Source organism: Scyliorhinus canicula, chromosome 20, assembly GCF_902713615.1.
Source record: "Scyliorhinus canicula chromosome 20, sScyCan1.1, whole genome shotgun sequence".
Lineage (NCBI taxonomy): Eukaryota > Metazoa > Chordata > Chondrichthyes > Carcharhiniformes > Scyliorhinidae > Scyliorhinus > Scyliorhinus canicula.
Window position 1 is genome coordinate 35,081,663 of NC_052165.1, and position 134,657 is coordinate 35,216,319.

General features: G+C 48.6%; 1 protein-coding gene across 3 annotated transcripts; it reads right to left on the minus strand.

Annotated features, from left to right (window-relative positions):
• Window positions 1–15,644: 15,644 nt before the first annotated feature.
• LOC119955004 (nuclear transcription factor Y subunit beta-like) lies at window positions 15,645–61,611 on the minus strand. 3 transcript variants are annotated; one of them, XM_038780796.1, is made up of 8 exons: window positions 61,489–61,575; window positions 45,239–45,310; window positions 32,122–32,215; window positions 29,355–29,488; window positions 27,691–27,888; window positions 26,773–26,857; window positions 24,866–24,945; window positions 15,645–16,191 (listed from the first exon to the last, which is right to left on the minus strand). In XM_038780796.1, exons 2-8 carry the CDS (start codon window positions 45,293–45,295, stop codon window positions 16,156–16,158), a joined length of 684 nt encoding a protein of 227 aa, XP_038636724.1. In that variant the 5' UTR covers window positions 45,296–45,310; window positions 61,489–61,575; the 3' UTR covers window positions 15,645–16,155. The 3 variants fall into 3 exon arrangements, with proteins under 3 accessions (XP_038636724.1, XP_038636726.1, XP_038636727.1); XM_038780798.1 differs by having other exon boundaries at window positions 15,645–16,188; window positions 61,489–61,572; XM_038780799.1 differs by lacking the exon at window positions 45,239–45,310 and having other exon boundaries at window positions 61,489–61,611.
• Window positions 61,612–134,657: the final 73,046 nt, after the last annotated feature.

The following is a 134,657-nucleotide window of genomic DNA, read 5'->3' on the forward strand; positions in this document are numbered from 1 at the left end:
CAGAGAACAGCTGCCCCTACGATGGATGTCACGCTTTTGGAAAAGATGATCCTACCACTTGCAGATTCAGAGCCAGAATCTACAGGACGGGGTGGCAGCAACTTTCCAGCACCTGCAGGTATAGCTGGAGGAGTTCACTCACCTTCAGGCGCAGGAGATGGTGGCGATAATGCGTGACACCCAGACCAACACAGAAGGGGTGGCATCCGCTGTGGAAGGCCTAGGGCAAGAGGACAGAGCCATGCGTCAGTATTTCCAAGGCTTGGGTGTGCTGTCCTTGGTTGAAGTGCAGGACAGGAGGGCCCTGCCACAGGTGGACATCTCCCAGGCATAGATGGAAATTGCTATGACATTCCAGAGCTTGGCCCATTCGCAAAGGGTCATGGCTGAGGGATTGAGAAAATTGGCCGGGTGCTGACTGACCGTAGCCAGTCACAGAGGGACATGCCCGAGGCTATGAGGGACATGGCCTACTCACTGACGGACATGTCGCAGCCACAGAGCTTCCTGGCTTAGGACATCGACATCGTGGTCCAAATAGGGATGGGCCTCCAGGACTGGCAGGGTCAGGGGACGGTGAGGACTCCGAAGGTCACCCAGGCTTCCTTTCAGTCCCAAGGAGCATTCTGGGGGCCAGCGAGCACACCAAGGAGGAGAAAGGGATGGGGCCCATGCATATGAGAGCGCTGGAACACTTTACCCCTTCCGAATTGCCCCCATCTATAAGTGGCGCATCTGCAGAGCAGCGGGCAGAACAGGATGGCACATCATCAACTGTGACTCCTGAAAGTTGCTGGGCCCACCCAGACCCTGGCCCTCCCTGGATGGCCACCAAGGGCATCACATGGCAAAGGGCAGGACAAGCTGCCTCCACTCCTGATGTGCTGCTGTCTGAGGCAATACCTAGAAGGAGCGGTAGAGCACAAAAGATAATAAAGACAACGGACACTTAAGTTGGCATGGGTGTAGTAAAGCTTAGATAGTCAGGGGGAAAAGGATACACGCATCATTAAACACTTTTCTCCACCAGTGTGATCAGCCTCTAACCTCTGATCTATGGGTGGGAAGAATGGGCTGGCTGTTGGGCAGTGGCCGGGTGGGGGGAGTGGGGGGGGAGGGGGGGTTTCTCGGGGGGGGGGCTCTCAGGGTGGCTCGGACACATGAACGTCCCACATGCATACACCCTCACTAGAGGGTGGCAGGCTATGGTCCGCTCTGCGAAACTAGCTAGTATGACAGTATCCCCAGTGAATGAGCCTAATCCGTTCACCATCTCCCAACGCTCCCTGCATCCACCCCCCCATCCCACCACCAGTCCCATCACATCACCCAGGCGGAATGTGATTTGTTATCATTATCACGGAGTTAGATATTTGGCAAAATTCTCCGCCGCCCTTAGCCGGTAGCAGGGTTCCCAATGCGATGGAAAAGGTGTCAGGGAAAAATCAGGATCGCCGACCATTTCCAGTGCTCCGGCTCCCACTTAGCGGGCTGGGCACCATATTCTCAGGCAGTGGAAAAAAAATACTGTTGAAACACTGACCTGGGCTTACACCTGCTGGCTCAAACACAGGAAGCACCATGTGGTAATTCCTGGAAAGAGAAAGCAGTGACCTGTGTTTAAACGCCTCAGATCCTTCAGCTACAAGCCATTCATTCATTTCCCTCACTGGGCTGTGATTGACAAGGATCTCTTTTCTTGGGAGGTCTGAGGGGTCCTGATTCTCCCTGTGGGGTCTACTGTGGGTGTCCTCATTGGGTGAGCCTTGTGCATTCCCGCCGGAACGGTGGCAGCAGGTTGTGTGGTGGAGACGCTTATACAGTGATGGCCAGCAGGTGTAAGCTAAGAGACTGGTGTGCAGGCAGGTCCTACAGATGGGGGTAACCGAGGGAAGCGTACGTTCTTTGGGAGCTTACCCTGGCGTGATGTGGAGCCAGGGTTTAATACAGAGGTTGTGATAGGAAGCTGGGCAGGTTTCCTGGCTGGGTCCGGGGTGGATGGGAACAATGGGGCGTGGCAGACCGGCAGGGCCAGGAGACATTGAGTGATCTTAGAGTGGATTCGCTGACAGTCTCACGCATGAGGCAGTGACTCTGAGTGTGGCAATGTGCCAGGGAGGGTTCCAGTGGCACCGGTGCATGGGTCCTTGGTTTGGGATCAGCTTTGCTTCCTCTGATGTGGAGCTGGGCATTTAAGGAGGGCAATGAAGAGTGCCAACGCCTGGTGGCCTGGTGTTTGATCATGGCCACGCCCAGCCCCTTGATTATACTGCTGAGACACAAGGGTGTCCAGATGGGTGGGCTGGACATGACCAGAACATCTCAGAGCTTTTTCAGGATAGTCCCAACAGTCAGGAGCATGTAAATTACTCCACAGTGCGGGTTGAAATGCTTTTCGAGAGCAATGGGAGGTTCAGCCAGGGCACCCCGAACCTGGGGTGGGGGTGGGGGGGAGTTCACACCTTTCACAATGAGTTGCTCCCTGCTACTTGCAGTGCTCCAGGCAAACACCACCCCACAACAAGCCAGAATAAAGAGAAGCGTTTTCTCACTCCCTTGCTCCCCGTCAAATGTCATGGCACCTGGGACCCTTTTGTAATGACTCGCACCAAATGACGCCGGGGTGACTCCCAGTTGTGAGGGGTGGAAAATCGGAATTCCAGCCCATTAATCACAATTATATGTATTTATTTTTTTTTAAAATTCAGAGTTTCCAATTATTTTTTCCAATTAAGGGCGTGGCCAATCCACCTACCCTGCACATCTTTGGGTTGTGGGGGCGAAACCCACGCAAACACGGAGAGAATGTGCAAACTCCACACGGACAGTGACCCAGGGCCGGGATTCGAACCCGGGTCCTCAGCGCCATAGGCAGCAATGATAACCACTGCGCCACCGTGCTGCCCAAATTATATGTATTTAAATCGGCTTTTTGCAGGATCCTGCTGGCACGGTGCGGGTAGCGTGCTGCGGCTGGCATGGGGGCAGCTGATAATGGCAACAGGGCTGGTGTCTAGCCCATTTTTCGGGTGACGCTGCAGTCTCCAACCGATCGGGATTCTGATCCCAGTGACGGGGAACAGAGAATCCCGGCCAGTATCTGTAATAGTGACAATTAAGCTATTGTTGTAAAAAAAACAACTGCCTCACTGATGCTCTATAAGGAAGGAAATCTGCTGTCCTTACCTGGCCTGTCTCCTTTGTTGACTGCTGACCACAGCAATGCGGTTAATTATTAACTGTTCTCTGAAATGGCAGAGCAAACTCCCACACATAATGTCATCACTGCATGGAATGCAACAGTTTGCAAAGCCAGCTCAGCACCAATTCGCGAAGTATGGGCAATAAATGCCTGATTACCAGCAAAGCCCATGTCCCAAGAATGAATCAATAAGAAGGATTACACAGAGCAAAGCTCCCCACAAAGGAGCAAGTGCAGAATGCTATCATTACTCTGAAGAATGATTCAGATCGGCATGTCATGGGGAAGGGCTGAAACTGCGTGTAAGCGACAGCAGAGGGTGCTAAAATGGAACATAAAGAACACCACAGCCAGGAACTCCCTGTTGGCCAAGAGGCTTTTGCTGTTGGCAGTTTGACAAATTCATAATTTCTGTTTATCCTGAATATCTATTGCGTTATTAAGCTTCCTACATGTTATAGCAGCAAGAAGGAAAAATTCAGCAAAATGGGGAAATACGATTACTGATTTTCGTTCTGGGAGGAGGGATATCATCATCCCTGTTCTAGGGGCAACACGGTAGCATGGTGGTTAGCATAAATGCTTCACAGTTCCAGGGTCCCAGGATCGATTCCCGGCTGGGTCACTGTCTGTGCGGAGTCTGCACTTCCTCCCCGTGTGTGCGTGGGTTTCCTCCGGGTGCTCCGGTTTCCTCCCACAGTCCAAAGATGTGTGGGTTAGGTGGATTGGCCATGCTAAATTGCCCGTAGTGTCCTAAAAAAAGTAAAGGTTGGGGGGGGGGGGGGGTGTTGGGTTACGGGTATAGGGTGGATACGTGGGTTTGAGTAGAGTTCGGCACAACATTGAGGGCCGAAGGGCCTGTTCTGTGCTGTACTGTTCTATGTTCTATGTTCTAGGATTATTCCTACCACTGGGGAACATGCAAATTTCCTGAGCCGGTGGTAGAGAGTCACCTTCTTTAACCGCTGCAGTCGCTCCTGTGCAGGGACCCTCAATGCAGTTGCACCTGTGCAGGCAACCTTAATGCAGTCGCTCCTGTGCAGGCACTCACAATGCAGTCGCCCTGTGCAGGCACCCACAATGCAGTCGCTCCTGTGCAGGCACCCACAATACAGTCGCTCCTGTGCAGGCACCCACAATACAGTCGCTCCTGTGCAGGCACCCACAATGCAGTCGCTCCTGTGCAGGCACCCACAATGCAGTCGCCACTGTGCAGGCACCCACAATGCAGTCGCTCCTGTGCAGGCACCCACAATGTAGTCGCTCCTGTGCAGGCACCCACAATGCAGTCGCTCCTGTGCAGCCACCCACAATGCAGTCGCCCCTGTGCAGGCACCCACTATGCAGTCGCTCCTGTGCAGGCACCCACAATGCAGTCGCTCCTGTGCAGGCACCCACAATGCAGTCGCCCCTGTGCAGGCACCCACTATGCAGTCGCTCCTGTGCAGGCACCCACAATGCAGTCGCTCCTGTGCAGACACCCACAATACAGTCGCTCCTGTGCAGACACCCACAATGCAGTCGCTCCTGTGCAGGCACCCACTATGCAGTCGCTCCTGTGCAGACACCCACAATACAGTCGCTCCTGTGCAGACACCCACAATGCAGTCGCTCCTGTGCAGGCACCCACAATACAGTCGCTCCTGTGCAGCCACCCACAATGCAGTCGCTCCTGTGCAGGCACCCACTATGCAGTCGCTCCTGTGCAGACACCCACAATACAATCGCTCCTGTGCAGACACCCACAATGCAGTCGCTCCTGTGCAGACACCCACAATGCAGTCGCTCCTGTGCAGGCACCCGCAATGCAGTCGCTCCTGTGCAGACACCCACAATGCAGTCGCTCCTGTGCAGGCACCCGCAATGCAGTCGCCCCTGTGCAGGCACCCACAATACAGTCGCTCCTGTGCAGGCACCCGCAATGCAGTCGCTCCTGTGCAGGCACCCACTATGCTGTCGCTCCTGTGTAGGGACACAATGCTGTTTGGAGTAAGTTTCGGGATTTTGGCCTGGCGACAGTAAAGGAACCCAAATATATATTCAAGTCAGGATGCTGGGTGACGAGGAGGGGATCTGCAGGTGTTCCCATCCATCTGCTGCCCTTGTCCTTCTATCAAGCATCGACTCAATTGTGCCAATGCAGTCCTCGGGCTCCTGAGGAACAGGGTGATCGCAGACCGAGATCTCAAATCCAGCACTAAAATCATGGTCTACAGAGCAGCTGTGATCCCCGCCCTCCTATACGTATCAGAAACATGGACATGCACACACCTCAAATCCCTGGACAGATATCACCAACGCTGCCTCTGCAAAATCCTGCAAATCCACTGGCAGGACAGGCATACCAACATGACCCTTCTCTCCCAGGCAAATATCCCCAGTATTGAGGCCCTGGTCTACCAGTTGCGATGGGCGGGCCACATTGTCCACATACCCGACACAAGACTCCCGAAACAAGTGCTCTACACCGAGCTCCGCAAAGGCAAATGATCACTGGGCGGACAGAGGAAATGCTACAAGGACACTCTGAAAGCCTCCCTAAATAAATGCAACATCCCCATCGTGGGGAATTGTTTGCCTTAGAATGTAAAAATGCCTCTGACCTGCTCTTTATATGGCTAGTCCAGTTAGGTTTCTGGTAACTCCCAGCATTTTAATGGTGGGGAATCTAACAATTGTAATGCGGTTGAATGTCAAGGGGAGAACATAGAACATAGAACATAGAACATTACAGCGCAGTACAGGCCCTTCGGCCCTCGATGTTGTACCGACCTGTGAAACCCTTCTAAAGTCCCTCTACACTATAGAAGATTCTCTCTTGTTGGAGATCGCCATTACCTGGCACTATGTGGTGTAAATATTTTTGCACTTATTAATCCAAGCCTAAATATTATAATAATTATAATAATCGCTTATTGTCACAAGTAGGCTTCAATTAAGTTACTGTGAAAAGCCCCTAGTCGCCATATTCCAGCGCCTGTTCGGGGAGGCCGGTACAGGAATTGAACCCGCGCTGCTGGCATTGTTCTGCATTACAAGCCAGCTGTTTAGCGCACTGAGCTAAACCAGCCCTAAATGTTGTCCAGTTTTCGCTGCATATGGACACGGATTGCGTCAGGAGTTGCGAATGATACTGAACACTGAAATCATCAACGACCATCCTCACTTCTGAGAGACGATAACTGATGAAGCAGCTGATGGTGACTGGGCCTCGGGTATTTTTCTGGAAAGGCAAATACCCTGCAGTGATGTCCTGGGGCTAAGATGATTGGACTCCAACAACCACAACCATCTTCCTTTGTGCTAAATATGGAAACTGGGAAAGCTTACCCATAACTTCTATTGGCTTCACTTTTGGTAGGGCTCCTTATTGCCACAGTTCCTCAATGCCAAGGAAAGTCACTTCCACCTCACCCCCTGTTGTGTTATGTACTCTGGGATAACCCAGGCTGCAACTGGATGCAGCTTTAACCAAAATATACTCCAGACCTTGAAGTTAGTTCAATCTTATTTATTGAACCGGTAGCACAGTTAGCACAGTTCTCTATGAGTTCGACACTCTGCTAACCTAAATGTGCTTTCTCTGTCTGACTGAACCAGACTAGCTCTTAGCCACGTGCTGGTGGCGTGATACTGTACGTACACCCTGACTCACTCTGTAGATGTTCATCAGTGGAAAGAGGCGGAGTGTGAGTGCCTCGTGCCTTTTATAGTGAGATACCACCCCTGAGTGTCCTGCCTGCTCATTGGTCATGTCCATTTCTCTGTGTTCATGAAAAATGAAAAAATGAAATGAAAATCGCTTATTGTCACGAGTAGACTTCAATGAAGTTACTGTGAAAAGCCCCTAGTCGCCACATTCCGGCGCCTGTCCGGGGAGGCTGGTACGGGAATTATCATTCTCTGCATGTCTGCCAATCATGACATCCCCGAGTTCACCTCTTTTGTCTGTTTGGACCAAGGTTGCAAAGACATTTGGAGCTGTGAATTCCTTGCAGGAACCAGACTGCGCATCAGTGAGCTGGTTGTTGTGGTTTAATTAAGGAGAATGACAAAAAAGAGGAGAAAAGGAGATCTTCCAGGTATTGAATGACATGAAAGGTAAACTGTCAGATTCCCACACAGTTCCATCAGTTACATAGATCCATGGAATGACTATCTAGAAGTAGTTGCTAAACTCCTTCTCCTCAGGCTCTGATAGTAGTTAGAAAGCTGCAACATCCATTTCAGGAATGCCTACAGCCAACATTGAATACAGGGATGGTCTTTAGTATCCTGGCTCTTTCCAGACTAGGACAAGTCATTCACAGTTAAGTCCTTGGGCTGGATTCTCCGTTCCTGCATCTAAGTACTGACAGCAACGGAGGATCCGTGGTCTTTCACGATGGAAAAATCGGTGCCACACCCGTACCGATTCTGCTACCGGTGACAGCCTAGCACCGGCACCACGTGAAGCACTCGTGGAACGCACGGAAAATGGCGGGTGAATTGCTGGGTCCGTGCTGGACATGTGCAGGGCTGACAAGCTGCAGCCGCGCGTACACCTACATCCCACCCACACACGCTCCGATCCCCCCGGAAAAGCCAGTTGTGCTGGATCGCGTATCCGTCCACCCCAACCCTCACCTACTGGCCAGCCCCCACTACCCCCAGCCCTGGCAGAAGCCACCCGGCCAGCGGCACGGCTCTTGGCGGAGTATGGCAATACTGGACACTATCCGCATGCCCTCTCTCTCTCTCTGCAGCCGCCACGCCAGGATCATGACCGCTGAGACCACACGTGGCCCACGCCATCGGGAACTCGGCCCATCGGAGGCGGAGCAATCCCATCGAGTGGACCCAATAATGATATTACTGATACTGTCAAACCGGTACCTGCTGCAATTTCGGCATCGGGAGCCAATCTCCGCCCAATCACTGTTCCCAATTTTGGCGTCGGGCAACAGAGAATCCCGCCCCTTGTTTCTCACAGTAACCCCTGGTCGCCCAATACTACCTATTTTAAACATTCCTTATCTCTGTAAACCTTCCAACCCTACAATCATTCCCACAACGGGATTCTACATTCATCCAACTCTGGCTCCTTGCTTCTCTGCCTCACAGTTGGTGTCTGTGCCATCAGCCATCAAGGCTCCACCCTAATGGAAATCCCTCCCTAACTTCCTGTCCCTCTCCTCAATCGGGGACACACATGAGCTCACGTACGACTAGCTGATAGCAAGGTTAAACTTTGCAGCCGAGTACAGTAGTATTGGGGTTAACTGGTGCAAACTCTCGTCCAGTGCAGACTCGATGGGCTGAATGGCCTCCTTCTGCACCATAATGCATCTGTGATTCTGTGAACTGGCAAATGTGCACTCGTCCCAGACTGTCTACAAATCAATTATTTATTTATTTTTTCCAATTAAGGAGCAATTTAGCGTGGCCAATCCACCTAGTCTGCACATCATTGGGTTGTGGGGGCGAAACACACGCAAGCATGGGGAGAATGTGCAAACTCCACACGGACAGTGACCCAGAGCTGGGATCGAACCTGGGACCTCGGCGCCGTGAGGCAGCTGGGCTAACTCACTGCGCCACAGTGCTGACCCCTAATCAATAATTAAACATTGAAAAACACGCCAAAAATACTGTTTTTAGGTTCTGGAAACACACAAAATCAAATCCATTCTTCCCGTTGACCCTGCTGCTTTCAACTGTAGCTCCCCAGTGTCTTTAATCCCCTGCAAATCTGGTAATCCTACGCAACATTCCGAAGCAAATAAGCCTCTTGTGAAATATCTATCTGATTTCCCAAAGATAATGGATATTAATAATATCCTGAGATTACAATTTATATTGTAAAACTTAAACAATTGCATTTGGCAGATAATATGGTCCCTAGACTATTGAGACAATGATGTTCCTGGAATATTTAATCACCCAGATCTCAACTTCTAGCCTTATCTTAATCAGAAATCCATTAACCCTGCCTTAAAAAAAACAATCAACATAACATTGGCAGCTTTCTTAATATATTTAATACACTAAGTGAGAAAAAAGCTTTCAATCAATAATCTATAATCATCTTGTAAGAGTGTACTTATTGCCATCAGTTCTGTAACCATACATATTAGTTAAGATGAACCATCTTCTGACTGAATATTGTTAAGAGTGATTCAAATATTTGAGTTATAAGCAGAAAAAAATGAAACTGATCACTAAAAGTTATGGTTCTCTGCTATAACCAGAGAAACTACTCTTTCTGGCTATCATTTTGGATGATTAAATAATGAATCAGAATAACTTAAGCTTTAGTTGTCTCTTTTTTATAAAGTTCGCAAGTAATAATATGCAGGTTATATTAAAGCTAACAGGAAAAAAACCTCAAATTATCATTTTGTTTCCTGACACAACTTGGAGATACAGCTTCACATTGAGACCTGGGACAGAGAGGGAGTCTGTCCTGGAGATGCAGCTCCACACTGAGACCTGGGACAGAGAGGGAGTCTGTCCTGGAGATGCAGCTCCACACTGAGACCTGGGACAGAGAGGGAGTCTGTCCTGGAGATACAGCTCCACACTGTGACCTGGGACAGAGAGGGAGTCTGTCCTGGAGATGCAGCTCCACACTCAGACCTGGGACAGAGAGGGAGTCTGTCCTGGAGATGCAGCTCCACACTGAGACCTGGGACAGAGAGGGAGTCTGTCCTGGAGATGCAGCTCCACGCTGAGACCTGGGACAGAGAGGGAGTCTGTCCTGGAGATGCAGCTCCACACTGAGACCTGGGACAGAGAGGGAGTCTGTCCTGGAGATGCAGCTCCACACTGAGACCTGGGACAGAGAGGGTTTCTGCCCGACAGGTGCAGCTCCACACTGAGACCTGGGACAGAGAATATGTCTATTCCAGAGGTGCAGCTCCACACTGAGACCTGGGACAGAGAACGTGTCCATCCCAGAGGTGCAGCTCCACACTGAGACCTGGGACAGAGAGTGTGTCTATCCCAGAGGTGCAGCTCCACACTGAGACCTGGGACAGAGAGTGTGTCTATCCCAGAGGTGCAGCTCCACACTGAGACTTGGGACAGAGAGGGTATCTGTCCTATTGATAAAAGCAAATTACTGCGGATTTGACAAAGAGTCATCGGACTCGAAACGTTAGCTCTTTTCTCTCCCTACAGATGCTGCCAGACTTGCTGAGATTTTCCAGCATTTTCCCCATCTGTCCTATTGACGCAACTCCACATTGAGACCCGACGCCAGAGTGTGTGTGTCTGCCCTCGAGACACAGCTCCATATTGAGTTATGGAAAGGAAAATTATTTTAAAAATTCATTCATGAGATGTGGGCATCGCTGGCATGGTCAGTATTTATTCCACATCCCTAAATGCCCTGAGGAAGGCAATGGTAAACCACTGAGGACATGTGGTGTAGATACACCACCGTTGCTATTAGGTGGGGGGTTTCTGGATTTTGATGAAGGAACAACAATATATTTTCAAGTCAGTGTGTAGCTTGGAGGGGACTTTGGAGGTGGTAGCATTCCCACACTCTTGCTACCTTTTTCTACTAGGGCCAGTGGATGTTGTGGGTTTGAAAGGTGCTATCACAAATGAGGCTTGGCAAGTTGCTGCAGTGCATCTTGTAGATGGTACCTGCAGCAACCATGGTGCATCATGGCGAACAGAATGAATATTTAATCTGGTGGAGGATGGGGTGCCAATCAAGCAAGCGTCTTTGTCCTGGATGGTGTCTGCACATGTATTGGATTTGATTGGTTTATTGTCACGTGTACCAAGGTACAGTGAAAAGTATTTCTGTGAGCAGTTCAAACAGATCATTTAGAACATCGAAGAAAAGAGAACACATAATAGGGAGTACGGTTATAAGAGAGGATCTGTTTTGGAGAGTTCGCAGAGAGTCGCCACACTCCGGCGCCATCTTGGAGGATATTCCTGACTTGTGCCTTTGTGGTGATTGTGCCTTTAAGGGCAACACAACAGCGTTAGGGTCACCTGGTCTGGGTGACTAATCGGGACTCAGAGTGGGGAATCACCCCAGTGGGAGAAGTTTCTCCTACCCAGGGTATTTTAGAATTAGCTTCAAACATGTTGCCATTCTACATGACTTGTTAATAAATCCCTTGCGGTTCACTACTGAAGTATCTGAATGTGCAGCCTTATAGATGACAGTCCCAGCCACTGACCAGTTCTTGTAATCACAGTCATACTCCCATATCTTCCTGTTTGTGAATGGTTGATTCCCTTACTTCCCCTTTCTTTATTTTTTTGCTATTACCATTTTGATCCATGGATGTTTAACGGACATGTGTCTTTAAGCCAAGCCTCAGAGAGAATGAGGAATTCGAAAAGCTGCAACATAGTAGATGGTGCTAGTTTCGAACAGGAGAACTCAGACTTTGTGGCACCCAAGAGATGGGCTGCGACTCAGTTCAATTGGTTGGCTGGTCTTAAATGAATTGGTCAAATGGCCGTATCCTGCCCCATAACAGGTGATTGGGTCCTACCCGAATGGGGTGATTTCCAGCGACCCAAGGAAAGCAGTGTTTGTCCTGGATGCTGAAGGTAGAAGGAGTTGAGTGCCTGCTCTCCTTCTCTTCTTTCTCCAGGTTACGGGGGGCTGAGATTGACCACGTCCTCGCCCAGGATGTCGTAACACCTGGGAGCCAACTGACTTGCCCTTGACGTAACAACCTCTCCCGACCCGAACAGCCTCGCAACCCACCTACTGAGTCACACACCTAACATCCTACCCACCACAACCACCTGTCAACCTACTCACAGAATTCCCTACAATCCCATCATCCTTTCCTGCTTACCCACTTACCACCCTAACCATCTGTCACCTCACTTACCTTCCACCCTACGACCATACTTTTTACCTAAACTACTCTACCCTTCACCCACCATATCCCATATTCCCATCCTATCCTCTTACCAGACCCATTTACCATACCCAACCCGTACACACTTACCTTCTCTCTGTACCTTTTCTAAGAAGTTTTGGAACATGTAAACTCTTTACTTACCAGAATACCACAGCTTGTGCCATAAGAAGGGAGCATGGCTTCTGCGTGCATTCTATCCACTGCTCCCTCGGAGGGTTGCTGCACTGCCCAGTAGAAGGATCCTCCTTTGGAAGATTGCACAGAAAAATTGGAGGAAGGTAATTGGTTATTTTGTCTAATCAGGGTCCGAAATATGGGTTCAGATCTTGATTGGAAGATTTGGACCCGTGTCTCTTATCCAGTTACGTTTCTGGTCAATGGTAACCATCAAGATGTTGACGGTGGAGGATTTAGCAATGGTAGAGCCATTGAACATCAATGTGAGATGGTTAAAAGCTCTTGAGATGGTTATGATCTGGCATTTGGATGACACGAACACTACCTGCCAATTTTCACTGTGCATGTGTCTATATCACCTGGACTGGAGCGGGTCAAGGTGGCAGCTCACCACCACATTCTGAAGGGCAATTAGGGAAGAGATGTTGAGTGGGCAGCACGGTAGCACAGTGGTTAGCACTGTTGCTTCACAGCACCAGGGACCTGGTTTCGATTCCCGGCTGAGAAGCGATGTCGAGTTTAAGAATCCCTTCATGGCTTAGCAGAGCAGAAAAGTAGGAACCCAACCTGGGGCAAATTACTAACACCAGCGAGTGTGGGTCTAGGCAAAGTGCAATTAACTTTCAGAAGGAGCAAACACATTAAGGTTCTTATATGTATCCAGCAATGACTTAATCGCCACACTCCGGCGCCAGTTCAGATACACAGAGAATTCAGAATGCCCAAAATACCTAACAAGCGTGTCTTTTGGGACTTGTGGGAGGAAACTGGAGTATCCGGAAGAAACCCATGCAGACACAGGGAAAACGTGCAGACTCTGCACCGACAGTGACCCAGCCAGGAATCAAACAGAGGACCCCTGGCGCTGTGAAGCCACAATGCTAACCACTGTGCTACCGTGGTAACCAGGGAGGCACAAAATTACGATAATTGGAAAAAGGTAGATGAGAATTTATTTTTTTCTGGAACAAGTAGCTATGATGTGGAATACACTGTCTGGAAGGGTAGTATAACAGATAAATAGTAACTTTCAAGAGAATACTTTAAAATACACAGGGCTATATTTAGAGAGCAGTGTGTGGGACTAATTAGGAATTCTCACAAAACATTGGCACAGGTGTGAAGGGCAGAATGGACTCCTCCAGAGCTTCACAATTTTATGATTCTATTAATTTAGTCTTGCCCTTGTCAAACACTCACATACTTACATTCCAGCAGCAGGGGTCACTGCTGGATACATACAAGAACCTTAATGTGTTTGCTCCTTCTGAAAGTTAATTGCACTTTGCCTATACCCACACTCGCTGAAGTTATTAATTCGCCCCAGGTTGGGTTCCTACTTTTCTGCTCTGCTAAGCCATGAAGGAATTCTTAAACTCGACATCGCTTCTCGGCGTTTTGGCTAAGATCAAGCGTCAGGTCAAGCCCAAGATGAGGTGCAATGCCTTTTCTTGTCAACTTGGATCTTGTATGTCTCTCTTCTGGAGACCATGAATTGGCTTCAATTTGAATTATTTTTTGGGGCAAGATGGATTAAGGTTTTGCCCTATCCACTCTGCGCATTGGCTTTGTAACTTTAAGAATGGAATAAAAAAACATTTAAAAAAAACTCCAAGTTACAAAAGATTGTTATAATTACCTTTGCCATAAAACATGTTATATTTATATTGTGCTCAATAAAACCTTATTTCAAAATTGTGGGTTAATGTTTAATGTGACATTAATTTGGCAAATCAAGTGGAAACAGTTTCTTCATTTGGTGTGGGCTTCTAACCAAAGCACTGCAAATTTATTAATTTAATACATTCAAATACATGTCCTCACACCGCAGCTCCTTGTAGAGAATTCAGCAAGAGGTCAGTAATCTCTTAGAAAGGGGCAGCACTGTGGCGCAGTGGGTTAGCCTTGCTGCCTCACGGCGCTGAGGTCCCAGGTTCAATCCCGGCTCTGGTTTACTGTCCATGTGCAATTTGCACATTCTCCCCGTGTTTGAGTGGGTTTCGCCCCCACAACCCGAAGATGTGCAGGTTAGGTGGATTGGCCATGCTAAATTGGCCCTTAATTGGAAAAGTTGAATTGGATACTCTAAAAAAAAATTTAAGTGTGGGGAGCCTGGAGAGGGAAGGGGTCATGGCTTCTGCACGGATTCTCTCCAAAGCTCCCTCTGAGGGTGAGATCTTGGAGCCTCAGCTCAGAGTTGGGGACAAGGAGAGTGGGGGTCCTGGAGGTGCAGCTCTGAGTTGGGGATGAGAGGGAGGGTAACCAGTGGGGGTCCTGGAGGTGCAGCTCTGAGTTGGGGGACAAGATGAAGGTGACCAGTTTGAGATGTTGGAGGTGCAGCTCCGAACTTAGGTCATAAGGAGTACCAATCTAGTACCTGGCCACGGGATGATTCTTTGTTTCCCAAAAAGTTCAGCAATGGGATAGCTTTTCCCTGCTATGGAAGGAGAGGGGCAGGAGAAAATCATCAATATATTGCTGGATGCCAATGTGATTTTCAGTCAGGCCTTTATGGAAAATAAAATGGGGGAGCTGTAAATCGGGCAGTCGGTCCAATATCTTCAGATTAAGTTTCCTGCCTCACCCTCAAGAGTGCCATACCTCATGTTCTTACCTGAAAGTTCTTGGATTAAGCCCAAATAATGTCTGCACTGGAGCTCATTGTAAGCTTGCATTCGCCACACTGCTCCAATCTAGAATGCCGAGTTCATAGCTTTGCATTGGCTAAATCAACCAAATTGATTCATAGGGACCTGATGAGACTTAGAAAGCAGAACCAGTCCCACCTCGTATAGTGCCAGGTTCCATTAGCTGTTTGACAGGAGCCACAGCACGCCATTGAAACATTAATTGTAGATAACCCGGTTGTGTCAAATTAGAGGAGGAAATTTGAAGACCGCCCACTACTTATTAATAACTGTTAAATCCTGTATGTATGCTGGTTACTCACTCCAATTGATAGTGTTGGGTGACAGGTTCCTGAATGAATCTGTAAATGCAGTACAGTAAATCACCATTTGATAGCCACTTTTATTTCGAGGGGTAAAAATGAGGAATAAGGCATTCTTTCAGTCCCACTTTACCCGGTGCTGAGCAGGGTGGCATAGCGCTTAGCACTGCTGCCTCATGGCACCAAGGACCCGGGTTTGACCCCGGCTCCGGGTCACTGTCTGTGTGGTTTGCACATTCTCCCTGTGTTTGCGTGGGCCTCACTCCCACAACACAGTGATGTGCAAGGTAGGTGGATTGGCCACTCTAAATTGCCCCTTCATTGGAAAAATAGAATTGGGTGCTCTAAAAACTTGTAATGAGCAAAGTAATTACATAGAGTGACGTCCAACTTGAAAATTGTGAACGGGACAGATAAGCGAGCTTTCATACTCTCAAAAAACAATTTATTATACACCTGTTTTATTAAAAGGGTACATCTAGTGAAATTACTTGTTTGAATTACAAAAGGAGCAACATGATTCAATATGAAAATAAGGTACTGCCCAGTAAGTTCTGACAGTAATAAATCAGACACACAGCGGCCAATGACATCAGCTTCCTGCATGTATCCACACAAAACCCAACAACTCTTGTACAAAACAAAAGTACTTTGTAACTGTGATACATTATAAAGGTTCAGTTTTTTAAAACTGGTAAATAAGAAATGATCCTTCAGATGGGGTCAGAAACTGGATTTCTTGGTCGCACCCCAGGAACCTGTCAAAGCATCTACAACTATTCAGAAGAATATAATACAAAAGCAGCTAAAGATCATCCTCTTCCGGTGAGTTGACCATTCAACTGCTCTTATCCTTGCTGATTCTTTTTGCCTTTCTTTCAGCCAGTCATCTTGTTATCACGGGGCTTGATATGTTTCTAAGTCTTCAGTGTTTTCCGTCAGGAGAACTGTATGGGCTGTACACCCGAAATCTGCTAGAACCAAAGAGATGCAGTCAGTTCCTATTGAGGGGCAGACACAGTTTCGAAGTGTGAGCTTATTTCTTTTATTTTTTTTGCAATGCAAACTCTCCAAGATTAATTGTAAATCTGAATTTAAACATCATCAACAAAAAGCAAAGATAGCACTGGAAAACCAAAATCAAAGTAGAAAATGTGGAAATACACAGCGGTTCAGACAACAGAAATGTGTATTTATAGAGCACTTAATGTCCCAAAGTCTGCACAGACACATTACGAACAAAATTTGACATCAAGCCACCTAAGGAGATATTAAGGTAGATGACCAAAAGCCTGGTCAAAGACGTAGGTCTTAAGGAGCATTTTGTACAAATTAGAGAGGCTGAGAGGCTTAGGGAGGGCGCTCTAGAGTTTATGACCAAGCAACTGAACATACAGCCACCAAAAGCAGAGCGAATGTGGATCAAAAAGCACAGGAGTGATGGGCGAGCATGGCGGCTTCTGGGATCCTGGGAAAGACATTTATCTGTCTTTTCTCTTTACAAGTTGATGCATCTGTTCAGTTTTCTCATTTTTAAAAACACTTTGATATTTACAGCACAAGAGAAACTGAAAGTTGTAACAATCATGATAATAAAATCTACATCATGAGAGATACATGTTTTTTCAAAATCCATTTGAATGAGTGTGTTTACATGTTCTAGATTATTTCTAAGTAGTGATCAGGGACAATAGGATACATTTAGTTTAAACTGCTAGAATTTCAAAACATATTTTGAACCACTGGTTAACTTTTCCAAAACTCTCAGTGTTCAAAAGGGGGAGTTATCCAAATGCCAGCCCAGCTTATTGGGAAAGTTTAGATACAGTGGGCATAAGACCATAAGATATAGGAACAGAATTAGGCCATTCAGCCCATCATGTGCTCCATTTGATAATGTTTTCAAAAAACAATTTCCAATTAAGGGGCAATTTAGCATGGCCAATCCACCTACCCTGCACATCTTTGGATTGTGCGGGTGAGACCCATACAGACATGGGGAGAATGTGCAAGCTCCACACGAACAGTGGCCCGGGGTTGCGATCGAACTCGGGTCCTCTGCATCGTCAGGCAGCAGTACGAACCACTATGCCACCATGCTGACCCCCGCCATTCAATCATGACTGAAACGTTCCTCATCCCCATTCTCCTGCCCCATAACCCCTGATCCCCTTATTAATCAAGAAATTCCCTTATTAATCAAGAACACTAGATTTTGTGCTTGAGGTATTGTTACCTACAGGACTACAGGCTAAGAGCTGGAAGGTGGAATTAGACAGAATAGTTATCTCTTAGAATATAAGAACTAAGAGCAGGAGTAGGCAATTTAGCCTCTCGAGCCTGCGTCACCCTTCAATATGATTATGACTAATCTCATCATGGCCTGAACCCTACCATCCTGCCACTTCTCCATAACCCTTCAACCCATTACTAGTTAAAAATTTGTTAAACTCCTCCTTAAATTTACTCATTGTACCAGGAGCCACCGCACTCTGGGGTAGTGAATTCCACAGATTCATGACACTTTGGGAGAAATAGTTTCTATCATCACTGCTTTAAATTTGCTACCCCTAAGGCAGTACAGTAGCGCAGAGGGTTAGCTCTGCTGCCTCACGGCGCCGAGGTCCCAGATTCGATCCCGGCTCTGGGTCACTGTTAGTGTGGAGTTTGCACATTCTCCCTGTGTTTGCGTGGGTGACGCCCCCACAACCCAAAAATGTGCAGGGTAGGTGGATTGCCACGCTAAATTGCCCTTTAATTGGAAAAAAATGAATTGGGTACTCTAAATTTATTTTAAAAAAGAAAAAGAATTGCAACCCCTTATCCTGAGACTATGACCTCTCGTTTTAGAATGCCCCACAAGAGGAAGCATCCGCCATGTCCACTTTATCCATATTTTTTAATCACCGTATATACCTTAATTTGATCTACACTCTCAAGAGTGTAGGCCTGAGCTGCTTAATCTCTCTTCATACGACAAACCTCTTATCTCTGGAATCAATCTAGTGAACGTTCTTGAATTGCCTCCAATGCCACATTTTTTCTCAAATAAGGGGACCAAAACTGTGCACAATACTCCAGCCGTGGTCTCACCAATGCCTTGTATAGTTACAACACTTCCTTATCTTTATACTTTATTCCTTTAGCTATAAATGCCAATGGTGGATTGGCCATGCTAAATTGCCCGTAGTGTCCTAAAAAGTAAGGTTAAGGGGGAGTTGTTGGGTTGCGGGTATAGGGTGGATAGGTGAGTTTGAGTAGGGTGATCATTGCTCGGCACAACATCGAGGGCCGAAGGGCCTGTTCTGTGCTGTACTGTTCTAAATTCCATTCACTTTCTTTATTACCTGCTGCACCTGTTTGCTAGTTCTCTGTGACTCGTGCACAAGGATACCCAGATCCCTCTGCACCGGAGCACCCCGAAGCCTCTCCCCATTTAGATAATACGTTGCCTTTCCATGTTTCTGACCAAAATGGATCACCTCACACTTATCCACGTTAAACTCCAGCGGCCACATTTTGGCCCACTCACCTAACCTATGATTTTCTATACTCTTTCAGTACCTGTATTATATCTTCTCTAGGTTATTCTTCAGTTGATAGGTTTGCATCGTTGGTTTTAGCACGCCCTCCGATATCCTCAAACTTTGCCTAGTGTTCGTCTGCTTCAAAATCAAAGACAACCTGCTTCCCTTTGTCAGGTTCCTGACTGTCCAAATTGGAGATGACCCCCCCTGAATGAGTTTCTTCTGCATTGCTGTCTCTTTCTGATTGTCCAATGAATGTTTATCCAAATGTTGAGGTTCTTCTACAGCCAAACTACAAGCAGCATTGCTGAGGGAAATATTTGGTTCATTTTTAATCAATGAACACTCTCCAACCCTTCCAGCTTTACATTCTCTCTTTTCCTTCACATGGATACTTTCAGCGACAAGTAACGCTGAGGGTTCAATCTTCGCAGAGTTGGTTAGCTATATATGCACCATTCTTTGTTTTATAGCATTTACCCCCAAATCGGAGTCTTCGTACTCACAGCTCTTATCTCCATTTAGTAATACAGACTGAAACAATTTGTGCTTTCCAGATTTCAACTGTTCTTCTTTACTTTCAGAATCAGAGAATGGCACGTTATCAGCTCCACAAACTTTCTGGTTATTGTTGACCAATGCGGTGGCAGAATCACTGCATAGTAGACCCTCCAGCTCTGTCCCCCCCCCCCCCCCCCCCCCCCCCCCCGGTTTGGATTCACCGGGAATACCTCGCTCGTGCCGAGATTGAGTTTGTAGCCTGAGAAGGCCCCAAACTCTTCCTGGAGCTTCATGATAACCTTCAAGTGTCCTGCGGGTCCGAGATGTAGAGGAGCAGGTCATCTGCATAGAGTGAGACTCTGTGCTCTCTGCCTTCTCTTGGATGCCCTTTAAGCCTCTCGCAACTCAGAGTGATCGACAGGGGTTTGATTGCCAGGGCGAACAGGAGCAGGAACAGGGGCCTTGTGCCTCTGTGCAGCTGGAAGCATTCAGACCTGGTGATGTTGGTCCAAAAGCTCACCTTGGGACGCTGTACAGGAGTTTCATCCTGTCCCTACCCCAAACCGCTCAACTACAGAGGTACTTCCATTCGACTCTGTCGAAGGCCTTTTCTGCGTCCAGGGAGACGATCACCTCTGGTGTTCTCTCCCTGAATGGGGTCAGTAACAATTTCAGAAGCCATCTGATGTTCACAGTTAGCTGTCTACCCTTAACAAAGCCCGTCTCGTCCTCTGCGACCACGTCTGGTATGAAGTTCTCCAGTCTCCTGGTCAGGGGTTTTGCGGAGTATTTTCGCATCTACGTTGAACAGCGAAATGGGTCTGTACGATCTGCATTTCATCAGGTCTTTGTCTTTCTTCGGTAGAAGTGATATAGTGGCCTGTGTTAGCATAGGAGGCAGAGTGCCCCTCGCTAGCGAGTCTGCGAACATCTCCTGTAAGTGCACGGCCAGGGTTGGTGCAAATGTTTTATAGACGGTCTGCCTGGAACCCATTGGTTCCTGCCATCTTCCCCATCTGCATGGAGCTGATGCTCTCCGTGAACTCTCCCAGTCCTATTGGTGCTTCCAACTCCATTTGTCTATAGCCCCCACGACTGGCATGTCCAGCCCATCGAGGAACCTTTTCATCCCGGAGTCCCCATCGAGGGGCTCAGAGGTGCACAGTCACCAGTAGAAGGCCTCAAATGCTTGGTTGACCTTTTTTGGTTCAGCTACCAGTCCCCCTCTGCTATCCTTTACCTGGGCTATCGTCCTCATTGCTGTCTGCTCTCTCAGCTGGTGTGCTAACAGGTGGCTAGCCTGTCCTCCGTGCTCATAAACAGTCCCACTTATATGCCGGAGTTGGTGCACTGCCTTCCTGGTTAAAGTCCATTTGTAGCTTTATCCTCTCTGCCAATCTCCATGGTTGGGGCCTCAGAGTATTTTCTATAGACATGATGGAGTCGATCAGTTGCTGCCTGTCTCTACGAACCTTGTAGGCTATATCTTCCCTAATCACCGCCTTCACCGAATGGTGAGACTTCCCCATTCTGGTTGTTAGTACTCCCCTGTGATGTTTTCTGGCAGAAGACCTAGTCGGCCAAGAGGTCCGTGTCGAACCTCCATGTGGGGCGTTGGCATGGCCCATTTCCAACCTCACATCCATGTAATGTGCTGCGTGGTCGGAGATGACTATCGCGGAGTTTTCCGCTCTGATTATTTCTGGAAGCACCAATTTCCCCTCTGTAGAAAAGTTCATATGGGTGTATACTTTGTGTACTGGTGAAAAGAACGAGAATTCTTTTTTATCAGGGTGTAGGAACTGCCATGGGTCCACTGCCCCCATTTTGCTCCATGAATGCTCCCAGTTCCCTAGCCATGCCTGCTTTATTCCCCTTTTTGGGGTTTGATCAGTCTGTCAGTGGGTCCTGGACATAGTTAAAGTTCCCTCTCCATGATCAGTGTGAGTCGACATCGGGGATTTCCGCCATCTTTAGAGAGTCAGTGTCGTCCCAGTTGGCTGCATATACTTAGAAAACCTACCGGTGCCCGGCCAGGTACTGCTGACCATGACATACCCATTCCCTTGGGTCCGTAACCGTCTTTGTCACCGTAAACACCGTCCTCTTGCTAATCAGGATAGCTACCTCCCTGGCCCTCATCCCGTAACATGAATTATACGTCTGTCCCACCCAGCCCTTCCTTACCCGCAGTTGGTCCTTCTCTCTCAGGTATGTCTCATGGAGGAAGACTATGTCAGCATTCAAACTTCTCAAATGTCCTCCCACTTCCTGCGGGATCGACCATACTTAACTGGTGGGCGCACTCCTGCACTCTGGGGTTTCCCTTTGTTAGGCGGCCGACCAAAATGGCCATGGTCACCGTTCTCACCATGAAGTCGGGCCCTGCACTCCTAATTTCCCTTTATCCAGGGAGCACCCAACATGGTCGCCAACTTTGTGTACACCACGTGGGTGCGCCCCTGCACTCCGGGAATTCCCTTTGTCCAGGGACCCTCCAAAGTGGTTGCTTGCTGCGTCATCTTGTTCCCTCAACCTGTACCTAACCAGCTGAAGCCAATCAGAAAACTATCCCTTTCTTATCCTTATATTTCTCTTTGTTCTCCTTCCCCCCTCTGTCCCCACTGCTACCCACCCCCGCCCCCCCCCCCCATGCCCCCTCCCCCCCAAATGTCCCCATCCCTGGCCCTGTGATCACCCTTCCCCGCCAATTGCTCCCTTCCCTGCCGGGAGGTACGCGCGCAACCCCCCCTGTTCTCATACATGCACTAGCTTTCCCTGCTAGTGCGGTGACCTCATCCCGGGGCTGATCTTACCCCTTTCCTGTGCCCACTAGTTGCTGTTTCCTCTGTCTCCTCTTCACCCTTTCCTATGCTCTGCTGCCCTCACCCTTTCCTGTGGTTTAACATTTCTCTTTAGAGCGAGGCAGTACTGTTCCGTGCAAACATGGTATAAGTCCATCAAAATTCTTTTCTTTGGGCAGCACGGTGGCGCAGTGGTTAGCACTGCAGCCTCACGGCACCGAGGTCCTGGGTTCGATCCTGGCTCTGGGTCACTGTCCCTGTGGAGTTTGCACATTCCCCCTGTGTTTACGTGGGCTTTGCCCTCACAACCCAAAAATGTGCAGGCTAGGTGGATTGGCCACGCTAAATTGCCCCTTAATTGGAAAAAATGAATTGGGTATTGTAAAAAAAAAATTTCTTTTCCCCCTTTTTTCCTGTTTCATCCTCAGTGCTGTCTCGCCTGCCCCTTATTTTGGAACATTATTTTGCCTGGTTGAATTCAGCCCTACACTTTGCAAGGTGTGCCCCAATGTCCTGTATACTTGAAATCTATGTACTTCCCAGTTGCTCACTTTTATCTGCCTCAGGATCTTCTCCCGGTCCTGATACCGATGTAATTTGGCAATTATTGCCCTTGGCTATTGCCCCCGCTTTGGGATTCGGTCGGAGCAATGTGTGCCCTATCAATCTCCAGAGGTTTGGGGAAGCTGTCCCTCCTGACGAGGTTGCCCAGCATCTGGGATGCATAGTCCATAGGGTCCCTGCCCTCAATCCCTTTTGGCAGGCCCACGATCCGTATATTTTGGTGCCTGGACTAGTTCTCTTGCTCCTCGACCTTCCCCTTTAGGCTCCCCTGGGTTGCCACCAATCTTTTACTTTTGGCCTCCAGAGCAACAATCCTATCGCTCTGCTCTGTTGATGCCTTTTCAAGATCCTTGACTGTCTTCCCTTGAGCCTCCAGCTTCTTCCCCATTCCGTTGATCACCGTCTGCGGGGGGGAGGGGGGGGGGGGTTGTGCGGGTCATTGGTCTCCCTCTCTCTGGGGTGGCCCGGGACCCCCCCCCCCCCCCACCTCTGGGTTCGCTGACTCATCCACCCGCTGCTCTTGGCCTTTCACTCTGCTCCTGCCATCTCTACGGCCCCTTGAGCTTCCACGTTGTTCCTATTCACGCCCTTTCTTATTCATGGGTGAAATAAGTCCAACTTTTCAGGCTAAATTCGACTAAAAGTGCCTGCTTGGTTGTATTCTCCAGGAGAGCCACCTGATGTGCAACTGCTCGGCACATCACCGCCACCAGAAGTCCTATGCTATCTAATCGATCAACTCCTTCAATCTTTTTAACTATCTCAAGTAGATCATAATTTAGTACACTCGAGGGAGTATGGGTCTGGTCTATGCAGCCTGTTTAACCCAGGAATCATTCTGGTCAATCTGTGCTGCAGCCCCTCCAAGGTCAAGTTATTCTTCCTGAGGTGCGATGTCCAAAAGTGAACACTACTCGGGTTGTCGTCTAATCAGAACTGTACACATTTGTAACATAATTTCCATCCCCTTACAGTCCACTCCTTGAGATAAAGCTAACCTTCCATTAGCTCCTTTAATTATTTGTTGAATCTGTCCACTAGCGTTCAGTCATTTCTGTACATGCACCTGCAAAATTTCTTTGCTCACTCCACAACTCCTCACTTCTCACCTTTTGGAAAAGAATCTGATCTTTCTCGGGTCCACAGGGATGTGACTCCAAAGCCTAAAACACAGAGAATGAATTTCTTTCCTTCTCATTCTTCCTCTCTGGAAATAATGGCTGCTCAAGAACTGACATCTCACCAGCACCTCACCTCACCACAGCGATTATCCTACAGACACAAACCTGGAGAGGAACTCCAGAGTCTGTTGCGAGTGAGATCAAGGATCTTCCCCTTTTTCAATCAGGAACAAGAAATTCTGGTCACTTTTAAAAATATATTTATAAAAATGCTGCTCTCCCCAGTTCAAGAATATTGAAACCAAGCAACTCACCAACACTCTGGGTGCAATGAGTGAATTCAGCACAGACCACAGCCCTGCAACCTTCACAGTTTGTGTAGCTCACTACCAAACCACAAACTACATTACCCTCACCCCATCTGATCAGCCGGAGGGTTTGACTAAATCATTGATAAACTAGTGCTTACTTGCAGCCACACCGAGTTCTCTGGAGATTTACTTTCAACTTTGTTCCTATTTATATTATTTAAATTAAATAAATTGCAGGGTGGTTTAATTGGTAGCTTTCTCACCTCAGTGTCAGAAGGTTGAAGACTCAAGTCCCACTCCAAAGACTTTAGCACATAATCTTGGCTGAAACACCCAGCCCAGAGCAGCATTGCCAGATGTAACTTCTTTCAGAAGAAATGTTGAGGTGTATCAAAGAAGAGCAGGAGATTTATTGCCAATGTCCTGGGGGCATTTTTCTCTCAACTAAGATCACTAAAATTATTGCCTGGTTATTACCACATTACTGTTTGTGGGAGCTTGCACTGCATTAATTGGCTGCTGCGTTTTCTACAACATTGACTACATTGGCTGTAAAGTACTTTGGAATGTCCTGACGGCAGAAGGGTGCTAAAGAAATCCAAGTATTTCATTCTATGGGGAAAGAGGAGTGGGACAAACTGGCAGCTCTTTCAGAGAGCTGACACAGTGATGATGGGCCGAATGGCCTGCGGTTGTAGATTATGATTTCACGCTGTGCGTTAAAGAGAATAAATCCCACCAATAAGAAAATGAGATACAATACTGTAAATTACAAACATTACATAAAAAATGTTTGAACATTGTAAAGATGAGCACTAACCTGTTGATACGATGTGGTATAAACCATGACATTTTGTGGCTGGCCATCTGCAGTGATTAATCCTGTTGTCAATTGATTAGCTGTTGATGATAATAAGAAATGCATTAAGGGTTTGATAAGCGCAGCAGTATATTTTTCATGATTAAACTAAAATTAGCATTGTGCATTAAACCAAAATGATCACTGGGTTGATGCATTCCTCTCACTAAAATTAATATTAGATTAATACAGAAAACCCTTGATTTGGCTACTATATGACAAAACCTAGTAGATATTTTAGGACACAGCATGAAATCATGCTCGGAGACAAAGATTTAATCTACATTTTCTCAGGAATCGTAATGACACAACACAGAACTCTGGATTTATTAAAATATTCAACAGAACATTTTCTTATCGAAAACCTTACATGACCTGGAATTTACAGCACATAGACAGGCCATTTGCCCCAAAATGTCTATGCCGGTTGTGTATGTTCTGCACAAGGCAAACCATCTCCCACCCTACCGCAGGGAACCCCCATTATCACCTCGTGTATGATATCAGGAGTTCCTAAATCGCAAACTATTTTTTCGGCATGGTTCAGTGATACCATTTTGACCGTAGATTTACCAGGAAACTTTAAAAAAACAAAAAAAAAAACAATTTCACTTCCCCTTTCTTTGGGTGCAAAAATTATGCAATGAGGGGCTTCAATTATGAGGATAGACCGGGGCTGTCCTTCTCACCGAAGTTTGAGAGGCGATTTGATAGAGGTGTTCAAAATCACGAGGGGTCTGGACAGAGTACATAGGGAGAAACTGTTCCAATTGATGGGAGGGTTGAGAACCAGACGGCACGGATTTAAGATGACAAAAGGTGTTTTTACATGGGGAGTGGTTTGTATCTGGAATGCATTGTCTGAAGGTATGGTGGAGGTAGAGTCGATCATGGCTTTCTAAAGAATATTGGTTAATCATTGGAAGATAATTGCAGGGCTGCAGTGAAAAGGCAAGAGGCAGGAACTAGCTGAGTTGCTCTTATGGAGAGCTGGCACAGATACAACGGGGTGAATGGCCTCCTTCTGTGCTGTAGTAATTGTATGATTGTTTAAAGCAAGAAGTGGTATAGTAAAAGGGAAAAGTAACTGCCAGATTCAATTTATCTCCCAAAATCCCACCAACTTTAATGTCAGTCACTACTCTCCCAGCAGTGGAAAACATCCCTTCTAATTTCAAAGCATAATTCTTCCAGAGAAGGCGAGGGGAGAACTCTAATTTCAGGCGCCCAGATCATCCAACATTTAGCCATGTCTGCGCGGATTCAGTACGGGGGCCGCCAATTCTAATGAAAAAACCTTCGTCCGAGTCATAGTTTTCTAGGACCATAGCTGCAGAAAATCGCCACTAAAAAGAAAAGAATACAGCTTTCAAATTAAAGTCGGGAAAATAATCTCCCTGCCCGGATGGATGGACTACCTTGTGAATCCTCCCCTTTTGCCTAACCACTGTCAGTTGTGCCTTGATCTGCCTGTGTCCCGCTCTGGGAAAATCCCTCGACCTCTCCAACTCTCTCTGCTCTTCAAAGCCTGTGTCATTTGTAACAAAGCTTGTGCCTCCCGCACCCAAACCTTCTGACTCGGGACGAGCCGTTCATCACACATGTATGAATCACTATTAAAATGTGTTTTCTGTGTTAAAGTTGCTGTATAATGCAAGTTGAATAATAGCAACGCACTGCGAAAGACAGGTTAAGGATGAAGGTCATTCTCATCTGACAGCATTTTGTCATTAAACGGCCTTCCGAAGTGACTGCCTCGCTCTTTAAAAAACAATTTATTCCATTTCCTTCTGGTTCCTTCATTGTCCAGTAGACAGTCTTGAATAAAAGTTCTTTAAAAAAATTCAATGGTCATATACAGCACTTACAGAAAGTTTCTTCTGTGAGTTCCTCGCCAAGGCCATCTGTGCCTCCACCTGTTGATGTGTTTAATCCTTTCTCCCCCTTCATTGCCTGCACAATTCAATTCAGTTTTAATTTTTTTATTTCAAATGAAAAACGTGATTGGAAAAAAAAGAGGATTACTTTTTAAAGATGTGCCAACATGATTTTAGTACTCCCTCCAAAACAACTTGCATTTATATAGCGCCTTTAACATAGTTAAATGTCCCAAGGCGCTTCACGAGTGTTTATCACACAATATTTGACACTGAGCCATGTAAGGAGAGATTAGGCAGGTGAACCTGAAGCTTAGTCTAAGAGATATATTTAAAGGAGTGCCTTAAAGGAGAAGAGGGAGCCAGAGAGGTTTAGAGAAGGAATTCCAGAGCTTAGGGCCCAGGCAACATAAGGAACGGCTGTCAATGGTGGAGCAATGGAACTCTCGGAGACCGGCAATGGATGAGTGCAGAGATCTCGGAGGAGGTTACAAAAACACAGAGGCCGAGGTCACGGGAAACTAAAACAAGGATAGGCAGTTTAAAAGTCACGTTAAATATTCAGATGGTGTAGTGCCGCCATAGAAGGCCCACACAGCTGGCGTCTTCACTTCCACAGACAGCCCCTCATTTCAGGTATGTTGGCCATTACAGTCCTGAGTGGGCACTTCACCGCAGGTGGGCTAAAATCAGAGGAAAAATTCATTTCAAGGAAACATACTTTCTTTTCCGGTGGACTGACAACAAAAATGCCCCAACAAATGTGTGGAAGCCAGCCTTCCCAGAACAACCAGAAATCAAACGCAGAGAAGCTACTTGTTTACCAGCACACCAACATTGGACACCAGCAATTTTCAAAGACCACTAACGTACTAATTTTTTAAAATATAAAAGTGAAAATAGCTTTACCTCTCTGAACTTCTGCAGGTAGAGTTTTAACGGTTCCACGTAACTGTCGAAGCCCAGTGTGGACATGGCAAAAAGGATATCTTCTCCATTGATGGTTTTGCGCTTTTCTTGATGACATCGCTCACTAGCCTCAGACGTTATAAAGCTGATAAACTCACTCACACACTCTTGAACACATTCTTTAGCATCTTTAGCGATCTAATGAGAGACAGTTTTGTTACGTACAGTGAGAGAGGCAGCACCACTACAATGCCACATTATGATTTTCTAAAACTCATCCAACAAAGCCACACCATCTATTTGCCACTCGAGTACAGGAAGGTATTATTTGCACAACAATTTCAGAAGACTTTACTGGCTCTGAAGGGCGTTGAGCTGCACTGGAGGATGTGAAAAGCCAAAATGTATAAGCTCCTTCTGTCCTCTGAATGGCTATGGAGAGTATGATTCACTGAACAGAGGGCAGCACGGTGGCCTAGTGGGTAGCACAACCGCCTCACGGCGCTGAGGTCCCAGGTTCGATCCCGGCTCTGGGTCACTGTCCGTGTGGAGTTTGCACATTCTCCCCGTGTCTGTGTGGGTTTCGCCCCCACAACCCAAAAATGTGCAGAATAGGTGGATTGGCCACGCTAAATTGCCCCTTAATTGGAAAAATAATTGGCTAATCTAAATTTAAAAAAAAAAATGATTCACTGAACAGTGCACTTAAGCCCCAAAGTGTAGTATTTTCTGTTTCAGAGCAAACAACTTTACTTTGTATTCAAATCATGCATGGAGGCATTGTGGGAGGAGATGTCAAATGAAAGGGCCACTCCCTATTCAGGTGAATGTTTATGTTATCTTCAACCCAGTGCCTTGGCCAACGTTAAGCCCTCAACTAACAGGTTCAGAAAGCAATTATCTGCCTACTTACATATTCTTTGTAGGATCTTGTGCGAAATTTGTCTGCCATTGTTTGCCCATATTAACAGTGATTGCATTTCAAAAGTACTTCATTGTATTTGAGTCACTCAGGTGTTTGGAGGATGTAATAAGGCACTGCATAACTGCACAAATGAGTTCCAACCCCAGTCAGGAAAGATGTCCCATGTCAGTATATGGGTCAGCAAGACTCAACTTGCCCTTGCAGCATGCTAACATTTCAACCTGAAGTTGAAATTCACTGGAAATCTATTTTGAATATTTTTTTTCCAATCTGCTTCCTGCCTTGTAGCCCCCAGTAATTTTGCAGACAGGTAATAGGAGATTTGGCATTGACTGACAGAAATAATTCAGTGTAGTTTGTGTTCCTCCAAGAGATTCCCCTGCAAGCTCACTGAGGTGGATATTTTTGTAATGTAAATACTTAACGCATCGCTGGCAGTGAAATCTATTACTATAGGAAACTGACATATTATAGACAGAGTGGCTGGAATTTCCCAATGAAATGCATGGTTCTTAGTTTCATAGCTTTACTGTTGGATTTTGGAAGAATTAGCAGGGCCTTTCCAGCTACTTTCATCACAGTTATTTAATTTGTTTCCTCTCAGTATATTCTGATTTATCAATGTTTTACATTGACCTAAGCAAGTGTAACTTTTGATGTGTGACAGGAAATAAATTGGATGCTTATAGGAAGGGCTTATTATAGAGTGTTAATGTCAAGCAAAAAAGTTGTACTCTACCTTCCCTGTTGCAGGTACAGCTGATTTCATTATCCGGGCGACATTGGCAATCGGAAGATAGATGTCTTGTTCCCTGTAGGACTCTTTGGAACCATTTGTGTCATCATGATCACCAAGTCCCTCATCAGCATCGCCTGCAACAAAACAACTCAGTTATTTTCCCCAAACAAGCAAATCAGGCACTCAAAGTTTCACTGGAAAATTAGAATCACAACCCACCATGCTTTTTATAGAACAATCCAATTAGTCCCACTCCCACGCCCTTTCCCTATTGCCTTGCAATATTTTCCTTTTCAAGTCTATTTCCTAGTCCATTTTTAAAGTTTCTATTGAATCTACTTTCACTACCATTTCAGGCAGTGTAATCCAGGTCAGAGGTTGTTCCATAAAAACTTCTCATCTCCCTCTGGTTTCTCCTCTTTTATCAAAACCCTTCATAATTGTGAACATCCCGATTAAACTCTCCCTGAACCATCTCTGTTTGCAGGAGAAAGATCCTAACTTCTTTAATTGTTCTATGTAACTGAATTCCTCATCCCTACTATCACTCTAGTGAATCTCCTCTGCACTTTCGCTAAGGCCTTGACATCCACCTGCACAATAGATGCATGTACAATGCACTGTTCCTCTCATTGTGTACTAGATAGCTCATCTTTGTGCTCAGACTATTCTGATCCAACCATATCTTTGGAAAAGTACAATGATTTTTCTCCCACATTACCCATCATTACCAGCTTTCTGAATGTTCTGCGAGATTGACTAAGAATATTGTTGAGCTTTGGACTTGCAAGCATTGACCACTGAGCAAAGACTTCCCAAAATAATTTAATGCAGAACCACTCTATCCCATTGTCTATGTTGGGTCAACTACAGGTGGCAAGCGATAAAACAGTGATGCTCCTCAGCCACTTAGTGCCCTTATTTGAACATTTAAACATGACCAATTTTCGGGCAGCATGGTGGCGCAGTGGTCAGCACTGCAGTCTCACGGCCCTGAGGTCCCAGGTTCGATCCCGGCTCTGGGTCACTGTCCGTGTGGAGTTTGCACATTCTCCCCGTGTTTGCGTGGGTTCACCCCCACAACCCAAAGATGTGCAGGTTAGGTGGATTGGCCATGTTAAATTGCCCCTTAATTGGAAAAAATGAATTGGGTATTTTAAATTTCTAAAAAAAAAATGACTAATTTTCTTAAGAGCTCATTTATAATTATTTAAACTAACCACAACAGTTCACATCATCCGCGTAGTCTGTTCAAAAATCAACATAAAACATCAACTTTTTATTAAAATCCTCCTTAACCATCTATGGATAAATTACTGAGGACATGGCTATTTCCTACACAAAAGTTCCAGTTGTTCTGGCACTCAAACCTACAGTTCAGCATAAGAGTTTCCAAATATTTGATGTACAGCACGTTAATTTTTTCACATTAACACAGAATCCATAGAAACCCACAGAAACCCTATTGCGCATAATGAGACCATTCAGTTCAGTGAGTCCACACCGACCCTCTGAAAGAGTACTCTACCTAGGCCCACTACCCCATAAATCCGCACATTGACCATGGTCACCTAACCTACAGATCTTTGGACTGTGAGAGGAAACCACAGCACCAAGAGGAAATCCACGCAGACAATGGAAGAACATGCAAACTCCACAGCTGCCCAAGACCAGAATCGAACCCAGGTCCCTGGCACCGAGACAGCAGTGCCAACATGCCGCATAAGAACACAATATCTCTATGGTAAACATATCTTGACTTTGTACTTCGCAAAATTTTAAAGAGAAACTATTCCCTTTCCATTGGCTGTCAGTGCCATGGACTCGCCCTGCACTGTAAGAAAAGCAACAGTTATAGATGCAGCTCACCAAGCACAGCACCATGCAAATCTGCAACCTCTACCACCTAGAAGGACAAGGGCATCAGATACATGGGAACACCACCACCTGCAAATTCCCCTCCAAGTCACACACCAGCCTAACTTGGAAGTATATCACCATTTTCTCTGTCGCTGGGTCAAACTCTTGAAACCCCCTCACTACCAAAAACGTTCCCCCAACACATGGACAACAGCAGTTCAAGAAGACAGCACACCACCAACCTTCTCAGTTAAAGATAGACAATAAGTGCTGGTCTAGCCAGCGATAACCACATTCCATGAACAAATATATATATATTTTTAAAATCACAGATCATCACCTATTGAGCTGGGGAGTTCTCAATTCTATCCTGGACAATATGTATTCCTCAACCAATATAAAATCAGATTATCTGGTTGTTATTACATTACTATTGGAGCTCGATCTACTCAAACTGGCTTCTGCATTTCCTGCAGTCCAAGTCACTACGTTTCAAAAAAGACTTAATTGGCTGTAAATTGCTTTGACATATCTTGAGGTCATATAAAGAGCTATAGAAACGTGAATTATTTCTTAAACAGCCAGTCTGCCTGAATCTCTAAAACAAAATGTCACGTTGCAGTATGTGTCACCAGCAGCCTTTTCTGTTATGTTCAGACTCTACTGTTGGGTATTTAAGCGGCACAAAAAGGAAAAGACCTCTTGAAGCAGCTCTATGTAATGTGGCACATCCAACTCATCCACGTAGCCCCACCAACACTAGCACACAGTGATGAAAATGCAACAGAGCCCATTTCAAGCAGGGAGCCTTGGCGGGTAATCTGGGCTAGATCAGTTCTGGGGAGAAAAAAAAACCACGACAGTGTTTTAAATATTCCTTTACTCAATGGCAAACATGCAGTCTTACCTTCATGTGACTGTAAAACATAGTGACTTCCACCAATGTAATCACCCGCAATTCCTAACTGGGAAGCATCTGTAGTGGAGCTGTCACCATCCATCTGAAAATGAAAAATGTTGAGTCAGAAATAGTTATATTAAAATGCTTTTTGAGGTGTGTTTAAAAAATAAACTGAGGCATCTACAGGAAACTGTATAGAGTCAGTTTTTCCTGCAAGAGCACTGTATCCACATGCATTTAATTTATACAAATCAACTCACCCTATTAACAATTAGAGTAACATCAAGGATTAGTTAACAGATAGAAAGCAAAGAGTGGGTATAAACAGGGTTTTTTTCAAGTTCGCGTACACTGAATAGTGGAGCGCTCAAGGACCAGTGCTGGGGCCTCAGCTATTCCCAATCTATATTAAGAGACAGAGTAATAGCTTAAAGTTTGGTTGATGACATCAAGCTAGGTGGGAAGATAAGCTGTGGAGAGGACACAGACAGGTTGCAAAGAGATATGGACAGACTAAATGAGTGGGCTACAAAATGGAAGATGGTGTGAAAATGTAGCAAAGTGTGAAGTTGTTCATTTCGGTCATAAGAATAGAAAAGCAGTTGATAGGGCGGCACGGTGGTTAGCACTGCTGCTTCACGGCGCCGAGGATCCAGGTTCCATCGAGGCCCCAGGTCACTGTCCATGTGGAGTTTGCACATTCTCCCCGTGTCTGCGTGGGTCTCATCCCCACAACCCAAAGATGTGCAGGGTAGGTGGTTTGGCCACACTAAATAGAGTAGCCAGCACCCGCACTGGTGGCTGGACGTGGGACTTTTAGCTGATGAGGTGTGTGGGCGGCTGAGGAAATGCATTCAGAACTACCTGGTAGTTAACAACACGGGTGAAGTTTCGGCGGCGGTGGTCTGGGAGGCACTGAAGGCGGTGGTTAGAGGGGAGCTGATCTCGATATGGGCCCACAGGGAGAAGGCAGGCAGAGCAGAGATGACCCGACTGATAAAGGAGATACTGCAGGTCGACAGGAGGTATGCAGAGACCCCAGAGGCAGGGCTTCTAAGGGAACGATGAAGGCTACAGGCGGAGTTTGGCTTGTCATCTACAGGGAAGGCGGTGGAGCAGCTGAGGAAGGCGTGGGGGGGCGATTTATGAATATGGCGGGAAGGCCAGCAGAATGCTCGCGCAGCAGCTTAGAAAGAGGGAGGCAGCCAGGGAGATAGGGAAAGTAAAGGACGGGGACAGGGACCTGATTGAAGATTCAGCAGGGGTTAATAAGGCGTTCAAGGAGTTTTACAGCAGGTTGTGTGAGTCGGAACCCCCAGCTGGGCCTGAGGGGTAAGACACTTTTAGGGGGGCTGAAGTTAAATGTGGGGTTGGTAGAAGGGCTGGGGCCCCGATCGGGTTGAATGAAATAGCAGAGGGGCTGAAGGCCATGCAGTCGGGTAGTGCCCCGGGGCCAGACTGTTACCCAGTGGAGTTTTATAAAATGTTCTCTGGGATATTGGGGTCGCTGTTGATGAGGACATTCAATGAGGCAAGGGAGCGTGGGGTGCTTAACCTGACGATGTCACAGGCCACTATCTAATTGATCCCGAAGCGGGACACGGACCCGTAACTATGCGGGTCCTACAGGCCGATATCCCTACTAAATGTACTGTTGTCCAAAATCTTGTCCTTTAGGATTGAAGACTGTGTTCCGGACGTGATTGGGGAGGACCAGACGGAATTCGTTAAGGGTAGGCAGTTGGCTGCCAAGGTTGCTAAATGTGATCATGATGCCTCCAGAAGGTAGGGACGTGGAGGTAGTGATCGCAATGGACGCAGAGAAGGCATTTGATCGGGTGGAATGGGAATATCTGTGGGAGGTACTGGGGCGGTTTGGATTTGGGCAGAGCTTCATCGACTGGGTCAGACTGCTGTATCAGGCTCCTGTAGCGCACGTATGGACGAGCAGGTCAACATCGGACTATTTCAGGCTGGACCGGGGGATGATGCAGGGATGCCCCCTCTCCCCACTGCTGTTTGCGTTGGCCATAGGGCCGCTGGCAATTGCGCTGAGAGTCTCAAGGGGCTGGTCGGGGAAGGGGGGGGGGGGGGTGGAGAGAACACACAGAGACTTGCTATATGCAGACAATCTGCTCCTATATGTTTTGGACCCTATAGAAGGGATGGAAGAAATTCTGAGGATTCTGGGGGAATTTGGCCAGTTTTCAGATTATAAAATGAAGGACTAGTTGGGAGGGTGCAGAAAGTGAAAATGACGGTCCTCCCGAGATTCCTGTGTGTGTTTCAGTGTCTCCCTATCTTTATTCCTTCTTTAAATGGGTCACTGGCTTGAGAGAAAATGGGTTTAGGTACCTGCAGGCACACGACTTGCTACTCACGCAGGTCTCAACCTTCCCGCTCCTACCGCCAAGGGGGATACAGGACAGGGTCGTTTCCAGAATGTGGGTGGGAGAAGGGAGGGTGTCTGACATTTACAAGGAACTCATGGGGTCAGAGGAGATGCAGACCCCGGAGTTGAAACACAGGTGGGAAGAGGAGTTAGGAGGAGAGATAGAGGATGGTCTCTGGGCAGAAGTGTTGAGCAGAGTCAACACATCCACATCATGTGCCAGGCTCAGTCTGATAGAGTTCATTCACCGGGCTCATATGACAGTGGCTCGGATGAGCAGATTCTTTGGGGTAGAAGGTAGGTGCGCAAGGTGTGCAGGGGGCCAGCGAACCATGTCCATATGTTCTGGGCATACCCGAAGCTTAGAGGATTCTGGCAGGGGTTTGCGGATGTCATGTCCAAGGTGTTGAAAACAAGGGTGGCACCGAGTCCGGAGGTGGCGATTTTCAGAGAGTCAGAAGACGTGAGAATCCAGGAGGAGAAAGAGGCAGACGTTCGAGCCTTTGCTTCCCTGGTAGCCCGGGGCTACTATTAGCTTGGAGGGACTCAAAGCCCCCGAAGTTGGAGACCTGGCTAACTGACATGGCTAGCTTTCTCTGTTTGGAGAAAATCAAGTTCGCCTTGAGAGGGTCAATGTTAGGATTCGTCCAGAGGTGGCAGCTATTCGTCGACTTCTTTGGGAAAAATTAACCGTCAACAGAAGGAGGGGGTTCGGGGTTTAGTTTAGTTTAGAGTTGGGGGTTAGTAAAGGTGGGACCTGTAAGGGAGGAGGATGGCTTTTTATTTTATTTATTTATTTATTTTTTAATAAAAATTTAGATTACCCAATTATTTTTTCCAATTAAGGGGGCAATTTAGTGTGGCCAATCCACCTTCTCTGCACATTTTTGGGTTGTGGGGGCAAAACCCACGCAGACACGGGGAGAATGTGCAAACTCCACACGGACAGTGACCCAGAGCCGGGATCGAACCTGGGACCTCAGCGCCGTGAGGCAGCTGTGCTAACCACTAGGCCACCATGCTGCCCTAGGACGGCTTTTATATGTTTATATTTTCATGTATTTTCATTGTTTATTCTGAAGTTGTTATAAAACCATAAATACCAGCAAACCATACCCATATGTTCTGGGCGTGCCCTGCGCTGGAGGGTTTTCGGAGGGGCGTCGCGGAGACGCTGTCAAGGGTGGTTGGTTCCAGGGTTTAGCCGGTCTGGGGGCTCGCAATATTTGGGGTAGCAGTGGAGCCGGGAGTGCAGGAGGCGAAAGAGGCCAGAACCCACGCAAACACGGGGAGAATGTGCAAACTCCATAAGGACAGCGACCCAGAGCCGGGATCGAACCTGGGACCTTGGTGCCGTGAGGCAGCAGGGCTAACCCACTGAGCCACCGTGCTGCCCTCAATTTTGTACAATTAAATGACCTGGATAAAGGAACCGAAAATATTGATGCTTAATTTGCGAATGGCACAAAGGTAGGTAGGAAAGTCAGTTGTGAAGAGGATGTAAGGAGGCTACAAAGAGACATGAATAGGTCAAGTGAATGGGCAAATATCTGGCAAATGGAGTTTAATGTGGCAAATATGAAATTGCCCATTTTGGCAGGAAGAATAAAAAAGCTTTGTGTTTAAATGGTGAGAGATTGTAGAGTTCTGAGGTGCAGAGAAATCTGGATGTGCCAGTGCATGAATTACAAAAGGCCGGTATGCAGCGACAGCAAGAAATTAGGAATGCTAATGGAATGTTATATTTTATTGTAAGAGGAATTGGACACAGAGGGGAGGTTATGCTTTAGTTATACAGGGCACTGGTGAGACCAAATCTGGAGTACTGTGTACAGTATTGGTCTCTAAACCAGGTTCAATTCCCGGCTTGGTCACTGTCTGTACAGAGTCTGCCCATGTCTGCGTAGGTTTCCTTCGGGTGCTCCGATTTACTCCAACAAGTCCCGAAAGACATGCTTGTTTGGTGAATTGAGAATCTGAATTCTCCCTCAGTGTACCCGAACAGGCGGCGGAGTGTGACGACTAGGGGATTTTCACAGTAACTTCATTGCAGTGTTAATGTAAGCCTACTTGTGACACTAATAAAGATTAAGGATGTAAACGCATTGGAAACACTTCAGAAAACCTGTACTGGGCTAATACCTGGTATGAGCAGCTGTTGATAAGGAAAGGTTAGACAAGGTAGACTTGTATCCACTGCAGCTTAGAAGAGTAAGAGATGACTTGACTGAAACATATAAGATCCTGCAAGGTCTTGACAGGGTGTATGTGGAGAGGATGTTTCCTCTAGTGGGGGATCTCGAACTAAGGGTCACTGTTTCAAAATAAGGGATCGCCCACTTAAGGCAGGTGATTTATTTTCTCTTGCAGAATGTGGTGAGTCTTTGGAACTCCCTTCCTAAAAAGACAGTGGAAACAGAATCTTTGAGGGCGGCACGGTGGCACAGTGGTTAGCATTGCTGCCTACGGCGCTGAGGACCCGGGTTCGAATCCCGGCCCTGGGTCACTGTCTGTGAGGAGTTTGCACATTCTCCCCGTGTCTGCGTGGGTTTCACCCCCACAACCCAAAGATGTGCAGGTTAGGTAGATTGGCCACATTAAATTGCCCCTTAATTGGAAAAAATGAATTGGATATTCTAAATTTATAAAAAAAATAAAAAATAAAAAAAAAGAAACAGAATCTTTGAAAATTTTTAAGGCATAGCTCGATAGATTCTTGATTAACAGGGGGGGTCAAAGGTTATTGAGGGTAGACAGGAATATGAGGTTGAGGTTACAATCAGATCAACCATGATCTTATTGAATGGCGGAGCAGGTTTGAAGGGCCGAATGGCCTACTCCTGCTCCTAATTCATATGTTAACACCTGTTGCAAAGTGAGCCAGAAGTGCAGTAGGTATTTTATAGTTGAGTTTACAATGAAAGCTTACCGAGTGGGGAGTATCAAACTGGTTAAACGAGACTACAAGAACAGTCTAATTAGTCGGGGAATTCTATAGTACATCCACCCGTATTACCTGAAGTCCCTCACTTACACTGACTGCATGCTTTAGATGGGATGAACTGAGGTGCACAGCAATAATGGTGTACATTAATATTTTCTTACCCAAATTTAGAGTACCCAATTAAGGGGCAATTTAGCTTTGCCAATCCACCTACCCTGCACATCTTTTGGGTTGTGGGGGCGAAACCCACGCAAACACGGGGAGAGTGTGCAAACTCCACACGGACTGTGACCCAGAGCTGGGATCGAACCTGGGACCTCGGTGCCGTGAGGCAGCAGTGCTAATCACTGTGCTATCCCTGTGTACATTAATATAGGACAGGACGCAGCAATTCACCTGAGAAAATTATTGAAACCAATACAAACCAAAATAGAAAGGATTGGCAAACAAACTGCTGTTCAAAAGACCCTCAACATGAATGGTTTAAGTACTGGGAGAAATTTATCTGGAATGTACTAGAATTTTTTTAACAGTAACATGTATTTACATAGCTACTTTAATTTTGTAGAATCGCAAAAAACTCTTCAGGGCAACCTCATCGGAAAAAGTCTGACACCAGACCACACAAAGCGATATTGGAAAAGGTAACCAAAAGATCGGCCAAATAAGCCTTTTGGAGACATAGAAAGCTTAAGGGAGTTCCAGATCTTACAGCATAAGCAGCTAATGAATGAAATGAAAATCGCTTATTGTCACGAGTAGGCTTCAATGAAGTTACTGTGAAAAGCCCCTAGTCGCCACATTCCGGCGCCTGTCCGGGGAGGCTGGTACGGGAATCGAACTGTGCTGCTGGCCTGCTTGGTCTGCTTTAAAAGCCAGCGATTTAGCCGAGTGAGCTAAACCAGCCCCTGGTAAATGGCTGGTAAAGGTAGAGTTATTCATAAAGGACCACCTTCTCAACCTTGCCCCATGACTGTGGCGTGGTGCTCCTCAGGTTAAATCAACATCAGTCAGCTCTCCTCCTCGAAGGAGAAAACAGCCTATGGTCATGTGGGACGATGGCGACTATACCTTACCTAAAGGAAAAGGAAATTGGGGTGTGGAACAGGTCGAGGACCGACATCTTGGCGAGTTGTAGGGCTACCGCAGATAACAGCGGTAGGGAAGGGACACGGCCAAGGAGAGATTTGAAAGGAAGGTGGAAATTTTAGTCAGCACAGGTGGTGATGGGTGAACAGGAATTGATGCGAGTTAGGACAGGGCAAAGTTATTGAGGGGGCAGGGTGCAGTGAGGAGAGCATTGAAATTGTCAAATCTAAAAGGTATATGGAATTACAGTTTGAGTAGATGAGCTGAAGCATGAATTGGTGATATTATAGAAGTGAAGGTCTTCGAGATGGAGAATTAGGGGCAGAAATTCAGCATCAATTCAGATGCCAAGATTGCAAATGATTTGGTTTAGCCTGACTTGCCAGTGCAAGAGATAGTGTCAGTGGCTAGCTAAGAGTTTGTGATGGGAACTGAAAATGACAGCTTCAGTTTTCCCAAAACTTAATGTGCAGAATACTCCTGCTCATCCAATACTGTATTTCAGACAAAAAGCTCTACAAATCAGGCTTGAGCGTAATGCATGAGAAAAAGCTGGCCATCATCTGTGTATACACAAAAACTGACCAGTTTTCAGATGATATTGCCATGGCAGCATGCAGATGGGAAATAGCAGATAGGTAAGGACAGACCTCTGAGGGGGACTTCAGAAGCAAAAGTGCAAGAGTGGGGAGAGAGGCTATTGTAGGCAATTCCCTGGCTATGACTGGATAGGTAGGAATAGAACCAGATGGGGACAGTTACAACCAGCCAGACAATGGAGGGGTCGAAAGGGAAAATGCTGGAAATTCTCAGCAAGTCTGGCAGCATCTGTATGGAGAGAAAAGAGCTAACGTTTCGAGTCCGATGACTCTTTGTCAAAGCTAACAGACAGAGAGAGTGGGAAATATTTATACTGTGGAGAGAGAATGAAACATGAGTCATAGCCACAGAAACCCAGGGAAACCGGGTGCTAATGGCCACAGAAACCAAGGGGAAAGAGTGCTAATGGCAGTCCCCAGAGAGGACAAAAGGTGTGAAAGGTCAAACAGCAGGGAAACTAACATCAGAGGGTGAACTGTAGGTGTGGGGGGAGGGGAAGCAAAGAGGAGAAAGGTGCAGGAAAGAAAGAAATGGTAAAGACAGTTAAAATGAAATGAAAACAAATGGGTTGAGGTGGGGCTGATGATCTGAAGTTGTTGAATTCGATGTTCAGGCCGGAAGGCTGTAGCGTGCCTAACCGGAAGATGAGATGTTGTTCCTCCAGTTTGCGTTGCGCTTCACTGGAACATTGCAGCAGGCCAAGAACAGACATGTGGGCATGGGAGCAGGGTCTTTTGTTAAAATGGCAAGCAACAGGAAGGTCAGGATCCTGAATGCGCACAGACCGAAGATGCTCAGCAAAGCGATCACCCAGTCTGCGTTTGGTCAGGGGTCAGCGGAGAATGATGTGTCAAAGCTTGATAACAGGTCAGGAAGAATGATCAGATAGTTTATCATGGTCAGTCATATTGGATGTCAATTGTTTTTTTAAATCAATTTGGAGTACATAAGAACATAAGAACTAGGAGAAGGTGTAGGCCATCTGGCCCCTCTAGCCTGCTCCGCCATTCAATGAGATCATGGCTGATCTTTTGTGGACTCAGCTCCACTTTCCGGCCCGAACACCATAACCCTTAATCCCTTTATTCTTCAAAAAACTATCCATCTTTACCTTAAAAACATGTAATAAAGGAGCCTAAACTGCTTCACTGGGCAAGGAATTCCATAGAATCACAACCCTTTGGGTGAAGAAGTTCCTCCTAAACTCAGTCCTAAATCTACTTCCCCTTATTTTGAGGCTATGTCCCCTAGTTCTGCTGTCACCCGCCAGTGGAAACAACCTGCCCGCATCTATCCTATCTATTCCCTTCATAATTTTTAATGTTTCTATAAGATCCCCCCTCATCCTTCTAAATTCCAACGAGTACAGTCCCAGTCTACTCAACCTCTCCTCATAATCCAACCCCTTCAGCTCTGGGATTAACCTAGTGAATCTCCTCTGCACACCCTCCAGCGCCAGTACGTCCTTTCTCAAGTAAGGAGACCAAAACTGAACACAATACTCCAGGTGCGGCCTCACTAACACCTTATACAATTGCAACATAACCTCCCTAGTCTTAAACTCCATCCCTCTAGCAATTAAGGACAAAATTCCATTTGCCTTCTTAATCACCTGTTGCACCTGTAAACCAACCTTCTGTGACTCATGCACTAGCACATCCAAGTCTCTCTGCACAGCGGCATGCTTTAATATTTTATCGTTTAAATAATAATCCCATTTGCTGTTATTCCTACCAAAATGGATAACCTCACATTTGTCAACATTGTATTCCATCTGCCAGACCCTAGCCCATTCACTTAACCTATCCAAATCCCTCTGCAGACTTCCAGTATCCTCTGCACTTTTCGCTTTACCACTCATCTTAGTGTCATCTGCAAACTTGGACACATTGCCCTTGGTCCCCAACTCCAAATCATCTATGTAAATTGTGAACAATTGTGGGCCCAACACGGATCCCTGAGGGACACCACTAGCTACTGATTGCCAACCAGAGAAACACCCATTAATCCCCACTCTTTGCTTTCTATTAATTAACCAATCCTCTATCCATGCTACTACTTTACCCTTAATGCCATGCATCTTTATCTTATGCAGCAACCTTTTGTGTGGCACCTTGTCAAAGGCTTTCTGGAAATCCAGATATACCACATCCATCGGCTCCCCGTTATCTACTGCACTGGTAATGTCCTCAAAAAATTCCACTAAATTAGTTAGGCATGACCTGCCCTTTATGAACCCATGCTGCGTCTGCCCAATGGGACAATTTCTATCCAGATGCCTCGCTATTTCTTCCTTGATGATAGATTCCAGCATCTTCCCTACTACCGAAGTTAGCTCACTGGCCTATAATTTCCTGCTTTCTGCCTACCTCCTTTTTTAAACAGTGGCGTCACGTTTGCTAATTTCCAATCCACCGGGACCTCCCCAGAGTCTAGTGAATTTCGGTAAATTATCACTAGTGCATCTGCAATTTCCCTAGCCATCTCTTTTAGCACTCTGGGATGAATTCCAGCAGGGCCAGGAGACTTGTCTACTTTTAGCCCCATTAGCTTGCCCATCACTACCTCCTTAGTGATAACAATCCTCTCAAGGTCCTCATCTGTCATAGCCTCATTTCTATCAGTCGCTGGCATGTTATTTTTTCCCCAATCCACCTACCACAGACATCTTTTGGGTTTGTGGGGGAGACTCCGTAGATATGGGGAGAATGTGCAAACTCCACACAGATAGTGACCCGGGGCCGGGATCGAACTCGTGTCCTCGGTGCAGTGAGGCAATAGTGCTAACCACTGCACCACTGTACTGCCCTGGATGTCAATTGTGATTGAGACACACACTGTTTCAGCGTTGTGGCAGGGATGGAGATTGGCGGTGCTACGGAATGCACTGAGGTGCAATAGACCTACAGTAGCAGACAGATGATCTTGTTGATAGGCAGCCAACAAGGTTGCGCATTTAAAAAATAACTTCAGGCAGTCTTTGGAAAAGCTGTGGCAAATTTCTGGGCATTTTCATGCTGATGTGGTATCTGAGGCATTTTATTTCGACACATCGAAAGAAAGCACATTCAGGACAAGGCGGAATTACTTTACAGCCAATGAATGTATTTTAAATTGCAGTCATCGTTACATGGCAGCCACTTGCATACAGCAGGCGCCCAAAACCAGTAAATGAGTTAAACCCACTGACCCATTAATTGCGGTGTTAGTTGAACGGAAAGTTAACCACAACACCCGCTCTTGGGGGCAGCACAGTAGCACAAGTGGCTAACACTATGGCTTCACAGTGCCAGGGTCTCAGGTTCGATTCCCCACTGGGTCACTGTCTGTGCGGAGTCTGCACATTCTCCCCGTGCCTGCGTGGGTTTCCTCGGGGTGCTCCGGTTTCCTCCCACAGTCCAAAGACGTGCATGGTCATGCTAAATATCCCTTAGTGTCCAAAAAAGGTTAGGAGGGGTGATTGGGTTAGGAGGATAGGGTGGAAGTGAGGGCTTAAGTGGATCGGTGCTGACTCGACAGGCCGAATGGCCTCCTTCTGCACTGTATGTTCAATGTTCTATGTTCTTCATATCCAGTTGCGATCTGCGATTGTTTACAGTCCTTTACTAAAAGGAAGATGTGGCCTTGGTTTAATGTCTCATCTGAAACACACCAGCATTGGCAACGCAACATTTTCTACGGTGAGCTGTCAGGCTAGGTTATCTGCTCAAAGTAACAGCAAGAGTCCTTCACAAAAACACTGAGCACCTACACTTCAAGAATTTAAATACTTATCTGTTTAAATAGATTTTGTGCAAAGTGTTTTCAATAGGGATCTGCATTGGGCAGCACGGTGGCGCAGTGGTAGCACTGCAGTCTCACGGCGCCGAGGTCCCAGGTTCGATCCCGGCTCTGGGTCACTGTCCGTGTGGAGTTTGCACATTCTCCCCGTGTTTGTGTGGGTTTTGCCCCTACAACCCAAAGATGTGCAGATAGGTGGATTGAACACGCTAAATTGCCCCTTAATTGGAAAAAATGAATTGGGTACTCTAAATTAAAAAAGAATTGGGATCTGCACTGCTCGCAGAGCCTTCTAGAAACAAAAAATGTCAGAACAAAGCCAGAAAACTGAGATAGCTTCATAAAACACACTGCGTAAGATCTGCATGCTGTTACATGCTGAACCTCCTCACATCATCTGCACCAACTGTTAACAACTGACATGTATTAATTCAATATTGTGATCTCCTTGTCTGAACCTGCTGTCGGCCGCGTCAGTTAGCGTGTAGTGTTACTAGTGGAATCCAGCGCAAACTATCCCAATTAGTTTGACTAGAAACTATGTAAAATCTATTATTAAAAGCCAAACCATTGCATGGAGCACACTTAATGTGTAGCTGTTCGCACTGATCATCTTCATTCTGTTGATTGGCTGAAAGTAGACTCACTTACTGAATACTGAAGGGAAAGTTGACCACAAAACTGGCTTTTCGGATCCAGTTGCGGTTTGCGATTTTATAGTCCTTTACTAAAAGGTAAATGTGGCCACGGTTTAATGTCTCATCTGAAACACGGCAGCTCTGGCATCGTAACATTCTCCCAGCTTCCAGATTGCTGTAAAACTGTGAGCTAACTCGCTCACAGATGATGTTTTTTTGTAATAGTAACGATGGTGCACCGTTTACCATCAATATTCCTCTGAAACAGCAGCTTCCAGAGTCTACCCATTTATGCACTGTTAAACGGGGAAATCCAAAAGTTGCCGTCAGCGATTCTATACGTCTTCACTGTTGAGATCCCCACACACACGCACACAAGCAGCAATAAACGGGAACTAACTGAACAGACAAAAAATTCAACACTGTAGTTCTTAGTCTCACTATGAAAACCCTTGGAAAAGTTGCACCTTTTTGAACAAAGTGTAACTGTTTTTTTTAAAAACATCTAAGTTCATAATTACGGCGAAAAGCCCTTTCTGACCCTGACAGTAATTTTATATTTGTTGAATGTTACATTTTCTCCATTAAGAAATCCCACACATTTTCAAAATGATAAATGTTTGTCCAATGTTTTAACTTCTACCTAAATCCCATGTCGGTTTCCCATGTATCTCTGTAAAATTAAATGAAGACATTCATTATTTTTTACTCTTTGCTGCCTGTGAGAATTCTTTAATTTGATTGGCTACTTACCTTGTCCCCTAACCTGGCACCAGATTCAACCCGATGTTGGGCAAGGGGATGCCACAGAGATTGCTAGATGGGCAGCTTTCTTTGAGGTCAGCTGAGAACATTGTTGCTTCGCCACTGACCATAAAGTCCAGTCAATGTCTTCAATTTTGAGAAAGGGTACCCACTCAAAGTGCCAGCATTTGTCAATGGACCTTTTTTAAATGATTATCCTAAACACCAAACCACACCAAAAGCTCCACTGAGCTTTTCATCCTTGTTCAGACAAACACAACAAGCCTAAATCACCACAGCCTACCACGGATTCTGGAAATCTAGAAATAAAACAGAAAATGCTGGAAAACTTCAGGTCAGGCAGCATCCGTGGAGACAGAAACAGAGTTAACGTTTCATGTATACAGTCTTGAAGCGTGAACTCCCGTTTCTCTCTCTCCATAGATGCTGCCAGACTGGCTGAGTTTTTCCAGCGTTGTGCTTTTATTTTCTCTTTAGATGCCAGCGTTCTGTATTTATTCCCATGATATACTGACTGCTGTGAATTGTTGGTTAACCTGTACAGGTAACGGCATTTTGACTTAAGAAATTGCAGTTCAACACAAACAGAAAACCTTGATACTCAAAACCTGTTGTGAAATCTAATTAAAATGTCGTTGATTGACTGTAAAATTCCATATGTATTTTTAATAAAAAATTGCAGAGTCATATCATAGCGGAGGCATATCGCAATGACAAAAGCTTGTAACTAGTCTCTCCTACAGAATTGAAATAAAGATAAAGAATACAATGCTGGAAATCTGAAATTAAAGGTGCTGAAAATGCTGAGAATACACAACTGCCCTGTCAGTGTTGCAAAGATAGAAAAAAAAGCTCAATATTTTAGGTCAAACGGCAACATTTTCAATTTGTATTTCATATACCAAAAATTCTAACCTGCCTTTCCTCCCTAGATACTGATAGCCTGCTGTGCATTTCCATGGCTGCACTCATTTGAAACTCTTTATGCTGGAAGAGAGAATGATTGTGATATTAGGAGATGTAGATAATCCATTTATGCATCAAAGATTGTTTAAAAATCTGCAATGGCTTTTCATCTTGCTCCTGCACAATGACCCTAGGTCTCCCCCAAGGATCAATCCTCAACTGCTTTCTGTTTTGCATCTACATGCTACTCCTAGTCGTATCATCCGAAAACACAGCATTCATTTCCACAGTATACTGATGGCACTCAAATCTGCTTCCACCACCTCTCCCGACCTATCTGCTCTCTAAATTGTCCTATTGCTTACGTGATGAGCAGATATTCCTTCCTTATAAGCATCAAGAAGACCAAGGTTATAGTCTTCAGGTCCCACCTCTGTTCTCTAGCCACCAACTTCCTCGATCTCCCCGGCAACTGTCTGAGGTTCAACCTGACTGCTCGCAACATTCTCATATTTGACTGTGATGAGTTACCTATCAGATATTCACTACCATCACTAAGGCAGCCCATTTCCACTTCCGTAAGACCACCTCTGTCCTGACCCCAGCTCATCTGCTGCTGAAACCTTGATCTGTGCTTCTGTTGCCTCAAGACTTGACTATACTACTGAAAAGAAAATTTGTAGAAGCTTTTCATCTTGCACTCATCAGGACATTCAAAAGAATACAATGCAAGGGAAATCATAAAATGTATTATGTATGAGTGCTGAAACGAAAGAGAAAATGCTGGAAAATCTCAGCAGGTCTGGCAGCATCTCTATGGAGAGAAAAGAGCTAACGTTTTGAGTCCGATGACTCTTTGTCAAAGCTAACAGACAGAGAAAGTGGGAAATATTTATACTGTGGAGTGAGAATGAAAGATGAGTCATAGCCACAGAAACCCAGGGAAACCGGGTGCTAATGGCCACAGAAACTAAGGGGAGAGAGTGCTAATGGCAGTCCCAGGAGAGAACAAAAAGGTCAAACAGCAGAGAAACTAACATCAGAGGATGAACTGTAGATGTGGCGGCAGGGGAAGGGGGAAGCAAAGAGGAGAAAGGTGAAGGAAAGGTGGATAAGATTGGGGTATGGTGGAGGAGTGGACTAGATTGTCTCGGAGTGAACGGTCTCTGCGGAATGCTGACAAGGGAGCGAAGGGAAGATGTGTTTGGTCGTGGCATCACGCTGGAGTTGGTGAAAATGGCGGAGGATTATGCTTTGTATACGGAGGCTGGTGGGACGAAATGTGAGAACGAGGGGAACTCTATCCTTGTTCTGGGAGGGGGCAAGGGTAGTGGCGCAGGAGACGGATGGCACACTGTTGAGGGTCCTGTCCACAACTGTAGGTGGGCAAACATGGTTGAGGAAGAAGGAACATTTTCGAAGCACCATTTTGGAAAGTGGCATCATTGGAACAAATGCGACGGAGTTGAGAGAAAGAGATAGAGTCCTTACAGGGTGAAGGGTGCAAAGAACTGTAGTCCAGATAGCTTTGTGGGAGTCAGTGGGCTTGTAGTGGATATTAGTGGATAGTCTATTGCCGGAAATGGAGACAGAAAGATCAAGGAAGGGAAGAGAAGTGTCTGAGATGGACCAGGTGAAAGTGATGGAGGGGTGGAAAGTGGAAGTGAAGTTGATGAATTTTTCCAGGTCCAGGCGAGAGCATGACACGGCACCAAAATAGTCATCAATGTATCAGTGAAGGAGTTGTGGGAGGGGCCCCGGATAAGCCTGGAACAAGGAATGTTCCACATACCCGATAAAAAGGTAAGCGTAGCTAGGACCCATGCGGGTACCCATTGCTACACCTTTGATTTGGAGAAAGTGAGATGAGTTAAAGGAGAAGTTGTTGAGAGATATAATGAGTTCAGACAGGTGGAGGAGAGTGGTGGTGGATGGGAATTGTCCGGGCCTCTTTTTGAGAAAGAAGCGAAGAGGTCTCAAGCCATCCTGGTGTGGGGTGGAGGTGTAGAGGGATTGCACATCCATGGTGAATAGAATGAGGTTAGGTCCCGCGAACTGGAAGCTGTCAATATGACGCAGTGCAGCAGAGGAATCCTGGATGTAGGTGGGGAGGGAATGGACCAAAGGAGTGAGGATGGAGTCAAGATAAGAGGAAGTAAGTTAGGTGCGGCAAGAGCATGCTGACACAATGGGCCTGGCGGGACAGTCCTTTTTGTGGATTTTGGGAAGTAGGCAAAAGTGGGCTGTCCGGGGTTGGGAGACTATGAGGTTGGAAGTCATAGGGGGAAGGCATCTGGAGGAAATGAGGTCGCTAACGGTGTTGGGAGATAATGGCTTGATGTTCAGTGGTCTGGTCATGGTCCAGGGGGAGGTAAGAGGAAGTATTATGTGAGTGCTGATTGATTGGCAAGTGGACTGTGATTGGTGGAAGAATTGCAATGGAAATGCAACAGTGGTGACTGATAGTTAAATATCAAGCAATGTTTTGAAATTTAAACCAGGCAGCTTGACTCTGATTGGTCAAGACATTGCACTGAGGAACAAACTAGTGCATGGTGCAGATATTTTGTTTAGTTGCAGGCACAATGTGTGTACGAGTTCTTTCTGTCTGAAAAAAACAGCATCCTATGTATTAGTTTATATAGGTTCCAGTTAAACGTAAATATTTCCACAGTTCCAGAGGACCATAGGCTGCTCTCCCCTTTGAGAGCGGATTAGAGGGTGGTGATTTAACCCGAGGGTCACCACACCTCAGGCAAGGGACAAGGTTGAGAAGGTGGGGCCTTCATGCATAACCTCAGCCAGTGCAGGAATCGAGCCCACACTGATGGCGATGCTCCACATCATGAACCAGCCATCCAGCCAACTGAGCTAGCTGACCGCAGCACCAAACTGCAAATTAGTAGATCCGGGCAGCACGGTGGCTCAGTGGGTTAGCCCTGTAGTCTCAAGGTACCGAGGTCCCAGGTTCGATCCCCCACAACCCAAAGATGTGCAGGCTAGGTGGATTGGTCACACTAAATTGCCCCTTAATTGGAAAAAAAGAATTGGGTACACTAAAAAAAATTTTTTAATTAGTAAATTAATAATGTGGACACCCGTGGCTCAGTTTCTAACCTCTGTAAACTTGAGATCATCCCAAAACTCTGCTGCATGTGTCCTAACTTTCACCAAGGCTTTCCACCTTTATGCTCACTGAACTACATTAGCTCTCGGTTTAGCTATGCCTCAATTTAAAAATACTCACCTTTGCTTCAACCTCCCTAGCATGACCAAATCTATGGCCTCCTCCCCACCCAAAACAGATAGATATGTACTTTCTCTTATTCTTAAAAAAAATAAATTTAGAGTACCCAATTATTTTTTCCAATTAAGGGACAATTTAGCATGGCTAATCCATCTAACCTGCAAATCTTTGGGTTGTGGGGGTGAAACCCACACAGACACAGGGAGAATGTGCAAACTCCACACGGACAGTGACCCAGGGCCGGGATTCGAACCCGGGTCCTCAGCGCTGTAGGCAGCAGTGCTAACCATTGTGCCGTGTGCCGCCCCACTTTCTCTTATTCTGATCTCATGGTACACCAAGCAATTAGGAAAGCTAATAGAATGCTACTGTTTATTGTAAAGGGAATTGAATACAAAAGTAGAGAGGCTATGCTTCAGTTATACAGGGTATTGGTTAGACCACATTTGGAGTATTGTGTACAGTGTTAGTCTCCTTCTTTAAGGATGTAACGGGACTGGAAACACTTTAGAGAACGTTTACTGGACTAATACCTGGAATGAGCAGCTTGTTTGATGAGGAAAGGTTAGACAAGGTAGGCTTGTATTCGTTGGAGTTTGAGGTGACTTGGTTAAAACATACAAGATCCTGAGGGGGTCTCACAAGGTGCATGTAAGAGGATGTTTCCTCTTGTGCGAGAATCTAGACCTAGGGAGTCACTGTTTAAAAGGGCTGCCCATTTAAGACAGAGATGAGGATTTCATTTTCTCTCAGTCGTAAGTCTTTGGAACTCTCTTCCTCAAAAGACGGTGAAAGCAGTGTCTGAAAACTTTTAAGACAAAGGCAGGTAGATTCTTGATATGCAATGGGATGAAGATTAAAAGGGGGTAAGCAGGAATGTGAGGTTACAAGCAGATCAATCATGATCTTATTAAAGGGTGGTGCTTCCCCCTGTGTCTGCGTGGGTTTCACCCCCACAACCCTAAGATGTGCAGGATAGGTGGTTTGGCCACGCTAAATTGCCCCTTAATTGGAAAAAATTATTGGGTACTCTAAATTTATTTAAAAAAATTAAAGGGTGGTGCAGGCTCAAGGGGCTGAGTGGCCTAATTCATAATTTCGTATGGCCATCCCCAAGTTTAATCACTCCACCATTGGTGGCCTTGCCTTCAGGTCCTAAGACCAAGAATATTCTCCCTAAAATTATCTGGTTTCCTTTCTTCCTTTACGATGCTTCTTAAAACAAGTTTTTGGTTATCTGCTTATGCATGTGAAGATATTAAAGGTGCTCTACATTTGAGTTGTTATTGCTGAATCCAATCTCATTCAAATTTGGATTATGAGCAAACCAACATGCTCACACTGAAGTGAATATGTGCACTGCTTCGTATACTCACGTGAAATTCTTCTTCACCATTTGTACGGAGATTTGTATCACAAATAAAGCAAGATAGGAACCACAAACAAGCACGCTAATCATAAGAGCACCAATGCAGCTAAATTGCAATCCAAAAAACAGCTTGAACAGAGATAAGAGCTTTAAGCAAGGGTCATTCAGATTGTTGTCTGCAGGGTGTGATATCCATTTTGAAAAGGCAAAGTCTTAGGCTAATACAGATTCTGGAGGAGGAAAATGTAAATGGATAAAGAAATGACAAATGATTCTTCGTGGAATTATAGATATTGTGAATCCTTCTCGTAACTCAGGCAGAATCGAAAAAAGCTCAACTGTGCTGATGAATATCTCATTAAGAGGAATGGTACTTTGTCAGATTCACATTGCCCAATTAAATCTTCATTTAGAAAACAGGCTATCTGTAACTTTCAGTCCACAACACACAAGCTATCACACTCTGTGCAGTTCACAATACAATAAAGAGTAGATGCTTCAGAAGTGCTTTTTGGCAGGAGAGCATCTAAAACAACATTGTTACAAGATCCTCAGCATCTTCCTGAGCTCATCTACCAATGTGTGAAGCCACTTCAACATTCAGAGACTCTCCTCCAGCTGTGTTCTAACCAGTCGTCTACAACTATCATAAAAGAGCAGGTGCATCCGATCTGTTTGTCTTTGTGGTAATTTACTTAAGAGTTTACAGCACAGCAACAGACCATTCAGCCCATCTATGCTTATACTTCACATTAGCTTCCCCCCAGATCAACTCACCTGATCCACATATCCTTCTATTTCATTCTCCCTCGTGCTTATCTAGCTTCCCTGTAAACACATCTGTGATGTTTAAGCACGCTACATTCTCACTGCTCACTGCGTATTCTAAATTTCCTGCTGCAGTTAGATGTACCTATCTTACATTAATGTCACAAGCCATAGATCAAGTTCAAATCCTTGTCCAGTACCAATGGGGAGCTGCAAAGTTTTATCGGAGCCATCCTCAGTCAACATTTATTCCTCAACCAACATTGCCAGAAGCATTGCTGGTTGCAGGACACCTGGAAACTGGCTTCAGCATTTATCTGCACAATGACTGCACTTCAACAGTAATTCAAACACCTTGGGTCATGGTGAAGGTGTAAATATACTACTTAAATGGAAGTTCCTATTTCTATCTCTATGGATAGCTTGCATCAAAATACAATTGTAAATGAAAAGTCGTGAATGACCCAAGATCACTTGGTCTCGAGCCTCTTATGCATCTGCCAGCAATTGCTAGTTCAGCCTTTAATAAACAAGGATACCCCGCATTCTATAGTTTCCTCCCTGAATCGGCTGCCTCCTTCTCTACTGCACTATGGCTCAGAAGATTGTTGAAGAGGTCTGAGCACACAATCTAAACTACTGAGGGAGTGCTGCACTCTGGTAGATGCCGTCTTTTGAAGATAACAATGAAATTAAGCCCTGTCTTCCCTTGTGGGTGGGTGTAAAAGATCCCGTGGCGACTATTCAAAAAACAGCAGGGAAGTTCTCCCTAGTGTCTATTCTAGGGAAGTGCCTCTGTGTCTCTACTAGGGAAGTTTTCCCTAGTAGACACAGACTAGGCAAGTTTTCCCTAGTCGCGGGAACTTGTGCATGGAGTCAGAAGAAATAGGAGAGGCGTTGAATAAATACTTTTCTTCAATGTTCACCAAGGAGAGGGGCCATGTTTTTGAGGCCGAGTGTTATACAGGCGGGTAGGCTGGAGGAGGTAGATGTTCTGAAGAAGGATTTATTAGCAATTTTGAAAAACCTGAGGGTTGACAAGTCCCCTGGGCCAGATGGGATATATCCAAGGATTCTTTGGGAGGCAAGGGATGAGATTGCAGAGCCTTTGGCTTTGATCTTTGGGTCCTCACTGTCCACGGGGATAGTGCCAGAGGACTGGAGAGTGGCAAATGTTGGTCCTCTGTTCAAGAAAGGGAATAGGAATGACCCTGGTAATTATAGGCCAGTTAGTCTTACTTCGGTGGTCGATAAGTTAATGGAAAAGGTCCTGAAGGATAGGATTTATGACCATTTGGAAAGATGCAGCTTAATCCGGGATAGTCAACACGGCTTCGTGAAGTCTTGCCTCACAAATTTGATTGAATTCTTTGAGGAGGTAACTAAGTGTGCAGATGAAGATAGAGCAGTTGATGTCGTATACATGGATTTTAGTAAGGCGTTTAATAAGGTTCCCCATGGTCGGCTCATGCAGAAAGTAAGGAGGTGTGGGATAGAGGGAAATTTGGCCAATTGGATAAGTAACTGGCTATCACACAGAAGACAGAGGGTGGTAGTGGATGGAAAATTTTCAGACTGGAGACCAGTTACCAGTGGTGTACCACAGGGATCAGTGTTGGGTCCTCTGCTATTTGTGATTTTAACAATGACTTGGAGGAGGGGGCTGAAGGATGGGTCAGTAAATTTGCTGATGACGCCAAGATTGGTGGAGTAGTGGATGAGGTGGAGGGCTGTTGTAGGCTGCAAAGAGACATTGATAGGATGCAGAGCTGGGCCGAAAAATGGCAGATGGAGTTTAACCCTGAGAAGTGCGAGGTGATTCATTTTGGTAGAAAAAATTTGAATGCGGATTACAGGGTCAACCACAGGGTTCTGAGGAATGTGGAGGAACAGAGAGATCTTGGGGTTCATGTCCACAGATCTCTGAAGGTTGCCACTCAAGGGGATAGAACCGTGAAGAAGGCTTATAGTGTGTTAGCATTTATTAATAGGGGGCTTGAGTTTAAGAGCCGTGGGGTTATGCTGCAACTATACATGACCGTGGTGAGACCACATTTGGATTAGTGTGTGCAGTTCTGGTCACCTCATTATAGGAAGGATGTGGAAGCATTGGAAAGGGTGCAAAGGAGATTTACCAGGATGCTGCCTGGTTTGCAGGATAGGTCTTATGAGGAAAGGTTGAGGGAGCTAGGGCTTTTCTCTTTGGAGCAGAGGAGGATGAGAGGCGACTTAATAGAGGTTTATAAGATGATGAGGGGGATAGATAGAGTAGATGTTCAGAGACAATTTCCTCGGGTGGATGTAGCTGTTACAAGGAGGCATAACTATAAGATTCAGGGTGGGAGATATAGGAGGGATATCCGAGGTAGGTTCTTTACTCAGAGTGGTTAGGGTGTGGAATGGATTGCCTGCTATGATAGTGGAGTCGGACACTTTAGGAATTTTCAAGTGGTTATTGGATAGGCACATGGAGCACACCAGAATGACGGAGTGGGATAGCTTGATCTTGGTTTCAGACAATGCTCTGCACAACATCGAGGGCCGAAGGGCCTGTTCTGTGCTCTACTGTTCTATGTTCTGGCAAATATTGACCCATCATTAAAAAAAGCATTCTCATCAACATTACATTGCTATTTCTGTGTGCAAATTGACTGCCACATTTCCTGTGACAAGACAGCACGGTAGCACAGTGGTTAGCAATGCTGCCTCACAGTGCCAGGCATCCGGGTTCAATTCTGACCTCAGTGACTAGTGGGGTACCGCAGGAATCTGTGCGAGGACACAACTGTTCACATTATTCAATGATTTGGACGAGGGAATTAAACGTATTATCTCCAAATTTGCAGGTGACTCAAAGTTGGGTGGGAGGGTGAGCTGTGAGGAGGATGCAGATGCTTCAGTAGGACAGGCTGAGCGAGTGGGGCAAATGCATGGCAGCTGCAGTATAATGTGGATAAATGTGAGGTTATCTGCTTTGGTAGCAAAAATATGAAGGCAGATTATTATTTGAATGGGTGTAAATTGAGAGGTGAATACTCAGCTAGACATGGTGTCCTTCTGCATCAGTCGCTGAAAGCAAGCAGGCAGGTACAGCAGGCAATAAAGGCGGCAAATGGTATGTTGGCTTTCATAGCGAGAGCATTTGAGTAGAGGGATAGGGATGTTGTACTACAATTGTATAGAGCATTGGTGAGGCCACACCTGAAGTAGCGTGTGCAGTTTTGGTGTCCTTATCTTAAGATAGAATGTTCTCCATGGTGGGGGAGTCCAGAACTAGGCGTCATAGTTTGAGGATAAGGGGTAAACCTTTTAGGACTGAGGTGAGGAGAAATTTCTTCATCCAGAGTGGTAAACTTGTGGAATTTGCTACCACAGAAAGTAGTTGAGGCCAAAGCATTGTGTAATTTCAAGAAGGAATTATATATAGCTCTTGGGGCTAAAGGGATCAAGGAATATTGTTTGGGGGGTGGGAGAAAGAGGCAGGATCAGGATATTGAACTTGATCATAATGAATGGTGGGGCAGGAACGAAGGGCCCAACGGCCTCCTCCTGCTTCTATTTTCTATGTTTCTTGGGTGACTGTGTGGAGTTTACTTTCTCCTGCGTCTGCGTGGGTTTCCTCCGATTGCTTCAGTTTCCTACCACAGTCCAAACATGTGCAGGATTGGCAATGTTAATCATAGAATTTACAGTGCAGGAGACTATTCAGCCCATCGAGTCTGCACCGGCCCTTGGACAGAGCTCCCCACTTAAGCCTACACCTCCACCCTATTCCCATAACCCCACTAGGGGACACCAAGAGGCAATTTAGCATGGCCAGTCCACCTAACATCTTTGGGCTGTGGGAGGAAACTGGAGCACCAGGAGGAAGCCCACGGAGACAGAGGGAGAACGTGCAGACCCCGCACAGTGACCCAAGCTGGGAATCGTACCTGGGACCCTGGAGCTGTGAAGCAACAGTGCTAACCACTGTGCGACCGTGCCGCCAAGTCATTGGACAATTGGGGCAAATTAAGTTATGGGAATAGGGCCTAGGTAGAGTGCTCTTTCAGAGGTTCTGTGCATGCTAATTGGGTCAAATGGCCTCCTTCTGCACTATAGAGATTCTATGAACAATGACTAATTTCAAAAATGTTTTGTTGGTGGTAAAGCACATTGGGATGCCGTGGTTGTGAAAAGCTTTATAGAAAGGCAGGTTCTGTCTGTCCACCTTCAAATCCAGCTCTCTGGCCAAGCTATCGCTCACCATTTCCAATATCTCCTCGACCTGACGCAGGTGTCCATTTTTTGCCTGACTACACTTGTGAAATGCCATGGGATGTTTTTCTTTATTAACTGGGTTACGTGACAGCAAATTATTTCAACCAAAACTAATCCAGCATGGACTCTACAGAACTAATTTAGAAACAGCAGCCCATTCGGATTGAGTGAGATTAGCACATCTAATCACTCGTACACATGGACAGTTTAGCTTGTTATGTCACAGGGTGTGATAGCACTAACACTATCTTGGTGGATGAATGGAAAGCGGATGGAACACTCAGGGGATCCATTTTTGGAGCCAACAACATTAACATTCTGTAGTATTAATTCTCAAGCTGGATCATTGTAAATTTAAGTTACTTTTTTGCATTGCTCTTGAATGTCTCTTCAATAATACATCAATGAGATGTCAAAGTGTTATCACTGACATTTGTGAAATAAGTTCCTTATTCCTGTCCATGGTGAGTTATTCCTTTGTGTTTGGCCACTTCATCAAAAGACGTTGGAAATCCAAGAGTTTGCAAGCTGAACACACACAAATCCCAAACACAACAAGTAGTAAAGTAAGCCAGTCCACAAATGAGGCAGCACTCAGGATCAAATATTAACGGTTAGGTTCCCATATTCAATAATCACACTACGTTTTCAATGTTTGCAGAAAATCAGACCTCACCCCACCACCTCACACAATCCCACACTGGAGTAAGAGGGCAGCCGAGGTGTGCGGGGTGGGGAGATACAGGGCAGCCAAGCCCCGGGGGAGGGGGAAGAGAGAGAGAGGGCAGCAGCAGGGGTGGCGACAGAGGGCAGCCCAGAGGGGTGGGGACAATGGGGCAGCCACGGGGGTGGGGACAGCCGCAGGGTGGTGGGGTCAGAGGGCAGTCACAGGGGGGGTGGGGAGAGGGCAGTCACAGGGGGGGTGGGGAGAGGGCAGTCACAGGGGGGGTGGGGAGAGGGCAGTCACAGGGGGGGGTGGGGAGAGGGCAGTCACAGGGGGGGTGGGGAGAGGGCAGTCACAGGGGGGGTGGGGAGAGGGCAGTCACAGGGGGGGTGGGGAGAGGGCAGTCACAGGGGGAGGGGAGACAGAGAGCAACCGCGGTGGGGTGGGGACAGAGGGCAGCCACGGGGGTGGGGACAGAGGGCAGCCACGGGGGTGGGGACAGAGGGCAGCCACGGGGGTGGGGACAGAGGGCAGCCACGGGGGTGGGGACAGAGGGCAGCCACGGGGGTGGGGACAGAGGGCAGCCACGGGGGTGGGGACAGAGGGCAGCCACGGGGGTGGGGACAGAGGGCAGCCACGGGGGTGGGGACAGAGGGCAGCCAGGGGGGTGGGGACAGAGGGCAGCCACGGGGTGGGGAGGGGTGTGGGGGACAGAGGGCAGCCAGGGGGGTGGGGACAGAGGGCAGCCAGGGGGGTGGGGACAGAGGGCAGCCAGGGGGGGTGGGGACAGAGGGCAGCCAGGGGGGTGGGGGACAGAGGGCAGCCACGGGGGTGGGGACAGAGGGCAGACACGGGGGTGGGGACAGAGGGCAGCCACGGGGGTGGGGACAGAGGGCAGCCACGGGGGTGGGGACAGAGGGCAGCCACGGGGGTGGGGACAGAGGGCAGCCACGGGGGTGGGGACAGAGGGCAGCACGGGGGTGGGGACAGAGGGCAGCACGGGGGTGGGGACAGAGGGCAGCCACGGGGGTGGGACAGAGGGCAGCCACGGGGGTGGGGACAGAGGGCAGCCACGGGGGTGGGGACAGAGGGCAAGCCACGGGGGTGGGGGGACAGAGGGCAAGCCACGGGGGTGGGGACAGAGGGCAGCCACGGGGGTGGGGACAGAGGGCAGCCACGGGGGTGGGGACAGAGGGCAGCCACGGGGGTGGGGACAGAGGGCAGCCACGGGGGGGGGGACAGAGGGCAGCCACGGGGGTGGGGACAGAGGGCAGCCACGGGGGTGGGGACAGAGGGCAGCCACGGGGGGTGGGGACAGAGGGCAGCCACGGGGGTGGGGACAGAGGGCAGCCACGGGGGTGGGGACAGAGGGCAGCCACGGGGGTGGGGACAGAGGGCAGTCGTGGGGGAGTGGGGACAGAGGGCAGTCACAGGGGGGGGGACAGAGGGCAGTCACGGGGGTGGGGACAGAGGGCAGCCACGGCGGGGGGAGACAGAGGTCAGTCACCGGGGGGGAGACAGAGGGCAGTCACGGGGGGGAGACAGAGGGCAGTCACGGGGGGGAGACAGAGGGCAGTCACGGGGGGGAGACAGAGGGCAGTCACGGGGGGGAGACAGAGGGCAGTCACGGGGGGAGACAGAGGGCAGTCACGGGGGAGACAGAGGGCAGTCAATGGGGGGAGACAGAGGGCAGTCACGGGGGGGAGACAGAGGGCAGTCACGGGGGGGAGACAGAGGGCAGTCACGGGGGGGAGACAGAGGGCAGTCACGGGGGGGGAGACAGAGGGCAGTCACGGGGGGGAGACAGAGGGCAGTCACGGGGGGGAGACAGAGGGCAGTCACGGGGGGGAGACAGAGGGCAGTCACGGGGGGGGGGAGACAGAGGGCAGTCACGGGGGGGGGAGACAGAGGGCAGTCACGGGGGGGGGAGACAGGGCAGTCACGGGGGGGGAGACAGAGGGCAGTCACGGGGGGGGGAGACAGAGGGCAGTCACGGGGGGGGGAGACAGAGGGCAGTCACGGGGGGGGGGGGGGAGACAGAGGGCAGTTACGGGGGGGGGGGGAGAGGCAGAGGGCAGTCACGGGGGGGGAGATAGAGGGCAGTCACGGGGGGGGGGGAGATAGAGGGCAGTCACGGGGGGGGAGACAGAGGGCAGTCACGGGGGGGGGGAGACAGAGAGCAGTCACGGGGGGGGGGAGACAGAGGGCAGTCACGGGGGGGGGGAGACAGAGGGCAGTCACGGGGGTGGGAGACAGAGGGCAGTCACGGGGGGGGGAGACAGAGGGCAGTCACGGGGGGGGGGAGACAGAGGGCAGTCACGGGGGGGGGGAGACAGAGGGCAGTCACGGGGGGGGGAGACAGAGGGCAGTCACGGGGGGAGAGACAGAGGACAGTCACGGGTGTGGGGGGAGGGGGAGACAGAGGGCAGCCGCGCCGGGGGGGGGGGGAGACAGAGGGCAGAGTGGGGGGGGGGGGGGGGGGTCAGAGGGCAGAGTCGGGGGGGGGGGGTCAGAGGGCCAGAGTCGGGGGGGTCAGAGGGCAGAGTCGGGGGGGGGGGGGGAGACAGAGGGCAGAGTCGGGGGGGGGGGACAGAGGGCAGAGTCGGGGGGGGGGGGAGACAGAGGGCAGAGTCGGGGGGGGGGGGAGACAGAGGGCAGAGTCGGGGGGGGGGGAGACAGAGGGCAGAGTCGGGGGGGGGGGGAGACAGAGGGCAGAGTCGGGGGGGGGAGGAGACAGAGGGCAGAGTCGGGGGGGGGAGACAGAGGGCAGAGTCGGGGGGGGGGGGGGAGACAGAGGGCAGAGTCGGGGGGGGGAGAGACAGAGGGCAGCCGCGGGGGGGGGGGGGACAGAGGGCAGCCGCGGGCTGCGGGGGGGACAGAGGACAGCCGCGGGGTGGGGGGGGCAGAGGGCAGCCGCGGGGGGGGGGGGGGGGGACAGAGGGCAGCCGCGGGGGGGGGGGGGGGACGAGGGCAGCCGCGGGGGGGGGGGGACAGAGGGCAGAGTCGGGGGGGGGGGGGACAGAGGGCAGAGTCGGGGGGGGGGGGAGAGGACAGAGGGCAGAGTCAGGGGGGGGGGGGAGACAGAGGGCAGCCACGGGGGTGGGGACAGAGGGCAGCCACGGGGGTGGGGACAGAGGGCAGTCACGGGGGGGGGGGGACAGGGGGCAGCCACAGGGGTGGGGACAGAGGGCAGCCACGGGGGTGGGGACAGAGGGGCAGCCACGGGGGTGGGGACAGAGGGCAGCCACGGGGGTGGGGACAGAGGGCAGCCACGGGGGTGGGGACAGAGGGCAGCCACGGGGGTGGGGAAGAGGGCAGCCACGGGGGTGGGGACAGAGGGCAGCCACGGGGGTGGGGGACAGAGGGGCAGCCACGGGGGTGGGGACAGAGGGCAGCCACGGGGGTGGGGACAGAGGGCAGCCACGGGGGTGGGGACAGAGGGCAGCCACGGGGGTGGGGACAGAGGGCAGCCACGGGGGTGGGGACAGAGGGCAGCCACGGGGGGTGGGGACAGAGGGCAGTCGTGGGGGAGTGGGGACAGAGGGCAGTCACAGGGGGGGAGACAGAGGGCAGTCACGGGGGGGAGACAGAGGGCAGTCACGGGGGGGGAGACAGAGGGCAGTCACGGGGGGAGACAGAGGGCAGTCACGGGGGGAGACAGAGGGCAGTCAATGGGGGGAGACAGAGGGCAGTCACGGGGGGGGAGACAGAGGGCAGTCACGGGGGGGGAGACAGAGGGCAGTCACGGGGGGGGAGACAGAGGGCAGTCACGGGGGGGAGACAGAGGGCAGTCACGGGGGGGGGGACAGAGGGCAGTCACGGGGGGGAGACAGAGGGCAGTCACGGGGGGGAGACAGAGGGCAGTCACGGGGGGGAGACAGAGGGCAGTCACGGGGGGGAGACAGAGGGCAGTCACGGGGGGGAGACAGAGGGCAGTCACGGGGGGGAGACAGAGGGCAGTCACGGGGGGGGGGGGAGACAGAGGGCAGTCACGGGGGGAGGGAGACAGAGGGCAGTCACGGGGGGGGGGAGACAGAGGGCAGTCACGGGGGGGGGAGACAGAGGGCAGTCACGGGGGGGGGGGGGGGAGACAGAGGGCAGTCACGGGGGGGGAGACAGAGGGCAGTCACGGGGGGGGGAGACAGAGGGCAGTCACGGGGGGGGAGACAGAGGGCAGTCACGGGGGGGGGGAGACAGAGGGCAGTCACGGGGGGGGGGGAGACAGAGGGCAGTCACGGGGGGGGAGACAGAGGGCAGTCACGGGGGGGAGACAGAGGGCAGTCACGGGGGGGGGGGGAGACAGAGGGCAGTTACGGGGGGGGGGGAGAGAGGCAGAGGGCAGTCACGGGGGGGAGATAGAGGGCAGTCACGGGGGGGGGAGAGATAGAGGGCAGTCACGGGGGGGGAGACAGAGGGCAGTCACGGGGGGGGGGAGACAGAGGGCAGTCACGGGGGGGGGGAGACAGAGGGCAGTCACGGGGGGGGGAGACAGAGGGCAGTCACGGGGGTGGGAGACAGAGGGCAGTCACGGGGGGGGGGGAGACAGAGGGCAGTCACGGGGGGGGGGAGACAGAGGGCAGTCACGGGGGGGGGGGAGGACAGAGGGCAGTCACGGGGGGGGGGAGACAGAGGGCAGTCACGGGGGGGGAGACAGAGGGCAGTCACGGGGGGAGAGACAGAGGACAGTCACGGGTGTGGGGGGAGGGGGAGACAGAGGGCAGCCGCGCCGGGGGGGGGGGGGGGGAGACAGAGGGCAGAGTGGGGGGGGGGGGGGGAGGTCAGAGGGCAGAGTCGGGGGGGGGGGTCAGAGGGCAGAGTCGGGGGGGTCAGAGGGCAGAGTCGGGGGGGGGGGGGGAGACAGAGGGCAGAGTCGGGGGGGGGACAGAGGGCAGAGTCGGGGGGGGGGGAGACAGAGGGCAGAGTCGGGGGGGGAGACAGAGGGCAGAGTCGGGGGGGGGGGGGAGACAGAGGGCAGAGTCGGGGGGGGGAGACAGAGGGCAGAGTCGGGGGGGGGGAGACAGAGGGCAGAGTCGGGGGGGGGGGGGAGACAGAGGGCAGAGTCGGGGGGGGGGGAGAGACAGAGGGCAGAGTCGGGGGGGGGGAGAGACAGAGGGCAGCCGCGGGGTGGGGGGGGACAGAGGGCAGCCGCGGGCTGCGGGGGGGACAGAGGACAGCCGCGGGGTGGGGGGGGACAGAGGGCAGCCGCGGGGGGGGGGGGGGACAGAGGGCAGCCGCGGGGGGGGGGGGGGGGGACAGAGGGCAGCCGCGGGGTGGGGGGGGGGACAGAGGGCAGCCGCGGGGTGGGGGGGGGAGACGACAGAGGGCAGCCGCGGGGGGGGGACGACAGAGGGCAGCAACGGGGGGGGGGGGTGAGAGAGACAGAGGGCAGCCGCGGGGTGGGGGGGGGGGACAGAGGGCAGCCGCGGGGTTGGGGGGGGGGACAGAGGGCAGCCGCGGGGGGGGGGGGGGGGAGACAGAGGGCAGCCACGGGGGGTGAGAGAGACAGAGGCAGCAACGGGGGGGGGGGGGGAGACAGAGGGCAGCCACGGGGGCTGCGGGCGGGATAATTGGGCGGGAGAGCACGGTGAGAGAACCGATCTCTGGGGAGGAGTGTTTCCTTGACAAATGTCCGGCCGCCGCAGACACGAGCCGATCCTGGGCGCCCCCCGCCCGGGTCCGGCTGAGGCCCTGCCGCGGCTCCGGGAATCCGCAGCTGCCGGCGGCGGGGAGCAGCGCGGGCCTGGTGGGGGGCACGGTTCCGAATGGAGCCCGGGGCCTGCCAGTGGAACGAGCGGGGCTGCGAGCGGCCTGGAACCCGCGGCCGGCCTTTCCCAGTCGGCCGGAGCCGGTGCCGGGAGATGCAGCTGCAGGCGGCCAGTTTGGTTGAAGCGGGGAGGGGGGGGGGGAGCTGCAGGAATCGGTAGCGATCATTGGCCGAGCCGGGGACAAACCTTATTGAAGCGCTGCCGGAGCCCTGGTTGGTTAGTTGGAGAGGCGGCTGTGGTTGGACAAAATGGCTGCGAAGGAGCCAGTCCCAGCGCGGAGCTGCACTTCCAGGCGCCGCCGCCCCTCCCGCCGCCTCCCCCTCTGGGCCATTCCGGCTCCTCCCCCTCCCTTCTCTCCCTGTCACACCGCCCCACGGCGGAGCTCCATGTCCAGATCACTACCCCCAAACACACACACCGCTCCTTCTCCATGGTCCCCAGCTCGGAGCTGCAAATTCACAGCCCCAGACCTCCCAGCTGCAAGATCAGACCCTCCTCTATCTGTCCCCAGCTCGGAGCTACAAACTGCCCCCCCCTCCCCTTGTCCCCAGCTCGGAGCTGCAATTGGGTTTCCGCCTCCTCACCCCCTTGTCCCCAGCTCGGAGCTGCATCCCCAGGCCCTCCGCCCGCAGACTCCCCTCCTACCCCCAGGGTCGTCAAAGGGACAACTTTGCACTGCCCTGAATGGCCCTCTGCTCAGACCCTATTTCAGGCCTCCTCACCCCCTTGTCCCCAGCTCGGAGCTGCATCCCCAGGCCCTCCGCCCGCAGACTCCCCTCCTACCCCCAGGGTCGTCAAAGGGACAACTTTGCACTGCCCTGAATGGCCCTCTGCTCAGACCCTATTTCAGGCTGCGATTGAGTAATCCAGGATTTGAATGGCGATGGGGAGGATGGAGGGAGAGTGAAGGTGAAGTGTTTGGGGGAAATCAGGGGTAATTTGTGGGAGCAATTGAGATTAAATTATAGGGGTATTTGGGGTAAACAATTGTAGGTATTTTGCTGCTCTATCTCTATCACACCAATGGAGGCCTGTGGAATACCTCAATCCTCCCACATTGGCTTCTCAATTCCTGCTCTCTCAAGGCTATCCCCTATTCCCATACCCCCATTTTCCAACACTACAATGAGATTGATTAATAAGGGGAATATATATTACGAATAAGCGAGCGGGGAACATAAAAACAGACTGTAAAGGTTTCTATGCGTATGCAAAGAGAAAAAGATTGATAAAAATGAATGTAGGGCCCCTACGGCCAGAAACGGGGGAATTCATAATAGGGATCAAAGAAATGGCTGAAGAACTAAATTCGTACTTTGTTTCTGTCTTCACAAAGTAAGATATGAATAATGTACCAGAAGTGCTGAGAAACACAGGATCCAGTGAGCAGCTGAAGGAAATTAGTATCAGTGGAGACAGTAACTTCATTTGAAGCCTACTTGTGACAATAAGCGATTTTCATTCATTTCAAATAGTGTTCGAGAAATTAATGTGATTGAAGGTGGATAAATCTCCAGGGCCTGATAACCTTCACCTGAGAGTACTTCAGGAAATGGCCCTTGAAATAGTAGATGGCGGTCATTTTCCAAAATTCTTTGGACTCTAGAATGGTTCCGACAGACTGGAGGGTAGCTAATATAACCCCGCTATTCAAAAAAGGAGGTACAAAGAAAACAAGAAACTATGGACCAGTGAGCCTAATGTCAGTAGTAGGGAAGTTGCTAGAGTCCATTATCAAGGATTTCATAGCAGATCATTTGGAAAGCAGTGGTATAATTAGACACAGTCAGCATGGATTTATGAAAGGAAAATCATGCTTGTCAAAATACGGTAGCACAGTGGTTGGCACGGTGGGCGGCAGGATAGCACAGTAGTTAGCACAGTTGCTTCACCGCTCCAGGGTCCCAGGTTCGATTCCCGCATTGGGTTACTGTCTGTATGGAGCCTGCACGTTCTTCCTGAGTCTGTGGGATTCCTCCGGGTGCTCCGGTTTCCTCCCACAGTCCAAAGATGTGCAGGTTGGGTGGATTGGCCATGCTAAATTCCCCTTGGTCTCCAAAAAGGGGTGGGGTTACTGGGTTATGGGGATAGGGTGGAGGTATCAGCTTAGGTAGAGTTCTCTTTCCAGGGACCAGTGCAGACTCAATGTGCCGAATAGCCTCCTTCTGCACTTTAGATTCTATGATTCTATGAAATGTACTGGAATTCTTTGAAGATGTAACTAGTAGAGTTGACCAGGGAGACCTGGTAGGTGTGCTTTATTTAGACTTTAAGAAGATTTTTGACAAGGCCTCACATAGCAGATTACTAAGTAAAATTAAAGAGCATGGGTTTGTGGGTAGTTCTTGAGATGGATAGAAAGCTGGTGGGCAGACATAAAGCAAAAAGTTGGAATAAATGGGTCTTTATCCGATTGGCAGGCAGTGACTAGTGGGATACCGTGAGGATCTGTGCTAGGACCCCAACTGTTCACATTATATATTAATGATTTGAACGAGGCAACTCGATGTAGTGTTTACAAATTTCCAGATGATACAACGTTCGGAGGGAGGGTGAACTGTGAGGAGGATGGAGAGACGCTTCAGCGGGATTTGGACAGGCTAGATGAGTGGGAAAAACATGGATGAATGTGAGGTTATGCACTTGGGTACCAAAAAATAGGAAGGCAGATTATTATTTGAATGGACGTAAATTGAGAGAGGTGGATATTCAGCGAGATCTTGGTGTCCTCGTGCTCAGCCGCTGGATGTAAGTGCATAGGTACAGCAGGCAGTAAAGAAGACAAATGGTATGTTGGCCATCAGAGCAAGAGGATTTGAGTATAGGAATAGGGATGTTTTACTACGACTGTTTAGGGCATTGGTGAGGCCAAGCTGGAGTATTGTGTGCAGTTTTGGTGACCTTATCTCAGGAAGGACGTTCTTGTTATGGAGTGAGTGCAGCGAAGGTTTACCAGGCTGATTCCTGGGATGACAGGACTGTCATTTGAGGAGAGACTAAGTCGGTTAAGATTACATTCATTGAGGTTCAGAAGAGTGAGGGGGGATCTCATAGAAACGTATAAAATTCTAACAGATTAGACCAGGTACATTCAGAAAGAATGTTCTCAATGGTGGGGGAGTCCAAAACTAGGGGTCATAGTTAGAGAATGAGGGATGGGCAGCATGGTGGCACAGTGGTTAGCACAGCTGCCTCACGGCGCCGAGGTCTCAGGTTCGATCCCGGCCCTGGGTCACTGTCCGTGTGGAGTTTGCACATTCTCCCCGTGTTTGCGTGAGTTACACCCCCACAACCCAAAGATATGCAGGTTAGGTGGATTGGCCTCGCTAAATTGCCCCTTAATTGGAAAAAATGAATTGGGTACTCTAAATTAAAAAAATAAGAGAATGAGGGATAACCCTTTTAGGACTGAGGTGAGGAGAAATTTCTTCCCCCAGAAAGTGGTGAATCTGTGGAATTCACTACCACAGAAAATAGTTGAGGCCAAACATTGTGTAATTTCAAGAAGAAATTAGATATAGCTCTTTGGGCTAAAGGAATCAAGGGATATGGCAGAAGGCAGGATCAGGGTACTGAACCTGATGATTAGCCATGATCATAACGAATGGCGGAGCAGGCTCGAAGGGTCAAATGGCCTCCCCCTGCTTCTATTTTCTATGTATATTTCTGTGTATGTATGACACTAATCATTCAAAGTTTAGATCTACTGTGCTGATCTTGAGAGATCTTGGAGTGGCCCTACCTCTGAGCCAGAAGTGCCTGGTTCAACTTCCACTCCAGAACATGATGTCTACGAAAGATGTGTTCATAACAGATGTAAGGGTTCTTTCCTGGTGATTCCCTTATTTCCCCCTTTCTTGTCAATTTAAATTTGTTCCATGGATGCTTAATGGACATGTGACTTTAAGTCAAGCAGCAAAGAGAATAAGGAATTCAAAAAGTTGCAACATAGTATATGGTGCTAGTTTTTGAGTAGCAAAACCCAGACTTTGTGGTACCGGAGAAATGGGGTGGGACTCGTTTGATTGATTGGCTGCTGGTCAATTAATTGGTCAAAGGGCCACATTCTACCTGGTAACAGGTGGTGATTGGATCCTCCTTGAGTGGGAGACCTAAGGAAAGCAGAATTGAAGACTTGGACATTAAGGAAAAAGGACCTGCTCGCCCTCTCTCCCTCATGTTTTCTCCTGAAAAGCAGCCATATTTCTAAAACTGGAGAGACCTTAATGAATTCACAGTGAAAACCTCAAACTTAAAGTCTAGACTGATGGAAGAAAAACTGCATAGCTGCACACAGAATCTGTGTGAATCTGCAGTGAAAACCTCGAACTGAAAGCAAAGTTTGAAGAGAACATAGGTGCAAGAAACAACCATAGAATCCCTACAATGCAGAAGGAGGCCATTCGGCCCATTGAGCCCGCACATACCCTCTGAAAGAGAACCCTGCCTAGGCCCAATCCTCCGCCCTATCCCCATAACCCCATCTAACCTTTTGGACACTAAGGGACAATTTAGTATGTACCTATCTACTTAACCTGCACATCTTTGGACACATCTGAAACAAACACTCATCTTTTTACTTTCATCTTTATTGTTACACTCCTCTTCCTTCCACTGTGTCTGTCTTGTGTATGTGTGTAGAGGGTGGGGCAAGTTTATGTGGGCGGGGGGGGTGGGGTGTTAGGAATTAGATAATAGTTAACCTGTTGTATTTGCTGTATATTTCATTATAGTCCTTGTAATAAATAAAAATTAATTGTGTTCCAATTTACAAACCTGGTGACTGTAATTATTGGGCAGCCAAAGGCTTAGGGTATTTTTCTCAGAATTATTGGTTAATTCAATTGTGTTGCAACTCCGGGTCAAAGGGCAGCTGGAATTGACTGCGCCCTACCCCAGGGCGTGGTACCATAATTTGAGGGCTTGTCTGGGATCTTTGGAAAGGTAGAAGGCGATGTTTGGGTTACAGTATAAATTAAAAACAGACACCAGGTTTGTAGTGATATAACAGGATGGTTCTGAAAACTGCTACAGGTTATCTTCACATGGGCGACTTGTCTTTGGTTTATTTAAAAGTGCTTTGCAAAGACAAGCTAGTTGAATTGGCAAGTGAATTAAAAATAGAGGTACCAGCTAAAACTCAGAAGGTAGAGATAACTGAAGCGATTGCTCCGCATATAAATTTGAAAGAAATACCAGAAACACAGCCTGGGTCATGGCAACCATCAGTAGAATTAACTAAAATCCAGTTACAAATGAGACAATTAGAGATGCAGCAAAAAGAAAATGCTTTTCAAATGGAAATTGAAATGAGGAGGTTGGAATTAGAGAGGAAAAAGCAAAAGTGAGAGAGTTCCTTCTTGAGGCATTGGAAATTAAAAGGGAGCTGCCAGGCAGTAGAGTGGAGCTTAATCTTAGAACGGAACCCAGTGACAATATGTTTAAATTTATACAGGCCCTCCAAAAGTTTGAAGAGTTGGAAGTAGAAACTTTTTTCAGGATATTCGAGAAAATACCAACCCAAATGGTGTGGCCAAAAGAAAAGTGGACATTACCCATGCAAAGTAAATTGGCGGGGCAGGCAAAGGAAGTTTATGTTTCCCTGTCAGAAGGGATGTCTCAGAATTATGACGATGTAGAAAAGGCTATTCAAGGTGCATATGAATTGGTTCTCAAAGCATATAGGCCAGGGGTTTTCAAACTCACGGTCACAACAGGGTAGCATGGTGGTTAGCATAAATGCTTCACAGCTCCAGGGTCCCAGGTTCGATTCCCGGCTGGGTCACTGTCTGTGTGGAGTCTGCACGTCCTCCCCCTGTGTGCGTGGGTTTCCTCCGGGTGCTCCGGTTTCCTCCCACAGTCCAAAGATGTGCGGGTTAGGTGGATTGGCCATGCTAAATTGCCCGTAGTGTCCTAATAAAAGTAAGGTTAAGGGGGGGGGTTGTTGGGTTATGGGTATAGGGTGGATACGTGGGTTTGAGTAGGGTGATCATGGCTCGGCACAACATTGAGGGCCGAAGGGCCTGTTCTGTGCTGTACTGTTCTAACCCGTGGGTAGGTTGCGGGAAGGTCATGTCATTCTTGATTGCGGGAGGAATGCCCAACTGCTGTGACTGGCCTTTAACAATGGCGGCAGTGACGGACGTTTGAGATTGCCAGACATCCTGCGCATGCGTGCCGGATCAAGCAGTGCGCAGGCCCGGAGCCCAACTGGGTGGACAGACTCCTGACATCAGCGTGCTGTCCAAGGCCAGTTTTTTTTTCAGTAAACAAGGGATTCCTCCTACTGGAAGTGGCGGCAGACTGCAGGTCATGTGCCCTGGGCACTGATGTCATGTGTTCTGGGCGCGAGAGAGGTTCCTCCATTTTGCAGCTGCCGGCAGTGTTGGTGTGAGCTCCGGTGAACAAACCATGAAGAAGAAACTGAAAACAGGAACGAATCAGCATAAAGATGATTAGGTGAGGTATGGGTTATTAATTATTCCACTGCAAATCACGATTCAAAGTTCATATGCAGGGAAGCACTGGCAAATGAAAGTTTAAAACCCTCAAAACTTCGAAAATATTGGATGACTAAAGAGGCGAGTTCGAGGACAAACGTCTTCATTTTTTTCAACGGATGCAGTAAGATCTTAGATCCTCAGTGGAAGTCATTATCAGAAATGTAGCATTGAGTAACAAAGCAAGTGACATCATAAAGACCAAGCAGGCTCACTGGTCACATTAAAGCTAAGTGAAAATGGTGGGTCCCAACATCAGCTGGGTTAGGTCGCAAAGCTGGCCGGCGTGGGGCACGAAGGTCGGCCGGTGTTGGTTCTGAAGGATGACCGATTGCCTAAAATCGGTCCGGGACAAAAAAGCTTGAAAATGACTGATATAGGCAAAAGGTTTGGAACTCGGAAGGGTTAAGCAGAACAATTTCGATAGATGGGTACGAGCATTGGAAGGCTCTGAGAGAGGTCATTCCCGAAGAATTCGCTACCTTAAGTAAGAACCCATAATGAAGACCAAAAGATGAAAACAAACAGCAATAATGGCTGACGATTATGAGCTTAAATTTTTTTTATTTTTTTTTAAATAAATTTAGATTACCCAATTATTTTTTCTATTAAGGGGCAATTTAGCGTGGCCAATCCACCTACTCTGCACATTTTTGAGTTGTGGGGGCGAAACCCATGCACACACGGGGAGAACGTGCAAACTCCACACAGACAGTGACCCAGAGCCGGGATCGAACCTGGGACCTCAGCGCCGTGAGGCGGTTGTGCTAACCACTAGGCCACCGTGCTGCCCTAGCTTAAATTTAAACCTTTCTTCCATCACCCTATAATTTTGAAAAGGATAGGAAGTGGGAGAGTGAAAGGAAGGCATGTAGCCAAGGTAAGGAATGAATAGCTGGGAATGCTCCAAGATCTCCTCAGGCCAGGAAGAAAGGTACTGAGGGTGTAGGTGAGATTTGAAAACCTAGGTGTTACATAGAACATAGAACAGTACAGCACAGAACAGGCCCTTCGGCCCTCGATGTTGTGCCGAGCAATGATCACCCTACTCAAACCCACGTATTCACCCTATACCCGTAACCCAACAACCCCCCCCCCCCTTAACCTTACTTTTAAGGACACTACGGGCAATTTAGCATGGCCAATCCACCTAACCCGCACATCTTTGGACTGTGGGAGGAAACCGGAGCGCCCGGAGGAAACCCACGCACACACGGGGAGGACGTGCAGACTCCGCACAGACAGTGACCCAGCCAGGAACCGAACCTGGGACCCTGGAGCTGTGAAGCATTTATGCTAACCACCATGCTACCGTGCTTACCATTGACATAAGGTGGGACACATTCATTCACCATGTTGGAAGTTGCAAGGAAGGCCTATGGGATTTGTTGGAGTTCTTAAGGAGGATTCTGAAAAGGGAACAAAAGTGGAGAAGACTACAGAGCAGACTGTGGCTTAACATGGACTAGGAGACCTGAGGTAAATGTTGCTGTGGGAGCAGGTGTAATGAATCGGGTAGATGAGTGATATTTATGCAGGGTTTTTTGTCTAATAATAATAATAATCTTTAATGTCACAAGTAGGCTTACATTAACACTGCAATGAAGTTACTGTGAAAAGCCCCTAGTCGCCACATTCCGGTGCCTGTTCGGGTACACAAAGGGAGAATTCAGAATGTCCAATTCACCTAACAGCATGTCTTTTGGGACTTATGGGAGGAAACCGGGGCACCCGGAGGAAACCCGCGCAGACACAGGGAGAACATGCAGACTCCACACAGACAGTGACCCAAGCTGGGAATCGAACCTGGGATCCTGGAGTTGCGAAGCAACAGTGCTAACCACTGTTCTATCGTGCCGCCGGGGAAGATTATCCCATTTTCCTCGACTGAGGAAGCCGAACCCATAACTATTTAAGGGACATAGGTGCTACTCAAACTCTCTTACTGGAGAGGGATTTGGTTTTCCCTCCACAGAGTTCAATGAAAGCTAATGTATTGGTGAAGGGGATAGGTGGAGATGTTATCCTGGTTCCACTGTATAAAGTACAATGGGAGTGTGATTTAGTGTCAGGTCGAGTTGTTGGAGTGGTTAAGGAGTTACCAGTGAACGGAGTAGACTTACTTTTGGGGAATGATTTGACAGGGGTGAAGGTTGTAGCTTCACCAATAATTAAAGAGAGCCCAAGGGAAGTACTGCGGATAGCAAATAGAGATTCCAAGGGCAGGATGCAGGAGTTCGGAAAAATCAGTGGGCATTAAATAACTCAAAGAGAGAAATGCTGAACGACATTAAGCACACATCAAATTATAATGGTCGTGAATCTGATTCTGCTGATACTAATGAAATTACCTCTAAGAGACTGACTCCTCACAGAGATTTGTCAAAGATAACATTTAGTAGAGAACCAGACCCTGAGAACTCCACAAGTGAAGGTGATCCTAAGAAAGAGGAGTCCAAATCTAATGGAATTAACAGTGATGAAGATTCAAATGGGAGTTCTGAATCCGGGTTCTGATTATGAAGAAGTTGCAAAGGCGATGAAATAATTAGTGATCAATTTCTTTTGAAAATGAAGAGGAAGGTGAATGAAGAACCATACAATGATTCTGCAACCACATCTGTTAACAAAAAACAGAAAGTTCATGGAACCAACAATGTGTTATCCTTTGATTCTGAAAGTAAAGAACAATTAATGATAGCTTATTGTCACAAGTAGGCTTTAATGAAGTTACTGTGAAAAGCCCCTAGTCGCCATATTCCGGCGCCTGTTCGGGGAGGCCGGTACGGGAATTGAACCCACGCTGCTGCCTTGTTCTAAATTACAAGCCTGCTGTTAAGCCCGCTGTGCTAAACCAGCCCCTCGTTGAAACCTGGAAAGCACAAATTCTATAGTCCGTGTTATTAAATGGATATAAGGGCTGTGATTACGAAGATTACGAAGACTCAGATGAAACGGTAAAAGCTGTAAAATAACGAATGGTGCATATACAACCAACCAACTCTGCGAATATTGCTCAACTTTATTTGTTGCTAAAAGTATCCAGGAAATGTAAAGCTGGCGGAGTCGGAGAATGTTTATTGATTAAAAATGAATCAAATCCTGCTCGATTGGCGATCGGCAGCACCACCTGAAAGCTGCAGACTGGCTGGCCGAACTGTCAGATTCCTCCAACTGTAGAAGATAAATTCACCACCCATGCATCGGAAGAAGTCTTCCACAAGACATGGAAGCCATTCACTTGTTCCAAGACTTGTTCGTAGCCAACAACCAGTAAAGTGGAGGGGGAGGGCACTGACGAGCCGCAGATCGTAAATGGAAGGGGCGGGGAGGGGGAAAGGGAAGGGGTGGGGGGGGGGGGGTCAAAGGTCCATAAAAATACCACGGAGTACAAGGGGCATAGCCACAGGGGATAGGCCCAGAGGGTGTGGAAGACCAGAGGGAGCAGCAATACGCTGGGTAATATACACCAGGGCCCACTCTGGGAAGTGCAACTGAGGCGGATTGGATAAATACGGCCCGCAGCCACAGAGGGGGAGGAGGACATATAAATGTAAATATATATTGTGATCCTTGTTTGCTCGTGCTTTGTTTTTCTCGATCTTTTGCCTACCTCTCTTTTGTAATTTAAATTTTCCCTTGGTTGCTTTGTTTGGCATTATGTGCGGTTATGAGACCTGTAATTTAACGTACAGACTGAAATGTGTAACATAAAAATGTGAAAACCAATAAAAAACATTTTTAATAAAATAAACCGCAGATGCCAGTAACCCTGGGGTCAGAGAAGAGCTCTTAGCCCTTCAACACTTTGAAGTATATGTCCAATATGACAATAAACAAAGCTGAGTTTATATGGACCATAATCTACTTGCGTTTATGGAAAAGTTTAAAACCGGAACACAAGCTTATTCCATTGGAGTTTATTATTACAACAGTTCAATGTTAAAATTGTACACATTCCCGGAAAGGATAATGTGACTGCTGATGCTTTGTCACATAAGAACATAAGAACTAGGAGCAGGAGTAGGCCATCTGGCCCCTCGAGCCTGCTCCGCCATTCAATTAGATCATGGCTGATCTTTTGTGGACTCAGCTCCACTTTCCGGCCCGAACACCATAACCCATAATCCCTTTATTCTTCAAAAACTATCTATCTTTACCTTAAAAACATGTAATGAAGGAGCCTCAACTGCTTCACTGGGCAAGGAATTTCATAGATTCACAATCCTTTGGGTGAAGAAGGTCCTCCTAAACTCAGTTCTAAATCTACTTCCCCTTATTTTGAGGCTATGTCCCCTAGTTCTGCTGTCACCCGCCAGTGGAAACAACCTGCCCGCATCTATCCTATCTATTCCCTTCATAATTTTAAATGTTTCTATAAGATCCCCCCTCATCCTTCTAAATTCCAACGAGTACAGTCCCAGTCTACTCAACCTCTCCTCATAATCCAACCCCTTCAGATCTGGGATTAACCTAGTGAATCTCCTCTGCACACCCTCCAGCGCCAGTACGTCCTTTCTCAAGTAAGGAGACCAAAACTGAACACAATACTCCAGGTGTGGCCGCACTAACACCTTATACAACATAACCTCCCTAGTCTTAAACTCCATCCCTCTAGCAATGAAGGACAAAATTCCATTTGCCTTCTTAATCACCTGTTGCACTTGTAAACCAACCTTCTGTGACTCATGCACTAGCACACCCAAGTCTTTCTGAACAGCGGCATGCTTTAATATTTTATCGTTTAAATAATAATCCCGTTTGCTGTTATTCCTACCAAAATGGATAATCTCACATTTGTCAACATTGTATTCCATCTACCAGACCCTAGCCCATTCACATTCTCCAGGAAAGCTGCTTGTGTTCGGTTTTAAACTTTTCCATAAACGCAAGTAGATTATGGTCCATATAAACTCAGCTTTGTTTATTGTCATATTGGACATATACTTCAAAGTGTTGAAGGGCTAAGAGCTCTTCTCCGACCCCAGGGTTACTGGCATCTGCGGTTTATTTTATTCACATGTTGAAGGACTGAAGCAAAACGCAGTCTATGTGGCACCTGAGAGATGGGGTGCGACTCGGTTTGTTGGTTGGCTGGTTACCAGTGGATTGGCCAAAGGGCCATTTTCCGCCTGGTAACAGGTGGTGATTGGACCCTGCTGGAGTGGGATACATTACAGAGACCGAAGGAAAACAGTGTTGGAGACCTGGACGCTCAGGGAAAGGACCTGCTTTCTCTCTCTCCCTCGTGCTTTCTCCAGGAAAGTTGCTGTTTTTCTGAAACTGCAGAGACCGGAATGAACCTACAATGCAAACCTCAAACTGAAAGCAAAGTTTGAAGAGGACCAAAAATAACCATCTGAAACAAATATTGTAATGTCCCGCACGGAACCTACGGGGTGGGAATGCTCGTCTTCCCCCATGCTCCTTGCGGAGTACAGGCTCCCTCACTAGGGGCAGGGTATCTCAGTTAACCAATGTATGTAAGGTTGGCCATTAAGGCACCAACCACAGCAGGAATCTGGTAGGGATCTACGGGTAATGTACACATTGTTTGTGTAAATAAAACTATGTTTTTTATTTTACTTGGTGTGAACTCGCCGTGTCCTTCTCAAACTTATCATTTTACTTTCATTTTATTGTTACACCCCTCTTCTCCCTTCTGTGTTTGCTTGTTCTGTGTGTGTGTAGGGTTTGATCCCTGCTCCAGCTCCTGCTCCAATTCGGATCCAGTCTCCTTTCCTTGAATGTGGTGGCTCCGGGCAGAGGACACAAAAAGAGTGCTGATCTTCTTTCTGGACGGACTGATCCCTCTTTATTATTACTGTAATAACACCGGCAATGACTTACTGAGCAGTAACTTAGAAAACAATGAGATGTCCATGGGGTGAATTCTCCTTCTCCTCAGCCGTGTATCCCTTGGCGGTGCGCCGTCACTGGCAGCGAGATTGTCCATTCCCGCCGCCGACCAATGGGATTTCCCATTGTAGGCACCCCACATCACCGGGAAACCTGCCAGTGAGGGTGCGTTGCCGTCGGAACGGACAATCCCGCTGGTGGAGAATTGCCTTTTGTGCGCAAGCTCCAGAGGAGGAAACATGCACAGACTGAGTTTTGATCCCTTTTATGGGTCATTTAATAATCATAGTACATAGAACAGCACAGAACAGGCCCTTCGGCCCTCAATGTTATGTCGAGTATTGTCCGAAACCAAGATAAAGCTATCCCACTTCCTGTCATTCTGGTGTGCTCCATGTGCCGATCCAATAACCGCTTGAAAGTTCCTAAAGCGTCCGATTCCACTATCACAGCAGGCAGTCCATTCCACACCCTAACCACTCTCTGACTAAAAAACCTACCTCGGACATCCCTCCTAGATCTCCCTCCTTGAACTTTATAGTTATGCCCCCTTGTAACAGCTCCATCCACCCGAGGAATCCTTTTGTAAGTGCTGCTATATCAGAGTTAGCCACCTCCTGACTCCACAAAGCCTGTCCACCATCTACAAGGCACAAGTCAGGAGTATGATGGAATACTCTCCACTTGCCTGGATGAGTGTAACTCCACAAACAGTGAAGAGGCTCGACTCCATCGAGGACAAAGCAGCCCGCATGATTGGCACCCCATGCACCTTTTCAATATTCACAACCTCTGCCAATGATGCATAGTGGCAGCATCAGTGGGTACCATCTATAAGATGCACAGCAGCAATTTACCAAGGCTCCTGCGACAGAACCTTCCAAATCTGAACATTTTACCATCTAGAAGAACAAGGGCAGCAGATGCATAGCAACCTGTAAATTCCTCTCGAAGCCAGACAGCATCATGACTTGGAATTTTATTGCCGTTCCTTCACTGTTGCTGGTTCAAAATCATGGAATTCCCTCCCTAATAGCACTGTGCATGTTCTTAGAGCACATGCATTGCATTACTTCAAGAGAGCCAACCTCTCAAGTGTGTCTGCTCAAGTTACTGCAGTGATGTCAGAGTGTGGGTGGAGCTGAGCTCTGGCTCTGCTTTTTAGTTTCAATTTGAGAAAAGCTAGGCTGTGTCTGTGTTTTTTGGGTTTTGTGTTAGTGTTGGAGCTGCAGCCAGCCAGAGAATGTGCAATGTTTTTCTCTCTGCCAGGTAAAGACTATCTCTTGATTATTTGGTGAATTCAGAGTGATAACTGTTCTCAGTAGTGAATTTAAATCTGATGTGCTTCTGTTAAAAGGTTATTTTTGTCTTATGGATGTTAAAAGGAAAGTTTGAGGATTACTTAGTGTTGTATTCTTTCATGGTTGTATTTAAATTGATGGCTGCTAAGATGTTCACTGTATGTTTTAAAAAGGTTAACTTGAGTTCATAGAGTAAACATTGTTTTGCTTAAAAAATACTTTTCTATCTCTGCTCCACCACACCTGTAGAGTGGGCCGTGTGCTCCCCATACCACAATCTATTAAAAGTTGTGCGTCAGGTGAACTCCATGATACATTTTGGGGTTCTCTAAACCCTGTCCCATAACAAGGGTAATTGCAATGTTGCCTTGCTGGTGGCACCCGCGTCTCATGAATGAAAACAAACTATGGCTGTGATTTTATGGCAGTGTCGAACTTCGGCGAGAGCGCATTGGTGCCGATAGATTGTGGGCGGGGCCATAATCGAGAACTGCGCTAGGCGGCAATCGGTTTGTGATCTAACCGACCTGCTCCCGTTGGCGAAATCAGGGTCCCACTGTGACGTGGCGAGAAACCAACAATCACCACTTAAAGCCAATTTCCATACAAATAATGGGGGCCACCCCCTATCTAACAGCTTCCTGTGATCTAACCGCCTCCCCAGCAAGTGGTCACGCAGCTGCCAATTCGTGCACATTTTTAAAAATGTGAAGCTGTGAGAATAGACGCTGTGGGGAACAGAGGAGGTAAGCGGCCATTTTTGCTCCCGGGCAAGGGGGGGTGGGGAGCCCCTGTTGGGAGGCCGCCTTGGTCGGGGGGGGAGGGAGGTGTGTCGCCACTGGTAGCGGGGGGGACGCCCCTGGACTTGGGGGGTGTGGTGAGTGTGTGACCCCCTGGATCCAATATCCAAACACCCAGGGGTTGGGCCCCATCAACGGAGATATTTCCATGACCAGAGGGTGGGTGAATGCACCGGGGAAGGGACTAGTGCCCGGTCCAGGTTATATTACTTGCGGGTGTCCGGGTACCAGTTTTGGGGTCCGGTGACCAGGGATAACAGCTGTGCCACGAATACGGTGGTCTCCTCGGAGATCCTCTCCAAGGTGTTCTAATGGGAGGCGGGGAGGAGGGGGGGGGGGGGGAGAGGAACCACCCCGGATGGGAGGGCCCCGTCGGATTCTTTTAAAAAGAAATAAATTTTGAGTACCAATTAATTTTTTCCTAATTAAGGGACAGTTTTAGCTGGCCAATCCACCTACCCTGCACATCTTTGGGCTGTGGGGGTGAAACCCACGCAAACACAGATGGAGATCCTGCGGGATAATGGACATGTGGTCAGTTGGAGGGGGAGGTCATTCTGTATGGTTTGAACTACTGACATGTGGCAGGTCATCTGGGTGGCGGCTGGTGAATCCTCGCCTCTGCGCCATACGCCAACCTCCATAAAGGGTTGCACGGCAGATACAATTTGAGTTTCATGCTGTTTCCAGCTCGTCCAATCAGACAGGTTTCTCCCAAAACGAGCCTCTCAAAACTTAAATTGTATCAATCAGGGTGAGCGTGGAGGAGAAATGATGGTGAGAGCATGTCCTGCCAGAGGGTGAGCAATGAGAGCGGGGTCTGTGGAGGGGGATGGAAGTGCGGAGGGTTATTGTGAGGGGTGGGGTGCTGTGAGGTGGGGGACGCTGGGCCTTGGGCAACGAGTTAAGTGGAACCCGGCCTCATAGATGAGAGTGAGTGATATATCTATATTATAGGTCATCCATCTTGCCAATACTTCTCAAGTGAAAGTTTCAATCTTCCTAATGAGCAGAATAAATGTAACCATTCACATTTTTCTACCAACCGATTAGCCATGCCCGGTAAGCATTAAGTTATATATTGTACCTTCAATATAAAATTTACTTAATTTTGAAACATATGATCTATGTATAAGCTATGTGCATTCGTTGTTTTACTTCGTCCACAACAGCTTTTACTAGATTTTTCCCTCCAATCAATGAGAAATACAAAAGGAATTTTAGAAAAATAGTTCAATACATAGCAGTATTTCTGCAATCACCTCAGGTTATGGCATCAGCCTTAGGTCCTGTGGCAGCACTCTTCCCTCAGACAGTTTTGGGTTCAGGTTCCACTCCAAGGAATTGAGCACATAATCCAGATGAACAGTTCAGTAGAGTACTGAGTGGCGTGCTACACTGTTGGAGGGGTTGTCTTTTTGGATGTGAAGTTAAGCTGAGACCCCCACCTGCCCCTTCAGGTGGATGTAAAAGAGCCCATGCTCTGTCTGAAGAGTTGTGCAAGCATCATGGCGAACAACTCTCCTTCAACTAGTATCAGTAAACAGATGATCTGCTCATTTATCTCCTAACTCTTTGGAAAAAAATGTTGTTGCAAAAATATACTTTATTCGTAAATATATGAAAGAACATTGCAAACATTCCAAAATGACCACCACACAAAGTGCAATAAAATTCAAGGTCTCTACATAGATCATGTCGCACTCTGAGGCATTTCAATATAGTCAAAGAAATGTTGCAGATATTTCAAATCCCCTTACTCATTGTGAAATAAAGGCTGTAAAGCATTCCCTCTTTGTTCATAGCGTTCCATATTTTAGTTCTGATGGAACCATCAATTCACCAGACACGTGCTTTCCGATATGAACAGTGGTTTTAATCTACTTACTACAGAGCCAGCCTGTTACCCATTGATGAACTCTCGGTGAACTGCAGGCTGACTCTGTACAAGGGTATTTATACAGCAGCACATGGGGAGGAGTCGTGGGCGGAGCCAAGGGTGGAGCCCTGTACAAACTCCTGAGCATTCCCAGAGCTACTCCCCCTAGTGGTCGGATAACGCTACTGCGCTTACAAAGATACAGTGTGAATTACCAAGTTACATTCACCACAAGTTCAATGCACCATGGGCGGAATTTTCAATGAATCACAAAGACTGCAGAGCAATTTAAAAATGGTGGGCGGGATCCAATTCTGGGATTCCCAGCATCCTCAATTTTCACTGGCGTGGGATAAGGGTGTGGTCAGCTAGTCCATACTCATCTCTCCTGACATGACATTTTGTGGAGTTTGGACAGCTTCTCCACCTTTTTGTGGTTCTCAGCCCCATAGAGGAATCGAAAAGTCTTACCCATGCCAACTCATATATACTATGTACAGAACCAATAAATACTTTGATAACAATGGCATGTATAAAACTGCTTTGAAACAACACCCGCACAGAGGCCTAAACGCTTATAAAAGGATTATGTGAATGAGTTTGTTTACACAGGTGCAGAGAAGTGTTGACTTTGCTTGATTAACATCGATATGAGTTTATAATAAGTAATTTTTTTCTCTGATCTCTTTTGTCAATGTCTCGATGCTTATTGGTGCAAGGTTAATAGGTGTCAAGTGCTTAAAGCTTCTGTTATTGATACTTTAATGGTCTGTTTGATTGTTACTCTTATTGATTTGTTACTCTTATTGATTGATTCTCAGACAAGAATGAATGAGTATTTTCTTTCTGGGGGTGAGGATTAAAATAGAACCAGAAAACTGGGACAAAGTCCCAGAGAACAGGGGTGGATGTATTAATCAGCCTGACTTGGCACAGCCACACTTGTGGCTGCCTTACATCTGCTTCTGGGGTGGTGGGTCAGATTCTAACATACCCATGGAATATCACTCTTCTGATGGATTTGTAGTGGTATTGCCCTTCTGAGGAACGTGCTCCTAAAAGAGGTATTTTGAACATGCTTGCTGTTAATTTTACGATGCTGTTTTGCACACAAAAGCTTGAGGTGCTTTTGTTTTAAGGAGCATTGATGAGAGGGAAAAGAATTGTTCACACGAAAGTTTTAGTGCAACTGAAAGTGAAGTAAGTAAGTTACTGTGTTCCTTTTGTCTGAAGTCTGTCTTTGAAAATTATGTGATGCCAATTATTTTGTTGTGACATTTGCAGTAGAAGTTGCTTCACCTTTTGCAGTCACATTCATATTTGATGTTAATAGTATGCAGTGTTCTGTTTTAAGTTAGTTACTGGTCCTTTCTGTGCCTGTACACAACTTTATTCTTGTGAGAAATCTGAGTCATGTTTTGATTTGGAACCAGTATTTGTAAGTTGCATACAAGTGTGAACATGAGTTGTCTATTTACGTTTAAGATTACACACCCAGAATTGGAAAAATCTGAATCACATTTTAAGGTCTTGGTGTGGGCCTATTTTGACAAATTAGCAAACATCGGAGGTTGAAAACATAATTTTGAGAAAAATGCTAAAAATGTTTGAACCCGATGATAGACAACCAAGGCTAGTGAGTGGGCTGCATAAGTTGCCCTCCTTCATGGGTGGCACAGTAGCACAGTGGTTAGCACTGTTGCTTCATAGCGCCAGGGTCCCAGGTTCGATTCCTGGCTTCAGTTACCGTCTGTGCGGAGTCTGCACGTTCTCCCCGTGTCTGCGTGGGTTTCCTCCGGGTGCTCCAGTTTCCTCCCACAAGTCCCGAAAGACGTGCTGTTAGTTGAATTGGACATTCTGAATTCTCACTCTGTGTACCCGAACAGGCGGCAGAGTGTGGCAACTAGGGGATTTGCAGCGTAACTTCATTGCAGTGTTAATGTAAGCCTACTTGTGACAATAATAAAGATTCGCAAGATTGAAGCCAGGATTGTTGGCTAACCATGACCCCCATGAATAAGATTGAATACATTAGGGTTATACACACTGAATATTTCATAATGAATTATAGAATATGCTCAATCAAGAACTGTAATCAACCTCTTATGTTAAGACAAAATAAATATTTATACTTTGGATGCAAAGGGAGCACACAGCTCTCAGTGTCAATCTTGTGTGCAATCAGTATGTGCCTCACTTCATGTGCCTTTGCTTTATGTGCGTATCACTTCAGTTACACTGCTAGAAAGAAAAACTACCCGGATGTAATTTAGTGGAATGTGGCAAACCTGGGTGTGGGCAACGGTCAACGGTCAACAAAATGTCTTGTGGGCCGCATTCAGATGGACCACATGTGGTCCCTCGGCTGTAGGACCCTCCGGCACTGTATTAGGATCCTGGACCAGATCCCAGCGCTTGCTCGGATACTGCACAAGAACCCCAACACTTCCTTAAAATTTGTTTTCCCCAAAATAGTTTGCGCTATTTTTGTGAGCGCCACAAAGAATCCAGCACGAGTTTTCAGGATACAAAGAAATAACATTTATTTACAATAACATATATATAAAACAGCAGCAGCAACTTCCCTTGCTGCTCACTCCTCTCACTCTGCTGGTTCCAAACTGGCCAGCTCTATTTATGCAGGGAGTCTGCTAATGATTTCTCTGCCCCCCTCATTGGGGAAGCTCATTCTCCCACAGGATTGTGGGATTGTCATTAGTCCCCAGCCAGTGGTAAGCAGGCAGGTTATAACATCCCCCCCCCAAGTCCAAGGAATCCACCGAAGACCCTGGCGAAGGAGGGCGTCGGACTCGTTTTGCCGCAGGCCGGACACCATTTGCACGAGGCGCTGGATCGAGCGGCATGTAACGAGACGGAGACCGGCGCTTCCGTGATGAACGGCGTAACGGTTGTACATCCACGGCCCGTGGGCCCGAGGATTCCCCCTCTGAGGTGTCTTGTGTCTCCATCTTGGAGTCAGAGTCTGCTGCCTCCGTCATCTCAGCATCTTTATCTCCACGCGGCTCTGTCATGACCTGTGCAGGCTTTGAGTGAGGCACCAGAGGAAGATTATGAGGAATACTTTCCATTGTGTCTGGTCTCTGTGGCTGTAGAAATGAGCTCCTGGGGCGGGGAATCTTTGGAAGGGATAGTCTTCTGGACCGAACGTGGTCTACATGTTTGCGCTGGAGACGACCCTGGGCTTGCACCTGGTAAGAGATAGGGCCTGTTTGGCGAAAGATTGCGCCAGGGACCCACTGGGCACCACCAGCAAAATTCTGAACGAACACTGGGTCACCGGGCGTAAACTGCCGAATCGGCCGATGCCCAGAAAAACCATGTCCCTGCCGTTCTTGTGTGCGGCGTACTTTTGCGCCAATGTCCGGGAAAACCATGCTAAGGCGGGTGCGAAGTCTCCGGCCCATTAAGAGTTCTGCGGGAGCTACCCCAGTCACCGCATAGGGGGGTGGTCCTATATGAAAATAAAAAACGAGCCAGTCTCGTGTCCATCGACCCGGAAGACTGTTTCTTTAGGCCTCGTTTGAAGTGTGTACTGCACGCTCCGCCAACCCATTTGAAGCCGGGTGGTAAGCCGCAGTGCGGATGTGGCGGATGCCGTTCATCTTCATGAACCTCGCAAACTCCTCACTTGTGAACGGAGTGCCGTTGTCCGTGATCAGCACCTCGGGGAGGCCATGCGTACTGAAAGACAAACGCATCTTCTCAAATTGTTGCGCAGGACGTTGTGCCTACCATCTTATGCACCTCTAGCCATTTAGACTGGGCGTCGATTAATAGAAGGAACATGGATCCTTGAAAAGGGCCGGTGAAATCCGCATGCAAGCGCGCCCAAGGCTGCCCTGGCCATTCCCAGTGATGTAGGGGCGCGGCCGGCAGAAGCTTCTGATGCTTCTGGCAAATGGAGCAGTTTTGGGCCACCTTCTCAATGTCGGTGTCGAGGCCTGGCCACCAGACATAACTCCGGGCCAACATTTTCATTTTGGTCACACCTGGATGCCCATTGTGCAAGTCTCTCAGTATCAGCTCCTGTCCTTTTTCCGGGACAATCATACGCATCCCCCACAAAAGGATGCCGTCTTCCACGCTGAATTCTGACAGCTTGGAGGAAAATGCCCGCAACTCGCCTGGGAGCTGCCTATGCTGCCCACCATACAGGACTATGTGCCGAACCTTTGACAGGACTGGCTCCGTCTGGGTCACTCATGGATCTGTGATGCGGTGACAGGCAAGGTGTCCATAAAATTTAGGGTTGCAACCACCTCACTGGTCGTGGGTGTCGACATGGGGCTGGTCGATAAAGGCAATCGGCTCAGTGCGTCGGCATTCCCTATCTGGGTTCCTGGTTTGTGCGCCAGAGAATACTCGTATGCAGCGAGCAACAAAGTCCAGCGCTGGATCCGGGCGGAAGCAATGGGCGGTATTGGCTTATCCTCTCGGAAAAGTCCCAGCAGAGGCTTATGATCAGTCATGATAGTGAAGTGGCGGCCTTACACGTACTGGTGGAAACGTTTCACCGCAAAGACCACTGCCAGGCCCTCCTTCTTGATCTGCACGTACCTTTTTTCTGCTGCAGTCAAAGTGCGAGAGGCGAGAGCTATCGGCCGTTCTCCATCTTGTGGGACAGGACGGCCCCAATACCATACGGGAATGCATCACATGTGACGAGCAAAGGCTTTCCAGGATCATATTGGGTTAGTAACCCAGACGACGACAATTTTTGTTTTACACGCCGGAAAGTGGTTTCTTGCGGCTGACCCCAAACCCAGGTGTGATTCTTCTTTAGCAGAAGGTGCAACGGGGCCAGCGCAGTTGCCAGATTGGGGAGGAACTTTCCGTAATAGTTTACGAGGCCGAGAAAAGAACGAAGATGCGAAGTGTCAGTCGGGGCGGGGGCCTGTTGAATCGCGCGCGCCTTCTCTGCGATGGGGTGCAAACCTTCGCGGTCCACTCGATAACTCAGGTAGACTACTTCCTTCGCCTGAAAGAAGCACTTTGTGCGACGTAAACGGACTCCAGCCTCCGAAAAGCGCCTAAGGACAGCCTCCAAATTTTCCAAATGTTCCTGCTCCGACGTCCCTGTGATCAAAACGTCATCTAAGTAGACAGCAACACGCGGTAAACCTCTCAAAATGCCCTCCATAACTCGTTGAAAAATAGCGCAGGCAGAGGATACTCCAAAGGGCAAACGTGTATATCCATACAGGCCCCGCTGTGTATTAATCGTTACATATGGCCGGGAGGCAGGGTCCAGCTCCAACTGCAGGTAGGCGTGACTCATATCTAATTTTGTGAACGAGAGTCCGCCTGCAAGCTTCGCGTAGAGATCCTCTATGCGAGGCATTGGGTATCGGGCGAGTCGGGAAGCCGTATTCACTGTAAGTTTATAGTCGCCGCACAAGCTAACTGTGGCATCTGGCTTTATTACAGGTACAATTGGTGCTGCCCAGCCAGCGAAACGGACGGGCCTGATGATACCCAAAGTCTCCAAACGAGTGAGCTCCCCTTCTACCTTCTCGAGCAAGGCGTAAGGCACCGGGCGCGCCCGGAAATAGCGCGGCGTGGCTCCTGGTTCGACTTGGATACAGGCTTCGGCCCCTTTTATTTCCCCAAACCGGGCTGGAATACATCTGGGTATCGTCCTATCACCTCAGTCAACCCTCCAGAAACTGTTTGGAGGATGAGCTGCCACTGCAACCGCAGATAGCGCAACCAGTCCCGACCCAACAGGCTGAGCCCGTGGCCGCGCACCACGATAAGTGGGAAACGCCCCTCCTGGCGTCCATAAACAACAGGGGTCATTGTAGTTCCTGCAATGTCCAATGGTTCCCCCGTGTAGGTGGCCAACCTGGCCTGTGTGTCGGTTAAGGTAAGGGTCTGTATACCCTGCTTGATGTGGTTGAATGTCCTCTGGGCGATCACGGAGACCGCTGCGCCAGTGTCCAACTCCATCTCAAGCGGGTGACTATTGACCCGTACTGTCACTTTAATGGGGGCCACATGGGGAGCTGCCACACAATGCAGCTGCAGGCAGTCATCCTCCGTCTCCACGTCCTCGGGAGTAGTCGCCGCAGGTTCATCCAAATGGAAGGTATGGCCCCTGGGCTGGCCCCAATTTCGGTCGGAACGGCATCCGCGATGGGGTCGGCGCCGACAAGTCTGATACGGACATGGCTCCTCATCCATTGGTTCTGGAGAAGGCTCCCTTCGGGGAGGAATGTCCGACGGCCACCTGGTGTCGATCCGGACGTCGCCTCGCCCAAGGTACCGCAGGGGTGCAGGGGGATGCTTTCGGACGGAAGGGGTTGCGCCCCAAGGCATGCACCTCCATTCCCTGGAGCTCCTGCACTCCTCACTCTGCGCTCTCTCGGGACAATACTATTTGAATGGTCTGTTGAAAAGTCAATGTTGGCTCAGCTAACAACTTTCTCTGGGTGGCCGCATTGTTAATACCGCAAACCAAACGGTCGCGTAACATTTCTGATAAGGTCTCACCATAGTCACAGTATTCCGCAATCCTGCGTAGCCTGGATAGAAAGTCAGCAAGGGATTCTCCTGGGGTCCTCTCAGCGGTATTAAACCGGTAACGTTGGACTATCGTGGATGGGATTGGGTTAAAATGTTGCCCCACTAAGTTCACAAGTTCATCAAACGTTTTGGTGTCCGGCGCAGCTGGGTACGTAAGGCTCCTAATCACCCCAAACGTATGCGGGCCGCAGGCGGTGAGCAATATGACCACCTGGCACTCATTTTCGGTGATGTTGTTTGCCCGGAAATAGTAACGCATCCGTTGTGCGTACTGGTTCCAGCTTTCCAGCGCAGCATCCAAAACATCCAAACGTCCATACAGAGGCATGATGTAATAGAAAACAACTTCCAACCTGTATCCAACAAAAATCCAGGGAGGTGGCTTCAGCAGTGTAGATAGCTATTCACTTTAACCCTCGTCGCCAGTTTTGTGAGGGCTACGAAGAATCCAGCACGAGTTTTCAGGATACAAAGAAATAACATTTATTTACAATAACATATATATATAATATATATATATTAAAAAAACAGCAGCAGCAACTTCCCTTGCTGCTCACTCCTCTCTCTCTGCTGGTTCCAAACTGGCCAGCTCTATTTATGCAGGGAGTCTGCGAATGATTTCTCTGCCCCCCTCATTGCGGAAGCTCATACTCCTATAGGATTGTGGGATTGTCATTAGTCCCCGGCCAGTGGTAAGCAGGCAGGTTATAACAGCTACAGTTTGGTAAACATGGATATTTAGTTGTTTTCTAAGTTACTGCTCAGTACGTCATCACCAGCATTATCACAGTAATAATAAAGAGGGACCAGTCCATCCAGAATGGGAGATCAGAACTCTTCTTGTGTGCTCTTCCCGGAGCCAGGTTTGACCCACAGTGGCATAGTCTCCACTGCACGTAGGGAAAGGAGGCAGGACCCGACTTCATCCCAGCTGGAGCAGGGATCAAACCCCATGCTGTTGGCACCAATCTTATGTACACCAGCCATCCAACCAACTGAGCCAAACGTCCCCCCCCGCAAAGAGTCCGAGCTGCTGTGCCACGTTTACGTGCATGTTGTAGCCTGGAATTATGGATAATAATGATAGAGGTTCCAATTTCTCTTCATCACATGGCTGACCAGGAATCTCGCCCTCTGTTTTACTGCCTGCCATTAGTGTGTGCTGGAAGGATTTACAAGTTAAACCCAAGCAGATTATGGTCCGTATCAACTAAGCTTTGTTTAAGGCAGCACGGTAGCGCAGTGGGTTAGCCCTTTTGCCTCACGGCGCTGAGGTCCCAGGTTCGATCCCGGCTCTGGGTCACTGTCCGTGTGGAGTTTGCACATTCTCCCCGTGTCTGCGTGGGTTTCGCCCCCACAACCCAAAGATGTGCAGGGTAGGTGAATTGGCCACTCTAAATTGCCCCTTCATTGGAAAAAATGAATCGAGTACACTAAATTTAAAAAAAAAAAGTAAGCTTTGTTTATTGTCGAGATTTAACAGTCGTGTCGTGTCACCGGGTCGGGCACAACGAGGCCATTCAATCAGGCCTTGTGCGAGTGCAGCCATTGTAGTTGTTACCTGTACTGTTCTATTGTGTGATAGTCTTTCTTGTGTGTTTCTTTTAAGTTTATAAATTACGGCTCGTAACTTCGGAGTTTCGACGGAAAGCCACGGCTCTCCGATGCTGAAAGAGAAAACTGCGCACTTAACTGCGCTCAGAAATGATGGTGAACCTTCCTGTTCTAGCGGCAATCTCAGGCCTCCAGCGGGACAGTCTGCGCAGGCTCCAGTACAGCACCATTTTGATGTAGCCAAGCAGTAGCTATGGGAACACCCATTGACGGCAGGCATTTAAACTGCAGATTTATATTGAAAACAACAAGCAACAAGTTTTACAAGTCTTTTAAAGGTATGTAGAAGTTTTTAAACAGGTATTTTTTTGCTCTTGTATGCAGGCATTGCTGTTGTTATTGGTTCTTTTAAAGTAATTTAAAAAAAATTTAATAAAGTCATTTTGCATATGTACATAGAAATATCAGAAAACCAAAAATCCACAGGAGCAAAGAACACAGGCCCAGAATATCCTCCGTCATCAAACCCACAATCTTCCCACCCATTAAATTTTCCCCCTTATTCCCCTCTCCACAAACCCACAATCCCCCCCCCCCCCCCCCCCCCACCCCCCACCCCGCTGACACCTTAATTCACCTTGAAGAAATCGATAAACGGCTTCCACCTCCGGGGTGAACCCCGCTTTCCACCATCCACCCTTGGTAAGGCGAACTTGACTTTCTCCAAATGCAGGACTTCTGTCAGATTGTTCACCCACATCCCCACCTTCGACGGCTCCGAGTCCCACCAGCACAACAAGACCTGTCTCCGGGCTATCAAGGAGGCAATGGCTATACATCAGCTTCTCTCCCCACCTAGACTCGCGGATCTTCCGACACTCCAAATATTGTCTCCGGACTTTCAAAGTAATTTTTAATTCTTTACGATTAAAGGTGATTATTATTTATTTGTAAATAAATACGGCATGTTGGCACAGTGGTTCGCTCTGCTGCCTCACTGCGCCAGGGACCCAGATTCAATTCCGGCCTTGGGTGTCTGTCTGTGTGGCGTTTGCACTTTCTTCCCATGTTTGCGTTTCCTCTGGGTGCTCCGGTTTCCTCCACAGTCCAAAGATGCGCAGGTTAGGTGGATTGGCCATGCTAAATTGCCCCTTCGTGGCCAGGGATGTACAGGTTACATGGGGTTATGGGGAAGGGGTGGAGGAGTGCACCTGGGTGAGGTGCTGTTTCAGAGGGACAGTGCTGACTTGATGAGTCAAAGGGCCTCCTATTACATTGTGGAGATCCTGGCCGGGATTCTCCAAAATCCCAGCCAAGGGTTGACCCCGGCATAAACACCGGAGTGTTTCACGCCAGCGTCAACGGGCCTCTTGGCCCAGTGATTCAGCGGGTCACAGGGGGCCAGCACGGCGGCGGAGAGTTCCACGCTGCTCCGGCGTTGATACGCGGCCCTGCATTGCTGGCACGGGTCTGCGCATGCGCGTGGTGGCTGTTTCCACGCTAGCGCCGCGTAACATGGCGTCGCGACACAGTGGGCCCGTGCGGAAGGAGGTAGGCCCCCTCCAGATCACGCACGCCCACCGATCAGTAGTCACCGATCGCAGGCCTGTCTATCGTGCAGGGCCCCCTCCGGAGTCTGATCCCCTCGGCCATGGCGGCCGCGGGTCTGAGCTCCCGCTGGGTGGTACCAGGTTGGAACCACACCAGCGGAACTCGGTGGGAACTCGGCCAGTCGACCGCGGAGAATCGCCGCGGGGGCTGTTTTCAACGGTCCATGACCGGCGCCGCGTCAACTGCGCGCACACGACTGCCTCCGATTCTCCGGTCACCAGAGAATCGCATCCTGGCATCAGAGCTGCGTGGCGGGAATTTCCAGCATCACCGGCAAATCTCCGACCTGGCGTGGGCTCGGAGAATCCCAGCCTGACTCAATTCTTTTTTTTTTAAATTTAGAATACCCAATTATTTTTTTGAATTAAGGGGCAATTTAGAGTGGCCACTCTCCCTTCCCTGCACATCTTTGGGTTGTGGGGGTGAAACCCACGCAGACACGGGGAGAATGTGCAAACTCCACACGGACAGTGACCCAGGGCCAGGATTTGAACCCGGGTCCTCAGTGCCGTAGGCAGCAATGCTAACCACTGTGCCACCGTGCTGCCCGCCTGACTCAATTCTATGATTCTATAAATTACACATTCAATAGCATGCCTTTCATATGCTGGATGTACTCAAATCAATAGTATAATAACAAACCTGTGTGTTAATTCTTCAGGTGGAATGAACAGATATGGCTGTCGACAGTTCATGATTCTTATCCATAGTGCAGCTGGAGGACTACCAGTTGGATGTTTGTTCACAACTTCTGAGTTGCGAGACGTTTTTGTTCTCAGTTCACGCTCTATATGAATATTGTCTGGGGCAATGACTTCTATGAGAGTGTAACATAGCCCAGTTGATTTCTTCACCAATTTCAGTTACTCGGGGAGGTACATGCTCAAGGAGAGCATGTGGTGGGAACCATGTAAAGCAGAAATAATTTTTTTTCAAACTATAAATGTTTTTATTAAGAAAATGTTTTCTCAATATAGAACCTTCACAGCCATATTCATACAATTGCAATAATTCAACTCCCCTACTCAAAGGCTCCAACTCACCCCCGAGAATTCCTGCCACGATGCTGAAGGAGACCCAAAAGCTCATAAGTTTAGAACAAGACCAGAACATGTGCATATGATGTGCCTGCCGCCTGGAACACCACTCGCACCCAGCTTAAAATGCTTTCTCCATATTTACCAGGCTGGCCACCACCACTGGACTGCAAGTCTATTTAGCCGGGGAGAACGGAAGGGGAGCTGTAACCAAGGCTCTCAAATTGGAACCTCTACAGGCACTCCCTTCCATCTGTCCCCACACGGACTCCATCCTCCTGTACCACCCCTGCACCTTCTCAATATTCACTGCCAAAAATAAAAGAAGATAGAATTTTACTGACTTTTACAAAGGAAGGAAAACTGGAAGGCACTGAAACAAAAATAGAAACCTTGGGAGGTTTTCAGCTATACCGACTGAACCCTACCAGCCAAGGTCAGCGGGAGGTTGACCCACTTCTTCAGATCAGCCTTCACTGCATTGACCAGTTTCCCCGAAATATAGTTTATGGAGTGAGGCCCAATCTTGGGCCACTCGGATTTGCAGATAACGGAAGCTGGACCTGGCCAGGTGAAAGGACAACCTCCCCAGATCAGCTCCCCCACCTGAGAGATTTGAGAAAACATTTGCTTTCTCCCCCCCCCCCCCCCCCAAGTTCACTTTATGCCCTGAAAAGCAGCCAAACCTCCCAAACAGCTTCATTATCTCCTCTGAATTGGCAAGAGGGTCGTCGCGTACAACAACAAATTGTCAACATACAATGGCACCCTATGCTCCCCCCTCCCTCTGTCTCTTTCCCCCTCCACTTCCTAAACAACCTCAATGCTATGGCCAGAGACTCAATTGCTAAGGCAAACAATAGTGGGGACAGTGCATCACATCAGGTGAAAATACTTTGAAGTCAAAGCATTTGTATGAATTCTCACTGTGGGGGCCCCACATAAGAGCAGATCCAAGCTATAAATCCAGGCCCAAAGCCAAACCTTCTGAGGATCTCAAACAAATAACCCCACTCCACCCTGTCAAACACCTATTCTGCATCCAGTGAGATAATCACCACCGGCTCAGGGGCTGGAGAACGGGATAAAACAATACTGAGCAGTCTTTGAATGTTGGCTGACAACTGCCTCAACAAGTCCCGTCTGCTCCTCCGATATAATCCCTGGGAGGCAGGGCTCTAGGCACATAATCAAGACCGTTGCCAGCAACTTTGCATCTGCATTCAGTAATAAAATAGGCTGATACGACCCACACTCTGTCGGATCCTTATCTTTCTTTAAAGTCAAGGAAATCAATGCCTGCCCCAATGTGGCTGGCAACGTCCCCCAAGTCATAGGGAGCGATTCTCCGAGCCCCACGCCGGGAGGGAGAATCGCCGCAACCGCGCCACGACACCCCGCCACCGGCGCCCAATTCACCGAGGTGCGGAGAATCAGCGCCATTTGCGCCGGCGCATTTGGTGCAACACCGGCCGTTGGAATCGGCGGGGCCGCCAATTCTCCGGTGATTGCGCCAATACGACAGAGTCCCGCCGGCGCCGTTCACCCCTCTGAGAACTCTGCGGGAACGGACGAGGGTGGCGGCCTGTGGGGGAGGGGGCTCCTTCACCGGGGGGAGGGGGTGGGGGGGAGGGGGCCTCTGATGGGGTCTGGCCTGTGATTGGGGCCCACCGATCGGCGGGCCGGCCTCTTCCCGCCCCCCGGGCCTACATTTTGGCGCGTCCGGCCCCTGAACACCGACTCCATTTTGAGTCGGGGCCGGCGAGCTAAAGAAGTCCCCCGCGCATGCACAGGATGGAGCTGGCCCAAATGCTCATGCGCGGGTTGCCGTGAGGCTGGAGCGGCATGAACCGCTCCAGCGCCGTGCTTTTCCCCTGTGGGTCGTAACCAGGCACGACTGCGCGAACACTTGGGTCCAATATTGGAGAATTGCCCCCAGAGAATCCTTAAACATTTCTTTTTTAAAAATAATTTTTATTGCGATTTTCCAAAACATATCAAAAACAGAAAATAACAACAAGAAACCAGTATTAACAACAACAAAAAGAAAAACACACTAACCCCCAAAACCAAATGCCCCCCCCCCCCCCCCCCCCCAGTAACTACAAAAAGAAGAAATAGATAAACACCCGGCATATTCAATAACACACATATACACATTTCTCCCTTCCCCCGAAACAAACCCCCCCCCCCCGGGTTGCTGCTGCTGCCAGCCTATTTCCCTACCGTTCTGCCAGGAAGTCCAGGAAAGGCTGCCACCGCCTAAAGAACCCCTGCACTGATCCCCTCAGGGCAAATTTCACCCTCTCCAATTTGATGAACCCCGCCATATCATTGATCCACGCCTCCACGCTTGGGGGCCTCGCATCCTTCCATTGAAGCAAGATCCTCCGCCGGGCAACTAGGGACGCAAAGGCCAGAACACCGGCCTCTTTCGCCTCCTGCACTCCCGGCTCCACTGCAACCCCAAATATTGTGAGTCCCCAGCCTGGCTTGACCCTGGATCCGACCACCGTCCTTGCTACCCCCTTCCAAAACTCCCCCAGCACTGGGCATACCCAGAACATATGGGCGTGGTTCGCTGGGCTCCCCGAGCACCTAGAACACCTGTTTTTGCCCCCGAAAAACCTACTCATCCTCGTCCCGGTCATGTGGGCCCTGTGCAGCACCTTGAACTGTATGAGGCTAAGCCTCGCACAGGAAGAGGAGGAATTCACTCATTCCAGGGCATCCGCCCACGTCCCCTCCTCAATCTCCTCACCCAGCTCCTCCTCCCATTTACCCTTCAGCTCCTCCACCGAGGCCTCATCCACCTCCTGCATGACGTGGTACACGTCCGAAATCCTCCCCCCTCCAACACACACCCCCGAGAGCACCCTGTCCCGTACCCCACGTGGGGTCAGCAGAGGGAACCCCTCCACCTGCCGCCTGGCAAACGCCCTAACCTGCATGTACCTAAACCTGTTCCCCGGGGGAGCCCAAACTTCCCCTCTAATTCACCCAGGCTCGCATCCACAAACAGGTCCCTCAACCTCCTAATATCTACCCTGTGCCAGCCAAGAAACCCGCCATCGATGGTCCCTGGTATAAACCGGTGGTTCCCCCATATCGGGGACTCCATTGAGCCCCCCACCTCCCCCCATGCCATCTCCATTGCCCCCAAATTTTGAGGGTAGCCGCCACCACCGGGCTCGTGGTATACGGCAACAGCACCGTTACCAGCGCCTCCAGGCTCGTGTCCACACAGGACGCCATCTCCATCCTCTTCCATGCTGCCCCTACTCCGTCCATTACCCACTTACTCACCATCGCTGCGTTGGCAGCCCAATAGTACCCACAGAGGTTGGGCAACGCCAGCCCCCCCTATCCCTGCCCCGCTCCAAAAACACCCTTCTAACCGTCGGAGTCCCATGCGCCCACACAAATCCCGTAATACTCCTGTTGACCCTCGTAAAAAAGGCCTTCAGGATAAGGATGGGGAGGCACTGGAACAGAAACAAAAACCTTGGGAGCACCGTCATCTTGACGGACTGCACCCTGCCCGCCAGCGACAGCGGCAACATATCCCATCTTTTAAACTCCTCCTCCATTTGCTCCACCAGCCTAGTGAGGTTAAGCTTGTGAAGGGCCCACCAGCTCTTAGCCACCTGGACTCCCAGGTACCGAAAGCTCCCCCCCGCCCTTTTCAGCGGGAGCCTATCAATCCCCTCCTCCTGATCCCCCGGGTGCACGGCGAACAGCTCACTCTTACCCAGGTTGAGCTTGTACTCAGAAAAGCCCCCAAATTCCCTAAGGATCTGCATCACCTCCGGCATTCCCCCCACTGGGTCTGCCACATAAAGCAACAAGTCATCTGCGTATAATGACACTCGGTGCTCCTCCCTACCCCGCACCAGACCCCTCCAATTCCTTGACTCCCTCAACGCCATGGCCAGGGGCTCAATTGCCAACGCAAAGAGCAAAGGGGACAGGGGACACCCCTGTCTCGTCCCCCGGTGCAACCGAAAGTACTCCGACCTCCTCCTATTCGTGGCTACGCTCGCCATTGGGGCCTCATATAACAGCCTCACCACCCTGACAAACCCCTCCCCAAACCCAAACCTTTCCAACACCTTCCACAAGTACCCCCTCTCAACCCTATCAAAGGCCTTCTCCGCATCTAATGCTACCACTATCTCCGCCTCCCCTTCTACCGCCGGCATCATTATAACATTCAGAAGCCTACGTATATTGGTGTTCAGCTGCCTTCCCTTCACAAACCCCGTCTGGTCCTCATGAATGACCCTCGGCACACAGTCCTCTATCCTTGTGGCCAAGATCTTCGTCAACAGCTTGGCATCCACATTTAATAACGAGATCGGCCTATATGATCCACACTGCAGGGGGTCCTTGTCCCGTTTAAGGATCAAGGAAATCAGCGCCCGTGACATAGTTGGGGGGGGGGGGGGGGGGGGGGGGGGCTTTGCACCCCCCCCCCCCCCTCCCTTGCCTCGTTAAAGGTCCTAACTAACAGGGGGCCCAACAGGTCTGCAAACATTTTGTAAACTTTGACCGGAAACCCATCCGGCCCCGGCGCCTTCCCCGACTGCATGCTGCCTATCCCTTTGACCAGCTCCTCCAGCTCAATCGGCACCCCCAGTCCCTCCACCTGTCCTTCCTCCACCATCGGAAATCTCAGCCTATACAAAAAGCGCCCCCCCCCCCCCCCCCCCCCCCCCATCCCCCCCCCCACCCCCACACCGGGGGCTCGGACCGATACAATTCCCCATAAAAGTCCCTGAAGACCCCATTAATGTCCACCCCCCTTAGCACCACATTGCCTCCCCTATCCATCACTCCACCAATCTCCCTGGCCGCGTCTCGCTCACGTAGCTGATGCGCCAGCATCCTACTCGCCTTCTCCCCATATTCGTACACCGCTCCCTGTGCCTTCCTCCACTGAGCCTCCGCCTTTCCGGTGGTCACCAAGTCGAACTTAGACTGAAGGTTATGTCGCTCCTTCAACAGTCCCTCCTCCGGAGCCTCCGCGTATCTCCTGTCCACCCTCACCATCTCCCCCACCAACCTCTCCCTCTCTCTTTGCTCTCCCCTCTCTCCATGGGCTCGGATGGAAATCAACTCCCCTCTAATCACGGCCTTCAATGCCTCCCAAACCGTCCCCACCCGGACCTCCCCATTATCATTGGCCTCTAAGTACCTCTCGATATACCCCCGAACCCGCCCGCCCACCTTCTCATCCGTCAGCAGTCCCACCTCCAGGCGCCAGAGCGGGCGCTGGTCCCTCTCCTCCCCCAGCCCAAGGTCCACCCAGTGCGGGGCATGGTCCAAAATGACTATGGCCGAATACTCAGCATCTTCCACCCTCGAAATCAGCCTTATGCACGTGGGAAAGAAATGAATACTCTCTGGCCCTCGGCCTCGCAAACCTCCAAGGATCCACCCCTCCCATCTGGTCCATAAACCCCCTCAACACCTTAGCCGCCGCGGGCCTCCTGCCCGTCCTGGACATGGATCAATCCAATGGGGGATCCAGCACTGTGTCAAAGTCCCCCCCCAGTATCAGGCCCCCCTTCTCTAGATCCGGAATGCGGCCCAACATGTGCTGCATAAAACCCGCATCATCCCAAGTTGGGGCATAGACATTCACCAGCACCACCCGCTCCCCTTGCCGCTCACCATCACATACCCCCCTCCACTGTAACCACCACCTTTGACGCCTCAAACAACACCCTTTTTCCCAATAGAATCGCCACCCCCCGATTTTTTGCACCCAGCCCCGAATGAAACACCTGGCCTACCCAGCCCTTCCTCAGTCTAACCTGGTCCGCCACCTTCAGGTGCGTCTCCTGGAGCATAGCCACGTCCGCCTTCAGCCCCTTCAGATGCGTAAACACCCGGGCCCGTTTGACCGGCCCATTCATCCCCCTCACATTCCAAGTTATCAGCCGGATGAGAGGGCTCCCTGCCCCCTCCCGTGCCGACTAGCCATAACCCGTCCCCTGCCCACACCCCTGGCCAGCGCCCCCCGCTTGGCCCGTTCCCCACGGCGGCAAACCCCCACCCCGGCCCCCCCTGCATATTCCAGCTCCTTCCTGGCCATTTCAGCAGCAACCTGGTTACCCCCCCCCCCCCCCCCCCCCAATCACCCCCACTCCCCCCAGGCTAGGACCCCTCCCAGCTGCGTTACTCCCCCCATAGCACTCCCGTGAGCCAGATAACTTCTGCTGACCCCGGCAGCTCCCGCCACACCTCCGACCCCCCCCCCCCCAAACGTGGGACTACTTCTCCTCCCCCAGACCCATCAGCAGACCCTCCTCCTCCCCCTCCCGCTCTCGCGTGGGAAAAAAGCCCGCGCTTCTCAGCTCCGACCCCGCCCTCATCCACCCTCAGCGCGGGAAATAGAAGAAAAGCCCTCGCTTTCCCTCTGCCCGACACCATCCACGTAAAAAAAGACAGCACCCCACCCGCCCAAGAACCAACACACAACCAGCTTAAAACAGCATAAAACAGCATAACACAGAGACCCTTCCCACCAAAAGTTAACACAGTTATTTACAAACCCCCGACCCTCAGTCAGAGTCCAACTTCTCGGCCTGCACAAAGGCCCACGCCTCCTCCGGGGACTCAAAATAAAAGTGCCGGTCCTTGAATGTGACCCACAGACGCTCCGGCTGTAACATGCCAAACTTCACGCTCTTTCTGTGGAGCACCGCCTTCGTCCGGTTGTACCCAGCCCTCCGCTTAGCCACCTCCGCACTCCAGTCCTGGTAGATCCGCACTACCGTGTTCTCCCACTTGCTGCTCCGCTCCTTCTTGGCCCACCTAAGCACGCACTCTCGGTCAGCGAACCGGTGTAACCGCACCAGCCCCGCTCGTGGCGGCTCATTCGGCTTGGGCCTCCTGGCCAGTATTCTGTGGGCCCCCTCCAGCTCCAGGGGCCCCTGGATGGACCCAGCTCCCATCAGCGAGTTCAACAGAACGACCACATAGGCCCCCAGGTCTGACCCTTCCAGCCCCTCCGTGAGGCCCAGGATCCGCAGATTTTTCCGCCTCGACCGGTTCCTCATCTCCTCGAACCGGTCCTGCCACCTCTTATGGAGCGCCTCGTGCATCTCCACCTTTACTGCGAGGGCCGCGGCCTCATCCTCTCTTTCGGAGGCTTGTTGTCGGAGCTCCCGGATCTCCACCCCCTGGGCTGTCTGCGCCGTCAGCAGCTTGTCCGCATTCGCCTTCAGCGAGTCTAGCAGCTCCACCTTTAGCTCCTGAAAACAGCGCTGGAGAGTCTCCTGCTGCACCTGCGCCCACTGCCTCCATTCCTCGAGGCCTCCGCCGGCCGCCATCTTGATTCTCTTCCCCCGCTTTTTCTTGGGCGCTGCCACCGCTATTTTGCTGGCCCCACTCCTGGTCAAGACCATAGACCACTTGGGATCCGCTGCAAACACCTTCCCACATCGGGAACCGTCGAGCAAGTACAGCTGGGGGCCCCAAAAAGAGCCCAAAAGTCCATTCCTAGCGGGAGCTGCCGAACGTGCGGCTTAGCTCCGCATAGCCGCAACCGGAAGTCCCCTTAAACGTTTCTAACAGCAAAGGGGCCAGCTGTCCCGCAAACACCGTGTAAAATCCATCCTGTCCTGGCGCCTTATCTGACTGCATCAGCCCCATGCATTTCATAACCTCCTCTAAGGCCAGCGGGGGGGGGGGGGGGGGGGGAGAGACTCCAGTTCCTCCCTTCTCTCCTGCTCCACAACCGGAATAATAAAGCTGAAATAATGAAATGAACAATGACCTTGGACTTGCCAAGACAGTGTGGAACTATGCTGACAGAGAAGTAGATGTAATGGAAGTGATACACTGGGCAGAATTTAATCCATGATGCACCATCAATTGCACGCGAGGCGAGTGATTTACCAATGTCAGGCTTTAATTAACTAGAACACAGCCTGGCGATCGTCTACAGTGGAAAGGAACGATCGTCAGGCTTCTGAGCATTTATACCTCGTTGATAGAGGCGTGGTTAACTCAGCCTCTCGGCCAATCGGTCGAGAGGCACATGACCGACCAGGGCCAATGGTAAGCTGACGTTCTGGCCCAATGGCAGACGAGTATGCAGATCATATCATCACAATCCACATAACAGGGATTTTGCCCGCCAGCTAGCGAGTGGTGAGAGTCTTGCATTATCTCCTTAGGGAAGGATCAACAGATCAAATGGCCGGTCAGGAAGTCATGCCTCCAACAACAGTCACCAATTCTGAAGCTTTCAGCTCATTGCCTACAGCACCACTGAGGGAGCAGAGATGGCTACTGGCAATGCACATGTCAGCGGCCCAGGATCAGCAAGGTAACCAGGTGACAGGTGAGTGAGCACAAGATGGGGGCCGAGGGGAATGGCTGGAGGGTGCAGAGGGGTCTGAAAGGCAGGACAATGTCCCCTAGCAGGCCCTCCACTTCCCAAGTCTTGGTCCCTTGATCAGGCACTGAGTGCCTGACAACAAAGAACCCCTGTCCCCAGACAGGAGCCTTCTTTTTAGTCTCACATCACCACTGCCCTGTCCACAACTGGTTCACTACCAGTGGAGGTGGAATGAGGTCCTTACGTTCACAATAATTTATTGGTGACTGTTTACAGACCCCACAGATCAGTCACGATATTATTGAACGGCAGAGCAAGGCTCGAGGAGCCAAATGGCTAACTCCTCCTAATGTGTATGTTTGTATAGTTAGCTTCTTGACTAACAAGGGAGTCAAAGGATATCGGGGAGAACGGACTTGAAGGTTAGGGTAGGCTCGAGAGGCCTACTCCTGCTGCTGACTTGCATGGTTGTAAATCAAACAATTACTGAACGCATTTTTAATTTCCAATAACTAGGACAACAAGCCATTAATATTTGATCTCGAGTGCTGTATTATTTGTTGACTTCGTCAGGCTTTCTGTGGGTCTAGCTTGCAAATTCCTGGATTGTCGTCATATTCTGATGAAGTGGGGCAGCACGGTGGCCTAGTAGTTAACACAACCGCCTCACGACGCTGAGGTCCGAGGTTCGATCCCGGCTCTGGGTCACTGTCCGTGTGGAGTTTGCACATTCTCCCCGTGTCTGCGTGGGTTTCGCCCCCACAACCCAAAAATGTGCAGAGTAGGTGGATTGGCCACGCTAAATTGCCCCTTAATTGGAAAATATAATTGGGTAATCTAAATTTATTTTTTTAAAAAATATTCTGATGAAGTGGCCAAAAACAAAGGAATAACTCACCATGGACAGGAATAAGCAACTTATTTCATGTGTCACAAACATCAGTGATAATTCTGTGGCATCTAATTGATGTATTATTGAAGAGACATGTAAGGACAATGCAAAAAATGTCCCTTAAATTTACAGAGATCCAGCTTGAGCATTAATGCCACAGAATCTTAACGTTGGCTGCAAAAATTGATGGCCCTGAGTGTTTCATCAGCTTTCCATTCATCCATCAAGATAGTGTTTGGGCTACCACACCCTAAACTGTCCTGTGTAGGTTTGGTTAGATGTGCTAATCTCACTCAGTCCGAATGGGCTGCTGTTTCTAAATTAGTTCTGTTGGATTAGCTCTGGCTGAAATAATTTGCTGTCACATAACCCAGTTAATATAGAAAAACATCCCATGACATTTCACAGGTGTAGTCAGGCAGAAAATGGACATCTGTGTCAGTTAGAGAAGATATTGGGAATGGTGAGCGATAGCTTGGCCAGAGCTCAGTTCTGAAGATGGTCATCAGAACCTGCCTTGCCAGAGAGCTTTTCACAACCACAGAGGTCCCCAAGGCATTGGGATCTAACTCTCGCCTTGGAGACCTCAGGTGAGTGCCGTCAGTACATAAATGGAACGGCACTCATGGGGGTCTTTCAGGGGATCAGAGGCCCTCAAGTGTTTGCCCTCTAGGTAGGGTGGCACCCTGACACAGCTGGTGCCACCTGAGCACCTTGGCACTGGTGCCAGGCAGGTGCTGGCATGGCTACTGCCTGGGTCCCAGGCTGGCAGTGCCATGGTGCCTGGCTGCCATTTTACCTGTGCTGGGGATTGGGCCTGGGGGTGCCCTTTGCAGGTGCGGTGGAGTGTGGGGATGCCCGAGGTCCCCCGTATGGGTAAGTTAGGGCGGGGGGTGGGTTTCAGGGTTGCGTTGGGAGCGTGGAGTGATCGGAATCCATTTAAAAATGGCCTCCCAATCTCCCCCTGTACTGAGGAGTTCCGGCGAGCGGAGCTTGTAAGTACAGGAAACGGGACTAAGTGCTGCCTCGTCGAGGAGTTCCCTGCTGAGGCCCCGAATTGAACCAGAGTCCCGGCACTGCGAGCACCAGGAAACACCCAGCTAAACATGGGGACGCTGCTCGATTTGTTAGATCGCATCCCAAAACTCTGTTCTACAAAAGGTATCAGAACTCACAGCTTGGACCTAAATACCACCGGTTAAGAGACGAGGAGATCAGATTCCCTCTTGATGGATCCCAATGTCCTCTCTGGGACACGGACTCAGGGCGTGGCTTCTTACGATGGTTATTCCTGCAGATTATTGCTTCAGAAGTTTCTTTGTCTCATCCTTCCAGTACGTACGCACAAGACAGCACTAATCAATCAATGTATTTTCTGGTCACGAATGCTGAAGTGCCGTGACTCACTCAGCAATGTAATTCTCTCATGAGCATGACAATGTGTTCAATCATTTGTTCAAGGCATAGCAACAGCCACTGTCCAATCAGCTCGTCTGCTTACTCCTTGGCTGCAAATCCTGTTCTTCACTGCAGGTCCCCGCACCGGCCTTCCCACAGTCTTTGGTCTGATACAGTTAGCTCTTTTAACCATCAGGCTTTGCTGGTGTCTTCACTTTGTTGGTGTCCTTTATGAATACCCATCAGGCTACAGTGTGAGTAGGGTGCTTTTGGCAATGTTATTTGAGAGATCAATATTGTCTGGGACACTGGAAAATTACTCTCCCCATCTCATTGACTAGTTACATGGGATCTTTCGCACCACCCTAGCTCATTTGGAGGATGGCTCCAACAACAGCACGGGCAGCACGGTAGCATAGTGGTTAGCACAGTTGCTTCACAGCTCCAGGGTCCCAGGTTTGATTCTCGGCTTGGGTCACTGTCTGTGAGAGTGTGCACGTTCTCCCCGTGTCTGCGTGGGTTTCCTCCGGGTGCTCCGGTTTCCTCCCACAGTCCAAAGATGTGCAGGTTAGGTGGAATGGCCATGCTAAATTTCCCTTAGTGTTCAAAACAGTTGGGTGGGGTTACTGGGTTATGGGGAGGGTGGGGGTGTGGGTTTGAGTGGGGTGCTCTTTCCAAGGGCCGGTGCAGACTTGATGGGCCAAATGGCCTCCTGCACTGTAAATTCTATGAAACAATGCAGTTCACTATTGGTACTGCACAGAACTGGAATTTACACGTGACTTGTGCATTGTGACATCAATGTAAGATAGGCACTAATAACTGCAACAGGAAATTCAGGAGAAACATATTTACCAAGAAAGCAGTGAGAATAATAATAATAATCACTTATTGTCACAAGTAGGTTTCAATGAAGTTACTGTGAAATGCCTCTAGTCGCCACATTCCGGTGTCTGTTCGGGGAGGCTGGTAGGGGAATTACCCGCGCTGCTGGCCTTGTTCTGCATTATAAGCCAGCTGTTTAGCCCACTGTGCTAAACCAGCCTCATGTGGCGTGCTTGAGGTAAACATCACATATGTATTTACAGAGAAGCTCAATAAACACGAGGGAGAATGGAATAGAAGGATATGTGGATAGGGTGAGCTGGAGTGGGAGGAAGCTAATGTGGAGCATAGTCACAGATGGGCTGAGTGGTCTGTGGCTGTGCTGTAAACTCTAGAAGTAAATTACCACAACGACAAACGGATCTGATGTGTTGTAGACGGAGGCAAGGACTCCACAAGATGCCAGGCTGACAGGTTATAATTCCCTTTGTTCTCAGACTAGGTACAACAATCGCTCTTCTCCACTCCCCGCAGGGTCACCTTTCCCGACCTGCTCCCAAGTCAGAGTTTATATCCTGTGGGGGGTTCCTCCAAGTGGAGGGAAGCTCCGCACCCTAGTCATTTGGGTAGCTCTGAGGAGGCGAATCGGAAGCAGTACGATTTCTGTCCCTGTAGGGGAACGTAACAGGATGCACCTGCTCTTTTTTTTTAAATTTAGAGTACCCAATGTATTTTTTCCAATTAAGGGACAATTTAGCATGGCCAATCCACCTAGCCTGCACATGTTTGGTTTGTGGGGGTTAAACCCACGCAGACATGGGGAGAACGTGCAAACTCCACACGGACAGTGACCTAGAGCAGGGATCGAACCTGGCACCACAGGCAGCAGTGCACAGTGCTGCCCTGCACCTGCTCTTTTATGATAGTTGTAGACGACTGGTTAGAACACAGCTGGAGGAGAGTCTCTGAATGTTGAAGTGGCTTCACACATTGGTAAATGAGCTCAGGAAGATGCTGAGGATCTTGTAACAATGTTGTTTTAGATGCTCTCCTGCCAAAAAGCACTTCTGAAGCATCTACTCTTTATTGTATTGTGAACTGCACGGAGTGTGATGGCTTGTGTGTTGTGGACTGAAAGTTACAGATAGCCTGTTTTCTAAATGAAGATTTAATTGGGCAATGTGAATCTGACAAAGTACCATTCCTCTTAATGAGATATTCATCAGCACAGTTGAGCTTTTTTCGATTCTGCCTGAGTTATGAGAAGGATACCCAATATCTATAATTCCACAAAGAATCATTTGTCATTTCTTTATCCATTTACATTTTCCTCCTCCAGAATCTGTATTAACCTGAGACTTTGCCTTTTCAAAATGGATATCACACCCTGCAGACAACAATCTGAATGACCCTTGCTTATCTCTTATCTCTATTCAAGCTGTTTTTTGGGTTGGAATTTAGCTGCATTGGTGCTCTTATGATTAGCGTGCTTGTTTGTGGTTCCTATCTTGCTTTATTTTTGATACAAATCTCCGTACAAATGGTGAAGAAGAATTTCACGTGAGTATACGAAGCAGTGCACATATTCACTTCAGTGTGGGCATGTTGGTTTGCTCATAATCCAAATTTGAATGAGATTGGATTCAGCAATAACAACTCAAATGTAGACCACCTTTTACATCTTCACATGCTGCATTGTCTTTTTAAAAAAAACTTTTAAAAAAAATTTAGAGTACCCAATTATTTTTTCCAATTAAGGGGCAATTTAGCATGGCTAATCCGCCTACCCTGCACATCTTTTGGATTATGGGGGTGAAACCCACGCAGACACGGGGAGAATGTGCACACTCCACACGGACAGTGACCCAGGGCCGGAATTCGAACCCAGGTCCTCAGCGCCGTAGGCAGCAATGCTAACCACTGTGCCACCGTGCTGCCCCTACATGCTGCATTGTCAAGGGGAATATGAAACTGCTTCACATAAGGAGATATTAGAGCAGATAACCAAAAACTTGGTCAAAGAGGTAGATTCTAAGGAACATTGCAAAGGATGAAAGAAAGGGAGAGATGTTTAGGGAGGAATATCTAGATCTTATGCCCATTCTGACACTTTTGTATTTGGAAGCCTCTCTGTGCAGTAGGGGTCACCATTGAAGTCTGTCTTTGTGCAAAAATAAGCTTTAAGTATCTTGGGGTTTGTGGCTTCTGAATTCAGTACATATGTATTCTTGTGGTAAAAATACAAAAGAAAGAGTTATGGTAACTTGCCAAGTTTCCCTTTGGGATTTGGGCAGTGAGCCAGTCGAACTTGTCTTGTATGGCAGCTGTCCAGTAGGTCAATGGCGCTGGGCATGGAAACAGTATTACTGGCCATGGCACTAGTACATCTGGCATGGTGTGTGGGGTTAGAAGCATAAAATCATAGAATTTATAGTGCAGAAGGTGGCCATTTGGTCAATCAAGTCTGCACCGGCCCTTGGAAAGAGCACTCTATTTAAGACCACACCTCCACCCAACCCCTGTATCCCCTCCTAATTTTTTTGGACACTAAGGGCAATTTAGCATGGCCAATCCACCTAATCTGCACATCTTTGGACTGTGGGAGGAAACCGGAGCACCCGGAGGAAACTCACGCAGAAACGGAGAGAAAGTGCAAACTCCACACAACCAATTATCCGAGGCCGGAATTGAACCTGGGTCCCTGGAGCTGTGAGGCAGCGATGCTAACCACTGTGCCACCGTGCTGCCATATACTGCTAGTTATGAACTGGTTATTTTTCCAATTCATTCTGAAGTGCTTCGAGAGGTTGGTCATGAGACGCATCAACTCCATACTCCCAGAATGCCTTGATCCACTGCAGTTCACATGCAGCCACAGTGGACATCATCTCCCTGGCCCTACACTCATCCCTCAACAACAAGAACTCCTACGTCAGACTCCTATTCATTGAATACAGCTCCACCTTCAACACCATAATCCCAGCCAAGCCCTTATCAAAACTCCAAAACCTGGGACTTGGCTCCTCCCTCGGCATCTGGATTCTCGACTTCCTAATAATCCGTGAATATTAATTTCAGTGAGAGGAATGCATCAACTCAGTGAACATTTTGGTTTAATGCACAATGCTAATTTCAGTTTAATTACGATAGAAAATACTGCTGCGCTTATCAAACCCTTAATGCATTTCTTATTGTCATTAACAGCGAATCAATTGACAACAGGCTCAATCACTGCAGATGGCCAGCCACAAAATGTCATGGTTTATACCACATCGTATCAACAGGTTAGCGCTCACCTTTACAATGTTCAAACATTTTTAATGTAATGTTTGTGATTTACAGTATTGTATCTCATTTTCTTATTGGTGGGATTTATTCTCTTTAATGCACAGCATTAAATCATAATCTACAACAGCAGGCCATTTGGCCCATCATCACTGTGTCAACTCTCTGAAAGAGCAGCTAGTTTATCCCACTCCCTTTCTCTTTCCTCTTTGATGGAAAGACTTGAGTGCCTTTCCCCCCTTGGACATTCCAAAGTACTTTACAGCCAATGATATGTTTTTGAAGTGAAGTCTCTGTTGTAGGAAACGCAGCAACCAATTTATGCACAGCAAGCTCCCACAAACAGCAATGTGATCGAGTACGTTTTTAATTATCTTATTTGAGTGATAAATATTAACTAGAAAACTGGGAAGAAATCTCCTGCACTTTGATATACTGTGAGCTACATAAACTGTGAAGGTCACAGGACCAGGCTCTGATCTGCGCTGAATTCATTCATTGCACTCGGGGTGTTGGTGGGCTGCTTGGCCTCAATATTTCCAGCCCCGGGTCACTGTCCGTGTGGAGTTTGCACATTCTCCCCATGTCTGTGTGGGTCTCACCCCCACAATCCAAAAAGCTGTGCAGGTTTGGTGGATTGGCCATGCTAATTTGCTCCTTAATTGGAAAAATAAAATTGGGTACTTTAAATTAAAAGAAAAAGACTCTCTTCCCCATGTTCCCTGTGGAGTATGAGCTTCCCCATTAAAGGGGGCGGGGAGGCGAATCCACGTTGTATATAAGTCGGCCAGTTCGGCACCGACCTGTTAAGACCCGGTTGGGAACTACCGGGAGCTGTGTGTTATAGCCTTGTAAATAAACCCACGTTTAAAACAACTCGCTGTAATTTCACAAAAACTACAAGAGTCCAGAAGAGGGGGAAGAATCTTTACATCAGAGATAGGTCATTCAGGGCTGATGTCAGGAAGCATTTCTTTCCGCTAAATGTAGTGAAGTTATGGGGCTCTGTTTCTCCCACTCCCAGGAAAAATGTTGAGGCTGGTGATTAATTAGCAATGTGATTTTTGTCAGGAAAGGATATTGAGGGATATAGTGCCGAGGCAGGTTAATGGAATTGAGGTACAGAGGAGCCGTAATCTAATTGAAGAGCAGAATTGTCTTGAGGGACTGAATGACCGAGTCTTATGTAAATCCTGTGAGTGGTGTTTAGGAGTGAGAGAACCCTCAGTACAAGGGTTAAAATGATGGACAAGTTGGAAGCAAAATGCAATGAAGTGTAACATGTGAGTACTTTCACCCAAACCTTAATGCAAATTTTCCTACCCAGTTAGACTTAGTTACCTGCACCACTTGGACATTTATCTGAGCAGGTGCTGCTTCTGGGGAACCTCACACCCCACCTGCATACATCAGAATTGTGCTCACTGTATACACAGAGATAGGAAAAGTTAACCAGTGGCAAAAAAATGTTTTAAAATTATACCAGTCTAAACTACATTAATCCCATTGTCGCTGATCACTACTTAGAAGAAACCTAGAACATATAAACATAATCATTCAAATTAATTTTTTTAAAACTCGTATCTCTCATGATGTGGATGTCATTATCATGGTTGTTCCTGCTTTCAGTGTCTCTTGTGCTGTATCAGTGTTCAAAAGATGTGAATATTCAACAGATGTATCAGCTTCTGAAGATAAAAGACAGATGAATGTCTCTCCCAGGATCCTAAAGAAAGTGATCTTGCTCAGCCATCACTCCTGTGCTTATTGACTCACATTCTCGCTCAGCGAAACAATGTCCCAGAAGACTTGAAACGGTAATTCTGTTTCTCTCCACAGATGTTGGCAAACCTGCTGAATTTATTCAGCAGTTTCTGTTTTTATTATTACATATTGTTAGTATTGAAAATTCTCATACTTGTTTTCATATCCCTCTGTGATGTCACCCCTCCCTATCTCTGCAATCTCAGGACAGCACGGTGGCGCAGTGGGTTAGCCCTGTTGCCTCATGGCGCTGAGGTCCCAGGTTCGATCCCGGCTCTGGGTCACTGTCCGTGCGGAGTTTGCACATTCTCCCTGTGTTTGTGTGGGTTTCACCCCCACAACCCAAAGATGTGCAGGGTAGGTGGATTGGCCATGCTAAATTGCCCCTTAATTGGAAAAAATGAATTGGGTACTCAAAATATAAAAAATCTCTGTAATCTCCTCCAGCCGCAACCCTCAGAGGTACCTGCGCTCCTCTAATTCTGGCTTTCTGAGCATCCCTGATAATGTTCACTATTATTGGTGGCTGTATCTTTAGCTGCCTGGGCCATGAATTCTAGCATTCACTCCCTAAACCTCTCAGCCTCTCTACTTTGTTCAAAATGCTGCTCAGGACCTATGGGCGGAATTCTCCGCAAGGCCCGACGCTGTCGTGAAACCCGGAGAGGTTCACGAAGGCGTCGGAAGCCTCTCCCGGCCCCCTATTCTCCCCTCCCCGGGGGGATAGGAGGGCCGTACCGGGAAACTCGGCCGCCGGTCCTTGTCCCTGGCTTCGAGGCACGGCGCGCCAAGAATGACGCGTCGCGGCGCCTAATGACGTCAGCCGCGCATGCTGGGATGGGTGGCTGGAGTGGCGTGAACCGATCCAGCGCCATGATGGCCCCCTATAGGGCCAGAATCATTATTCCCAGTGGTCCGTTCACGCCGTGGTGAAACGCAACAGCGTTTACGATGGCGTGGACGCTCTGCCGCCGAATGGAAGAATCCCACCCTTGTTGTCTGCCCCGCTGTGTATTTCCACATTTTCTATTTTAATTTTCCAGTGCTATCATTGCTTTCCGTGTACTCCATTTAAATTCACTTTTACAATTGATCTTGGAGAATTTTAATTTTAAAAAAGAAATAAGCTCACACTGCGAAATTGTGAGTGGCGCTAAATGGAAACTGACTGCATCTCCTTCGTTCTAGTGGACAGGTTTTGAGGATTCCGGAGGTGAGTTACTTGCTGCAGAATTTTATCATCTGATCTGCTCTATTAGCCATGATATTTGAATGGCTAGTCCAGATTAATTTCTGGTCAATGGGAACCCCCAAGAAGTTGGTAGTGGAGGATTCAGCGATGGTAATGCCATTGAATGTCACAGAGCGATGGTTAGATTCTCTCCGATTGGAGGTTGTCATTGCCTGGCACTTGTGTGACATGATAGTCACTTGCCACTTGTCAGCCCAAGCCTGGACATTGTCCAGATCTTGTTGCGTTTGTTCATGGACTGCATCAATACCTAAGAAGTTGCAAATGGTGAACTTTGTGCAGTCAGCAGCGAATATCCCCACTTCTGACCTTATGATAGAGGGATAATCATTGTTGAAGTAGCTGAGGCTGGTTGGGCCTCGGAACCTCTGCAGTGCTATCTCTGGAACTGAGCTGATTGAACATAGAAGATAGAACATTACAGCGCAGTACAGGCCCTTCAGCCCTCGATGTTGCGCCGACCTGTGAAACCCCTCTAAAGCCCATCTACACTATTCCCTTATCATCCATATGCCTATCCAATGACCATTTGAAGGCGTTTAGTGTTGGTGAGTCCACTACTGTTGCAGGCAGGGCATTCCACGCCCATACTACTCTCTGAGTAAAGAACCTACCTCTGACATCTGTCCTATATCTATCTCCCCTCAATTTAAAGCTATGTCCCCTCGTGCTAGACATCACCCTCCGAGGAAAAAGGCTCTTACTGTCCACCCTATCTAATCCTCTGATCATCTTGTATGCCTCAATTAAGTCACCTCTTAACCTTAAGTCCCTCAGCCTTTCCTCATAAGATCTTCCCTCCATACCAGGCAACATCCTGGTAAATCTCTTCTGCACCCTTTCCAATGCTTCCACATCCTTCCTATAATGCGGCGACCAGAACTGCATGCAATACTTCAAATGCGGCCACACCAGAGTTTTGTTCAACTGCAACATGACCTCATGGCTCCGAAACTCAATTCCTCTACCAATAAAAGCTAACACGCCGTACGCCTTCTTTTTTTTTTTATAAATTTAGATTACCCAATTATTTTTTCCAATTAAGGGGCAATTTAGCGTGTCCAATCCACCTACTCTGCACATTTTTGGGTTGTGGGGGCGAAACCCACGCAGACACGGGGAGAATGTGAAAACTCCACACGGACAGTGACCCAGAGCCGGGATCGAACCTGGGACCTCAGCGCCGTGAGGCGGTTGTGCTAACCACTAGGCCACCGTGCTGCCCTGCCGTACGCCTTCTTAACAACCCTCTCAACCTGGGTGGCAACTTTCAGGGATCTATGTACATGGACACCGAGATCTCTCTTCTCATCCACACTACCAAGAATCTTACCATTAGCCCAGTACTCTGTCTTTCTGTTATTCCTTCCAAAATGAATCACCACACACTTTTCTGCATTAAACTCCATTTGCCACCTGTCAGCCCAGCTCTGCAGCTTATCTATGTCCCTCTGTAACTTGTAACATCCTTCTGCAATGTCCACAACTCCACCGACTTGTGTCGTCTGCAAATTTACTCACCCATCCTTCTACGCCCTTCTTCAGGTCATTTATAAAAATGACAAACAGCAGTGGCCCCAAAACAGATCCTTGTGGTACACCACCAGTAACTGGACTCCAGTCTGAACATTTCCCATCAACCACCACCCTTTGTCTTCTTCCAGCTAGGCAATTTCTGATCCAAACTGCTAAATCACCCTGAATCCCATGCCTCCGTATTTTCTGCAATAGCCTACCGTGGGGAACCTTAACAAACGCTTTACTGAAATCCATATACACCACGTCAACTGCTTTACCCTCATCCACCTGTTTGGTCACCTTCTCAAAAAATTCAATAAGGTTTGTGAGGCACGACCTACCCTTCACAAAACCATGTTGACTATCTCTAATCAAATTATTCCTTTCCAGATGATTATAGATCCTATCTCTTATAAACCTTTCCAATACTTTGCCCACAACAGAAAGTTGACCTCCAACTACCACAACCATCTTCCTTTGTGCAAGGTATGACTCCCTCTGGAATTTCCCTCTGATCTCCAGTTTTGCTAGGGCTCCCTGATGCCACACTCCATCAAATGCCACCTTGATATCAAGGGCAGTCACTCTATCCTCACCTCTGGAGTTCATGTTTGAACCAAGGTTGTAATGCGATCAGGAGCTGAGTGGCCCTGGCGGAACCTAAACTGAGCATCAGTGAGCAAGTTATTGCTAAGCAAGTGCCACTTGATATTACTGTTGATGACCCCTTGCATCACTCTACCGATGATCAAGAATAGACTGATTCTGGGGGCGGTAATTGTTTGCTTTGGATTTGTCCTGCTTCTTGTGTACGGGAGATACCTGGACAGTTTTTCACATTGCCAGCTAGATGCCAGTGTGTTGTTGCTGTACTCAAACAGATTGGCTAAGGGCACAGCAATTATGGAGCACATACCTTCAGTACCATTGTCGGACCCATTGCTGTATCCAGTACATTCAGCTGTTTCTTGATAGCATAGTGTGAATTGAATTGTCTAAAGACTAGCATTTGTGATGCTGGCGACCTCCGGAGGAGCCCCAGATGAATCATCCACTCGACACTTCTGGTTCAAGATTGCAAATGCTTCAGCCTTTTCTTTTGAACTCATGCTGGGTTCCCCCATCATTGAGGATGGGGATATTTGTGGAGCCTCACTGCAGTTATTTAATTGCCCACCATCATTCACGGATGGATGTGGCAGGACTGCAGAGCTTAGATATGATCCACTGGTTGTGAAACTGCTTAGCTCTATTGCTTGCTGCTTCCTTACCTTCACCAGGTTGACTCCTCATTTTCCGGTATGTCTGGTGTTGTTCCTGGCATTCCCTCCTGCACACGACACTGAACAAGAAATCTAGTGCGAAGAACTCCAGTTTTTGACCTCACCCAAAGGGTCATTTATTTACCAGTTTTTAAAAAACTGAACCTGTATAATATATCACAGTTACAAAGTACTTGTGTTTTGTACAAGTTGTTGGGTTTTGTGTGGTGTCATGGGAGCGTTCTTTTAAGAAATGTTTTGTCTTATGACATGGCTTTTGTGATGTCATTGTGTGGGTGGAGCTGGGCTGTGGATGTTTTACTTTTGTTTTTGAGCTGGCTGTTGTTGTGTGGCTCTGAGTTTTTCTGCTTTGGTTTTCACATTTTGGAAGCTGAATTCAGACAGAGAAGTCTTCTCTCTCTCTGCATGTTAAAAGGTGTCTCCAGATTGTGGTGATCACAAGTTAACTAGATGCAATACAACTGAGCAAACACTAGAGGGAGCACGGGAGAGCCATACAAGTACACCGGGACAGGAAGTGAGGACACACTTCACAGAAGGCAGAACTCGTAGCAGGACACAGACACACCAGCTAGTAGCATTTGAGGTAGCCGTAGGTTAAGCTCTGAAGAGAGAACAAATTCACAATAAAGCATCTTCTCCACATTTGAGACTACGAGCTTTATTAAGACTCGAGGAACAACACACAGATCACTTGGTTTTTTTAAAGTGATAACTGTTTTCTGGACGGAATTCAAACCTACAGTTTTGGTAAAAGGGTTTTATGGTTTATGAGATCTTGTTATCAAAATAGGACAGCTTAAAGGGGGAATTTATTAAGGGTTATACAGAGTGCTGTAGCTGTGTGGGGTATTTACGTTTGTAGTTGATAAAAATGCTTACTGTGTGTGTTTATAAAAGTGTTGACTAAATTCGTAGACTAAACTTTGTTTTTGATTAAAAGTGCTTCAGGCCTCTGTTGAATAACACCTGAAAGGTAGGCCCTTGTACTGCTCATGACCAAAATCTATAAACAGTTGTAGGCCAGGTGAACTCTATGATATACTTTGGAATTTTCTAAACGCTGCCCGGTACAGTAGATACATACAGGAAGCTGATGTCGTTGGCCGCTGTGTGTCTGATTTATTTATTTATTTATTTTTAAATTGAGTGTACCCAATTCATTTTTCCGGTCTACTCTCGGATAGATTTCTTCGTGGTGAGTAGGGGACTGATTCCGAGAGTGGAGGAGGCCGAGTATTCGGCCATTGCAATCTCCGACCACGCTCCGCATTGGATAGAGTTGGAAATGGGGGAGGTGCGAGACCAACGTCCGTTGTGGCGGTTGGATGTGGGGTTGTTGGCGGAGGAGGAGGTGTGTAGGAGGGTCCGGGCAAGTATTAAGGGGTACCTTGAGGTGAATGATACGGGGGAGGTTCAGGTGGGGATGGTCTGGGAAGCCCTGAAGGCAGTAATTCGTGGGGAGCTGATATCCATCCGGGCACACAGGGAGAGGAGCGAGAGGAGTGAGAGGGATAGACTGGTGGGAAAGATGCTGGAGGTGGACAGGAGGTATGCAGAGGCACCAGTGGAGGGACTGCTAGGGGACAGGCGCAGCCTGCAGGATAAATTTGATTTGCTGACCACTAGAAAGGCGGAGGCACAGTGGAGGAAGGCACAAGGGGCAGTGCACGAGCATGGTGAAAAGGCGAGTAGGATGCTGGCTCATCAGCTCTGTAAGCGGGATGTGGCTAAGGAGATTGCTGGAGTGAGACACAAGAGTGGGAATATGGTGCGGAAGGGGGTAGAGGTGAATGAGGTCTTCAAGGACTTTTACGGGGAACTGTACCGGTCGGAGCCAACGGGGGAGAGGAGGGGAATGGAGAGGTTCCTTGACAGGCTTTCTTTCCCGAAGGTGCAGGAGGAGAAGGTGGAGGGGCTGGGTGCGCCAATTGAGCTGGAGGAGCTAGTTAAGGGGATCGGGCAGATGCAGTCAGAGAAGGCACCGGGGCCGGATGGGTTCCCGGTGGAATTTTATAAAAAGTTTGTGGACCTAGTGGGCCACTTGCTGGTGCGGACACTCAACGAAGTGTGGGAAGGGGGGACTATGCCCCCGACAATGTCGCGGCGCTGATCTCATTAATTTTAAAGAAGGACAAGGACCCCCAGCAGTGTGGTTCATACAGGCCCATATCTCTCCTCAACGTGGATGCTAAGGTGCTGGCAAAAATCCTGGCCACCAGGATAGAGGACTGTGTGCCAGGGGTTGTAGACGAGGACCAGACAGGTTTTGTGAAGGGAAGGCAGCTGAACACGAATGTGCGGAGATTATTGAATGTCATCATGATGCCGGCGATTGAGGGGGAGGCAGAGATAGTGGTGGCGCTGGATGCGGAGAAGGGCTTCGATAGAGTGGAGTGGGGGTACCTATGGGAGGTGTTGGGGAGGTTTGGATTTGGTGAAGGGTTCATTAGATGGGTAAGGCTGCTATATGAGGCCCCGATGGCGTGCGTGGCCACGAATAGGAGGAGGTAGGAGTACTTCCGGCTTTACCGAGGGACCAGGCAGGGTTGCCCCCTGTCCCCCTTGTTGTTTCCACTGGCAATCGAGCCGCTGGCGATGGCGTTGAGAGATTCAGAGAGGTGGAGAGGCTTGGTGCGAGGTGGAGAGGAACATAGGGTGTTGTTGTATGCCGACGACCTGTTACTGTATGTGGCGGACCCGGTGGGAGGGATGCCAGGAGTGATGGAGTTGCTAGCCGAGTTTGGGACCTTTTCAGGTTATAAATTAAACTTAGGCAAGAGCGAGGTGTTTGTGGTGCACCCTGGAGACCAGGAGGAAGGAATTGGTAGGCTCCCGCTTAGGCGGGCAGGTGAGAGCTTTAGGTACCTGGGGGTGCAGGTGGCCAGGGACTGGGGGACTCTCCACAAGCATAACTTCACCAGACTGGTAGATCAGATGGAGGAGGAGTTCAGGAGGTGGGACATGCTGCCATTGTCGTTGGCGGGGAGGGTACAGTCCGTCAACTGCCGGGCACACATCTAGTGTATTAAAGCCTGTTGTTTGGAACTACTTCTCGACTCGAGTCCAATTGATGGTGCATCATAAAGCAAAAAGGCTTTCATCTTACTTTACTTTATTTACAGATTGCTGCCGTCTAGTTCGGCGTGTCCTCCCCCCCCCACACACTCTTTCCCTAACCCCTCCCAGTCTCCCTCCACCCACCCCCTTTGCTATACCCCCTGGTCAATACGGGGAGGGGGGGGGGTGCAACCCCTTTTACTTGCTCCCTCCCCCTTCTCTTCTCTCTTTGTCGGCTTCAGCCACGTTTTCTTTTGTGAATGAGTGTGTGTGGGGGGTGGGGGGGCTCCCCCCATGTTGTCTCTCTTTGCCCGTCTCAGACTCTCTGTTCCCTTTACCCCCCTCCCCCTGGGTTGTGCGTCCCCGGCATTGCTCCTTGTCTGTTTTTCCCCCTCTACTGGCTGTTGGTGGCCTCAAACAGCTTTTGGAACTGACGGACAAATTGCCCCCATGCAGTAAGGAAGCCTTCCTCCGACCCTCTTATGCCGTCTTTTATCTTCTTCAGATGGAGAAATTCCGATAGGTCTGCGAGCCCGTCTGCATCTGTGGGTGGTGGTACTGATCGCCAGCCGAGCAGGATTCTCTGGCTTATGATTAGGGAAGTGAAAGCTAGGGCATCAGCCCTCTTCCCCATCTGTAGCTCTGGCTACTCTGATAAGCCGAAGTTTGCTACATTTGGGAATGGCTTCACCCTCACCCCCACAATCTTGAACATTGCCTCGGAGAAGGCTGCCCAGAACCCGGCAAGTTTGGGACATGCCCAGAACATGTGGGTGTGGTTGGCCGGGCCCCACTGGCACCGCTCACATTTATCCTCCACCTCTGGGAAGAACCTGCTCATTCGGGTTCTGGTCAGGTGCACTCTGTGCGCTCTTGAATTGCATGAGGCTGAGCCTTGCGCAGGAGGAGGTGGAGTGGGCCCTGCTCAGTGCTTCACTCCAGAGTCCTCACCCCACTTCTGTCCCCAGTTCATCCTCCCATTTCCATCTGGTCTCATCCAGTGGTGTTGAAGCTCTGTCCAGTAGTTGTCCGTATATTTTGCCAGAGTCCCCCCCTCCTTACTGTCCGTGGTCATCAGGTCCTCTAATATTGTGGTCTCCAGGGCCCTGGGGTATCTACTGTCTCTTTGCGGAGGAAATGTTTTATTTGTAAGTGTCTCATTTCCTGTCCTGTCGGCAATTCCCATTCCTCCATCAGTCCGTTCAGCGTCGCTTGTCTGTGCTCTACGTAGACATCCCTGTCAACGTTCCCCCGTCCTGTCTCCATTTTTTAAACGTTGCGTTTAGCATGGTTGGCAGGAATCTGTGGTTATCCCAGATGGGAGCCATCCCAGTCAGCCCGAAATGTTGTCTTAGCTGGCCTCATGTTTTCAGTGAGGCCATTACTACTGGGCTCAATGTGTATTTCACCAAGGGGGATGGGAGTGCTGCCGTGGCCAGAGTCCAGAGGGTCGTTCCCTTTCAGGTCTCCATCTGTACTCACTCCGACTTGGGCTTGTGCACCCATCGCCGCACTCTTTCCACTGTTGCTGCCCAGTGGTAATATTGCAGGTTTGGCAGTGCCCGGCCTCCCAATATTCCTCCTTTGCAGTGTTGATTTGGGGACCCTTGGATTCTTGCCCCCACCACACAAATGCCATAATTAAGCTAGCTAGATTGTGGAAGAAGGCCTTGGGGATGAAGTTCGGTATGCACCTAAACCGGAAGAGAAACCTCGGCAGCACGTTCATTTTGATTGTCTGCACTCTGCCCGCCAGGGAGAGTGGGTGTGCGTTCCACCGCTGTAGCTCCTTTTTGACTTCCCCCACCAGCCTGGTCAGGCTCCATTTGTGGCGCTGGATCCAGTCTCTGGCTATTTGGATCCCCAGGTATCGGAATCTGTTTTGGCTTATTTTAAACGGGGGTCCCTCCAGCTCTTACCCTCCCGCATTTGGGTTCATTGGGAATGCCTCCCTTTTGCCCAGGTTGAGTTTGTAACCTGAGAAGGTTCTGAACAATTTTAGGATCGATTGCTTTTAGTCCTTCCTGCGGCTTTGAGAAGTACAGGAGCAGGTCATCTGCATAGAGCTAAACTCTGTGCTCTCTGTCTGCTCTTTGGATGCCCTTCCAGTTTTTTCACCTCGTAGGGCTATCGGCAGAGGTTCGATTGCTAATGCAAACAGGAGCAGGGATAGTGGGCATCCTTGCCTTGTGCAAGCACGGTGGCACAAGTGGTTAGCACAGCTGCCTCACGGCACCGAGGCTCCAAGTTCGATCCCGGCTTTGGGTCACTGTCTGTGTGGAGGTTGCACATTCTCCCCGTGTTTGCATGGGTTTCGCCCCACAACCCAAAAGATGTGCAGGATAGGTGGATTGGCCAGGCTAAATTGCCCCTTAATTGTAAAAAATGAATTGGATACTCTAAATTTATATTGAAAACAAAATCCTTGCCTTGTGCCTTTTTATAGCTGGAAATATTCAGAGCTGGTGGTGTTTGTTTGAACGCTTGCCCTGGGAGCGTTGTATAGGAGTCTCACCCAGGTAGTGAATCCCACCCCTAGCCCAAACCGTTCCAGTACTTCGAAGAGGTACTTCCATTCGACTCTGTCGAAGGCCTTTTCCGCGCCAGGGAGACTCTCCCTGCTGTTCTCTCCCTGGGGGGGGGGAATCATTATTACATTCACCAGCTGCCTGATGTTCGCAATGAGTTGCTGACCCTTGACAAAGCCCATCTGGGTCTTCCGGCGGCGGCAATGAGGAGCTAAGCCGCACATTCGGCAGCTCCCGCTGAGAACGGACTTTGGGGCTCTTTTCAGGGCCCCCAACGGAGCTGTGGCGGCAAATCCCGACGTGGGAAGAGGTCAGGAGTCGACCCCAACGGTCCTATGGTCCGGACCAGGAGTGGGGTAAGGAGAAAACCGGAGAAAGCACCCCCGAAAAAGCAGGGGAAGGGGGAAGACAAAATGGCAGCCGGCGGAGGCCTTGAGGAGCTGAGGCAGTGGGCCCAGGAGCAGCAGGCGGCTCTGCTGCGCTGCTTCCAGGAGCTTAAGCTGGAGCTGCTGGAGTCGCTGAAGGTAACCAACAGGGAGCTGATGGAGACCCAGACAGCCCAGGGGGCCGCGATCTGGGAGCTGCAGCAGCAGGCCTCCGAAAGGGAGGATGAGGTCGTGGCCGTGGTGGGGAAGGTGGAGATGCACGAGGCGCTCCATAAAAGATGGCAGGAGCGGTTCGAGGAGTTGGACAACCGGTCGAGGAGGAAGAATTTGCGGATCCTGGGCCTCACGGAGGGTCTGGAGGGGTCGGACCTAGCGGGCTATGTGGTGACTATGTTAAACTCGCTGATGGGGGCTGGGTCCTTCCAGGGGCCCCTGGAGTTAGAGGGGGCCCACAGAATTCTGGCTAGGAGGCCCAAGCCGAACGAGCCGCCACGGGCGGTGTTGGTGCGGTTTCATCGGTTCGTGGATCGTGAGTGCGTGCTCCGGTGGGCCAAGAAGGAGCGGAGCAGCAAGTGGGAGAACACGGAGGTGTGGATCTTCCAGGACTGGAGTGCGGAGGTGGCGGAGGGCCGGGTTTAACTGGACGAAGGTGGTGCTCCATAGACGGAGTGTGAAGTTTGGCAAGTTGCAGCCGGCGCATCTGTGGGTCACCTATAAGGATCGGCACCATTATTTTGAGTCCCCGGAGGAGGCGTGGCCCTTTGTGCAGGCCGAGAAATCTGACTCAAACTGAGGGTCTAAGATGGGGGACGCTGTATAATACTGTATTTGTATTTGCTTGGTTTAATGTAAGATGTGGGTTGGCCTTAGGATGGGTGGGGTGATGTTGATTTTGTCTTTTCTATATGGGTTTTTCTGCAGGGGTCGGGCAGAGGGGCAAACGGGGAGCTGGTGGGGGGGACTGACAATGGGAGTAGCCCTGGAGGAGGCGGGGCCGGGCTGGGTGAAAGCGCGGGCTTTCTGCGGGCTTCCCGCGCTGGGAGATGGTGGGAGCGGGGTCGTGGCTAAGAAGCGCGGGTCGTTGCTCGCTGTTTTCTTTTCTTTTCCAGCGCAAGAGCGGGGGGGGGGGGGGACACATTGACGGGCACGATGGAGGAGGGGTAGTCCCACGTGGGGAGGAGTCGGAGGTAGGGCGGGAGTCACCGGGGTCAGCAGAAGTTAGCTGGCTCACGGGAGTGCTATGGAGGGAGGGGCACGTCTAGGAGGGGTCCTAGCCTTGGGGGGGGGGGGGGGGGGGTACCGGGTTGCTGCTGAAACGGTCAGGAAGGAGCTGGAGGACGCAGGGGGTGGTGGGAGTTGCCGCCGTGGGAAACTGGCAGAGCGGGGGACGCTGGCCGGGGGTGGGCAAGGGATGGGGTATGGCTAATCGGCAGGGGAGGGGGGCAGGGAGCCCTCTGATCCGGCTGATAACCTGGAATGTGAGGGGGCTGAATGTGCCGGTCAAACGGGCCCGGGTCCTTGCGCACCTGAAGGGGCTGAAGGCGGATGTGGCCATGCTCCAGGAGACACACCTGAAAGTGGTGGACCAGGTTCGGCTGAGGAAGGGATGGGTGGGCCAAGTATTTCACTCAGGGCTGGATGAGAAGAGTAGGGGGGTGGCGATCCTTGTGGGGAAGAAGGTGTCGTTTGAGGCGTTAAAAGTGGTGGCTGACAGTGGCGGGAGATATGTGATGGTGAGTGGCAAGCTGCAGGGGGAGCGGGTGGTGTTGGTGAATGTTTACGCCCCAAATTGGGACGATGCGGGGTTTATGTGGCGTATGTTGGGCCGCATTCCGGACCTGGAGGTAGGGGGCCTGATCATGGCGGGGGGACTTCAACACGGTACTGGATCCCCCATTGGATCGATCCAAGTCCCGGACGGGTAGGAGGCTAGCGGCGGCTATGGTGTTGAGGGGATTTATGGACCAGATGGGGGGGGGGGGTGGATCCCTGGAGGTTTGCGAGGCCAAGGGCCAGGGAGTACTCGTTTTTCTCCCACGTACATAAGGCCTACTCGAGGATTGATTTTTTTTGTCCTGAGTAGGGGGTTGGTTTCGAGGGTGGAGGATGCGGAATACTCCGCCATTGCCATTTCAGATCATGCCCCGCACTAGGTGGACTTCGGGCTGGGGGAGGAGAGGGAACAACGTCCGCTCTGGCGCCTGGAGGTGGGGCTGCTGGCAGATGAGGAGGTGGCCGGGAGGGTTCGAGGATGCATCGAGAGGTACCTTGAGGCCAATGACAACGGGGAGGTCCGAGTGGGGACGGTCTGGGAGGCATTGAAGGCGGTGATGAGGGGGGAATTGATCTCCATCCAAACCCATAGGGAGAGGGGGGAGCAGAGGGAGAGGGAGAGACTGATAGGGGAGATAGTGAAGGTGGATAGGAGATATGTGGAGGCTCCAGAGGAGGGATTGCTGGGGGAGAGGCGTAGCCTTCAGGCCAGATTCGACCTATTGACTACCAGAAAGGCGGAAGCTCAGTGGAGGAAATCACAGGGGGCGGTGTATGAATACGGGGAAAGGTGAGCAGGATGCTGGCGCACCAGCTCCGAAAGTGGGACGCGGCCAGGGAGATTGGGGGAGTGACGGATACGGCTGGGAAGGTGGTGCGGAGGGGAGTAGATGTTAATGGGGTCTTCAGAGACTTCTATGGGGAACTGTACCGGTCGGAGCCCCCGGTGGAAGGGGGTGGAATGGGGCACTTCTTGGACAAGCTGCGATTCCCGAGGGTGGAGGAGGAGCAGGTGGAGAGACTGGGGGTGCCGATCGAGCTGGAGGAGGTGGTCAAAGGGATAGGGATCATGCAGTTGGGGAAGGCGCCGGGGCCGGATGGGTTTCCGGCGGGATTTTATAAAAGGTATTTGGACCTGTTGGGCCCCCTGTTGGTCCGGACCTTTAACGAGGTAAGGGAGGGGGGGGGGGGGGGGGCTTTGCCCCCAACTATGTCACAGGCGCTGATTTCCTTGGTCCTGAAGCGGGACAAGGACCCTCTGCAGTGTGGGTCATATAGGCCGATTTCGCTGCTGAACGCCGACGCTAAGCTGCTGGCAAAGATCCTGGCCACTAGAATAGAGGATTGCTTGCCCGGGGTCATTCACGAGGACCAGACGGGGTTTGTGAAGGGAAGGCAGTTGAATACGAACATGCAAAGGCTCCTCAATGTCATTATGATGCCGGCCATGGAAGGGGAGGCGGAGATAGTAGTGGCAATGGATGCGGAGAAGGCCTTTGATAGGGTTGAGTGGGAGTATTTGTGGGAGGTGTTGGAGAGGTTTGGGTTTGGGGAGGGGTTTATCCGGTGGGTGAGGCTGCTCTACGAGGCCCCGATGGCGAGTGTAGCCACGAGGAGGTCGGAGTACTTTTGGGTGTACCGGGGGACGAGACAGGGGTGCCCCCTGTCCCCCTTGCTCTTCGCGTTGGTGATTGAACCCCTGGCCATGGCATTGAGGGAGTCAGGGAACTAGAGGGGCCTGGTGCGGGGGGGGAGGAGCATCGAGTGTCGCTGTATGTGGACGACCTTTGCTGTATGTGGCGGACCCGGTGGGGGGGGGGGGGGGGGGGGGGATGCCGGAGGTGATGAGGATTCTTTGTGAATTCGGGGGTTTCTCGGGGTATAAGTTGAACCTGGGCAAGAGTGAGTTGTTTGTGGTGCATCCGGGGGATCAAGAGGAGGGGATTGGTAGGCTCCCATTGAAGCAGGCAGGGAAGAGCTTCAGGTACCTAGGGGTCCAGGTGGCTGGGAGCTGGGGGGCTCTGCACAAGCTCAACCTCACAAGGTTGGTGGAGCAGATGGAGGGGGAGTTTAAGAGGTGGGATATGTTACCTCTGTCACTAGCAGGGAGGGTGCAGTCCGTTAAGATGACGGTGCTCCCGAGGTTTCTGTTCCTGTTCCAGTGCCTCCCCATCCTTATCCCGAAGGCCTTTTTTAGGAGGGTCAACAGGAGTATCACGAGATTTGTATGGGCGCATGGGACTCCGAGGGTGAGAAGAGTGTTCCTGGAACGAGGCAGGGATAGGGGGGGGGGGGGGGCTGGCATTGCCCAACCTCTGTGGGTACTATTGGGCTGCCAACGCAGCGATGGTGCGTAAGTGGGTAATGGACGAGGAAGGGGCAGCATGGAAGAGGATGGAGGCGGCGTCATGTGTGGGCACGAGCCTGGAGGCGCTGGTAACGGCGCCGTTGCCGCTCCCTCCAACGAGGTATACCACGAGCCCGGTGGTGGCGGCTACCCTCAAAATTTGGGGGTAATGGAGACGGCATAGGGGAGAAGTGGGGGGCTCGATGGAGGCCCCCATACGGGGGAACCATCGGTTTGTCCCAGGGAGCATTGATGGCGGATTCCTGGGCTGGCACAAGGCAGGGGTTAGGATGCTGAGGGACCTGTTTGTGGAGGGGAGGTTCGCGAGCTTGGGGGAGTTAGAGGGGAAGTTTGGGCTCCCACCGGGGAACATGTTTAGGTACATGCAGGTGAGGGCATTTGCCAGGCAGCAGGTGGAGGGGTTCCCCTTGCTGCCCCCACGAGGGGTGCGGGATCGGTTGCTCTCGGGGTGTGGGTTGGAGGAGGGAGGATTTCGGACATATACCGGGTGATGCAGGAGGTAGACGAGGCCTCGGTGGAGGAACTGAAGGGTAAACGGGAAGAGGAGCTGGGTGAGGAGATTGAGGAGGGGACGTGGGCGGATGCCCTGGAGAGAGTGAATTTCTCCTATTCCTGTGCGTGGCTTAGCCTCATACAGTTCAAGGTGCTGCATAGGGCCCACATGACTGGGACGAGGATGAATAGGTTTTTCGGGGGCGAGGACAGGTGTGCTAGATGCTCGGGGAGCCCAGCGAACCACGCCCATATGTTTTGGGCATGCCCAGCGCTGGGGGAGTTTGGAAGGGGGTAGCAAGGACGGTGTCGAGGTTGGTGGGATCCAGGGTCAAGCCAGGCTGAGGACTCGCAATTTTTGGGGTTGCAGTGGAGCCGGGAGTGCAGGAGGCGAAAGAGGCCGGTGTTCTGGCCTTTGCGTCCCTAGTAGCCCGGCGGAGGATTCTTCTTCAGTGGAAGGATGCGAGGCCCCCAAGCGTGGAGGCCTGGATCAATGATATGGCGGGGTTCATTAAATTGGAGAAGGTGAAATTTGCCCTGAGGGGATCAGTACAAGGGTTCTTTAGGCGGTAGCAGCCTTTTCTGGACTTCCTGGCGGAACGGTAGGGAAATAGGCCGGCAGCAGCAGCAGCCCAGGGGGGGGGGGGTTTGGATCGGGGGGAGGGGGAACTGTGTACATGGGTCTGTGGGATGTGGCGGGTGTTATCTCTTTCCCTTTTGTCGTTGGGTGTTCTTTTGGTTTTTTTTCTCTCTTGTTTGTAGTTGCTTTTGAAGTTGGGTGGGAATTGTTCTTGGGGTGTTACCGTGGCTGTTTTGTTAATAGAGTTGAGCTGTTTATATTTTGTAAAAATTTCAATAAAAATTATTTAAAAAAAAAGTCAAAGCCCATCTGGTCTTCAGTATGGCATTCTCCAGCCTTTTGGCCAGGACCTTTGAAAGTATTTTTGCTTCCACAGTCAGCAGCGAAATGGGTCTCTCTGATTCACATTGGGTACCAGAGAGATTGTGGCCTGCGCTAGCATAGGAGGCAAAGGGGCCCTAGCCAGTGAGTCTGAGAACATATCCCTTAGATGTGGGGCCAGGACTAGTACATATTTTTTGTATAAGTCCGCCGGGAACCCATCAGCTCCCGGTGCCTTCCCAGCCTGCATTGAACTTATGCTCTCCATGATTTCTCCCAGATATATTGGTGCATCCAGTTCCTCCCACCTGTCCTCTCCCACAACCGGCATTTCCAGTCCGTCAAGGAACTGTTTCATCCCCTCGTCCTCATCAGGGGGTTCGGAGTCCATGGTAGAAGGTCTCAAACAGTTGATTGACCTCGTTTGGTTCTGCTATCAGTCTGCCTCTGCTATCCTTTACCTGTGCTATCTCCCTTGTAGCTGCCTGCTTTCTCAGCTGGTGATCCAGTAGGCGGCCAGCCTTATCCCCGTGTTCGTAAAAGGTGCCCTGTGTCTGGTGGAGATGGTACACTGCTTTCCTAGTGGATAGCAGGTTAAAGTCCTTTTGTAGCTTTTTCCTCTCTGCCAGCAGCTCTATGGTCAGGGCCTCGGAGTACTTTTTTAAAAATAAACATTTGAGGTATTTTTGGTATTATAACAACAAAATAAACAATGTACATGAAACTATAAACAGAGTGCAAAAGTTGTCTCCCTCCCTTACAAGTCCCACCTTTATTAACCCCCTACTCTAAGCTAACTGCTGACTATTAATTTTCCGTGAAGAAGTCGACGAACGGTTGCCACCTCCGGGCGAACCCTAACAGTTAGCCTCTCAATGGCAAACTTGATTTTCTCCAAACAGAGAAAGCTAGCCATGTCCGATAGGCAGGTCTCCGACTTCGGGGGCTTTGAGTCCCTCCAAGCTAATAGTATCCGTCTCCGGGCTACCAGGGAAGCAAAGGCAAAGGTCATAACATCTGCCTCTTTCTCCTCCTGGGATTCCCGGATCTTCCAACACCTTGAAAATCGCCACCTCTGACTCGGTGCCACCCTTGTTTTTAACACCGTGGCCATGACATCCGCAAACCCCTGCCAAAATCCCCTCAGCTTCGGCATGCAACGTGGACATGGTTCGCTGGTCCTCCCGCACATTTTGCACACCTGTCTTCCACCCCAAAGAATCTGCTCAGCTGGGCCGCTGTCATACGAGTCCGGTGAATGACCTTGAATTGTATCAGGCTGAGCCTGGCACATGTTGCGGACGCGTTGACTCTACTCAATGCGTCCGCCCAGAGACCATCCTCTATCTCACCTCCCACTAGTGCTTCAGCTCGTCGGTCTGCGTCTCCTCTGACCCCATAAGTTCTTTGTAAATGTCAGAGACCCTCCCTTCTCCTACCCATCCTCTGGAAACTACCCTGTCCTGAATCCCCCTTAGCGCGAGGAGCGGGAAGGTTGACACCTATTTACGTAGTAAGTCCCGCACCAGTAGATACCTGAATTTGTTTCCCCTCACCAACCCAAAGTTCTCCTCCAACGCCCTCATACTCGGAAAGCTCCCCTCTATAAACATATCCCCAACTCCTCAATTCCCGCTCTCCGCCATATCCAGAACCCCCCCATCCATACTTCCCGGGGCAAACCGGTGATTATTACAGATTGGGGACCAGACTGATGCTCCCTCTGCTCCCACGTGTCTCCTCCATTGCCCCCAGGCTCTCAGGTCCGCCACCACCACGGGGCTGGTGGAGTACCATGCTGGCGAGAACGGCAGAGGCGCAGTTACCGACGCCCCCAGACTGGTACCCTTGCATGAAGCCGCCTCCATATGCTCCCATGCAGACCCCTCACCCACCACCCAGTTCCTGATCATGGCTATATTCGCTGCCCAGTAATAGTTACTAAAATGTGGCAGTGCAGCCCACCCTCTCCCCGGCTCCGCTCAAGCATCACCTTCCTTATTCGTGGGGTCTTGCCCACCCAGTCAAAGCCAGCGACCACTTTGTTGACCCGTTTAAAAAAGAACCGCGGAATAAAGATGGGGACTCGGAGTAATTTTTGTCGACCTCCAAGATGGAGTCGATCGTCTGTTGCCTGGTCTCCCTCTCTTCCCAATCTCTGCGGGCCTTGTAAGCTATTATTTCCGCTAGGATCAAAGCCTTCAGTGCCTCCCAGAGCGGGGAAGGTGAGACTTCCCCGATCCGGTTGTTAGTCCCGTATTCGCCTATGGCCCGCGATGTTTTTTGGCAGAAAGCCTTGTTGGCCAATCGGTCCGTGTCCAGCCTCCAAGTGGAGTGCTGGGCCCAGCCCGTCTCCAACCTCACATCTATGTAGTGCGGAGTGTGGTCAGAGATGACTATTGGGGAATACTCCTCCTGTAATTCCTGGAAGCACCAATTTCTCCACTGCAAAGAAGTTGATATGGTGCACTTGTAAAAGAAACGAGAATTCTTGTCCTCCCGGGTGCAGGAACCTCCATGGGTCCATCTGCTCCATAAATGCTCCCAGTTCCTTAGCCATGCCTGTCTCTTTACTCGTTCTGGGGTTTCATCGGTCGGTCAGCGGGTCCTGCACACAGTTAAAGTTGCCCCCCCAAATTCAGTCAGTGTGTGTCAATGTCGGGGATTTCGCCATGGTTTTTAATAAAGTCTGTCTCGTCCCAGTTGGGAGCGTACACATTTACCAGTGCTATAGGTGCCCCTTCCAGGCCACCGCTGACTATGACGTACCGTCACCCTGGGTCTGTAACCATCTTAGTCTCGGTAAATATCGTCCTCTTGCTGATCAGTATGGCCACTCCCCTAGCATGCATGGTATGCCTGTCCCACCCAGCCCTTCCTTACCAGTAATCTGTCCTACTCCCTCAGGTGTGTCTCCTGCAGGTGGACTATGTCCGCATTCAGGCTTCTCAGGTGGGTGAAGACTCTGGATCTTTTCACTGGTCCGTTAAGTCCCCATACGTTTCAGATGACTATCCTGGTTGGGGGGGGGAAAAGAGTCCTTTTCTAGATTGTTGGTCTTCAAGACCTCCTCAGCCTCTGCTGGGGTGCCGAAGTAATGTTCTTTTCCTTTATAGGTTACCCAGAGTCTGGCAGGAAACAACATGTCGAACCTCACCCCATTCTTGTCGAGCACCGATTTCACCTTATTGAATTTTTAAAAAAAAAATAGATTTTGAATACCCAATTCATTTTTTCAATTAAGGGGCAATTTAGCTTGGCCAATCCACCTACCCTACACATCTTTGGGTTGTGGGGGTGAAACCCACGCAAACATGGGGAGAATGTGCAAACTCCACACGAACAGAGACTCAGAGCCAGGATCGAATCTGGGACCTCGGCGTTGTGAGGCATCAGTGCTAACCACTGCACCAACGTGCTGCCCTACCTTATTGAATTTGACCCCTTTTTTTGTGCGGTCAGCACCAATGTCCTGATAGACCCTTTTCTGAGTCTATCCCACAAGCACAACTTTGTATGTTGGGCCCACCTCAGGATCATTTCCCGGTCCTGATAACGGTGCAGCTTTGCATTGATTGCTCCCGGCTGCTCCCCAGTCTTGGGTTTTGGCCGGAGCAACCTGTGTGCCCTGTCGAGTTCTGGGGGGGGTTTGGGAAGCTGTTGCTCACGACCAAGTTGCCCAGCACGTGGGCCATTGGGTCCTTTCCCTCCATCCTTCTGGCAGTCCCACAATACGGACGTTCTGTCACCTGGACCTGTTTTCCTGGTCCTCTACCTTCCCCTCGGGTTCCCACCAACCTCTTCATCCGTCTCCAGAGCCATGATCCTATCACTGGTTGGTTGCCACACTTTCCTGGTTCGTTGCCACCCTTTCCAGGTTCAGGATCGGCATTTCCTGGGCTTCCACCTTCTTTCCCAGGGTGTCTATTGTGCGCTGGAGGGCAGCCATCGCCTCCACCTCTTTCATTACCACCTGGAGTTCCATTTTGATCGCCTCTCTCATGGCAGCCAGTTTCTTTTTAGGAACGTTGCCATCCATCCCCTGGTGTAGTTGGGTGGGGGTGCATTGCTGCCTGTTCAATGTTCCTCTGTTCGGGTTGCCGGTCGCCCCTCGTTTCATCTCGCACGTCCGCCTGCCCATTGCTCCTGCCCGATGCCGCCGCTTCTGCCTTCTCACTGGCCCTTTGAACTATCATTTGCCGGCATCGTCCCTTCTGCTTCTTCGCTATTAGCGCCTTTTGGGTTTTTAAGGAGAATTGGGTGGCTTTTTGAGCCAAGAATCCTGGAAAATTTACTATTTTGGGACCGATTGGGAGGAGAGCTACCTGATGTGTGTCTGCTCAGCACATTACCACCACTGTAAGTCACCTGTTGGCACCATTTCTGTTTTGAAGGTACTTCATTGTTCAGCTACTTTTTCCTGTCAACCTTTTATTCCAGTCTAACCAGCCCATTTCCATTCTTGCCTCATTGAAGTTGGCTCTCCCCCAGTTAGTTATTTTTACTCTGGAATGCCTATAATTCTTTTCTATCATCATCCCAAACCTTTTGATATAATGATCACTGTCTCCTAAATGTTTCCCAACTGCAACATGATCTGCTTGCCCACCTCATTTCCAAGAACCAGGTCCAACAGTGCATCCATGTTTCGGTAGAAAAATCTAGGAACTTTTGCCTCTCTCTGCCCTTTATTCTAGTCTGCATTTGGGTAATTGGAGTCCTCCTTTATAACTACTCTATAATGTTTTCATCTCTCTGTAATTGCGGGGAGAAGGCTGGATCAGGGTATTGAACTTGATGATCAGCCATGATCATAATGAATGGTGGAACATGTTCGAAGGGCCAAATGGCCTCCTCCTGGTTCTATTTTCTCGGTATGTTTCTCTGCAGACCCTTTCATTAGTTGGTGGTCTATAGATTACACCAAACAATGCGATTGCACTTTGTGGGATGATAATTTGTACACAAGGTCCCATGATAATCTATGGATTTTTGTTGCTGGTTAAGACAGATATTGACCAGGGCAGTTACATAGTAAAGTTTGTTTTCTGAATAAACGTGAGGCCGCAAACCAATACAGCAAAGACAATTTTAAAAAGCGGCACTCATAATATATACCAAATATTTTTTAAATGTTTAAAAAATATTTTCAAAAGCAGGTAATAAACCTGCTTGCCTTCCACTGAGAGCACATTTGTGTGTTGATTTGCCTTGTAATTGACACATGTCTAAGAAACTGAAGACAACAGAACCAGTGGATACTATAAACACAGGCATAATATAAATCCTTTATTTCTGTGTAATTAACTGACAGAAGAGGGAGTGGTAAGTAGGATAAAAACTTATTGGCAATTATTTTATTACTGTTGAGAATGTACAAAGGTAATACTTTTTCCTACAAAGCACAAACAAGCAGTAAAATACGACCAGTCGAGAAGAAATAAATCTACATTCTCTCTCTCTCTCTCTTCCCCCCCCCCCCCCCCCCCCCCCCCAAGTGAAACATAAAACCTGAAAGTTGTGTTTCACTTGACATGAGTGCTATGATGTTGCTCATTTAAAGATGGGCTGCTTTGCAGCTTGATTTGTACAAGTTTGAACCCAAGCACCGTGTTGTGGCATATAATCATTTCTCGGCTGCACCAGAGGTGTGCAAGTTTTCAAATGTTGTGTAAAAAGGTACCAGCTGAAGAACATGCAAGTACTTTGAGTTTTTGTAACTAAATGGGCCAAAGCCTGAGGGTTGGCCAGTGATTTGCTAATTTTTTCTGACAAATTCACACTAAACTAGGGCCATTCCTTATATTAAAAATCCTTTACGACCTTGATTTTGATCAACAGCTATAAAGGAACTCAGACCATATCCTACTTTTAATATAGATGTATTTATAACGGTTTCATTGGTTAAAGTGAATATTTAATTTCTTCCTTCATGTGTTGCATAACTGTATCTCAATAAGTGAAATTAAAACTTGCAATCTGATGGAGATGCCGCCAAACTCGAGTAAAATTTACTCTTAGCAGCGATATTTAACTCAGAATGGCTAGGAAAGCCATGATTTTATTTTATTTAAATTTTTTTCATCTTTACACCTTGTTGTCATGTTTTATTAACACTATTTTTTGAAAAAAGCCAGCCTTCACCTCACACATTATACTTTCCTTCACATTTACCATAAACACTAACACAGCAATAATCCTTTTTTAAAATATGAAATGGTATTACTGAAAGTGTGGAAGACCTTTTCTGAAATTTTGGCAACTTGCTGAAGTTCCTAGGAAGTTGCATACTGTTTACAAAACTATCTAACCTATGTTTCGCCTCAGTCTGACCTACGCTTTTCATCACTAGTTTCTGGGTCTGAGGAATGCTTTGAGCACGCATCCCAGAGTAGATGGCAGATCTTATCTGCAAAGGAGTACATCAACAGAGTTCCCATAAAAGTACAAACCTTTCATGTACAATTTCTAAGTCAGCAACATAGTTTAACATTGGATTTTCAAAACAGTAATTTATCTGGTTAAATCGTTGTTTTTGATACATCATGGACAGGACATTCAAGGTAATTTTATACACAGAATTAGAGTCTAAATCTGTCAACTGGTCTAGGACAGTTTTCATCTTCCGCACGAGGATCCTCCCACCCCATTCATCCAACCCAATCACCATATACTTCCATTTCTTTCTCCCCTCATGCATTTATCAAATTTCCCCTTAATAGCATCCAGCCAATATTATTTAAAATACAAATGCATTTAAATCATTAAGGAAAAAATGAAACAAGCAACATATTTCCCTTTGATCCCTGTGCAATGGCTGATAAGCTATCACAGAGCAAAATCAGATTCAAGAATTGTCTGATTGGCATCAATCGAATAAGCAATCACCGAACTGAATCTTGAAAAACAAGTGAGCTTCTTTCTGCTGACGTGTGCACTTTGGGACTATTTATAGCTGTTGAAAATAGCTGACATTTGATAAGACACAAACATTTCTGTTTACTTTGAATCCAGAGATTTCTGCACTTTGCAGTTGGAGATTTGTAAAACACTATTTCAGCTATGCACTGTGACACTGAAATAATAATAATGTGGCTCAGGTGCCAGTACAGTAGTTTTATCGATGTCATGTGATGGGTAAATACTTAATATGTAGGCTTAATAAAAGGTGTTTTGCTCTCTTCTTTTTGTTTATGTTTCAACATAAACTAGAATTTCACATTTGTGAATCATATTCTACACTTTGACAGCTTTTGTTTAACCCCCCTCGACCCCACAAACCCTATTTTTAAGTGTGGTCCCTCCCCCCAGCCCACACCATGCTTTCAGAACATCACTATTTCAAAAACTGGCCACCAAAACATCCAAACATTGAAGCCTATCATGAACTGACCACTGAGACAGTCCTGATTCTTCAGCCCCTCCAGTCAGGGACTGCCACCACTCACTTAGTTAGCATACCAATAGGGATACAAGTGTTAATTAAGTACAAAGTGCCATTCTTAAAATATGTGTCATACTTGCATCTGAAACCCCAAGTATAATGGTTCATAAAAACAAATAGGAGCAAGGCACAGAGGTGCACAGAAAGGCTTAAATTTTCCCTTTCTCTTAGACAGCATCCTGGAGTTTATTTTGTGTTATCCAGTATTCAGCATAAACCTGGGGTGATGCATCTAAAAGTACTGTTGCCGATTAAGATCCCACATTGTAGAGTGTCAGCTAGACAAAAATATGTCTTTTTAAACTAGAGTTAAAATGTCCCTCATGTTCAATACCGTTGTCAGAAACACAGAATATTAATGGCACTTAAGGAGACCATTCAATTCATCGTGTCTGCGATGATCAAAATAAACCTAATCCTACTTTCCAGCTCTTTTGGTCCAAAGTCCTGTAGGTTATAGCACTTCAAGTGCATATCTAAGTAATTTTAAAATGCAATGAGTATGCTTCTGCCTCTACCACCTTTCAGGCAGTGAGTTCAGATCCCTACCATCCTTTGGGTGAAAATATCTCTCTATTCCCTCTCTAACACTGCTGTCAAATATTTTAAATCTATGCCCCATTATTGACTTTGTTTAGCAGCCACGGAAGTAAAAATTTGCTGGCACATTGTATTCAATAAACAGATTGTCAGAGTGGAATACAGAATTCTAATCTAAGCCATTAGCTACGATAGGGGGTAAAAATTCAAATCTAGGAGGAAACACAATGAAATAGCGCAATCCACAAGAAATACACCAAGATGAAAACGTTTTAAACTCTTCATTTGCTTGCCGATTGGAAAGAGATGGCTACAACATAAATCACTGGGTCAAACAAGTCCACCTGAATACGAGAGTGAATTGGAATTTGCATCATTCATGTACAATATTTCACCCTGAATGTTGACAAAGAGATGAGCCTGACCGTTTCATCTCAAACACCTGTTGCCAATTAGATTGCACTAAAGTCCCATTGTTAAGAAAGTGCATTTACTTGTTGGGAGGCGACTCTGGTTTTAAAGTATAAAATTTGTATATTTTATAAAGGCTTTCTGATCCCATGTGTGACCAATCTGGGGTTTATGTAGTAATGCACTGATCTGACGGCTATTTTTGGCTTTCAGATGCAGTGGGAAAATGTGCTGGGCATATGACAGATTGTCTAGTGAACACTGTGAATTGGGAGTTAACCCACAGCACATTTAGGTTCACAGAAGACGCAGTCAGCATAAAGAAAGTTGTTATTTAGCCACAAATGCAAGAAAAAACACGTTGAACTGTAGAAGTAACATTAAACGTTGTAAATCGCCACCAGCTACTAATCTGGTGAGAAAAGTGAAAGGACATTGAGGCACCACTGTTGTAACTGTTAATAGAATCGTGGCAAAGTAAACCATTTGGTTTATGCCAGCGCTCTTTGGAAACGAGTTATCCAATTAGTCCTATTCCCTTGTTCCTTCCCCACAACCTGAATTTAAATGTTTGTGCAAAGTCATGCATTTGGCAAGATATGATCATTTCAGGGACTTATATGCAGAGCCACTGAGCTGGGTGGAAAGTATCCTAACACGCTGTGTGCTACACATTCATCTGTGACAATAAAGAGTAATGAGAACACTAAGTAAACATTTTACAAAGCAGGCCATTAAAAGAAGCTCGAGTGCTAATGAAGACATGTCTGCAACACTTCCATTAACAATATTTCATCCACACCTGAAGATTAATAGATTCTTTAAGCAGTGATGAAATTATTGATATCCAACGTATGCTATAGCATCTTTTCAGTGGCATCCTCTATTGCCTTCACATCTTTCCTAAAGCGCGGCCCCCAGAATTGGACATAATACTTCAATTTTTCTCAATAAATTTAGAGTACACAATTCTATTTTTCCTCCAATTAAGGGGCAATTAACATGGCCAATCCACCTACCCTGCACATCTTTGGATTGTGGGGGCGAAACTCACAGAGGCATGGGGCGAATGTGCAAACACCACACTGACAGTGACCCGGAGCCGGGATCGAACCTGGGTCTTCGGTGCTGTGAGGCAGCAGTGCTAACCAGACATAATACTTCAGTTGAAGACAAACCAATACAGGTTCATTATAAATTCCTTCCTTTTGTACTCTATGCCTATTTTCCATATGCTTTACTTTTTCAAGTTGCCTCGTCAATGTCAACAATTTGTGCACATATAGCTCCTCTTCAGAATTGCATCTTTCATTTTATATTGCGTTTCCTTGCATTTGCTCCCAAAATGTATCTGCATTAAATTTGATCTGCCACTTGCCCATTCCACCAGCTTATCCCTATCCTCCTCATAAGTTCATAAAAGTTATAGGTTTTGTTTTATCAAAGTGCTCTCCACACCCAAGTCTAGGTGATTGCCATAGATCAAGTAGTCCTAATAGAGATTCTTGGGAAATCCCACCAAAAACTGTGCTCCATTTTTTAAAACAACTATCACCACTACCATATGCTATCATTCTGCTAATTTCATATTCATGTTGCCACAGTGCTTTTTATTCCATAGGCTTTAACTCTGCTGACAAGCTTCTTCTATGACACTTTAACAGATGTATTTTGGAAGTTCATATCGACACATAAACTGTTTTACCCCCATCAATTCTGTTGCCATGTCAAAAAAACTCCAGCAAGTTAGTTAAAGATAATTTGCCCATAACAAATCCATGTAATCTTTCCTTAATGAGTCCACATTTTTCCAAGTGACTTTAAATTTTTGTCCCAGATTGTTGCTAAAAGCTTTCCAGCCATCGAGGATTAATTTACTGACTTGTAGTTTCTGGGTTTCTCCTTGCACCCTTTTTTGAACAAGGGTGTAACATTTGCAGTTCTCCAGTCCTCCGGCACCATCCGCTGTAAAGGAGGACGGGAAGATTATGGCCAGTGCCTCAATTTCCTCCCTTACCCTCGGGTGCATCTGCACCGGTTCTGGTGATTATCAACTTTAGGTACAGACAGCCTTTCCTTGCGCAGAGTGATCTGTTTCTGTGTAATTTCTATATTTGCACTTTAAACTGCATGAAAACCTGGGTCACTATCGTGTCAATGGTGCTCCTGTTAACTAAATTTGGAGTCACCCAACTCTCCGGCCTGGACTAAAGAAATACTTTAATTCCAAAGAATTTTACTACTCTACTGCCCAAATTGCTATCTCATTATAAAAATCAAAGCTTTATATAAATATCAGGACAGACTAAGTACTGTAAAATGGCAACTTAATTATGCCTGTGCACTCTGGCTTGATTAACCTCATTGGCTTGATTACCCTCATTCTTTAATCCCACTTTACCTGAAGATTACAATTGGTCTTGAAGCCATGTGCAATCCCATGAGAAACTGGTTAAATGTTTGTGCTCTAATAAATAAACCATTTTGCAGCTTCTTGAATTTTGAGTACGTTTTACAAATAGCACTTACAATAATGTTGTACAAAAATCCTATTTCAAAAGTATCAGCAGAATCATTTCCAGTAGAACAACAATAGACGGCACCCCCCTCTTTTCAATATCTACCAGCAAGTTTATTATAATTTTGAGTCAACATTTATCAGTTTAAATTCTGAGGTCAACTTGTTCCATTCAATTTTCCTATGTCTCGATATAGCTGCAATCAGCAACATAGAAGTCCATGAGGATTCCTTCAGGAATTTCTGGAGGTAAAAATGATATTTTGTCCTTTAGGTGATCTCTGGACATGAGTCACAAATGAATCTGACTCAACTAGTGCATCAAGGCTCTGATTGACGCCACCAGTTACCAGGGGCTGATTAAAAAAAAAGTGAGTTTGGATATCACGATAGTCAACGGATTAAGTCACGTTGAGCCATCTTGCTAATCAGCAAGTACTGTGCCATACCCTCAGAAATCAAACAACAATGAAAAAAAATGACATACACAGCTGTCTTGAACATAAGCCACTGGCAAGAGTCCAAGCGTTTGATGATACCTCACCATTGATCATGGGCAAGATGCTGGCAGGATAAGAGCGTAAAAGCAATAAAAACAAACTTCATCAAAAAGGTCTGATGGATCACTAGAAAAAGATCATTGGAAAATTAACATAAGGCACACAATTAACTATTTCATGTACCAAAACGTGAGCATTTTTAATACCTATTCAATGCTGTTGATAGGGAGCAAGAAGAAGAAAGAATTAGGTACTATGTACAGCTGAGTTATAAATGAAAGCTGTTGAATGTTACCAGGTATATAGTTCTAAGGGAGACAATGTCATTGCTTTCCTCCATGAAGATGACAGATTATCAGTGACAATTAAATAAAACCATTATTAACATTTTCTTTCATTTAAAAGAATTGCAGACAGCAGAACTCAGTTTCTAAAAACAAAAAAATCAAAACCTGTCCTAATCACCTGTATGGCCAGGATAAATTTGAGATTAAATCCTAATTAAAACCAAATTTATTTTTAAAACTGCTGACTTTTCTGACAAAACATTTCCAATTATAACTGTACATTTCCGAAAGTGAGTCCAGGTTTCAACAAGGCATCAGTAAAGAAATCTTAAATACTAAGAACCTCTTCAAATCAGCAACATGAATTCCAAGAGCAACAACTAGAATACGACTCTGGTTCCGGCATTCTCAGAAAGATCAGCAGGCATTGAGATTTTAGACCTAATTTCCCAATGGAGACCCTGTAGGAAGTGCTGCTTCACAAACCCGTAGGGTGCACAGGGCCGGATTTTCCACAAATTTCAATGGGTGGAAAAAAGCCCTGCTCCTGGTGTGGAGTCAGCACTTTTGTTATGTTTTATATAAAATAAATCAACTTCGACATGCTTTCTTTGGAAGTATTTCTTTGTGCTATAATAATAATAATCTTTATTGTCACAAGTAGGCCTACATTTAACACTGCACTTAAGTTACTGTGAAAAGCCCCTAGTCGCCACATTCCGGCGTCTGTTCGGGTCCACGGAGGGAGAATTCTGAATGTCCAAATTACCTAACAGCACATCTTTCGGGACTTGTGGGAGGAAACCAGAGCACCCGGAGGAAAAGGGAGAACGTGCAGACTCCGCAAAGAAAGTGACCCAAGCCAGGAATTGAACCTGGGAACCTGGTGCGGTGAAGCAATAGTGCTAACCACTGTGCTAATGTGCCGCCTTGGGATTCCTTTAATATTGCCTCAGTGACTATAATCAAATACTGCTTGCTATTACAGTAAATAAAATAATTGTCTACAATTCCTAGTGCTTAAATTTCACACCTTCTCCTCCCAAAATGGGCCAATCCTACTTAATTTTGCGAGTTCAAACCAAGTTTTTATAACTTCCAGTCATTAACCCATCCTTGGGTAATAGGACACTTGTTCTAGCCCACAAACACCCTAACAGCACTGCTGTTGTAGCTTCGCCACACAAATTACAGTGGCCCATCATCATCTACTAAAGGGCAACAGGGGCAACAATAACTGTTGTCATTGCCGGCAACACTCACATTCCATGAAAGAATTTTAAAAGTGACTACATCAAGATGTGCTTGGAGTTAGTACAGGCTGTAGCACATGCCAGTCAATGACATATCTAAATATTTTTTGCATCTGCCAGAGTACTGTCTTACCTCACTTCTTACAACGTCAGATTTTTGTGATAATGCAAATCTAAAGCCATGAGAGTGAAGCGGCAACTGAATTGCAATAAAACATCACAGTTTGACGCTTTAAGCAGTAATCTCATATTTAGCACACATCGAAAAAAAACATTAGTTAGCGGACATAATGGCCCTGAAAATATGAAGATGCCCTGGAAGACTCCTGTCATAAGAGACGTGATATGCCACCAAGGTACCGAAGTGCCTGAATTCTCCTGGCTCAACCTCTTAACTTCAAGAATCTGCAGAGGTAGCGCCTGTACTGCGGTGTTTCCACTAAGATGCAGCCTCATGTGAATAAACATATCAAAGATGTCATTATCCAAACGGGAAGAAAATACCAGTTTAAATATGGCCATGATGGTCATACTGATACCATTTTATCCCCACTGATATACACAGTCCTTTATCTAGTACTGTTTTTAAAGAAGATTGTGGTATGAAAGCAAACAAGGCAGATAAAAGGGCAAAAAAGGAAGCTCCAAGATAAGGTCAACAGGAAACCATGCTATTTAGGCTAGGAAAACTCCCAATCTATACAAAATGGATGGAGGAGGGGCAGCGAAGATGAAAGACGTGACTTACATAATCCCTCCAAGACCCTGGACTATCAATGGGGCAGCCTTGTTACTTTCTATGCCTTCTTTTGTACAAATCACTACTCATTTGTACCTATTGACACACAGAGAAACCCAGTTCCTTCTCCCTCATTCAAATCAAAAAATATACAAAACTTTCCAGATGAACGGTGTCATTTTTAGCATGAACTATTTTCACATCTAATTTCACGACTTTCATAGAAAACATCTTTGCATTTGCTTTTGTTCCAAAAGTTACTTTCATATAAAACCAGCCTGTTACTTCAGTTGTGCGCCAGTGTTTGCTTAGATACTTTTGGAAGAAACATGAAGTAATTCGGAAAATGTGTTGGCGGCTGGAACATTTTCTGGATGCATGTTAAAGCATAGAAGTATGGTTTGTATTAATAATCCAGTTTTTAAACTATCCTATACTGAAAAACAAAGTAAGTTGTCCTTGCGCTAAATAATGAAAATAAAAGCACAAAAATAAAAC

What these genes read in the sequence shown, in the direction of transcription:
- LOC119955004 (XM_038780796.1), bottom strand. Translation starts at nt 45,295, where the DNA reads ATGAGTGCAGCCATGGAAATGCACAGCAGGCTATCAGTATCTAGGGAG. An exon ending in TATCTAGGGAGGAAAGGCAG is followed by an intron (nt 32,216 to 45,238) that starts GTTAGAATTTTT and finishes TTTCATTTTCAG; the next exon opens with ATGGATGGTGACAGCTCCAC. An exon ending in ACCTGCAGAAGTTCAGAGAG is followed by an intron (nt 26,858 to 27,690) that starts GTAAAGCTATTT and finishes TGAATTGTGCAG; the next exon opens with GCAATGAAGGGGGAGAAAGG.